This window comes from Hemiscyllium ocellatum, chromosome 8, assembly GCF_020745735.1.
Source record: "Hemiscyllium ocellatum isolate sHemOce1 chromosome 8, sHemOce1.pat.X.cur, whole genome shotgun sequence".
Lineage (NCBI taxonomy): Eukaryota > Metazoa > Chordata > Chondrichthyes > Orectolobiformes > Hemiscylliidae > Hemiscyllium > Hemiscyllium ocellatum.
The window spans coordinates 21,943,459-22,087,637 of record NC_083408.1 but is presented as its reverse complement, the minus strand read 5'-3'; the positions used below and the strand labels follow the sequence as shown (position 1 = coordinate 22,087,637).

At 45.5% G+C, this 144,179-nt stretch overlaps 1 protein-coding gene across 1 annotated transcript; it reads left to right on the top strand.

The window, feature by feature from the left end:
* Positions 1-40,492: 40,492 nt before the first annotated feature.
* aldh3b1 (aldehyde dehydrogenase 3 family, member B1) lies at positions 40,493-88,833 on the top strand. The gene is made up of 9 exons (XM_060828281.1): positions 40,493-40,654; positions 41,383-41,493; positions 43,753-43,873; positions 44,402-44,487; positions 47,546-47,627; positions 65,197-65,583; positions 76,189-76,355; positions 86,862-86,961; positions 88,637-88,833. The coding sequence occupies exons 1-9, from the start codon at positions 40,493-40,495 to the stop codon at positions 88,831-88,833; spliced, it is 1,413 nt and encodes a 470-aa protein (XP_060684264.1).
* The last annotated feature ends 55,346 nt before the right edge of the window (positions 88,834-144,179 follow it).

Here is a 144,179-nt window from a genome sequence, read left to right as displayed (position 1 = left end):
ACCCTCTGACAATGACATTTACTGTCAGGACTGAATCTCTGACAATGAGGAACTCCCTCAGTACCTACAGTCAGCTGGACTTGCAATACCTCAGTACTGATCCCATACTTGTGTAGCACCCTCTCAGTATTGACCCCATGACATTGAGGCACTGGCTCAGTATTGATGCTTTGTCACTAATGCTCTCTGAACTGACAAAGATGGGCTGCCTCATAACTGCTGTTGACAATGTGCTACTCACTCAAATCTGACTGTATTAAGATGTGCATTGCCTCTGCATTGACCCTCTGACAATGATGCAGTCCCTCAGTACTGACCCTCCGACAAAGAGGCGCTACCTCAGGACTGACCCTCTGACAATGAGGCATTGCCTCTGAACAGCCCCATTGACAGTGGTGCACAATCTCAGGACTGACTGTCCAAACTTGTGGCACACACTCAATTCTGACTGCCTTACAATGAGGCACTCCCACAGTTCTGACCCCCTGACAATGAGGCACTCCCTCAGTACGTACCCTCTGATAGAGATGCAGTACCTCAGGATACTCTTACAGGCACACTCGGTGAAATGAATCTCTGACAATAAGGTGCTCCCACAATTTGGACTTTCTGTTTCTGAGGAGTGACTGTGCACTCTACCTCTGCACTGATGCTCTGAACACGTGACACCCCCTTAGTTCTGATCCCCTTAGGATGAGGCATTGCCTCAGTATTGACGCTCTGACAATTATGCTCCACTGCCCCAAGTCTCCACACTGCACCAGTTCTCCGATTTACTGGAACAATGCATCAATTCTCCCATTATCTGAGTTATTGAAGCACTGTCAGATGGTCAGAAGTGTGGGCATTATTGTGAGAGGGTAGTCCCTTGTTATAAGAGGTTTAGGACTGAGAGAGCGCTACAGGGCTTCGGGGTGAGAACACAGGTAGTGCAGTCCGCTGAGAGGCTCAGAGCTGAAGGAGCGCCTCATTGTCAAGGGGTCAGCCCTGAGGCAGTGCCTCACTGTAACAGGGTCAGAATTGCAGCTGTGCATTATTGTCAGAGCACTGATCCTGAGACAGCACCACACACTCAGAGGGTCAGTACTGATAGTGGAGCTCAGTGAGAGAGCCAGTACTGCAGGAGCCCTCAGAACTGACTCTCCTACAGTGCTGCACTTCTCCAGTACTGATCCTTTAACCATGGAGCACTCCATCGTTTCTGACCCCATTAACGTGAGGCACTGCCTCAGAACAAATTCTGTGACAATGCGGCACACTCTTAGGAATGAACCTCTGACAATCAGGCACTCAGTCAGAGTGGAGACTGAGGTATAGCTGATAGCCTGAGGCACAGTTCTGAGGCAGGGCCTCATTGTTTGAGGGTCAGTCCTGATAGAGTACCTCACTGCAAGGGAGTCAGAAGTGAAGGTGTGTGTCACAATTAGATGGTCAGTACTATGGTATTGTAACTCTGTCAGATGGTCAGTACTGAAGGACTTAGTCATTGACAGAGGGTTGGTTCTGAGGGAGGGCCTCATGACCAAATGATAGGACTGAGGGTGAGCATTATTGTCAGGTGGTCAATACTGAAGCAATGCTGCATTGTTAAAGTGCCAGCAATGCCCTTTTGGGAGAGGGTCAGTTCTGAGGCAGTACCTCATCGTCAGATGGTCAGAGCTGTGGGAGTATGTTATTGTCAGAGGGTCAATGCTGTGGGAGTGTGGTATTGTCAGAGGGTCAATGCTGTGGGAGTGTGGTATTGTCAGAGGGTCAGAGCTGTGGGAGTGTGTTATTGTCAGAGGGTCAATGCTGTGGGAGTGTGGTATTGTCAGAGGGTCAGTGCTGTGGGAGTGTGGTATTGTCAGAGGGTCAGAGTTGTGGGAGTGTGTTATTGTCAGAGGGTCAATGCTGTGGGAGTGTGGTATTGTCAGAGGGTCAATGCTGTGGGAGTGTGTTATTGTCAGAGGGTCAGACCTGTGGGAGTGTGTTATTGTCAGAGGGTCAGTGCTGTGGGAGTGTGGTATTATCAGAGGGTCAGAGCTGTGGGAGTGTGTTATTGTCAGAGGGTCAATGCTGTGGGAGTATGGTATTGTCAGAGGGTCAGTGCTGTGGGAGTGTGGTATTGTCAGAGGGTCAGAGCTGTGGGAGTGTGTTATTGTCAGAGGCTCAACGCTGAGCCAGTGCCTCATTTGAAGAGGGTCAGAAATGCAAGGTGGCTAAACATGAGAAAATCAGTCCTGATGCATTTGCAGCTGTATTTGAGGGTCAGTGGAGAGCCTCATTATCAGAGAGTCAGGATTGTGGGAGTGCCTTAATGTTAGAGGGCCAGAACTGAGAGATTGCATCGCTGACAGAGGGTGAATGCTGAGCCACTGTCTCACTGTAATGGGGTCAGAACTGAGGAAGTGCCAAGTACTCAGAGAGTGAGAACTGTGGAAGTATATTACTGTGAGTGGCCGTGCCTCATTGCTGGAGTGTGAGTCCTGGGGGAGTGTCTCATTGGCAGAGGGTCAAGACTAAGGCAGCGCCTCAGGAGTCAGAATTGAGGGAGTGCTTGCATTGAGAGGGTCAGCACTGAGATAGCGCAGCACTGTCAGAGGATTGGTATTGAGGGAGGGCCCTGTGACCCACTTCCATTTACTGATGCCCTGCAGTTAGTTTCCTGTTTACTGCCCCACCTGTCCCATTTTGTTCAGTTCCATTGCTCGGAATTATTGGCTCCATACACCAGTTTTTTAATTTACTGCCATACACCAGTTGAAGGAGGGTCACATGATGAGAGGATCGGGCATGTCAGATGGTCAGTGCTGAGGGACTGCATCAGTGTCAGATGCCCAATACTGAGGCAGTGCGACATTGTGAATTGAGGTAGTACCACACAATGAGAGGGTCAATACTAACGTGGTGCAGCACCGTCAGAGAGTCAGACTGATGGAGCGTCCTCTGACAATGAGGCACTGCCTCTGAACTGACCCAATGGCTGGGGTGCAAATTCTCAGAACTGTGTGGCACTCCCTCAGTACTGACCCTGTGATAATGAGGCCCTCCCTCAGGACTGAGTCCCTGACAATGAGGGACTCCCTCTGGTCTGACCCTCCAGCAACGAGGTACTGCCTCAGAACTGAGCTATTGATAATCAGACACTCACTCAGTATTCACCCTCTGATCATGAGCTTCTCCCTTAGCACTGACCCTCTGACAATATTGTACTCCCTCAGTGCTTACCCTCTCAAAAAGGGCACATCCTCGATTTTGACCCTTTACAATGAGGCATTGCCTCAGTATTGTCCCTCAGACAAATGGGCACTGCCTCGGGACTGAACCTCTGAAATGAGTCTCTCCCTCAGGACTGAACTTGTGAAAGTACAACACTTGCTCAGTACTGGCCCCCTCACAGAGCTGCACTACCTCAGCTCAATGAGGCACTGGCTCAGTATTGCCTGTCTGGCAATGGGGCACTCCCTGAGTCTGACACTCTCACACTGCTGCTATACCTGATTACTGACCTTGTTATCATGTGTCACTCCCTCAAATCTAACTCCTTTAGAATGAGGCACTGCCTGAGTATTGACCCTCTGGCAGTAATGCACTCCCCCAGTTCTGACAGTGATGGGACACCTCAGTACTGACCCTCTGATGGAGCTGCAATACATCAGCACTGACTTAATTCTGACCCCACTGACTCCTCCCGCAATGAGGCACTGGCTCAGTGTTTACTCTCTCTTACTAATACACTCCCTCAGAACTGACCCTCCGACAAAATGTTATTCCCTCAGTATTGATGTTCTAACTATGAGGCTCACCCCTTAGTATTGTCGCTCTGACAATGAATGACTCCCTCAGGATTGACCCTTCAGCAATGAGGTACTGCCACAGAACTGACCCTTTTCCAATAAGGGATGCCCTTAGTGCTGACCCTGTGATAGTGAGGCCCTTCCTGAGTACTGACGATCTCACAGTGCTGCACTACTTCAGTACTGACCCTATAAACATGTGGCCCGCTCTCAATTCTCACCCAATTAAAATGAGGCATCAGTTTGATTTGATCCCCTGATAATAATGCACTTCCTCAGCCCTGACCCTCTCCCTCAGAACAATGAGGCACATTCTTACGGCTGACATTCCAGCAATGACTACTGCCTCAGAACTGACCCTCTGACAATGAGGCACCCCCTCGGGTCTGATCCTCTGACAGCACTGCAATACCTCAGCACTGACCCTATAAACGTGGAGCAGTCCCTCAATTCTGACTCACTTACATTGAGGCACTGCCTCAGAATGGACCCTCTACAATCAGGCCCTCCCTCAGAACTGATTCTCTGACAATGATTGACTCCTTCAAGACCGACTCTTCGGAAATGAGGTACTCCCTCAGTTCTGACCATCTGACAGTTCTAATATCGCAGTACAGACCCTCTAACCAAGTAGGAGTCCCTCAATTCTGACGCCATTACAATGGGGTACTGCCTCAGACCCTCTGACAGTGAGGCACACTCTCAGACTGAATCCCCAACAATGAGCCTGGAGAACAATGAGCTGCAATGCAGGTTGTATGTTAGCTCGCTGTGCTGGTAGGTTTGTTCTCAGATGCTTTTCCACCACTCTAGGTAATATCGTCAGTGAAGCACTGGTGTTCTGTCCTGCGGGCTATTTATGTGTCTTGGACTATTGTGGTGGGTGATGTCATTTCCTGTTCTTTTTCTCAGAGGTTGGTAAATGGGGTTGAAATCAATGCATTTATTCGGCTCAACAAGTCCACACCGATCCTCTGAAGAATAACCCAACCAGACCCATTCCCTAACCCTATGCTTACCCCTGACTAATGCACCTAACACCAAGGGCAATTTAGCATGGCCACTTCACCTAACCTGCACATTTTTGGACTGTGGGAGGAAACCGGAGCGCCCGGAGGAAACCCACGCAGACACGGGAGAACGTGCAAACCCCACACAGGTGATTGCCCGAGGGGGGATCTTGTTGATGAAGGGTTTTTGCCCGAAACATCGATTTTCCTGCTCCTCGGATGCTGCCTGACCTGTTGTGTTTTTCCAGCATCAGTCTAATCACGACTCTAACCTCCAGCATCTGCAGTACCTGCTTCCATCAGGATCCCGTTGCACAACTGAAAATCCCACATGATTCCCACCATAGCCCCTGGAGCCTAAGCCATCTACAAACAGAACCTTTCTATTCCCATCGACCAGCAGCTCCGATTGTAAGTCCACTCTGAACTTAGCAAATGTTTTCACCTTTCTTCTACAATCATGGGGCTTTCCCTCAACTTTCAGTGGAACATGTTGTTTGTAGCGCATCTCTGTGTAGTTAGGGCTGGAAACACCCCATATGCTATTATCCTGGGCTGTGGAAAAACAAATTGTCCATTATCGAACAGTTTTGCCACCTTTGGTGTGTCTGCAGAATTACAGGATAGAGCTGAAAATGTGTTGCTGGTTAAAGCGCAGCAGGTCAGGCAGCATCCAAGGAACAGGAAATTCGACGTTTCGCATCAGGAATGAGGAGAGGGTGCCAGGCAGGCTAAGATAAAAGGTAGGGAGGAGGGACTTGGGGGAGGGGCGATGGAGATGTGATAGGTGGAAGGAGGTCAAGGTGAGGGTGATAGGCCGGAGTGGGGTGGGGGCGGAGAGGTCAGGAAGAAAATTGCAGGTTAGGAGGGCGGTGCTGAGTTCGAGGGAATCGACTGAGACAAGGTGGGGGGAGGGGAAATGAGGAAACTGGAGAAATCTGAGTTCATCCCTTGTGGTTGGAGGGTTCCTAGGCGGAAGATGCTCTTCCTCCAACCGTCGTGTTGCTATGGTCTGGCGATGGAGGAGTCCAAGGACCTGCATGTCCTTGGTGGAGTGGGAGGGGGAGTTAAAGTGAACGGATCACGAACCCACTAGGGTTGACCTACAACACAGAACCGGTCATAGACAGAGAACACAGGGGGCTAACACCTTCAACATATTGTCTAGCTATCACCATTGTTAACAGCTAACCCGACAATGCAACTTTATAAAGAAGGGTTTTGTGATTTACACATGAAAGAAGTGAAACTATCACTGTATTCTAACAGATAAAAGACAATCAATTTTTCAATGTATAATTTCAGTTACATCACACTGCAAATGTTTGCTATAAATTCTGTGTTACGATCGAGCCGTCCACAATCACGTGATGAAGGAGCGTCGCTCCGAAAGCTAGTGTGCTTCCAATTAAACCTGTTGGACTATAACCTGGTGTTGTGTGATTTTTAACATTTTACGGAGGATGCTTTCTAATTCGCATGGTGTGCTGCTGCCAACCTCCTGGTAACAGAGAGGATATCCCTGAGCTACTTCATCCAGTCCAGAACTATCATATGCAATTGGTGGCTTTGCTTTCCCACTGCCTGTCTCCTGTGTGAGTGCTGCAGCAGCATAAGATGTGCAGGTTCACTGAATTGGTCATACTAAATTGCCCATAGTGTTCGGTTTCTGAGTGGTTTACTCTTCAGAGAGTCAGTGTGGACTGGTTGGGCCGAAGGGCCTGTTTCCACACTGTAGGGATTCTATGACAATAACCTTCCTGCCTATTGGACACATAGAGGTGAAAAACCTTCCTGTAATTGGGCAGGGCTAATGCCAGAGCGGACTGCAGTTCTGGCTTAAGAGTGTTGAAAGTCTCAACTTCCTCGTTCCACCGCAGAACATTCTTCAAGTTAATAGGTCCAGCCTCCTTCATTAATATTCACAGGGGAGCCTTAATATTCCCCAATCCAGTCTGAACGAAAGCCTGCCATTCTCAAGAATGCCATCGTCTGCCCTACTGTCTCAGGTCTGGGGGCTCCAGTTATTCCTTCGACCTGACCTGGCGCTATCAACCTAGTCCTCTTGGACACTAACCTGCCCAAATACTCAACCGGCTGCTTGCGGGATTGTAGCTTCTTCCAGGACACCTCATGACCTCCATACGCCAACCTTTCCAGCTCACATTGGTCCCTGACCTTCCCAGCAGGTCGTCCACAAACTGGATTTAGGGAGCTGTCCAACGATACACCTTCAAGGTCTGCCTCTAGCACCTGCCCCTGCAGCATTCTCATGTAAGTGTATTGCCTCCAGACAAAGTATCGCCACTGCTTCACCAGTGGAATGCTGAAGAAGACAGAACATAAATCGCTCACTGAAAAAACGTCCAAGCAGCTTCTGGTGGTCAGCAACGTATGCGGGTTTGGCACTACTGCTGGCCAATCTGTCATTGACCGCTCTCGGATCATGCGCCAGGCTCTATTTGGATTTATCCGCCATTGGGACTGGCAGCAGGTGAGTGGTACCGGGGCTGCTTGTTCCCCTGAGCACTCCTGCAGCAAGCTGGCCCTGTATTGCTGACGGTGTTCCCTTGTCTGGTTTGAGGGGATGCTGTGGCCTTTAAGGTGAAGTTACTCCCCCCCCTCCACCGTTTCAACCTTATTTCTACCAAACCTGCTGATTTCACTTTTCCCACATAACAGGCCCTTCGGCCCAACCAGTCCACACCAACCCTCTGAAGAGTAACCCACCCAGACCCATTTCCCTCTGACTAATGCACCTAACACTACGGGCAATTTAGCACGGCCAATTCACCCTAACCTGCACATCTTTGTACTGTGGGAGGAAACCGGAGCACCCGGAAGAAACCCATGCAGACACAGGGAGAATGTGCAAACTCCACACAGACAGTTACCTGAAGCTGGAATCGAATCTGCTACTGTGAGGCAGCAGTGCTAACTACTGAGCCACCGTGCCACCCACATCTGTGACCATAGAACAGCTGGCAATGCATCCAACCTCTTATCCTTTTGGTGGCTGTCCTCTTTGATTATCACCGTGGGATCTCGTTGGGGAGTCACCTCGACTTCCTTTGGGTTTCCCACCATTTCTATACACGTTGCAATCCACACATGGTCACTGGTACCAGATACCCAGACTAGGAGAAAGTGAGGTCTGCAGATACTGGAGATCAGAGTTGAAAATGTGTTGCTGGAAAAGCGCAGCAGGTTAGGCAGCATCCAAGGAACAGGCGAATCAACGTTTCGGGCATAAGCCCTTCTTCAGACCCCTGGTGTCATCATCAGCCAGTCACTAATTGTTTCTGATTGATTTTACCATGGGTCCCAGGTCATTAGACTGGTGTCCCTCATTTCCTAGTATCGTCACGTGGGGTGCCTGGTACACTAGGAGAAAGTGAGGACTGCAGATGCTGGAGATCCTGAAGAAACGTCAACTCTCCTGTTTCGTGCTTGGTACACTGTACCATTTCTCCAGAAATCAGTTCCTTTTGATCTGCTATGTTGCTCCCTGGCTGCCTATGATTATAGCTTCATTCTCAAAGTGCTTCTGGGTGACCACCTCGCATTGCCTTTCCAGAGCCTCCCTCTGAGTCTCGTCAAATGTCACTGTGTAATACAGTTCAGATTTGGGTGGTTTGGCCTTAGGGAGTACAGTTACAATATCGTCTTGCAATCTTCCTCCAAATCCAACAGTCTATGTCTCCTATCCAAAACACACTGGCGTTTCTGGCTTCCGGCATTACCTGCTGGGTACTGAATTGAATTGAATTGAATTTATTGTCATGTGTACCGAGGCACAGTGAAAAGCTTTGTTTTGTGAGCAATACAGGCAGATCACAGAGTTAAGTAGCGTAGATAGTAAATAATAGGTAAACAGCGGCAAAAACAAAAACAGGTATAGGTGAATGTTAAGAGTTTGTGAGTCCATTCAGTATTCTAACACTGTTAGGGTAGAAACTGTTTTGAAACTGGCTGGTATGTGTGTGTTCAGGCTTCTGTACCTTCTCCCTGATGGTAGAGGTTGGAGAAAAACATTGCCAGGGTGGGATGGATCTTTGAGGATGCTGACAGCGGGCCTGGTAGATGGATTCTGTAGATGGGAGGTTGGCCTTTGTGATTGTTCGGGCCAAGTTCACCCACTCTCTGTAACCGTCTCCGATCTTGAATGGTACAGTTGCCATACCAGGTAGTGATACACCCAGACAGAATGATCTCGATGGTGCACCTATAAAATTTGCCCTTCCTACACTTCAGCCATTTTGGGTACATTCCAATTTCAACTCTAGTTTCAGCAAAGTGTTTGTGCCCAGCAAATTAATCAGCGTTCCCTTGAACATTCGTATCAGCAAGGCTATCTCCATGCTTCCCATTTTAAAACTTACTGGAGCTGTAAATCGTACCAACTGTGGTTCTCCCGAGAACCCTACCGTTTTAATAAATTTGCCTGCCGTGGGGAAGTGGGAGGCATATTGTGGCTGTGCACAGGTGTATGTAGTTCCAGTGTCTATCATTAGCAGCATCAACCGTCCCTCGAAACTAACCTGTACAACAGGTTCCTGTTCAGCTCCCTGTGTCACCATTGGGAACAGTCTCTTCCCCACCCAAGTTCTCTGGGCAACCCTGGCACAACCATGAGGGGTCACCGGCCTGGTTGGACTTGTTGGGACTTATGCCGGGAAGGGTAGATGTTCTCCATGCATTGGCCCCTTCTGGAACGGGGCAGACCAGGACCTGTCCTGTTTAAAGTGGCTGGGTTGGCTGCACCCCCAACATACTGGCTCCGGCCCTCTCTGTGCCTGATTCCTCATTAAGCCGTTTTGACCACTCCCTCTTTGCCTCCCTTCCCTGGGGTCCCAGTTGAGTTTTGGCTGTTGTCTCAATTTACCTTGCCCCTCTGATATGACATCTGTGGAAAGGCTCCCTCAAAAGGTGTTTGTTATTGGCATGGGGTTTTCTGGCACTTGCCGGACAGCACCACAGGGTCCTCCCTGGGTTGGCGTTCTTTTCATTGCAGTGATGACTATCGAATCGGTTGTCATTGGCAACATCGTTTTGCTGGACTTGTGCCAGTTTTCTCTGTCCCTCCTCCTGTTGGTCGGTCGGTTTCTTTCCGGTACTTTCCGACAAGCCTGGACTACGTGGGCAATTCTCGGTGGGCAATTGACGTTAGAGCCACCACCTCCTCTAGCCTTGACTCGACTTGAGGGGACATTGCATCAACAATGGCCGCCCGGAACATCGTGGTCGACAGCTGGTTGCCTTCCACTTCCTGTTTGTTTCGACCCTCCACCTTTTTTTAGCTGGTGTATAAATAGGCAGTTGGGCTTTCAGTGTCTCCCAGTGGATCCTCTCTGAGAGCTTAAGTGAAGCCCTGCTGTACTTGGTCACAGCCAGCACCATTGATCACTGGATTGTCCACCATATTCTTCAAAGCAACTAGGTCCATTATTTCTCTTAACTTTGGGTGCCCTGTTACCTTCACCAGCAGTACCTTCAAATCCCCCATGGCCAACAATTGTCCCAAGGTTTTGTCTTCAAAGGCTCTCATCCACCTCCCTGACCCCTTGTGTATACTGGGCAATGCATCTCTCAGCCCCTCTAGATCCTGAGATCTCCCCAGGGAACATACTGGCGCCTGTCCCTTTTATGAGCAATGGCATCATTCTGTTTATCGTACCGGGGTTCGTTTCTCCTGCTATTATTCCCACATAGTGAGTCCCCTTCAGATTCTGACTCTGATTCTACCTCCAGTTTTTCCCATCTGTCCCCGCTGGTCCCGGTCGGGCCCTCCCTTTTTTCCTGATTTTCTACTCGGTTTTGCTCCTTCCATGGGTGATTCACCTACTGACCCCGTTCGACATTCCTTTTATAGTTCAGAAGTTCTTCATACTCTTTGTGTTCCCGTACTGTCTGCAGTAATCCACGTTCCTCCTCCAAACCCTCTCTTTGTAGTTTTGCTTTTTCCCATTTCCTCCCGTGTCATCCTCCTCTCGTCCTGCCTTTCCTCCACCAACCCCTTCCCTTCCTATCTTCTCTGGCTCTGTTTATTTTTCTCGTTTTTGTCCTCAACCCATTCAATTTCTCCTCCTCTCTCTACCGTTCCCTTTATCAAGGGACACTGCTTGGAGTTTTCTGTATTCGGGTAAGGAGGGCGTCTGTCCAACTCCTTCAAGTCTGGATATAAAGGAGGTTTCTCTCCCTGATCTTCGGTTTTCCCAAGTAGGCTTATCTTGGTCTTTGGCAGCTTGCCTTGGCACTATCGGTGCCTGGTACGTTTCTGTCCTTCCTTTCTGAAAAGTTTTATTACTTCTGCTTCCTGTTCCCTCTTCCGGTTCCTCTTTTTAGATTTATCTTTTGGCTTGTAATTCTTAATTAATCCTTCCATCTCATTGCACATGTTTATATTGGCAACAGGGCATGTGACACTCGCACACGGACACACAAGATGGCCGCTGGGCCATCAGTTGGCCACTTGACACACAAGATGGCCACTGAGCCATCAGTTGGGCACTTGACACACAAGATGGCTGCCGGACCACAATATGGATAGCGACAGCAGAGCTAACATAGATACTGCCTGGGGCCACCATGATTCTAGCACAAAGCACTCACAACCAAGTTGACTAGTTTAAGTTGGGTAGGGGAGAGAATACACATGAGTAGTGTATACTGCCTGCCGAAGTGTCTAGGTCCACCAACACCTTTGATAGAAATGCGATCTGTTTGATATGGGCTTTATACAAAGTGCTAATAGCCAGGGCTGCAGTAATTAGCGCCCATTACTATAGCAATGGACTTCCACACAGACATTGAAACTGACAAATGTCCGCATTGAAACTAACAATAACTGCGCTGAAATTAACAAAGGCTGACAGTGACTGTATCGAAACGATCATTGATTCTGCAATGATTGCCATAAACAAATCCAGTTACAATAACAATAGCCTCACCACTGACTTCTTATATCACAAAATGTATCAAAGTATCTTGACATGCTCCAGGTTGAGAGCTGAGCTCTGTGCCTTTGGTACATAGAACATAGAACATAGAAACATAGAAAAATACAGCGCAGTATAGACCCTTCGGCCCTCGATGTTGCGCCGACCGAAGCCTACCTAACCTACACCAGCCCAATAACCTCCATATGCTTATCCAATGCCCGCTTGAATGACCATAAAGAGGGAGAGTCCACCACTGCTACTGGCAGGGCATTCCATTAACTCACAACCCGCTGAGTAAAGAATCTACCCCTAACATCTGTCCTATACCAACCCCCTCTTAATTTAAAGCTGTGTCCTCGAGTAACAGCTGACTCCATACGTGGAAAAAGGTTCTCACTGTCAACCCTATCTAAACCCCTAATCATCTTGTACACCTCTATCAAATCTCCCCAAACCTTCTTTTCTCCAATGAGAACAGTCCCAAGTGCCTCAGTCTTTCCTCATATGATCTTCCTACCGTGCCAGGCAACATCCTGGTAAACCTCCTCTGCACCCGTTCCAATGCCTCCACATTTAGGGCGGCACGGTGGCTCAGTGGTTAGCACTGCTGCCTCACAGCGCCAGGGACCTGGGTTCAATTCCCGCCTCAGGCGACTGACTGTGTGGAGTTTGCACGTTCTCCCCGTGTCTGCGTGGGTTTCCTCCGGGTGCTCCGGTTTCCTCCCACAGTCCAAAGATGTGCGGGTCAGGTGAATTGGCCACGCTAAATTGCCCGTAGTGTTAGGTAAGGGGTAAATGTAGGGGTATGGGTGGGTTGCGCTTCGGCGGGTCGGTGTGGATTTGTTGGGCCGAAGGGCCTGTTTTCACACTGTAAGTAATCTAATCTAATCCTTCCTATAGTATGGCGACCAAAACTGCACACAATACTCCAGATGTGGCTGCACCAGAGTCTTATACAACTGCAACATGACCTCAGGACTCCGGAACTCAATTCCTCTACCAATAAAGCCCAGTACGCCATATGCCTTCTTCACAGCACTATTTACCTGGGTGGCAACTTTTAGAGATCTGTGTACATGGACACCAAGATCCCTCTGCTCATCCACACTACCAAGTAGCCTACCATTAGCCCAGTAATCCATCTTCTTGTTACTCCTACCAAAGTGAATGACTTCACACTTAGCTACATTGAACTCCATTTGCCACCTTTCTGCCCAGCTCTGCAACTTATCTATATCCTGCTGTAACCTGCCACATCCTTCTTCGCTGTCCACTACTCCACCGACTTTCGTATCATCCGCAAACTTGCTCACCCAGCCTTCAAGCCATTTATAAAAATGACAAACAGCAATGGTCCCAAAACAGATCCTTGTGGTACACCGCTAGTAACTGCACTCCAAGATGAACCTTTACCATCAACTACTACCCTCTGTCTCCTTCCAGCCAGCCAATTCCTAATCTAAACCTCTAATGCACCCTCAATGCCATACCTCCGTAGTTTTTGCAGTAGCCTACCATGGGGTACCTTATCGAACAGCTTGCTAAAATCCATATACACCACATCTACTGCTTTACCCTCATCCACTTCCTTGGTCACCTTCTCAAAGAACTCAATCAGGTTTGTGAGGCACGACCTGCCTTTCACAAAACCATGCTGACTATCCTTGATCACATTATTTCTATCCAGATGTTCATAAATCCTATCCCTTACAAATTCTCTCTCTAAGACTTTGCCCACAACAAAAGTGAGACTCACTGGCCTATAGTTACTAGGGCTGTCCCTACTCCCCTTCCTGAACAAGGGGACCACATTCGCTATCCTCCAGTCTTCTGGCACTATTCCTGTAGACAACGAGGACATAAAAATCAAGGCCAATGGCTCTGCTATCTCCTCCCTAGCTTCCCAGAGGATCCTAGGATAAATGCCATCAGGCCCAGGGGACTTATCTATTTTCATCCTTTCCAGCATTCCCCGGACCTCTTCCCTACATACCTCAAAACCATCCATTCTAATCACTTGTGACTCAATATTCACATCAGCAACAATGTCCTGTTCCTGAGTGAATACTGATGAAAAGTATTCATTTAGTGTCTCTCCAATCTCCTCCGCCTCCACGCACAACTTCCCACTACTATCCTTGACTGGACCGATACCTACCCTAGTCATCCTTTTATTCCTGACATACCTATAGAAAGCCTTAGGGTTTTCCCTAATCCTACCAACCAAGGACTTTTCATGTCCCCTTCTCGCTGCTCTTAGCTCTCTCTTTAGATCCTTCCTGGCTACCTTATAACTCTCAATTGCCCCAACTGAACCTTCACGCCTCATCTTTACATAGGCCGCCCACTTCCCTTTTACAAGGGATTCCAATTCCTTATTAAACCACGGCTCCCTCACAAGACCCTTTACTCCCTGCCTGACTGGTACATACTTATCAAGGACACCCAATAGCTGCTCCTTGAACACTCCCCACATCTCATTTGTGTCCTTCCCTTGAAGCCTACTTTTCCAATCCACACATCCTAAGTCATGCCTCACTGCATCATAATTTCCCTGCCCCCAGCTATAACTCTTGCCCTGCAGTGCACACTTATCCCTCTCCATCACTAGAGTAAAAGTCACCGAATTGTGGTCACTGTCCCCAAAGTGCTCACCTACCTCCAAGTCTCACACCTGGCCTGGTTCATTACCTAGAACCAAATCCAGTATGGCCTCACCTCTTGTTGGCCAGTCTACATATTGTGTCAGGAAACCCTCCTGCACACATTGGACAAACACCGACCCATCTAACGAACTTGAGCTATCGCTTTCCCAGTCAATATCTGGGAAGTTAAAGTCCCCCATAACAACCACCCTATTACTTTCACTCTTCTCCTGAATCATCCTTGCAATACTTTCCTCTACGTCTCTCGGACTATTAGGAGGCCCGTAGAAAACTCCTAACAGGGTGACCTCACCTTTCCTATTTCTAACCTCAGCCCAAACTACCTCAGATGGCAAGTCTTCCTCCATCGTCTTTTCCACCGCTGTAATACTATCCTTGACAAGCAATGCCACACCTCCCCCTATTTCACTCCCCAGAGCTCCGGTATTCCCTTGTACTCTGCCGTTGAACCCCAACTCTGACTCTGAGGCTGGTGATTTTCCCCACAACTATTGGTGCTATGAGCAGGGTTCTTATTACTGATGCCCCGGTCAAAGGCCACAACCTGCCAACAGGGAGAGCCAGGCCGGGCCAAGGGCGCAATGTAAAGGTATCCCGATTGTAATGTTGAACTTGCTACAGTACTGAGTTAAAAATGTTTAGGTGCATTGTCTGTGCAGAATAAGTGTTTAACTGTATTACCTGTTGTAAGAAGCTGCTGCTTGTGATGGTACAGCCAGAGGACAAGCTAGTGCCTGTGTCAAAAACCCTGCCCTAACTGGATTGTTAAGATGGGTAACCTTCCAACACGAAGGTTGAGAATTGAGGTGCTGGGGGCACTAGGAGTTGTGAAGTACAGGTGGCAAAGTCAGGTAACATTGGACTCCGTGGGGGTGAACAACGCAGAGTCCAGTTAGAGTTTCAGTTAAACGTTGGGTGCTGTCTGTCCCTGTGACTTCCAATGTGGTGAAGAAGAGGAGCTGAGCATTCTGACCAAGAGCCAAACCTCAGTGGAGCTCACGGTACCGAGGTAGGAAGGGTGGACACTGTGAGTAACCGTGGCACCCTGTCAGTCCGTAGTAGAAACACAGAGCTTGAATAGAGGCGGTGGCCGGGAGGGGAAAGAGTCCCACCAGTAGAGAGCACACCAAGCTAGAGGTAGGTTTCTGGGCCTATTGGTCGGTGTTGGAGCAGTAGAGGTGGCCGGGAGGGGAGAGGAGTCCCACTGGTGGAGAGTACAGGAGGCTGCTACAGCCATATGGGACAGTACTGGGACAGCATTATTGGCCAGAGGGTGGAGAAGTCCCTACTGGTTAGGAACACTTTACTGTTGGTGGTGTCCTGGGGGTACACATCTGCTAAATGGCAGATCAGAGTTTTTAAGGGGGATACTGCAGGTCCCCTTATTGAGAAACACAGGCAGACAGACAAGGGCTGACAGAGCAAATGAAGAGGTAGTTGGGATCCATCCCAGTCATTAGCACAGAGAGAGTGGATGGATAAACAGAAACGCAATCAAACTGAAAAGGTAGGAGGCATGTTAGTGTACCAATTAGCAGGCTTAATTCAACAAGTAGGTGGAGAAAGGACCAGGAACAAGTTAAAGAGCTGGAGAGCAGGATATAGAATCGAGAATTCACAATAGAAAAAAGACAAGAGGAAAAGTATACCAAGTCTCTCGCCTCCTACGAAACCGTCCAGCAAGGACCAACTGCTCCCTCTGTTGGACGAACCATGCAAGAGTTTAACTTAGCGCCCGTCACCAGAGAAAGAACAGACTCACAGCCCAAAGTGAATTATAACCCTTTCACCCCAGGGAAGAGGCAGCAGATTAGGGCCTCCGTGGACAAATTGCAATCACCAGGTTCTGGGAAGAGCTGGATAGTGTATGGGCAGGGTACTAACTACACCTGAGGGACGTACACAAACTGGTCCGGGCAGTAAAGTGGAGGCAGGTAGCTGGTGGACCCAACGCCACAGCAGCCCAAGATGTTAGGGGAGGACGATGGGCACATGCCTTCGCCCTCACAGCTGAGATGGATGACCAGAAGGCTCCCTTCACCCACATAAAGAGGATACTGGGAGGGTGCTAGGAAATGTTCCCACAAACTGGAGAAGGATCACGAACACTAAGCAACTCGAGGGAGCCTCTGAATATGGGGAATGATTATTTCGGATCTATCAGGAATGTGCAGGGCAAGCGAACCCGGATCGGGGGGACTGGGCATTCACCCAATGCGGCCGGCAGAGTGTAGGGTCCCATGAGCCAGGAATAGAGCAAGAGACAATGTAAAATACTGCAGCCACTGCAACAGAATAGGACACACAGGAGCTGAGTGCTGGGAAAAGCATGGGGCACCTCCAAACACTACCCGGAACACCGTGGGATTCCCGAGGTCAGCCGAGCTGGCAACCAGTTGCCCCCATTCGTGAGGGTAAGGGAGAGGGGAGAATTTACATACCTGCAGTGATAGGAGGGAGGGAATGTGAAATGCTAGTAGACACAGGAGTGGCTGTACCCATTACAAACTCACCCTTACCCCACACAAATAAAATGATTCACTGAACTGGGGTGGGAGGGGATAAAACACCAGCTTACCTCAGTGAACTACCCTTATAGAAATAAATAGAATATACATCCCCATGAAATTCTATGCATGCCAAAATAACGAGGGCACCATAATGGGCAACAACCTCAAGAAACAATATAGTGTTCCAATCGATTGTGTAAAAGGGACATTGATTTAGCCCAGACAGGACGGTCGGGAGATCGAGATTTGGAAACTTACAGGTCTGAAAATATGTTGCTGGAAAAGCGCAGAAGATCAGGCAGCATCCAAGGAGCAGGAGAGTCGACGTTTCGGGCATGAGCCCTACTTCAGGAACTTCAGGTCACCTTGAAACGACTAAAGTGGCTACAGCCACCAGTAGGGACTGGAACTTCGAAAAGGGGGGATTCGGAGCCATCTGCCCCTCTGTCCTTGGAGCCTGGGCAGAAACAAAGTGAGATACAGATCTAGTTAACATAGACATAAGGGCTCCCGGACTGGAGCATAAACCCTACCGGCAATACCCAATAAAACCCAAAGCAGAGGAAGTAGTTGTGGAGATAGTCAAGGACGAGTAAAACAAGGAATCCTGAAAGAAACAGCAAGGAATAACTAATTAAACCGTGTATATATATATATATATATACACATACACACACACACACACACACACACACACACACACACACACACACACACATATATACATATACATAAAATATGGAGAATCAGTATGCCTTCGGTGTATTACATGGTAGTATGGGATAGAAGAGGGTTCACCACCGCAGGGAGTGGGGTGGGGGTCCCCTATCAGACACCAGTTAAGAATTCAGGCACTATTGCTGTCCAGTGAGCAGACAAAGGAGGCTGCAGAAATAAAAAAAACAAAGCCCATCAAACAGACCCAGCAAAAGAGAGCCCAAATTGAAGAGGTAACTCTGAAGATGGACAAGGGAGATCCAGTACATGTAGTGTACCTGGACTTTCAGACAGCTTTTGATAAAGTCCCACATAGGAGGCTAGTGAGCAAAATTAGGGCACATGGTACTGGGGGCAAAGTACTAACTTGGATTGAAAGTTGGTTGGCTGACAGGAAACAAAGAGTAGTGATAAACGGCTCCATTTCGGAATGGCAGGCAGTGACCAGTCGGGTACCTCAGGGATCAGTGCTGGGACCACAGCTTTTTACAACATATATTAATGTTATAGAAGATGGTATTAGTAATAACATCAGCAAATTTGCTGGGTGAAATATGAGGAGGATGTTAGGAAATTACAGGGTGACCTGGACAGGTTAGGTGAGTGGTCAGGTGTATGGCAGATGCAGTTTAATGTGAATAAATGCATGGTTATCCACTTTAGTGGCAAGAACAGGAAGGCGGATTACTACCTAAATGGAATCAAATTAGGTAAAGGGGCAGTACAAAGAGATCTGGGTGTTCTTGTATACCACTCAATGAAGGTAAGCATGCAGGTACAGCAAGTAGTGAAGAAGGCTAATAGCATGCTGGCCTTCATAACAAGAGGGATTGAGTATAGAAACAGAGAGATTCTTCTGCAGCTGTACAGGGCCCTGGTGAGACCACACCTGGAGTACTGTGTGCAGTTCTGGTCTCCAAATTTGAGGAAAGACATTCTGGCTATTGAGGGAGTGCAGCGTAGGTTCACAAGGTCTATTCCTGGAATGGCGGGACCATCTTACGTTGAAAGATTGGAGTGACTGGGCTTGTATACCCTTGAGTTTAGAAGACTGAGAGGGAATCTGATTGAGACATATAAGATTATTAAAGGATTGGACACTCTGGAGGCAGGAAACATGTTTCCGTTGATGGGTGAATCCCGAACCAGGGGGCACAGTTTAAAAATAAGGGGGAGGCCATTTAGGACAGAGTTGAGGGGAAACTTCTTCACCTAGAGAGTGGTGCGTGTATGGAATGCTCTGCCCCAGAGGGCAGTGGAGGCCAAGTCTCTGGATACTTTCAAGAAAGAGTTGTATAGAGCTCTTAAAGAGAGTGGAATCAAGGGTTATGGAGATTAGGCAGGAACAGGATACTGATTGAGGATGATCAGCCATGATCATATTGAGTGGTGGTGCAGGCTTGAAGGGCAGAATGGCCTACTCCTGCACCTATTGTCTATTGTCTATAAAATTCAAAGGAAACCAGGCAGCAGACCGAGCAGCTCAGAAAGCCCTTGAGCAAGAAGCCATTAATGAGGCTGCAATGGCCATTATTGAATGAACGAAAGACGTTATCCAAATTCAGCAGCTGCAGGAGGACACCCTGCAGGAAGCGAGAGAGAACAATGGAGATAGGAGGGGGCATTCAAAGGGGAGGATGGTGTCTGGGGGTGAGCAGACGGTAGCACCAGTGTGTGTACAGAACTCACTGCTGGAACAGCACTATGGGCTCTCTCATACAGGTAGAGAGGCCGTGACAGCAAGCCCAGGGAGAGAGTGGTGGTGGAAGGGAATGGGAAGGGACAAGGCCACGTACTGCCGCAGATGGATGGTTTGTGCACAACATAACCCAGGGAGACCCATAAAAGTTAGGATGGGAGACAAACCCAGACCAAGGGACCCTGGGAGATCCTTCATATAGATTTTACTGGGCCACTACTGCCTTCCCATGGGAAAATATACTGCCTGGTCATCATGGATCAATTCCCCCTGGTGGGTAGAAGCATTCCCGACCCGACACTGCACTGCGACCATTGTAGCCAGAATACAATGTGGAGGAGATAATCCCGAGGTGGAGGTACCCCTCCAGATCGACTTCAAACAAGGGATGCATTTTACAGGCAAGGTCATGAAGACTGTATACAACATAAAACACATAGAACCTAGAACATAGAAAAGTACAGCACAGAACAGGCCCTTTGGCCCACGATGTTGTGTCGAGATTTAACCCTAATGTAAAATATAGTAGAAACCTACGCACCCCTCAGCTCACTGCTATCCATGTGCATGTCCAGCAGTCACTTAAATGTCCCCAATGACTCTGCTTCCACCACCACTGCTAGCAACGCACTCCATGCATTCACAACTCTCTGTGTAAAAAACCTACCTCTGAAGTCTCCTTTATACCTTCCTCCTAATATTTTCAAACTATGACCCCCTCGAACCAGTCAATCCTGCCCTGGGGAAAAGTCTCTGGCTATTGACTCTATCTATCCCACTCATTATTTTGTACACCCTCGGTCAGGTCTCCTCTCTTCCTCCTTCTCTCCAGAGAGAAAAGTCCGAGCTTATTCAATCTCTCTTAATAAGGCAAGCCCTCCAGTCCAGGCAGCATCCTGATAAACCTTTGCACTCTCTCCAAAGCCTCTGTATCTTTCCTATAGTAGGGCGACCAGAACTGGACACATTATTCCAAGTGGGGTCTCACCGGGGACTTGTAGAGCTGCAGCAAAACCTCACGGCTCAAACTCAATCCCCCTGTTAATGAAAGCCAAAACACCATATGGTTTCTTAACAACCCTATCCACTTGGGTGGCAACTTTGAGGGATCTATGTACTTGCACACCCAGATCCCTCTGTTCCTCCACACTGCCAAGAATCCTGTCTTTAATCCTATATTCAGCATCTGAGTTCGACCTTCCAAAATGCATCACTTCACATTTATCCAGGTTGAACTCCATCTGCCATTTCTCAGCCCAGCTCTACATCCTGTCTCTGTCGCGCTGCAGCCTGCAGTAGCCCTCAATACTATTGACGACACCTTCGACCTTTGTGTCATCTGCAAATTTACTAACCCACCCCTCAACTTCCTCATCCAAGTTATTTATCAAAACTGTAAAGAGCAGAGGCCTAAGTACAGAGCCCTGTGGGACCTCACTCAACACTGTCCTCCAGGCAGAATACTTTCCACCTACAACCTCTCTCTGCCTTCTGTCAGCCAATTCTGAATCCAGATAGCCAAATCTCCCTGTATCCCATGCTTCCTGACATTATGAATGAGTCTATCGTGGGGAACCCTATCAAATGCCCTGCTAAAATCCAGATACACTACATCCTCTGCTTGACCATCGTCGATCTGTCTTGACACCACCTCAAAGAACTCAATAAGATTTGTGAGGCGTGACCTGCCCCTCACAAAGCCATGCTGACTGCCTTTAATCACACTATGCTTTGCCAAATAGTCTTAAATCCTATCCCTCTTTCCAAAACTTTGCTGGCCACAGACGTAAGACTGTCTGGTCTGTAATTGCCAGCGATTTCCCTATTACCCTTCTTGAAAAGAGGATCAGCATTTGCCTCCTTCCAATCCTCCGGTACGACTCCCGTGGAGAGTGAGGAGGTAAATGTCCTCACCAGTGGCTGAGCAACCTCCTTTCTCGTTTCCCGGAGCAGCCTAGGATAAATCTGGTCTGGCCCTGGGGACTAATCAATCTTAATGCTTTCCAAAGTTTCTAGCACATCAACTTCATCAATCTTGATCTGGTCAAGACTGTATCCCAGTTTTCATTTATAACAAGTTCCCTTTTCTTGGTGAAAACCGAAGCAAAAAACTCATTTGGGGCTTCCCCTCTCTGCTCAGACTCCCTCCGCTATCCCTCATTGGCCCTGCCTTCTCCCTGATCATTCTCTTATTCCTCACGTATGAGTAAAATGCCTTTGGGTTCTCCCTAATCCTTCTTGCTCAGCCTTTTTCGTGACCCCTCCTGGCTCTCCTCAGTCCATTTCTGAGCTCCTTTCTAACAAACCTGTAATCCTGTGCTAGATCCTTGCTTTCTCCACCTTACGTAAGCTGTCTTCTTCCTTTTGACAAGAAGCTCCTCTGTTCTCATCATCCAAGGTTCATTAATCTTACCTGCCTCAGAGGAACATCTTTGTGCATCACTCACAACAACTGCTCCTTAAACAATCTCCACATGTCTGCTATGCCCTTTCTGTGGAACGATTGCTCTGAATCTGTACTTCCCAACTCCTGTCTGATCGCGTCATACTTTCCTTTTCTCCAATTAAATATCTTTCCTTGGTAACTGATCCATTCTCTCTCCAAGGCTCTGATAAATATAAGGCAGTTGTGGTCACTATCACCAAAGTGTTCTCCCACCGTGAGATCTGACACCTGTCCTGGCTCATGCTGAGCACCAAATTCAAAATGGCCTCTCCCTTCGTCCGCCTGTCTACATACTGAGTAAGGAAACCCTCCTGAACACACCCGACAAAAACGGCTCCATCCAAACCACCTGCACTAAGGAGGTTCCTGTTAATATTAGGAAAGTTGAAATCACCCATAGCAACAGCCCTGCTATATCTGCATTTTTCCAAAATCTGCACGACCTATGAGTTATTCGATCTCCCTACTGCTATTAGACGGTGTGTAAAAAACCCCCAGTGAGGTGGCGGCTCCCTTGTTGTTCCTAACTTCCACCCATACTGACTCAATAGACAAACCTTCCTCAACAACCTTCATTTTTGTAGGTGTGATGCACTCTCTGATTAGCAATGCTACACCCCCTCCTCTTTTTCCACCCTCCCTGTTCTTTTTAAATGTTCTAAACCCTGGAACATCAAGCAACTCTTCCTGCCCCTTTGAAACCCACATCTCCGTTATGGCCACAACATCATAGTCCCTAGTACTGATCCATGCTCTAAGATTGTCATTCTTATCTCTTATCTCTGACACAGTGTAACGGATCCCTTTCTTTCATCACATGAAAAACCTTCCCAAAAGATTCACTACATCCGGTCACTGTCCCATTTACAACTGCCCCCCTTCTCAGATATGTGGCTCTGATTCCCATCCCCTTGCCAAACTAGTTTAATCCGTCCCGAACCACCTGAATGAATCTCCTGCCCAGGACATTTGTGCCCCTCCAATTCAGGTGCAAGCTGTCCTTCATGTACAGGACCCACCTTCCCCAGAAGGTATCCCAATGGTCTAAGGTATCTCCTGCACCAGCCTCGCAGCCACATGTTAAGCTGCACTCGCTGACTGTTCCTCACCTCACTGTCTCGTGGCACCGGTAGCAAAACTTTACTTGTCCTGCTCTTCAGCTTCCAATCTAACTCTCTGTAGTCACTTTTCAGATCATCAGTCTCTTTCCTGGCTATATCATTGGTCCCAATATGTACCACGATTTCTGGCTGCTCACTCTCTCCCTTCAGAATTTTGTAAACCTGATCGGTGACAGGGAGGCCCTCCAGGAATCCCGTTCCTGACCACAAAATCACCTATCAATCCGTCTCATGATCGAGTCCCCTACCACTAGCGCTTTTCTATTTCCCCCCCTTCCCTTCTGAGTCTCAGTGCCACGCTCAGTGGCAGAGACCTGACAACTATGGCTTCCCCCTGGTAGGGCATCCCCACCAGCAGTATTCAAAATGGTATACTCAATGCTGAGGGTAACGGCCACAGGGGATCCCTGCTCTGACCATCGGTTCCCTTTCCTCCCCCTGACTGTAACCCAGCTGTCCTTATCCTGTGTCTGAGGAGTGACCACCTCCCTGTACATCCTTTCATTTTCTCCCTCAGCCTCCCGGATCATCTGCAGTTCATCCAGCTCCAGTTCCCTAACTTGGTTTTCGAGGAGCTGGAGTTGGGTGCACTTCCCGCTGATGTGGTTGGCAGAGACGTGTAGTGTCTTTCACCTGCCACATTCTGCAGGAGAAACATGCAACTGCCCAATCAGCCGTGCCCCGCTAATCTGAAAGCCCACAGGGGACTAAATAAGGAAGAAAAGGAAAAGAAAATGAGAAATCTTGAAAATTTACTGAGTTTACGGACTCTTAGTAAGGTTAGAGAAGGTGGGTGGGAGTGAAGGCCTACAGTGTAGGGTCTTGAGTTTAGATCTTACCTACTTAAAAACTTCTCGGCAGCCCTCGCTTCTCTCCACCCTCTCTCCTCACTGCTCTGTTCAAAATGGAGGCCTGACTCTCCATGTCCCCTAGTTTTGAAAACTATGCCCCGTAGTTTTGAAATCCCCCACCCTCAGGAAAAGACACCTACAACTTAGATTATCCGTGCCCCTGATGATATTATGAACCTCTATATGGTCAGCTCTCAGCCTCCTACGCTCCGGTGAAAAAGGTCCCAGCCTATCCAGCCTCTCCTCATAACTCAAGCCCTTCCTTCCCGGCAACATCCTGGTAAATCTCTTCAGCTTCATAATATCCTTCCTATAACAGGGCGACCAGAACTGGACACAGTACCCCAGAAGAGGCCTCACCAACATCCTATGCAACCTCAAAATAACATCCCAGCTCCTACACTCAAAGGTCTAAGCAATGAAGGCAAGTTTGCTTAATACCTGCTTAACCATCCTGCGTAAATCTGATGTAAACTTCAAAGAAGTATATACCTGAATCTCTCTGTTTTATAACACTATCAGCTTTTAATTGTATAAGTCCTCTCCATGTTTGTTTTAGCAAAATTCAATACTTTGACCCATCCAAATTAAACTCCATCTGCCACTCCTCAGCCCGTGGACCCAGTTGATCAAGATCTCTTTGTGACCTGAGGTAACCTTCGTTGCTCAGTGCACCGGAAACCTGGGAAATCTGCAAATTTACTAACAGTGCCTTTCATATTCTCATCAATATTCAGTGATGCAAATGACCAGCGAAATTGGACCCAGCATCGATCCCTGTGGAACCCTGCTGGTCACAGGGTGGTCCAGTCCAAAACACAACCCTCCACCATCACTCTGTCTCCCGCCATAGAGCCAATTTTGTATCCAATTGGCAAACTCTCCCAAAACCAATGTGATCTAACTTTACTAATGGGTCGACCACGCGGAATCTTCTCAAATGTCTTACTGAAATCCAAGCAAACAATGTCTACAATGCCGTGTTCATCAATCATCTTGATCGCTCCTTCAAAAAACTCAATCAATTTTGTGAGACGTAATTTTGAGATACAAGGGCCAGCCACGGTGGATAGCACTGCTGCCTCACAGCACCAGGGATCCCGGTTCGATTCCAGCCTTGGGCGATTGTCTGTGTGGAGTTTGCACATTGTCCGTGTATGTTTACTCCAGGTGTTCCGGTTTCCTCCCAAAGATGTGCAGGTCAGAGTGAATTGGCCATGCTAAATCGCCCATAGTGTTCAGGGATGTGTAGGTTAGGGACATTAGTCAAGGGTAAATATAAGTAGGGGAATGGGGTTGGGTAGGTTACTCTTCAGAGGGTCGGTATGGACTTGTTGGGTCGAAGGGCCTGTTTCCGCACTGTAGGGATTCTAATTCTAATTCTAATTTCCCTCGAACAAAACCATGACGACTATCCCAAATCATTCCTGGCCTCTCCGAATGCATATCAATCCTATCTTTCAGGATCACTCCCAATAGCCTACCCACAGACAAAGTCAAACTCACAGGCTTTTAGTTCCCAAGCTTCCCCTCACAACATTAGCACCCCCCTCCAGTTATGCGGCATCTCACACTAGTTATCGATGATACAAATATCTCTGCAAGGGACCCTGCAACTTCCATCAAAACCTCCCATAAAGTCCTGGGATAGACCAGATCGGGTCCTGGAGATTTATCGACCTTCATGTTTTCTAAGACCTCCAGCACTTCCTCATCTGTGATGTGGAATATTTTCATGTCTCATATCCCAACGTTGCTTTCATGCTCTCCTTTTAAGAATGCTCCTACATTCTGTAAACTGATCAAGCGATTTGTTGTCTACATTCAGTTGTCTACGTTTAATATGTGATTCATTTTTAATTCTTGAGTAGAACCTCAATGTCTTTATTCATCCATTGGTCTCCAATCTTACCAGCCTTACCTTTCACTGTCACAGGAACATAATAACTCTGAACTCCTGTTATCACACTTTGTATGTTTCCCAATTATCAGATGTCCCTTTTACCTGTCAGCAGTCCACTCCAATTAGTTTTTGCAAGTTCTTGTCCCATGCCATTAAAATTTGCCTTACTCCAATTAAAAGCTTTAATTTTTATTATCTTTTTCCACAGCTATTTAAAAACAAATAGAATTATGATCACTGGGCCCAAAGTGTTCCCCTACTGTCACTTCAGTCACTTGCCCTGCCCTATTACCCAAGAGAAGATCAAGCTTTGGTCCTTCTCAAGTGGAAACATTTACATATTAATAAAGAAAGTTTTCTTTCAGATATTTAACACCTTCTTCATTCTTCAAACCTTTAATGCTGCGGTAGTCCCAATCATTGTTTGGACAATTAAAATCACAAACTATTAAAACCGGATCATTCTCATCTACGTCTGAGATCAATTCCCCAATTTCCCTCTGACTGTTGGGGGAAAGTCTGTATTACAATTCCATCAAGGTGATCATTCCTTTTTATTTCTAATATCAATTCATATGTTTTCTCAAGACTGTCCTCCAGAAGGAACTTCTGTAGTTACAGCAGAAATATTTCCTTTAATCAAAAACAGCACTCCCCCTCCTCTATTGCTTCCCTTTCTCTGCTTCCTATAACATCTGAAACCCAGAATATTGAGCTGTCCATCCCTCCGCTACGATGTCTGAAATCCCTGTTCTCAAACATGCCGTGGGGTCATTAGCCTTACCTGTGAGAGGCCTTGCAATGAAATAAAGGCAGTTTCATTCTGAACGGTTCCTTTATTCTCTGACTTGCTCTTCTCTGTGTTTCCTTAATTGTCCTTTTCAGATCCGAACCCATCCTCATCCATGGTTTTATTGCCTCTGCTACTTCGGATCTCTCCAACTCTGTGCACCCACCCCACGCCCCAATAGTTTACAGTAGACTGAGCAAATCATCCCAGTAGGATGTTGGTCCCTTTCCAGATTAGGTCATTCCGCTGTCACGTGGCAATTGGTTCCTCTGCAACACCGCGCTACGGTGCATCACGCTGTACAAGATCACTAGAGAAAATTGCGATATCTGTTCAGTGGAAAGTTCGCATTATCTAAACAGCGGCGACAATCCGTCAATCGCGTTATAGCCAGTCCGTGTTAACAAACTGGCCCTGCGGCAGTGGAGCCCATCGTTTCTGAACCCATCGTTTCTGCCTCAGAAGAGATTCCAATGATGCAAGAATCCAAATCCCCTGAACATTACACCAGCTCTTCAGCCTTTGACCTCTCTCCTTTCTCATTGTGCTCCTGCCCTCATTTGAGCCTGGCACTGGGAGTAAACCAGAGGTCACCTACTTTTGAGTTTCTGTTCTTTTTTTAAAATCTTCTTATATTGACTCTGTAATGCCTCCACCATTTCCCTGACTCTGTCATGTGTGTGATAAATGCTGGTTTCTCACTCTCCCCTTTCACAATACGCTTCACACTTTTTGAGGCGTCCTTAATCCTGACACCAACATAGAAGGTAGGAGCAGCAGGAGGCCATTCAGCCCTTTCAGCCTGCTCTCTGCCATTCATGGTAGCAAGGTGGCACAGTGGTTGGCACTGCTGCCTCACAGCACCAGAGACCCGGGTTCAATTCCCGCCTCAGGCGACTGTCTGCGTGGAGTTTGCACATTCTCCCTGTGTCTGCGTGGGTTTCCTCTGGGTGCTCTGGTTTCCTCCCACAGTCCAGAGATGTGCAGGTTAGGTGAGTTGGCCGTGCTAAATTGCCTGTAGTGTTAGGTGTAGGGGAATGGGTCTGGGTGGGTTGCGCTTCGGAGGGTCGGTGTGGACTTGTTGGGCCGAAGGGCCTGTTTCCACACTCTGAGTAATCTAATCATCACCATCATGGCTGATCCAACTGATCAGCCTAATCCTGCTTTCTCCCCATTACCTTTGATCCCATTCGCCTCCAAGTGCTATATGTAACCACCTCTTGAATACATTCAATGTTTTGACGCCAACTGCTTCCTGTGGTAATGAATTCCACAGGCTCACTTGTGAAGAAATATCCTCTCATCTCCGTCTGAAACAGTCTGCCCGTGAAGCCTCAGACTATCCTCGATTCACTCTCACTGCCACAGAATCTCTGTCTGTGCCCTTGACGGGGAGTATTATTCCTCAAATTTTTGTCGAACCCCAGCTAACGTAAGATTCATTCTTAGCGTCCAAGATCTGGCTACCTCTGTTTGAGAGAGGAATAGACACTGGAGCCCTCTGAGCTATCTTCTAACCTTTCCTGACAGTCACCCATCTATCTGACTGACCCTGCTGTGTCATCGATTCTCTCAATCCATGAGCCATCTAAACTGTGTTTCTTTTGTCTGCCCTCAATGTCATTAAACCTAAAAAAGCAGCACGTTGTATCTGCTTAACGATAAAATAAACTGCCTTCCCTTCCGTAAAGGGGTGGCACGGTGGCTCAGTGGTTAGCGTTGCTGCCTCACAGCGGCAAGGACCTGGTTCGATTCCAGCCTCGGGCGACTGTCTGTGTGGAGTTTGCACGTTCTCCCCATGTCTGCGTGGGTTTGCTCCGGTTTCCTTCCATAATCCCAAAGGTTTGGTGGATTAGCCATGCTAAATTGCCCATAGTGTTCAGGGATGTGCAGGCTTATATGGGTTAGCCATGCTGAATGCAGGGTTACAGGGAAGTGCTCTTCAGATGGTCGATGCAGACCAGATGGGCTAAATGATTTCACACTGCAGGGATTCCGAGATGGCAATATCAAGTGTGCAAGAAATTTAAGAAGAAGTCAAATTTAAATAAAATCAAACACTTGGCTGAACAATCACATAGATATAAAAAAAAGACTCCTCATCATGGAGACCAGGGGATAGTTTTCAATCTCCTGATAAAAGAAATCTCACTCCAGAACCATCCACTTGCCAGTCTCTGGAAACACAATGCCATTCCTAAGAAGAAATCTCTTCTACACCTATAATCTTAAGAGGATAAATACACCAAGCCATCCACGTGTAAACTGGAGAGCAGCAGATCTGCATTGTTTCTGTGGGTACACTCACTTACCAGGGATACCAGTAATGGCCAGCACCATGTCACGCTGCTATTTCACCTTGGCAGTCAGTTCATGCATTATCTGACAAGATTCACCAGTATCTTCACAGAGCCAGAAAAACAAAATTAGAACAAAACCCAGAGGTGAAAGAATGTTTTCATTGTTGTCCTGTGGCAATCTCCACGGGGGGACATTCTGATCTCAACATTTCACAGGTTTCATTTTTGATCATCCAAACAGACCGTGACTGACATGCTCACAGCTCAGAGTCATAGAGATGGATAGCACGGAAACAGACCCTTCGGTTCAATTCGTCCATGCCGACCAGATATCTTAACCTAATTTTGTCCCGTTTGCCAGCACCCGGCCCATATCCCTCTAAACCCTTCCTATTCATATACCCATCCAGATGTCTGTTAACTGTTGTAACTGTACCAGCCTCCACCGCTTCCTCTGGCAGCTCATTCCATATACGCACCATCTTCTGTATGAAAAGCTTGCCCTTAGGTCCCATTTAGATTTTTTCCCTCTCACTCTAAACCTATGCCCTCTAGTTCTGGACTCTCTGACCCCAGGGAAAGGACTTTGTCTATTTACCCTATCCATGCCCCTCATGATTTTATAAACCTCTATAAGGTCACCCCTCAGCCTCCGACGTTCCAGGGAAAACAGCCACAGCCTATTCAACCTCTTCCTATTGCTCAAGTTCTCCAACCCTGGCAACATCCTTGAATATTTTTTCCGAAGTCTTTCAGGTTTCATAACATTCTTCTGACAGGAAGGAGACCAGAATTGCACACAATATTCTAAAAGTGGCTGAACCAATGTCTTGTACAGCCAACTCCTGTACTCAATACTCTGACCAATAAAGGAAAGCATACCAAATGCCTTCTTCACTATCCTATCTATCTGCAACTCTACTTCCAAGGAACTTGCAAGCTCACTTTGAGAGAATGTATTGTAAAGGAACACACATCATAGGGACAAGTGGAGGCCATTCAGCCCATTGGGTCTGTTACTCTATTCAACATGATCATGAACGATTCTCTGGCTCTGTCCCTCTGTTCACACTCTCTCCCCATAATACTGCAGTTGGATTGTTCACCAGAAAACAATGACTGGTTCTGATCACACTGATTAATGAATGATGGTTGGAGATGTGGTCACCCAGCAATAAGACCTTTCCTTCCAACATCAGCAGCTCCATCCACAGGTCTCCCGTCCAATTCTGTGACGCCCACCCTCTGGTTTGGTGATGCATTCATTGAAATTCCATTTCGGGCTTTTGTTGCTCTTGGGTTTGACCAATGCATTCAACCAATGTGGGCTAGGTGGGGGTCAGTACAGCGGCTCAGTGGTTAGCCCTGCTGCCTCACAGCACCAGGGTCCCACGTTCGATTCCAGCTTCGGGGCGACTGTCTGTGTGGAGTTTACACGTTGTCTGCATGGGGTTTTCTCTGGTTTCTCCCACAATCCAAAGATGTGCAGGTTAGTTAGATTGGCCATGCTACTGCTGTCCAGGGATCTGCAGGTGAGGTGACTTGGCTGGGGGAATGGGATGTTTTTCAAAGGGTGGTTACAGACATCCACAAAGTGGCCTCTGCCTATCCTGTAAGAATTTCATTTTTTTAAATGGTTCCTCGACTCAATAGAACATGTAATGTCAAAAGGCTCTTCATGGCATATGTCAATTTGGTAAAAAGAGAATGATGGAGCGTGAGGGAGGAACATAGCACATAGAACATTCCAGCACAGTGCAGGCCCTTTGGCCCTTGATGTTGCACTGACCTGTGGAACCAATCTGAAGCCCATCTAACCCACACTATTCCATTTTCATTCATATGTTTATCCAATGACCATTTAAATGCCCCTAAAGTTGGCGAGTCTACTACTGTTGCAGGCAGTGCATTCCACACCCCTACTACTCTCTGAGTAAAGAAACTACCTCTGGCACTTGTCCTATATCTACCACCTCTCAATTTAAAGCTATGTCCCCTCATGCTAGCCATCACCAACCGAGGAATGTCCACCCTATCTAACCCTCTGATTATCTTATATGTCTCAATTAAGTTACCTCTCAATCTTCTTCTCTTGAACAAAAACAGCCTCAGTTCCCTCAGCCTTTCCTCATAAGACCTTCCCTCCATACCAGGCAACATCCTGGTAAATCTCCTCTGAACCTTTCCAAAGCTTCCACATCCTTCTTAAAATACGGTCACCAGAACTGGACACAATACTCCAAGTGCGGCCACACCAGAGTTTTGTACAACTGCAGCATGACCTCGTGGCTTCGAAATTCAATCCCTCTCCCAATAAGAGCTAACACACTGTATGCCCTCTTCACAACCCTATCAACCTGGGTGGCAACTTTCAGGGCACTGAGATCCCTCTGTTCATCTACACTACCAACAATCTTACCATTAGCCCAGTACTCTGCATTCCTGTTACTCCTTCCAAAGTGAATCACTTCACGCATCACTGCATTAAACTCTATTTTACAACTCTCAGCCCAGCTCTGCAACTTATCTCTGTCTCTCTGTAACCTGGAACATCCTTCAGCACTATCCACAACTCCAATGACCTTAGTGTCGATCCCAAATTTACTAACCCATTCTCTACACCCTCATCCAGGTCATTTATAAAAATGACAAACAGCAGTGGATCCAAAACAGATATTTGCGGTACACCACTAAACTGCAGGATGAACATTTCCCATCAACCACCACCCTCTGTCTTCTTTCAGCTAGCCAACCTCTGATTCAAACCACTAAATCACCCTCAATCCCATGCCTCCATATTTTCTGCAATAGCCTACCGTGGGGAGCCTAATCAAACGCCTTACTGAAATCCATATACACCACATCAACTGCTTTACCCTCATCCACCTGTTTGGTCACTTGCTCAAAGAACTCAATAAGGTTTTGAGGTATGACCTACCCTTCACAAAACCGTGTTGATTATCCCTAATCAACTTATTCCTTTCCAGATGATTATAAATCCTATCTCTTATATCCTTTCCAACAGTTTACCCACAACTTGAGTAAAGCTTCACTGCTCTATAATTACCAGGGTTGTCTCTACTCCCCTTCTTGCACAAGGGGACACCATTTGCTATCCTTCAGCCTTCTGGCCCAATGCCTGTAGACAATGGTGACATAAAGACCAAAGCCAAAGACTTGGCAATCTCCGCCCTGGCTTCCCAGAGAATCCGAGGATAAATCCCATCCGGCCCAGGGGACTTTCCTATTTTCACACTTTCCAGAATTGCTAACACCTCCCCTTCTGAACCTCCATCCTGTCTAGTCTAGTAGCCTGTATCTCAGTATTCTCCTCAACAACATTGTCTTTTTCCAGTGTGAATACTGACAAAAAATATTCATTTAGCCCTTCTCCTATCTTCTCTGACTCCACTCACAATTTCCCACTACTGTCCTTGACTGGCCTTAATCTTACTCTAGTCCTCCTTTTATTCCTGATATACCCTTTAGAAAACTTTAGGGTTTTCCTTGATCCTACCTGCCAACGACTTCTCATGTTCCCTCCTGGCTCTCCTTAGCTCTCTCTTTAGCTCTTTCCTGGCTAACTTATAACTCTCAAGCGCTCTAACTGAACCTTCACGTCCCATCCTAACATAAGCCGCCTTCTTCCTCTTGACAAGAGATTCAACTTCCTTAGTAAACCATGGCTCCCTCTCTCAACCACTTCCTCCCTCCCTGACAGGTACATACTTATCAAGGATACGCAGTAGCTGTTCTTTCAATAAGCTCAATATTTCAATTGTGCCAATCCCCTTCAGTTTCCTTCCCAATCCTATGCATCCTAAACCTTGTCTAATCGCATCATAATTGCCTTTCCCCCAGCTATAACTCTTGCCCTGTGGTATATACCAATGCCTTTCCATTGCTAAAGTAAACATAACTGAATTGTGGTCAGTATCACTAAAGTGCTCACCTACCTCCAAATCTAACACTTGACCAAGTTCATTACCCAGTACCAAACCCAATATGGCATCGCTCCCTTGTTGGCCTGTGTCTATACTGCGTCAGGAAACCATCCTGCACACATTAGACAAAAACTGACACATTCAAAGTACTTGAACTATAGTATTTCCAGTTAATATTTGGAAAGTTAAAGTCCCCCATTACAACTACCCTGTCACTCTCACTCCTATCGAGAATCATCTTTGCTATCCTGTCCTCTGCATCTCTGGAACTTTTTGCGGGTCTGTGGAAAACTCCCAACAGGGTGACCTCTCCTTTCCTGTTTCTAACCTCAGCCCATGCTACCTCAGTAGATGAGTGCTCATCAAATGTCCTTTCTGCCACCATGTGCTTGACTAACAGTGACGCACCTCCCCCTCTCTTTTACCATCTTATCTGTTCTCACTGAAACCTCTAAACCCCTGAACCTGCAACCACCCTTCCTGTCCCTGCTCTATCCATGTCTCTGAAATGGCCACAACATCGAAGTCCCAGGTACCAACCCATGCTGCAAGTTCACCCACCTTATTCCAGATGCTCCTGGTCTTGAAGTACACACATTTCAAACCATCTTTCTGCCCGCCAGTACACTCTTGTGACCTTGAAACCTTATTCCTACCTCATTACTCACAGTCTCCTGAACACTGGAACTACACTGTAGGTTTCCATCCCCCTGCTGAATTAGGTTAAACCCTCCTGAATGGCATTAGCAAATTCCCTCCCCCTCCCCCCTACCAGGATATTGGTTCGGGTCTGGATCATCCTATAATCACAAAATCGGCCTAAACTGCTCAGTCTCTCTTCATAAGACAAGCGTCTCATCTCTAGGATCTACCAAGAGAACACCCCCGGAACTGCCATTCGAAAGAACTAGAGGCCACCTCAAGTTAGGAGACTAAAACTGTCCCCAAGATTCAAGGTGTGGTCTCACTAAAGCCTTGCAGAACTTCTCGACTTGTGCTCTCTGTAGCTTTTGGGGATAATTCCCAATATTCTGGCTGTCTTCCTCATTATCTGCTGGACCTGCATTATAGTTTTCTACAATTGATGCACAAGGACACCCAGATCCCTCTGCGCGGAGGCGTTTTAAAGTTTCTCCTCATTTGGATGTTAAGGCCAGAAGGACAATAGGCTCTTTGGTCCATCGAGCGTGCTGCACCATTGAGTCAGACTGAGGCTGATCGGAAATCCCTCATGCCCACTCTCCTGCCTTTTCCCCTCATACGCCTTGATCCCCCGAATGATTAAGACTCTATCAGTCTCAGCCTTAAATAAACTGCCTTTTTTTTAAAGAAAAAAAGTTCTGATCAAAGTGGAAAAGCTCAAACTTATAGATCTTAAACTCAACCTGCCAAAATTGGTGGCCCATTCACCGGACCTTTCCATGTCCACTTGTAAATTCCCGAATCCAACCTTACTTCCCTGCAAATTTGGTGAAAGTGTTTTCTGTCCCAGCATTCCAGCCATTAATACAGATTGCTCAAAGCCTGGGCCTAAGGGCTGAATCCTGTCACCATGAGTTACATACTGAATGTGTTTAATGAGCTAAATAGCATACTCCTGATCTTAGAGGGTGGCACGGTGGCTCAGTGGTTAGCACTCTGCCCCACAGTAGCAGGGTCCCAGGTTCGATACCAGCTTCAGGTGACTGTCTGTGTGGAGCTTGCACATCCTCCCTGTCTCTGCTTGGGTTTGCTCTGGTTTCCTCCCATAATCCCAAAGATGTGCGGGTCAGGGTGAATTGGCCGTGCTAAATTGCCCATAGTGTTGGGTGCATTAGTCAGAGGGGAATGGGACTGGGTGGGTTTCTCTTCGGAGGGTCGGTGTGGACTGGTTGGGCTGAAGGGCCTGTTTCCACACTGGAAGGAATTGAATCTAATCTAGTTGCTATGTTATACTTGAAACTGCAAGACAAGAGCAGGAATTAGGCCACTGAGTCTGTGCTGCGATGTAACCTTGGCAATCAAGACCTTATCTATTTCTGATTTAAACCCACACAATGTTTAGACTGAGGGTCTCCATTGTGATAGAGAGGCAAGGACAACTTTGGAAGTCTGGCTCCTTCAGGGATTTAGCATCCCATCGGGTTTTCTTCCTCAAGGTTTCTCTGAAGTTTTCTCGTTCCCCCATCCTCCTGTGATTCACTTTCTCCCCATATCTTTCAAGCCTTGAGAATTATTTCTCACCCCCTTCTTGAAAACACTCGATGTTTTGATCTCAGCCATTTTCTGAGACGGAGATTTCCACAGGCAGCCCAGTCTCTGGATGAAGATATTTCTCGCCAGCTCAGTTTGAGATGGCCCAACTCGCATCCTCAACCTTTTAACCCCTGGTTCTGGACATGCCCCTCTGTGGTCATCAGCAATGTCCCTCCTGTGTTCATCCTGTAGAGCCCTATCAGAATTTTAGAGATTTCTATGAGAAATCCTTCATTTCTCTTCATTCTCTCTCTCTCTCCCTCAATCTCCATCTTGCTGTTTCTCTCTCTTTCTCTCATCGTATCGGTTGGGCTGCCTGTCTCTCTCTCTCTCTCCCATTCTCACTCTCTCTATGACGTGCTGTCTCTCTTTCCTTTTCCCTCCCTTAGTCTTTCCCTCACCCTCTCCGTCGCTCTCCCCCTGACCTCTCCCTTACTCTCTCTCTCTGTCTCCTTCACTTACTTCCCTTCACTCTGTTGCTCCTCTCATCCCTCTCTCTCTCTCTTACACACCCTCTCTCACTCTCTTGTTGTCTTTCTCCCTCTCTTACACTCACTTGCTCTCGCTTGATCTCTCACTACACAAAAGGTGACGGTCAGGTCAGCTTTGTTCAGAATGGGTCACAGAGTTTTAACCTTGCCTGAGGCCTGTTTTACCCTGGCAGCAGGAATCTATAAAATGCTACCCCATCCAACTGTGACTTTGAGTTTTATGTTGCCTGAAAACAGAGAACAATCTGTATTTAATCAAACCCACCGGATGCTGTGAGTCACCTGACGGACACGTGTTTGTGTAAGAGATAGTGAGTCCGTGTGTGGAGATGAGTGTGTGGAGGTGAGCGTGTGGAGGTGAGTGTGTGGAGGTGAGTGTGCAAGGTTCACCTTCTGTGTGTTTGGGTGTGAGATTATGTGAATGCATGGCAGTGTGTAAGTACATGACTGAGTGTGTTTGTGTATGCGCATCATAGAGTCAGAGAGATGTACAGCATGGAAACAGACCCTTCAGTCCAACTCGTCCATGCCGACCAGATATTGAGTCCTGTTTGCCAGCATTTGGCCCATATCCCTCTAAACCCTTCCTATTCATATACCCATCCAGATGCCTTTTAAATGCTATAACTGTACCAGCCTCCACCACTTCCTCTGGCAGCTCATTCCATACATGCACCACCCTCTGTGTGAAAAAGTTGCCCCTCAGGTCTCTTTTATATCTTTCCTCTCTCACCCTAAACCTATGCCCTCTAGTTCTGGGCTCCGCCACCCCAGGGAAAAGACATTGTCTATTTATCTTATCCATGCTCCTCATGATTTTATAAACTTGTATAAAGTCACCCCTCAGCCTCCGATGTTCCAGGGAAAACAGCCCCCCCCTGTTCAGCCTCTCCCTATAATTCAAATCCTCCAACCCTGGCAACATCCTTGTAAATCATTTCTGAACCCTTTCAAATTTCACAACATCCTTCTGATAGGAATGAGACCAGAATTGCACACAATATTCCTGTGACAGTTTGTGTGTGAGATTGAGTGTGTGTGAGAGAGATTGAGCGAGTGTGTGTGTTAGTGTGTGTGAGAGTTTGAGCGAGTGTGTGTGAGAGTTTGAGCGAGTGTGTGTGAGATTGAGCGAGTGTGTGTGTTAGTGTGTGTGTGAGAGAGACGGGGGGGGGGGGATTGAGTGAGTGTGTCTCTGTGACAATATCACTGTGTGTGAAGGGAACGGGAAAACCCATTCACATCATTTGTTGTCCAACTTGCTGACTGTAACATCAGGTGATCGAGGTGTGTTTACCAGGAAAACTGTGCCCCTGGAAAATAATGTTTAATCATTTCTCACCATTTTAAAACAAACAGTGTCATGTTTTCTGTTCTTCGTCTGAGCGTGAATCACATTTCACCAGATTATATTCCACTGGTCAGGGTTTGTAACCTCCTTCACATGACCCAGGCAGCAGAGGAGATGATATGCTGCATTGTAGCAAACTCTGTTACACTCAGTACCTTCATGTTGCAATGTAATAATATCCAGTCAGGAACATCCCCTCCCTCAGCGACAGTATTACCCCCTTGGGCAGGGTTACTGGGGGAATCAGAGACACTGGATAGAGTGTGAGAGGTGTTACTAGATCCAGACAGCTGGTGAGTAAGAGGGGGAGGAACAGTTACCTCAAAGTCCACACTCTGGGGTTGATCAGGACAGCACAAAGTGAGCAACAAAATCTTACCCTAAACCCCATCCTAAAACACACACACACACACGCACACGTGCACGCACGCACGTACACATGTACACGCACACGCACACACACAGTCACTCACACACATATGATCACTCACATACACATAGACACAGTCACTGTCACACACATGGACATACACACACACAGTTACACACACATGTACACACATGTACACACAGTCACTTACATACACACACAGTCTCACACACGCATACAGTCACTCACATGCTCACACACACACTCACTCACTCATATACACACAGATATAGTCACTCTCTCACACGCACATTCACTCACAAACACACACAGACACAGTCACGCAGACACACATACACACGCAGACACTCACACAGTCACACACACATGCTCACACACACACTCTCACTCACATACACATAGACACAGTCACTCTCTCACACACAGACACAAATATACTCACACACATACGCTCACTGATGTAGACTCACACAGACATACTTACACACATGGACAGACACACAGATACACACATCGAAATGCAGACACAGTGAAACATACACTCCAGATGCACTCACACACACACGCAAATGACAGATCCATGCATTGACATGCATACACTCACAAACACACAGACACACACTCACAAACACACAGACATACACATTGACACACACCCAAAGAGAAAATGCTGGAAAATCTCAGCAGGTCTGGCAGCATCTGTAAGGAGAGAAAAGAGCTGACGTTTCGAGTCAGGTCGGGTATGTTTTAACACCGCCCTTTGGGCGCCGATCATTTGGCCCCACTGTTCTGGCTCTGAACTGTTTTGATGCTCATTACTTTGGCGCTGAGCTGTTTTGTCACCAATTCAGAATTTAAAACAAAGTCTTGTTTGGATAAAGAAGAGAGGATGACTAACGACCCGATCTCGTCAAATCGTTGAGTTGATAGTCAAAGCTGTAATGACCCGCTGTAGATTCAAATCTCATTTTGTAATAATTTTCTCATTTAACAATTGTTAGTAGTTATCTACAGCCTTGGTGATATTTAAGCCCTTCTGTCTTCACATTGGAAAGCTGGAATACAATTTCCTTTCTATTTTCTTGTAGAGCCCATACCAGAAACCGACCCTTCAGTTAGACTCGAAACATCAGCTCTTTTCTCTCCTTACAGATGCTGCCAGACTTGCTGAGATTTTCCAGCATTTTCTCTATTGGTTTCAGATACAAGCATCCGCAGTAATTTGCTTTTTTACACATTGACACAGTCACACAGACACACTCCCAGACACACACATTGACACACAGTCACACAGACACACTCACAGACACCCACATTGACACACAGGCACACAAACACACACCCACAGACACACACATTGACACACAAGCACACAAACACACACTCACAGACATACACATTGACACACAGTCACACAAACGCACACCCACAGACACACACATTGACACAATCACACAGACACACACTCACAGACACACACATTGACACAGTCACACAGACACACTCACAGACACCCACATTGACACACAGTCACACAGGCACACACTCACAGACACACACATTGACACAGTCACACAGACACACTCACAGACACCCACATTGACACACAGTCACACAAACACACACCCATAGACACACACATTGACACAGTCACACAAACACACTCACAGACACACACGTTGACACGGTCACACACACTCACAGACACCCACATTGACACACAGTCACACAAACACACACTCACAGACACACACGTTGACGCAGTCACACAGACACACTCACAGACACACACATTGACACAGTCACACAAACACACTCACAGACACACACATTGACACGGTCACACGCACTCACAGACACCCACATTGACACACAATCACTTAAACACACACTCACAGACACCCTCATTGACACAGTCACACAGGCACACACATTGACACACAGTCACACAAACACACACTCACAGACACCCACATTGACACACAGTCACACAGACACACTCACCGACACACACATTGTCACACAGTCACACAAACACACACTCACAGACACACACGTTGACACAGTCACACAAACACACTCACAGACACACACATTGACACACAGTCACACCAACACACACTCACAGACACACACGTTGACGCAGTCACACAGACACACTCACAGACACCCACATTGACACACAGTCACACAAACACACTCACAGACACACACATTGACACGGTCACACACACTCACAGACACCCACATTGACACACAGTCACACCAACACACACTCACAGACACCCTCATTGACACAGTCACACAGGCACACACATTGACACACAGTCACACAGACACACACGTTGACACAGCCACACAAACACACTCACAGACACACACATTGGCACAGTCACACAGACACACACTCACAGACACCCACTTTGACACACAGTCACACAAACCAACTCACAGACTCCCACATTGGCACTGTCACACAGACACTCATTCACAGACACACACATTGACACAGTCACACAGACACTCACAGGCACACATTGGCACACAGACACGTACTCACAGACACAAGCAGACACTCACTCACAGACACACACATTGACACATAGTCACACAGACACACACTCACAGACACACACATTGACACACAGTCACACAGACACTCACAGGCACACATTGACACACAGACGCACACTCACAGACACACACAGACACACACTCACAGACACACACATTGACACATAGACACACTCACAGACACACACATTGACACCGTCACACAGACACACACTCACAGACACAGACATTGACACACAGTCACACAGACACACACAGGCTCACACATTGACACACAGACACACACTCACAGACACTCACAGACACACACATTGACACACAGTCACACAGGCACACACAGGCACACACATTGACACACAGACACACACACTCCCAGACACACACAGGCACACACTCACAGACACACATTGGCACACGGTCACACAGACACACACAGGCACACACATTGACACACACTCACAGACACATACAGATGCACACACTCATTGTCGCACATAGACACACACACACACACACACACACACACACACACACACACGCAGACACACACATACAGAGTCTGTACAGGAGCTGACACTGAGACACAGTGGACAGCAGGTGTCAGTGGGAGGTGTAAGGGTGACCAGTCCATGGACAGGTTGGTGCAGTCTCAATGGGCTGTTCAAACACATCCTGATTGATCAGTCCCCAGGTGAGGACCATTCCCTTGGGGCAGGCTGGCTGTCTGATGAGTTACTCTGTTCTGTTCAGCAGTCTCTCTCTCTCTCTCTCTCTGTGCGATGGCGACGTTTGCGGAGTCCCTGTTGAGTTTACGCCGTGCCTATCTGAGCGGGAAGACCCAGTCAGTGGAGTTTCGCATCACCCAGCTCCGCTCGCTGATCACTCTCCTTCAGGATAATGAAACGGCACTGCTCGATGCTCTCGACCAGGATCTGCGCAAGGTTCACCAGCAGGGTCCCCCACTCGGTGGGAGGGTGTGCCACCCAGAGGGAGGGTGTGTCACCCAGAGGGAGGGTGTGTCACCCAGTGGGAGGGTGTGTTACCCAGAGGGAGGGTGTGTCACCCAGTGGGAGGGTGTGTGGGAGAGTCGGTGGGAGCGTCTGTGGGAGAGTCTTTGGGAGGGACTGTGAGAGGGTCTGTGGGAGGGTCTGTGTGAGGGTCTGTGTGAGGGTGTGTGGGAGAGTCCGTGAGAGGGTCTGTGGGAGGGTTTTTGAGAGGGTCTGTGGGAGGGTCTGTGGGAAAGTCGTTGGAAGGGTGTGTGGGAGAGTCTGTGGGAGGGTGTGTGGGAGGGTGTGTGGGAGGGTCTATTGGAGGGTCTGTGGGAAGGTGTGTTGGAGGGTGTGTGGGAGGGTCTATTGGAGTGTCTGTGGGACGGTCTGTGGGAAGGTGTGTTGGATGGTGTGTGGGAGGGTCTATTGGAGTGTCTGTGGGAGAGTCTTTGGGAGGGTCTGTGGGATGGTCTGTGGGAGAGTGTGTGGGAGGGTTTGTGGGAGGGTCTGTGGGAGGGTCTGTGGGATGGTGTGTGTGGGAGGGTCTGTGTGAGGGTGTGTTGGAGGGTCTGTGTGAGGGTCTGTGTGAGGGTCTGTGGGAGGGTCTGTGTGAGGGTCTGTGGGAGGGTCTGTGGGAGGGTGTGTGGGAGCGTCTGTCTAATGCCTGTTGTGTTTTCCAGCCTAAGTTTGAGGCAATGATTGCTGAGATTGCGTTTGTGAAAAACGAGGCGATTTCTGCAATTAACAACATCAAAAGCTGGGTCGCTGCCGAGTTTGTGGAGAAAACGTTCGTAGGTATTGGGGGTGGAGACTCCTTCTCTCTCCCCCCCTCTCTGTCTCTCCTGCACACCCCCCCCCCACTCTCTTTCTGTCCTGCCCCCTCTCTTTCTCTCTCTCTCTTGCATTATCTCGTTCCACCTCTCAATCCCCCTCTGTCCTCAGTCCGTGTCTCTCCATCTGTATCTCTCTGGTTCATGATAAATAGAACATAGAACCTTGGCCCTCGATGTCGCACTGACCCGTGCACTATTCTCAGCTCCTCCCTCAACACTAACCCATCATCATCCACTTCCCTCTCCTTGCTGTTCCTCCATCACTCTGTTGCTGTCTCTCCATCTCTGAATTGCCCTCCTTCAATACCCCTCTCTCTCTCTCTCTCTCTCTCTCTCTCTCCCCCGCTATCCCTGCAACTCTCGGTCCCTCTCACTCCCTCTGTCTCTCTTCATTGCTCGAGTGCTCCCGTATCTTTTATTGTCTGTACGCTGAGATAAATTGGACACAGGGTCTAAAATGATGTGTAAATGTTTGAAAGGGAGAACATTTTCACGGCTGGGATTGGAGGGGCTGGTGTTCCCATGTATCTGCTGCCTTTGTCCTTCGAGATGCCAGCAGTCGTGGGGTTTGGAAGGTGCTGTGTGAGGATCTTTGGTGAATTTCGGCAGTGCATCTTGTAGGTAGTAGACACTGCTGAGATTGGTGGTGAAGTGCAGCCTGATCAGTGTGTTTCCTTGTGCAGGACTGGGGGTCATAGAGTCCTAGAGATGTACAGCACAGAAATAGACCCTTCGGTCCAACCTGTCCATGCTGACCCAGATATCCCAACCCAATCTAGTGCCACCTGCCAGCACCCGGCCCATGAAGGGCTTTTGCCCGAAACATCGATTTTGCTGCTTGTTGGATGCTGCCTGACCTGCTGTGCTTTTCCAGCACCACTGATCCAGAGTCTGGTTTCCAGCATCTGCAGTCATTGTTTTTACCCCATTTCCCTCCCAACCTGGTCCTCCAGACTCACCACCTCACACAGATGGCCCAGAGTGATCCTTGGACCATACTGAGAGCCCTGTGTCTATGTACAGGCTGAAGGCTGTTCCTTGCTGGAGGCTGGGAGATTTACACTTGTTTCTCGCTGAGTGGTGGGGTTTTGTTTGTCCCAGATGAGTGGTGGGTGTTTTAGGAAGTTTCAGCTTTGATATTTTCCAAGTGAAAAGCCTGCAGCAGGTCGAGGTGTGATTCATCAAACCCTCATCGGTTTCCCCTGTTTGGCCTGAGTCTTTACCTCTGCCTCTCCACTCCATTCCTTTCTCTCTCTCTCCCTTACTCTCTTTATCTCTCTCTTTCTCTGTATGTGTCTCTTTCTGTCTATCTCACTCTCTCTTTGTCTCTGTCTGTCTCTCTCACTCTGTCTTTCTCCCTCTCTGTCTCTCACTCTCTGTCTCTCCACCTCTCTCTCACTCCCTCACTCTCTCTGTCTCTCTCTCACTCTCTACCTTTCTCACTCCCTCTCTTTCTTTCTGACTCTCCCTCTATCTCTCCATCTCTCTCTCTGTCTGTCTCTCCCTCTCTCACTCTGTCTGTCTGTCTCTCTCTCTCTATGTGTGTGTCTCTCTCACTCCCTCTCTCTGTCTCTCTCACTCTGTCTATCTGTGTCTCTCTACCTCTCACTCCCTCTCTCTCACTCCCTCTCTCTGACTCTCTGTCTCTCTGTCTATCTCCCTCTTTCACTCCCTCTCTGTGTGTCTCTCACTTTGTGTGTGTCTGTCTTTCAGACTCGCTCTCTCTCTGTCTCTCTCACTCTCTCTGTTTCTCTCTACCTCTGTCAATCTTTCTCTCTCTCTCTGTATCTTCTGTATCTCTCTCTCTCACTCTGTTTCTCCCTCTCTCACTCCCTCTCTCTGTGTCTCTCTCTGTGTGTTTCTCTCTCTTGCACTCCCTCTCACTCTCTCTTTCAGTGTGTGTGACTCTCTGTCTGTCTGTCTGTCTGTGTCTCTCTCTCTCTCTCTGTATCTCTCTCTCCCTCTCTCTGTTGTCCATATCTCTTTCTAACTCTCTTCCAGTCAGCCAGTCCTGCAGTGTTTCTGTGGGAGACTGAACTCTCAACGGCACAAACTGAGGCCATCGTTTGTCACGCTGCCTCTGAGAATGGGGAGTTCACGTTCTGCCCATTCCACGGCCTTCCCAGTTGGAGCCCTTCCCAGTCTTCCTCCCCCACGACTGACGGGATTCGGATCGGGCACGGATTGGGAATGATGTTTGCCTCCTGCCATTCCCAGGTAACCAAGCTGGACCAATGTTTTATCCGGAGGGAGCCGTTCGGAGTGGCCCTGATCATCGCAGCCTGGAGTCAGCCCATCCAGCTGCTGCTGACCCCCTTGGTTGGAGCCATCGCTGCAGGTCAGTCGGGACGGTGAGGCACAGGAAGATCCCAGAATCCATTCCCCCCCTCCCCGCCTCAACCAACCTGAGCCTCAGCTGGTGGCGGTGCCAGGGCTCCACCCTTAACCTCAGATGTGCACAGCAAGATCCCAGGCTCTGGCTCTTCACCCCCTCCCCAGCCCCCGAACCTCACATGGGCACAGCAGGATCCCAGGCTGAGGGAACCCAAGGCCGCTCAGGGCCGGATGGGAGTGCGGGAATGGCGGGATCGGAGCTGATCACACAGGTATGGAAGGGGCCGAAGGGCCACCTGCTTGCCCGTATTTTGGATCTGGGGGTGAAATTCGGCCTGGGCTCCTTCCCGCTGACGGTGACGGAGTTGCCGGTGATGGGGGAGGTGCGGATTCGGGATGGTCAGCTCTCCTGTAGAAGCAGGAAGGGTTGCTGGTGTCCGTGACCGTGGGGAAGGCTCTTATCAGTAAACACTGGGAGTCTGGGTTTAACCTTCCTGCCCCCTCACTCTGTCTGTTCCTATCAAACCCACAGGGAACTGCGTGGTCCTCAAACCTTCGGAAGTGAGTGTCAATACAGCGGCTCTCCTGAACAAACTCATCCCCCAGTACCTGGACAAGGTGAGTTATAGAGTCATAGAGATGGACAGCACGGAAACAGACCCTTCGGTCCAACCCGTCCATGCTGACCCAGATATCCCAACCCAATCTAGTCCCACCTGCCAGCACCCGGCCCATATCCCTCCAAACCCTTCCTAGTCATATACCCATCCAAATGCCTCTTAAATGTGCACACATCTGTAGTTCATTTTCTTCTCCAGCCTGTCTCATAGAAACAGGAGGCCACTCAGTCCATTCTCCATCCTGGCACACAGGAACAGGCCATTCACCCCCTATTCCTGCCTGTCCATAGGAACAAGAGGCCATTCAGCCCCCTTCTCCAGCCTGTTCCACAGGAACCGAAGGCCATTCACCCCACTTTACTGGCCTGTCCCACAGAAACAGGCCATGCAGACCCTCCTTTTTCCAGCCTGTCCCACAGTAACAGGCCATTCAGCCCCTTCTCCTGCCTGCCCCACAGGAACAGGAGGCTATTCAGCCCCTTCTCCAGCCTGTCCCACAGGAACAGGAGGCCATTCAGCCCCCTTCTCCAGCCTGTCCCACAGGAACAGGAGGCCATTCAGCCCCTCCATCTGAAGTTTGTCCGTTAGCCAGGCTGAGGCTGATTATTATTTTTTCTGACCAATTTTGCTGCATGTGTTCTGCAGCGTTTAATCCCCTTCCCCACAAAATGCTCTGTGTCTGTTTTGAAGTTTCCCATGGGGCCCTAGTTGAGTCAGAGTGATGTCAGCAGAGAGTTTCGAACTGCTCTTCCTGGCTCTCAGTGAGCCCAGTGCTGACTCCCCCGCACGTTAATGATCTATTGCCCTGTTGTGCCCCCTCCCACCTCCTCCCCCCATCAATTCAGCTGGGATTATGTCAAGCTCTCTGTATAGATGCATCATCATCGTCATCATCATCATCATCATCTCTCGTCGTCACTTCCTGCCTGTGCAAATTCCAACAAGGAACATTCACAACAGGCAAATGCCAGCCAATGACCATCTCCAATCAGACCGAATCTACTCGCTGACCTTTGACATTCTCAATGCTCTTACCATCAGGGAATCCCCCACTATCAACCTCCTTGGGGGTTACCATTGACCAGAAACTCAACTGGACTCACCACGTCACCACAGAGGCTACAAGAGTAGGTCAGAGACTGGGAAGAGTAACTCACCTCCTGACACCCCGAAATCTACGCCCTTTCTGCAAGACACCAATCAGGAGGGCGGTGGAATACTCCCCACTTACCTGGATGGGTGCAGCTCCAACAACGCTCAAGAAGCTTGACCCATTCCAGGACAAAGCAACTTCCTTGATTGGCACCACATCCACAAACATCCAATCCCTCCACCACCGACACTCAGTAGCAGCAGCGTGTACTATCTACCAGGTACACTGCAGAAGTTCACCAAAGAGTCTCAGACAATATCGTCCAAACTCAAGACCATTTCCATTACAAAGGCCAAGGCAGCAGATACATGGGAACCTCACCCCCCACAACGTCCCCTCCAAGCCACTCATCATCCTGACTTGGAAATATATCATCGTTCCTTCACTATGACTGGGTCAGAGTCTTGGAGCTCCATCCCAAAGGGCATTGTGGTGCGGCCTGCAGCACATGGAGGTTGAAGAAGGCTGGGTCACCCTCACCTTCTCAAGGGGCAACTCGGCACGGGCAATGAAGGACAGAAAACCAGTCACGCCCAGGCCTGAGACTGAATAATGGAAAGTTGAGGGAAAGGCCGACCTCCATGATCCTGTTTAATTCTTTTTGAAATTGGGAATAATCTTTAATGAATTCCTAATCTTAGTCCAGAAAATGTTGACCCAATATTAGTGCGGTTTGATGGGAACACCATAGAGGCAGCTTTCCTCTTTACCTAACCCCGTGCTGTCCCAGCCCTGGGAGTTTTTGATGGGGAACAGTGTAGAGGGAGCTTTACTCTGTATCTAACCCCGTGTTGTCCCTGTCTTGGGAATGTTTGAGGGGGACAGTGTAGGGAAAGCTTTCCTCTGTATCTAGGGCGGCACAATGGCACAGTGGTTAGCACTGCTGCCTCATAGCGCCAGGGACCCGGATTCAATTCCCGCCTCAGGTGACTGACTGTGTGGAGTTTGCACGTTCTCCCCGTGTCTGCGTGGGTTTCCTCCGGGTGCTCCGGTTTCCTCCCACAGTCCAAAGATGTGCGGGTCAGGTGAATTGGCCATGCTAAATTGCCCGTAGTGTTAGGTAAGGGGTAAATGTAGGGGTATGGGTGGGTGGCGCTTCGGCAGGTCAGTGTGGACTTGTTGGGCCGAAGGGCCTGTTTCCACACTGTAAGTAATCTAATCTAACCCCGTGATGAGGACAGTGTAGAGTGAGGTTTACTCTGTATCTAACCCCGTGCTGTCCTTGTCCTGGGTGTTTGATGGGGGGAACAGTGTAGAGGAAGCTTTACACTGTAACTAACCCTGTGCTGACCCTGTCCTGGGAGTGTGTGATGGGGGACAGTGTAGAGTGAGGTTTACTCAGTATCTAACCTTGTGCTGTTCCTGTCCTGGGAGTGTTTGATGGGGGGAACAGTGTAGAGAGAGCTTTAATCTGATCTAACCCTGTGCTGTCCCTGTCCTGGGAGTGTGTGATGGGAGACAGTGTAGAAGGAGCTTTACACTATATCTAACCCTGTGCTGTCCCTGTCCTGGGAGTGTTTGATGGGGGACAGTGTAGAGGGAGCTTTACTCTGTATCTAACCCCGTGCTGTCCCTGTCCTGGGAGTGTTTGTTGGGGGGGACAGTGTAGAGGGAGCTTTACTCTGTATCTAACCCTGTGCTGTCCCTGTCCTGGTAGTGTTTGTTGGGGGACATTGTAGAGGGAGCTTTACTCTGTATCTAACCCCGTGCTCTCCCTGTGCTGAGTGGGGTTGATGGGGACAGTGTGGGCGAGCTTTTCTCTGTATCTAACCCCATGCTGTCCCTGTCCTGGGAGTGTGTGATGGGGGACAGTGTAGAGGGAGCTTTACTTCAGATTGCAAGTTTTGCGCTGACCCTGGGAGTGTTATAGGCCGTGTCCTGAACTCTATTTCTGCCTCTTCAGGATTGTTTTGCTGTGTTCACTGGAGGACCAGCCGAGACGAGGAAACTTCTGCAGTATAAGTTTGATTATATCTTTTATACAGGTGAGAGGGGGCATCAAACTGAGACACATGGGGTGGGGAGGTGGGTGTGGGGTGGGGTGGGGTGGGGGGAAGGGAGGAGCAGTCCGAATACAGTGCCAGGACAGCAGAACGCTAAGGCCAGGCAGTCAAAATGGACACTCACAGTCTAGACCCTGGACAAGGACACAGGAGCTCTCTCCCCCTACTCTCCCTCCTCTCTCACCCACCCACTCTCCCTCCTCTCTCTCTCCCACCCACTCTCCCTCCTCTCTCTCCCACTCACTCTCCCTCCTCTCTCTCTCCCACCCACTCTCCCTCCTCTCTCTCTCCCACCCACTCTCCCTCCTCTCTCTCTCCCACCCACTCTCCCTCCTCTCTCTCTCCCACCCACTCTCCCTCCTCTCCCTCTCTCTCTCCCACCACTCTCAGGAAGGTCACGAGGTTGTCAGGAGATGAGGGATAACAGAGTGAACATACACAGAGGGATAACAGAGTGAACATACACAAATGCCTGGCATTAAACTGAAGACACAAAGTCAGTGTGCAGCTTGTTGTATTTTGGAGATAGTCATTGAGTGAGAATTTGAAGATTGCGTACAATTCTGGTCTCCCTCCTACCTGAAGGATGTTGTGAAACTGGAAAGGGTTCAGAAAAGATTTACAAGGATGTTGCTGGTGTTGGAGGGTTTGCGCTACAGGGGGAGGCGATATCGGCTGGGGCTGTTTTCCCTGGAGTGTCAGAGGTGGAGGAGTGACCTTATAGAGGTTTGAAAAGTCAGGAAGGACATGGATAGGATAAATTGACAAGTTTCTTTTCCCAGGATGGGTGAGTCCAGAAGTAGAGGGCATAGTTTTAGGATGAGAGGGGAAAAGTATAAATGAAAACAAAGGGGCAACTTTTTCACACAGAGGATGGTGCATGTATGGAATGAGCTGCCAGATGATGTGGTGGAGGCTGGTACAGTTACCGCATTTAAAAGGCGTTCCGGATAGGTATATGAATAGGAAGGGTTTGGAGGGATATGGCCAAGTGCTGGCAAATGGGACAAGACTAGGTTAGGCGATCTGTTGGCATGTACGAGTTGGACTGGAGGGTCTGTTTCTATGTTGTGAATTTCTATGAGTCGGTGACTCTATGAATTGTGAATCTATCTGTGACTCTGTGACTATGTGACTATATAAATTTATAACTCTGTAACACTGAGACACTGTAACTATATAACTCTATAACTCTGTGACTCTGTGACTGTATCATGATGTCTCTGTGACTCTGTGACTCTGTGTCTCTGTGACTCTGTGACTCTGTGTCTCTGTGACTCTGTGTCTCTGCGACTCTGTGACTCAATGACTCTATGAATCTATGTCTTTGTGACACTGTGACTATATAATTCTGTGATTCTGTGTCTCGGAAACGCTATGACTCTCTAACTCTGTGACTCTGTGACTCGGGGACTCTGTGACGCTGAGTCTCTGTGTCTCTGTGACTCTGTGACTCTGTGACTCTGTGATTCTGTGACTCTGTGACAATTTTTCAGTTGAATAAAGGGAAAAATGGAGCTATGAGGGAGGAGCTGGCCAAAGTTCAGTGGTGCAATACCTTAGCAGGGATGACAGTGGAGGAACAATGGCGGATATTTCTGTGTATAATACAAATTTGCAGGATCAGTTCATTCCAAAAAGGAAAAGGATCCTAGGAGGAGGCATGGGTGGCCGTGGCTGACGAGGGAAGTTAAGGAACATATAAAGTTAAAAGAGAAAAAGTATAATATAGCAAAGATAAGTGGGAAAAGGGAGGACTGGGAAGCTTTTCAAGAACAACAGAGGATTACTAAGAAGGAAATACGCAGACAAAAAATGAGGTACGAAGGTAAACTGGCCAATAATATAAAGGAGGACAGTAAAAGCTATTTTAGGTATGTGAAAGGCAAAAAAATGGTTAAGACTAAAATTGGGCCCTTGAAGACAGAAACAGGAGAATATATTACAGGGAACAAAGAAATGGCAGAAGAATTGAATTGATACTTCAGATCCGTGTTCACTGGGAAGACACAAGCAATCTCCCTGAGGTAACAGTGACTGAGGGACCTGAACTTAAGGGAATTTATATTTGCCAGGAATTGGTGTTGGAGAGACTGTTAGGTCTGAAGGTTGATAAGTCCCCAGGGCCTGATGGTCTACATCCCAGGGTACTGAAGGAGGTGGCTCGAGAAATCGTGGATGCATTGGTGATTATCGTGGATGAGTTCGATAGATTCAGGATCAGATCCTGCAGATTGAAGGGTGGCTAATGTTGTTCCACTTTTTAAGAAAGGTGGGAGAGAGAAAACAGGAAATTATAGACCAGTTAGTCTGACCTCAGTGATGGGAAAGATGCTGGAATCTATTATAAAGGATGAAATTACGACACATCTGGATAGTAGTAACAGGATAGATCAAAGTCCGCATGGATTTATGAAGGGGAAATCATGATTAGATTAGATTACTTACAGTGTGGAAACAGGCCCTTCGGCCCAACAAGTCCACACTGACCCGCCGAAGCGCAACCCACCCATACCCTTACATTTACCCCTTACCTAACACTATGGGCAATTTAGCATGGCCAATTCACCTGACCCGCACATCTTTGGACTGTGGGAGGAAACCGGAGCACCCGGAGGAAACCCACGTAGACACGGGGAGAACATGCAAACTCCACACAGTCAGTCACCTGAGTCAGGAATTGAACCCGGATCTCAGGCGCTTTCAGGCAGCAGTGCTAACCACTGTGCCACTGTGCCACCCAAAATGCTTGACTAATCTTCTGGAATTTTTTGAGGATGTAACTCTGAAGATAGACGAGTGAGATCCAGTAGATGAAGTGTATCTGGATTTTCAGAATACTTTTGATAAAGTCCCACATAGGAGGCTAGTGAGCAAAAGTAGGGCGCATGGTATTGGGGGCAAAGTAACTTGGATTGAAAGTTGATTGGCTGACAGGAAACAGTAGTGATAAACGGCTCCATTTCGGAATGGCTGGCAGTGACCAGTGGGGTATCGCAGGGATCAGTGCTGGGACCACAGGTTTTTACAATATATATTAATGATCTAGAAGATGGTATTAGTAATAACATTAGCAAATTTGCTGATGATACTAAGCTGGGTGGCAGGGTGAAATGTGAGGAGGATGTTAGGAGATTACAGGGTGACCTGGACAGGTTAGGTGAGTGGTCCGATGCATGGCAGATGCAGTTTAATGTGGATAAATGTATGGTTATCCACTTTGGTGGCAAGAACAGGAAGGCAGATTACTATCGAAATGGAATCAATTTAGGTAAAGGGGCCGTACAGAGAGATCTGGGTGTTCTTGTATACCACTCAATGAAGGTAAGCATGCATGTACAGCAGGTAGTGAAGATGGCTAATAGCATGCTGGCCTTCATAACAAGAGGAATTGAATATAGAAGCAAAGAGGTTCTTCTGCAGCTGTACAGGGCCCTGGTGAGACTACACCTGGAGTATATGCAGTTCTGGTCTCCAAATTTGTGGAAAGACATTCTGGATATTGAGGGAGCGCAGCGTAGGTTCACGATGTCAATTCCTGGAATGGCGGGATTACCTTACATTGAAAGACTGGAGTGACTGGGCTTGTATACCCTTGAGTTTAGAAGACTGAGAGGGAATTTGATTGAGACATAAGATTATTAAAGGGTTGGACACTCTGGAGGTAGGAAACATGTTTCCACTGATGTGTGAGTGCCGAACCAGACGACTCAGCTTAAAAATACGGGCTAGACTATTTAGGACAGAGATGAGGAGAAGCATCTTCACCCAGAGAGTGGTGACTGTGTGGAATGCTCTGCCCCGGAGGACAGTGGAGGCCCAGTCTCTGGATTCATTTAAGACAGAGTTGGTTAGAGCTCTCAAGCATCGTGGAATCAAGGGTTATGGAGATAAGGCAGGAACAGGATACTGATTAAGGATGATCAGCCACGATCATATTGAAAGGTGGTGCAGGCTTGAAGGGCAGAATGGCCTACTCCTGCACCTATTGTCTATTGTCTGTGTTTCTGTGACTCTGTGACTCTGAGACTCAAGGACTCGATGATTCCGTGACTCTGTGACTATGCATCTCTGTGACTCTATGACTCTGTGACTCTGTGATTCTCTGAACCTGTGACTCTGTGACTATGTGAATCTGTGACTCTGTGATTCTGTGTCCCTCTGTCTCTGTGTCTCTGTGACTGTGAAACCGTGACTCAGTCTCCCTGCGACTCTGTCTATCTGTGACTCTGTGATCCTGTGTCTCTATGATTCTGTGACTCTGTGTCTCTGTGACTCTGAGACTCAATGACTCTATGATTCTGTGACTCTGTGACTGTGCGTCTCTGTGACTCTCTGACACTGTGACTCTACGACTCTGTGACTCTGCGGTTCTGCCTCTCTGTGACTCTGTGCCTCTGAGACTCTGTGTCTCTGTGACTCTGTGACTCTGTGTCTCTGTATCTCTGTGTCTCTGTGACTCTGTGACTCTGTGACTCTGTGTATCTGTGACTCTGTGACTCTGTGACTCTGTGACTCTGTGTCTCTGTATCTCTGTGTCTCTGTGACTCTGTGACTCTGTGACTCTGTGTATCTGTGATTCTGTGTCTCTGTGACTCTGCGTCTGTGTGACTCTGTGTCTCTGTGTCTCTGTGATTCTGTGTCTCTGTGTCTCTGTATTTCTGTGACTCTGTGTCTCTGTGACTGTGTCTCTGTGTCTCTGTGTCTCTGTGTCTCTGTGACTCTGTGACTCTGTGTTTCTGTTAATCTGACACAGTGAAGGGAGACTGAGGGAGAGTCTAGACAGTGAAGTGTGACTGAGGGAGTGTGTGGACAGTGAAGGGAGACTGAAGGAGAGTCTAGACAGTGAAGGGAGATGGAAGAAGAGTGTGGATAGTGAAGGGAGACTGAAGGAGAGTCTAGACAGTGAAGGGAGACTGAGGGAGAGTGTGGATAGTGAAGGGAGACTGAGGGAGTGTCCAGACAGTGAATGGAGACTGAAGGAGTGTTTGTATAGTGAAAAGAGACTGAGAGAATGTGTGGACAGTGAAGTGAAACTGAGGGAGAGTCTAGACAGTGAACAGAGACTGAGGGAGTGTGTGGACAGTGAAGGGAGACTGAGGGAGTGTCTAGACAATGAAGAGAGACTGAGGGAGTGTGGGGACAGTGAAGACAGACTGGACGAGAGTCTAGACAGTGAAGGGAGACAGAAGAAGAATCCAGACAGTGAAGGAAGACTGATGTAGTGTGTGGAAAGTGAAGGGAGTCTGAGGGAGTGTGTGGACAGTGAAGGGAGACTGAAGGAGAGTCTAGACAGTGAAGGGAAACTGAGAATGTGTGGTCATTTAAGGGAGACTGAAGGAGGGTCTAGACTGTGAGGGGATATTGAGGGAGTGTGTGGATAGTGAAGGGAGACTGAGTGGGAGTCTAGACCATGAAGGGAGACTGAGGGAGTGTGACTCTGTGACTCCGTGTATCTGTGATTCTGTGTCTCTGTCACTCTGTCACTATGTGACTCAGTGACTCTCTCATTATGTCACTATGTGACTCTATGTCTCTGACACTATGTCTCTGTGACACTGTGACTCTGAGACTCTGTGTCAATGTAACTCTGTGATTCTGTCACTATGTGACTCTCTGTATCTGACACTATGTCTCTGTGTACAGTGAAGGGAGACTGAGGGAGTGTGTGGATAGTGAAATGAGAATGAGGGAGTGTGTGGATGGTGAAATGAGAATGAGGGAGTGTGTGGATAGTGAAGAGAGACTGAAGGAGAGTCTAGACAGTGAAGGGAGACCGAAAGAGAGTCTAGACAGTGAAGAGAGACTGAAGGAGAGTCTAGACAGTGAAGAGATACTGGAGGAGGGTCTCGGCAGTGAAGGGAGACATAAGGAGAGTATAGACAATGAAGAGAGACTGAGGGAGTTTCGAGACAGTGAATGGAGACTGAGGGAGTGTGTGGACATTGAAGGGAGACTGAAGGAGGGTCTAGACTGTGAAGGGATACTGAGGGAGTGTGCGGTCAGTGAAGTGTGACTGAGGGAGTGTGTGGACAGTGAAGGGAGACTGAGGGAGAGTCTAGACAGTGAAGGGAGACTAAGGGAGTGTGCGGTCAGTGAAGTGAGACTGAGGGAGTATGTGGATATTGATGGGAGACTGAGGGAGAGTCTAGACAGTGAAGGGAGACTGAGGGATTCTGTGGAGAGTAAATGGAGACTGGGGGAAAGCTGAGACAGTGAAGGGAAACTGAGGGAGTGTTTGGATATTGATGGGAGACTGAGGGAGAATCTAGAAAGTGAAGAGAGACTGAAAGAATGTGTGGACAGTGAAGGGAGACTGAAGGAGAGTCCAGACAGTGAAGGGAGACTGAGGGAGAATCTAGACAGTGAAGGGAGACTGAAGGAGAGTCTAGACAGTGAAGGGAGACTGAGGGAGTGTCTTGGCAGTGAAGGAAGACTGAGGGAGTGTGTGGATAGTGAAAGGAGACTGAGGGAGTGTGTGGATATTGATGGGAGACTGAGGGAGAATCTAGACAATGAAGGGAGACTGAGGGAGAGTGTGGATAGTGAATGGAGACTGAAGGAGAGTCTAGACAGTGAAGGGAGATGGAAGGAGAGTCTAGACAGTGAAGGGAGACTGAGGGAGAGTCCAGACAGTGAAGGAAGACTGAGAGAGAGTGTGGATAGTGAAGGGAGACTGAGGTAGTGTGTGGAAAGTGAAGCATGACTGAAGAAGAGTCTAGACAGTGAAGGGAAACTGAAGGAGAGTCTAGACAATGGCGAGAGACCGAGGGAGTGTCTAGACAGTGAATGGAGACTGACAGAGTGTGTGGACATTGAGGGGACACTGAAGGAGGGTCTAGACCATGAAGGGAGACTGAGGGAGTGTGACTCTGTGTATCTGTGATTCTGTGATTCTGTGTCTCTGTGACTCTGTCACTATGTGACTCTGTGACTCTCTCATTATGTCACTATGTGACTCTATGTCTCTGACACGATGTCTCTGTGACACTGTGTCTCTGTGACTCTGTGATTCTGTCACTATGTGACTCTGTGTATCTGACACCATGTCCCTGTGTACAGTGAAGGGAGACTGAGGGAGTGTGTGGATAGTGAAGGGAGACTGAGGGAGTGTGTGGACAGTGAAGGGAGACTGAGGGAGAGTCTAGACAGTGAATGGAGACTGAGGGAGGGTGCGGAGAGTGAAGGGAGACTGATGGAGAGTCTAGACAATGAAGGGTGACAGAAGGAGAGTCTAGACAGTGAAGGGAGAATGAGGAAAGTCTAGACAGTGAACAGAGACTGAGGGAGCATGTGGATAGTGAAGAGAGACTGAAGGAGAGTCTAGACAGGGAAGGGGGACAGAAGGAGAGTCTAGACAGTGACGGGAGACTGAGGGAGAGTGTGGATAGTGATGGGAGACTGAAGGAAATTCTAGGCAGTGAAGGCAGACCGAAGGAAAGTCTAGACAGTGAAGAGAGACTGAGGGAGTGTGTGGACAGTGAAGGGAGACTGAAGGAGAGTGGCGACAGTGAAGGAAGACTGAGGGAGAATCTAGACAGTGAATGGAGACTGAGGGAGAGTGTGTATAGTGAAGGGAAACTGAGGGAGTGTCTATGCAGTGAAGGGAGACTGAAGGTGAGTCTAGACAATGAAGAGAGATGGAGGGAGTGTGTGGATAGTGAATGGAGTTGGAAGGAGAGGCTAGACAGTGAAGGGAAACTGAGGGAGTGTCTCGATAGTGAAGTGAGATTGAGGGAGAGTCTCGACAGAGAATGGAGACTGAAGGATAGTCTAGACAGTGAAGAGAGACTGAGGGATTGTGTGGACAGTAAATGGAGTCTGGGGAAAGCTGAGACACTGAAGGGAGACTGAGGGAGTGTGTGGATAGTGAAGGTAGACTGCAGGAGAGTGGAGACAGTGCAGGAAGACAGAGGGAGAATCTAGACAGTGAATGGAGACTGAGGGAGGGTACGGAGTGTGAAGGGAGCCTGAAGGAGAGTCTAGACAATGAAGGGAGACAGAAGGAGAGTCTAGACAGTGAAGGGAGTCTGAGGGAGTGTGTGGACAGTGAAGGGAGAATGAGGAAAGTCAAGACAGTGAACAGAGACTGAGGGAGTGTTTGGACAGTGAATGGAGACTGAGGGAGTGTTTGCATAGTGAGGAGAGACAGAGGGAATGTGTGGACAGCGAAGGGAGACTGAGGGATTCTGTGGATATTGATGGGAGACTGAGGGATTGTGTGGACAGTAAATGGAGACTGGGGGAAAGCTGAGACAGTGAAGGGAGACTGAGGGTGTGTTTAAGCAGTGAAGGTAGACTGAAGGAGAGTCCAGACAGTGAAGAGAGACTGAAGGAGAGTCTAGAAAGTAAAGGGAGACAGAAGGAGAGTCTAGACAGTGAATGGAGACTGAGGGAGTGTTTGGATAGCGAAGAGAGACTGAGAGAATGTGTGGACAGTGAAGGGAGACTGAAGGAGAGTCTAGAAAGTAAAGGGAGACAGAAGGAGAGTCTAGACAGTGAATGGAGACTGAGGGAGTGTTTGGATAGCGAAGAGAGACTGAGAGAATGTGTGGACAGTGAAGGGAGACTGAAGGAGAGTCTAGAAAGTAAAGGGGGACAGAAGGAGAGTCTAGACAGTGAAGGGAGACTCAGGGAGAGTGTGGATATTGAAGGGAGACTGAAGGAGAGTCTAGGCAGCGAAGGGAGACCGAAGGAGACTCCAGAGAGTGAAGCGAGACTGGACGAGAGTCGAGACAGTGAAGGGAGACTTAGGGAGTGTGTGGACAGTGAAGGGAGATCGAAGGAGAGTCTAGACAGTGAAGGGAGACTGAGGGAAGACTTAGGGAGTGTCCAGACAGTGAATTTTTGTTTTTTTTTTAGATTAGATTACTTACAGTGTGGAAACAGGCCCTTCGGCCCAACAAGTCCACACCGGCCCGCCGAAGCGCAACCCACCCATACCCCTACATTTACCCCTTACCTAACACTACGGGCAATTTAGCATGGCCAATTCACCTGACCCATACATCTTTGGACTGTGGGAGGAAACCGGAGCACCCGGAGGAAACCCACGCAGACACGGGGAGAACGTGCAAACTCCACACAGTCAGTCGCCTGAGTCGGGAATTGAACCCGGGTCTCAAGCGCTGTGAGGCAGCAGTGCTAACCACTGTGCCGCCCACTAATGGAGACTGAAGGAGTGTTTGGATAGTGAAAAGAGACTGAGAGAATGTGTGGACAGTGAAGGGAGACTGAGGGAGAGTCTAGACAGTGAAGCGAGACTGGAGGAGAGTCTAGACAGTGAAGGAAGACTTAGGGAGTGTGTGGACAGTGAGTGGAGACAGAAGAAGAGTCTAGACAGTGAAGGGAGACTGAGGGAGAGTGTGGATAGTGAAGTGAGAATGATGGAGTGTGTGGACAGTGAAGGGAGACTGAGAGAGTGTGTGGATAGTGAATGGAGACTGAGGGAGAGTCTAGAAAGTGAAGTTAGATCGAAGGAGAGTCTAGACAGTGAAGGGAGACTGAAGATGAGTCTAGACAGTGAAGGGAGAATGAGGGAGAGTCTAGACAGTGAAAGGAGACTGAAGGAGAGTCTAGACAGTGAATGGAGACTGAGTGAGTGTGTGGACAGTGATGGGAGACTGAAGGAGAGTCTAGACAGTGAATGGAGATTGAGGTAGTGTGTGGACAGTGAAGGGAGACTGAGGGAGTGTGTGGAAAGTGAAGGGAGACTGAAGGAGAGTCTAGACAGTGAATGGAGACTGAGGGAGGGTGCGGAGAGTGAAGGGAGACTGAAGGAGGGTCTAGACTGTGAAGAGAGACTGAGGGAGTGTGTGGACAGTGAAGAGTGACTGGACGAGAGTCTAGACAGTGAATGGAGACTGAGGTAGAGTCTAGACAGTGAAGGGAGACCGAGGGAGTGTGTGGACAGTGAACAGAGACTGAAGGTGAGTCTAGAGAGTAAAGGGAGACCGAAGGAGATCTAGACCGTGAATGGAGACTGAGGGAGAGTGTGGATAGTGAAGGGAGACTGTGTGAGTGTCTGTGCAGTGAAGGGAGACTGAAGGAGAGTCTAGACAATGAAGAGAGATGGAGGGAGTGTGTGGATAGTAAAGGGAGGCTGAAGGAGTGTCTTGACAGTGAAGGGAGACTGAAGGAGAGTCTAGATAGTGAAGGGAGACTGAGGGAGTGTGCGGTCAGTGACAGGAAGCTGAGTGAGTGTGTCTGTGTGACTCTGTGTACCTGTGATTCTGTGTCTCTGTGACTCTGTCACTATGTGACTCAGTGACTCTCACATTATGTCACTACGTGACTCTATGTCTCTGACACTATGTCTCTGTGACACAGTGACTCTGAGACTCTGTGTCTCTGTGACTCTGTGATTCTGTCACTATGTGACTCTGTGCATCTGACACTATGTCTCTGTGTACAGTGAAGGGAGACTGAGGGAGTGTGTGGACAGTGAAGAGAGACTGAAGGAGAGTCTTGGCAGTGAAGGGAGACTGAAGGAGAGTCTAGACAGTGAAGGGAGACTGAAGGAGAGTCTAGACAGTGAAGGGAGACGGAGTGAGTGTGTGGACAGTGAAGAGAGACTGAAGGAAAGTCTAGACAGTGAAGGAAGACTGAGGTAGTGTGTGGACAGTGAATGGAGACTGAAGGAGAGTCTAGACAGTGATTGGAGACTGAGGGAGTGTGTGAACAGTGAAGGGAGACTGAAGGAGAGTCTAGACTGTGAAGGGAGACTGAGGGAGTGTGACTCTGTGACTCTGTGTATCTGTGATTCTGTGTCTCTGTGACTCTGTCACTATGTGACTCTGTGACTCTCTCATTATGTCACTATGTGACTCTATGTCTCTGACACGATGTCTCTGTGACACAGTGACTCTGAGACTCTGTGTCTCTGTGACTCTGTGATTCTGTCACTAAGTGACTCTGTGGATAGTGAAGGGAGACTGGAGGAGAGTCTAGACAGCGAAGGGAGACAGAAGGAGAGTCTAGACAGTGAAGGGAGACTGAGGGAGTGTGTGGATAGGGAAGGGAGACTGAGGGGGAGTCTAGACCATGAAGGGAGACAGAGGGAGTGTGACTCTGTGACTCTGTGTATCTGTGATTCTGTGTCTCTCTGACTCTCTCATTATGTCACTAGGTGACTCTATGTCTCTGACACTGTGTATCTGTGTACAGTGAAGGGAGACTGAGGGACTGTGTGTATAGTGAAGGGAGACTGAGGGAGAGTCTAGACAGTGATTGGAGACTGAGGGAGAGTCTAAACAGTGAAGGGAGACTGAGGGTGTGTCTAGACAATGAAGAGAGACTGAGGGAGTGTGTGGAGAGTGAAGAGAGACTGAAGGAGAGTCTAGGCTTTGAACGGAGACCGAAGGAGAGTCTAGACAGTGAAGAGAGCCTGAGGGAGAGTGTGAATAGTGAAGGGAGACTGAGGGAGTGTGTGGATATTGATGGGAGACTGAGGGAGAATCTAGACAGTGAAGGGAGACTGAGGGAGAGTGTGGATAGTGAATGGAGACTGAAGGAGAGTCTAGACAGTGAAGGGAGACTGAGGGAGAGTCCAGACAGTGAAGGAAGACTGAGAGAGAGTGTGGATAGTGAAGGGAGACTGAGGTAGTGTGTGGAAAGTGAAGCGTGACTGAAGAAGAGTCTAGACAGTGAAGGGAAACTGAAGGAGAGTCTAGACAATGGCGAGAGACCGAGGGAGTGTCTAGACAGTGAATGGAGACTGACAGAGTGTGTGGACATTGAGGGGACACTGAAGGAGGGTCTAGACCATGAAGGGAGACTGAGGGAGTGTGACTCTGTGACTCTGTGTATCTGTGATTCTGTGTCTCTGTGACTCTGTCACTATGTGACTCTGTGACTCTCTCATTATGTCACTATGTGACTCTATGTCTCTGACACGATGTCTCTGTGACACTGTGTCTCTGTGACTCTGTGATTCTGTCACTATGTGACTCTGTGTATCTGACACCATGTCCCTGTGTACAGTGAAGGGTGACTGAGGGATTGTGTGGACAGTGAAGGCAGACTGATGGATTATGTGGATTTTGATGGGAGACTGAGGGATTGTGTGGACAGTAAATGGAGACTGGGGGAACGCTGGGTCACTGAAGGGAAACTGAGGGATTGTTTAAGCAGTGAAGGTAGACTGAAGGAGACTGGAGACAGTGAAGGAAGACAGAGGGAGAATCTAGACAGTGAATGGAGACTGAGGGAGGGTGCGGAGAGTGAAGGGAGACTGGAGGAGAGTCTAAACAGTGATTGGAGATGGAAGGAGTGTGTGGAGAGTGAAGAGAGACTGAAGGAGAGTCTAGACAATGAAGAGAGACTGAGGGACTGTGTGGATAGTGAAGGGAGACTGAGGGAGCAGTCTAGAAAGTGATTGGAGACTGAGGGAGTGTGTGGACAGTGAAGGGAGACTGAAGGAGAGCCTAGAGAGTAAAGGGAGACTGAGGGAGTGTCTAGGCAGTGAATGGAGACTGAAGGAGAGTCTAGCAGTGAAGAGAGACTGAGGGAGTGTGTGGACAGTGAAGGGAGACTGAGGGAGGGTCTAGACAATGAAGGGAGACTGAGGGAGTGTGTGGACAGTGAAGAGAGACTGGACGAGAGTCTAGAGAGTGAAGGGAGACAGAAGGAGAGTCTAGACAGTGACGGGAGACTAAGGGAGTGTCTAGACAATGAAGAGAGACTGAGGGAGTTTGTGGACAGTGAAGAGAGACTGGACGAGAGTCTAGACAGTGAAGGGAGACTGAGCGAGTGTGTGGATAATGAAGGGAGACTGAGGGAGTGTCTAGGCTGTGAAGAGAGATTGAGGGAGTGTGAGGATAGTGAAGGGAGACTGAAGGAGTGTATGGACAGTGAATGCAGACTGAAGGAGAGCCTAGAGAGTAAAGGGAGACTGAGGGAGTGTCTAGGCAGTGAAGGGAGACTGAGGGATTGTGTGGACAGTAAATGGAGACTGGGGGAAAGCTGAGACAGTGAAGGGAGACTGAGGGAGTGTTTAAGCAGTGAAGGGAGACTGAGGGAGTGTGCGGTCAGTGAAGGGAGACTGAAGGGGAGTCTGGACAGTGAAGGGAGACAGAAGGAGTGTCTAGGCTGTGAACGGAGCCCGGAGGAGAGTCTAGACATTGAAGAGAGACAGAGGGAGAGTGTGGATAGTGAAGGGAGACAGAAGGAGAGTCTAGTCAGTGAAGGGAGACTGAGGGAGTGTTTAAACAGTCAAGGTAGACTGAAGGAGAGTGGAGACAGTGAAGGAAGATAGAGGGAGAATCTAGACAGTGAATGGAGACTGAGGGAGGGTACTGAGAGTGAAGAGAGACTGGAGGAGAGTCTAGACAGTGATTGGAGACTGAGAGAGTGTGTGGATAGTGAAGAGAGACTGAGAGAATGTGTGGACAGTGAAGGGAGACTGAAGGAGTGTCTAGACAGTGAAGGGGGGCTGAGGGAGAGTGTGGATAGTGAACGGAGACCGAAGGAGAGTCTTGACAGTGAAGAGAGACTGAGGGAGAGTATGGATAGTGAAGGGAGACAGAAGGAGAGTCTAGACAGTGAAGGGAGACAGAAGGAGTGTCTAGACAGTGAAGGGAGACAGAAGGAGTGTCTAGACAGTGAAGGGAGACTGAGGGAGAGTGTGCATTGTGAAGAGAGACTGAGAGAATGTGTGGACAGTGAAGGGAGACTGAAGGAGAGTCTAGCAGTGAAGAGAGATTGAGGGAGTGTGTGGATAGTGAAGGGAGACTGAGGGAGTTTATGGACAGTGAATGCAGACTGAAGGAGAGCCGAGAGAGTAAAGGGAGACTGAGGGAGTGTGTGGACAGTAAATGGAGACTGGGGGAAAGCTGAGACAGTGAAGGAAGCCTGAGGGAGTGTGCGGTCAGTGAAGGGAGGTTGAAGGAGTGTCTTGACAGTGAAGGGAGACTGAAGGAGAGTCTAGTCAGTGAAGGGAGGCTGAGGGAGAGTGTGGATAGTGAAGGGAGACTGATGGATTATGTGGATAATGATGGGAGACTGAGGGATTGTGTGGACAGTGAAGGGAGACTGGGGGAAAGCTGAGACAGTGAAGGGAGACTGAGGGAGTGTTTAAGCAGTGATGGGAGACTGAAGGAGAGAGGAGACAGTGAAGGAAGACAGAGGGAGAATCTAGACATTGAATGGAGACAGGGAGGATACGGAGAGTGAAGAGAGACTGAAGGAGAGTCTAGGCTGTGAACGGAGACCGAAGGAGAGTCTAGACAGTGAAGAGAGACTGAGGGAGAGTGTGGATTGTGAAGGGAGACTGAGAGAATGTGTGGACAGCGAAGGGAGACTGAAGGAGTGTCTAGACCATGAAGGGAGACTGAGGGAGTGTGACTCTGTGACTCTGTGTATCTGTGATTCTGTGTCTCTGACACTCTGTCACTATGTGACTCAGTGACTCTTCATTATGTCACTATGTGACTCTATGTCTCTGACACTATGTTTCTGTGATATTGTGACTCTGACACTCTGTCTCTGTGACTGTGCGATTCTGTCACTATGTGACTCTGTGTATCTGACACTATGTCTCTGTGTACAGTGAAGGGAGACTGAGGGAGTGTGTGGACAGTGAAGAGAGACCGAAGGAAAGTCTAGACAGTGAAGGGAGACTGAAGGAGAGTCTAGACAGTGAAGGGAGACTGAGGGAGTGTGTGAATAGTGCAGGGAGACTGAAGGAGAGTCTAGACAGTGAAGAGAGACTGAGGGAATTGTGTGGATAGTGAAGGGAAACTGGAGGAGAGTCTAGACAGTGAAGGGTGACAGAAGCAGAGTCTAGACAGTGAAGAGAGACTGATGGAGTATGTGGACAGTGAAGGGAGACAGGAGGAGAGTCTGGACTGTGAACAGAGACTGAGGGAGTGTGTGGACAGTGAAGGGAGACTGAGGGGTTGTGTGGATTGTGAAGGGAGACTTGGATTATGTGGATAATGATGGGAGTCTGAGGGATTGTGTGGACAGTAAATGGAGAGTGGGGGAACGCTGAGACACTGAAGGGAGACTGAGGGAGTGTTTAAGCAGTGAAGGTAGACTGAAGGAGAGTGGAGACAGTGAAGGAAGACAGAGGGAGAATCTAGACAGTGAATGGAGACTGAGGGAGGGTGCAGAGAATGAAGGGAGACTGAATGAGAGTCTAAACAGTGATTGGAGATGGAAGGAGTGTGTGGAGAGTGAAGAGAGACTGAAGGAGAGTCTAGACAATGAAGAGAGACTGAGGGACTGTGTGGATAGTGAAGGAAGACTGAGGGAGCAGTCTAGAAAGTGATTGGAGACTGAGGGAGAGTGTGGACAGTGAAGGCAGACTGATAGAGAGTCTAGACAGTGAAGGGAGACTGAGGGAGTGTCTAGACAATGAAGAGAGATTGAGGGATTGTGTGGACAGTGAAGAGAGACTGGACGAGAGTCTAGACAGTGAAGGGAGACTGAGGGAGTGTGTGGAGAGTGAAGAGAGACTGAAGGAGAGTCTAGACAATGAAGAGAGACTGAGGGACTGTGTGAATAGTGAAGGGCGACTGATGGAGAGTCTAGACAGTGAAGGGAGACTGAGGGAGTGTCTAGACAATGAAGAGAGACTGAGGGAGTGTGTGGGTAGTGAAGAGAGACTGAGAGAATGTGTGGACATTGAAGGGAGGCTGAGGGATTGTGTGGATATTGATGGGAGACAGAGGGAGTGTGTGGACAGTAAGTGGAGACTGAAGGAGAGTCTAGAGAGTGAAGGGAGACAGAAGGAGAGTCTAGACAGTGAAGAGAGACTGAGGGAGTTTGTGGACAGTGACGAGAGACAGGAGGAGAGTCTGGACAGTGAAGGGAGACAGGAGGAGAGTCTAGACTGCGAACAGAGACTGAGGGAGTGTGTGGACAGTGAGGAAGAGTTTGGACAGTGAAGGGAGACTGAGGGATTGTGTGGACAGTAAATGGAGATTTGGGGAAAGCTGAGACAGTGAAGGGAGACTGAGGGAGTGTGTGGGTAGTGAAGAGAGACTGAGAGAATGTGTGGACAGTGAAGGGAGGCTGAGGGATTGTGTGGATATTGATGGGAGACTGAGAGAGGGGGCGGAGAGTGAAGGGAGAGTGAAGGAGGGTCTAGACAATGAAGAGAGACTGAGGGAGTGTGTGGACAGTGAAGAGAGACTGGACGAGAGTCTAGACAGTGAAGGGAGACAGAAGGAGAGTCTAGACAGTGAAGGGAGACTGAGGGAGTGTGTGGATAGTGAAGGGAGACTGAGGGAGTGTGTGGATATTGAAGGGAGACTGAGGGAGTGTCTGGCAGTGAAGAGAGTTTGAGGGAGTGTGTGGATAGTGAAGGGAGACTGAGGGAAGTCTAGACAGTGAACATAGACTGAGGGAATGTTTGGATAGTGAAGAGAGACTGAGAGAATGTGTGGACAGTGAAGGGAGACTGAGGGATTGTGTGGACAGTAAATGGAGACTGGGGGAAAGCTGAGACAGTGAAGGGAGACTGAGGGAGTGTTGAAGCAGTGAAGGGAGACTGAAGGAGAGTCCAGACAGTGAAGGAAGGCTGAGGGAGTGTGTGTACAGTGAATGGAGATGGAAGGAGAGTCTAGACAATGAAGAGAGACTGAGGCAGTGTGCGGTCAGTGAATGGAGGTTGAAGGAGTGTCTTGACAGTGAAGGGAGACTGAGAGAATGTGTGGACAGTGAAGGGAGACATAAGGAGAGTCTAGACAGTGAAGGGAGAATGTGGGAGTGTGCGGTCAGTGAAGGGAGACTGAGGGAGTGTGAGAATAGTGAAGGGAGACTGAAGGATGGTTTAGACTGTGAAGGGATGCTGAGGGAGTGTGACTCTGTGACTCTGTGTATCTGTGATTCTGTGTCTCTGTCACTCTGTCACTATGTGACTCAGTGACTCTCTCATTATGTCACTATGTGACTCAAGGTCTTTGACACTATGTCTCTGTGACACTTTGACTCGGAGACTCTGTGTCTCTGTGACTCTGTGATTCTGTCACTATGTGACTGTGTGTCTGACACCATGCCTCTGTGTACAGTGAAGGGAGACTGAGGGAGTGTGTGGACAGTGAAGGGAGACTGAGGGAGTGTGCAGATAGTAAAGGGAGGCTGAAGGAGTATCTCGACAGTGAAGGGAGACTGAGGGAGTGTGTGGAAAGTGAAGGGAGACTGAAGGAGAGTCTAGACTGTAAAGGGAGACTGATCGAGAGTCTAGACAGTGAAGAGAGACTGAGTGAGTTTCTAGGCAGTGAATGGAGACTGAAGGAGAGTCTAGACAGTGAAGGGTGGGTGAGGGAGTTTGTGGACGGTTAAAGGAGACTGTGAGAGTTAGAACAGTGAACAGAGATGTGTCATGTGTTGGGGTATGAATGGGGATTTGGGATGCGGTTGTCGGTGACATCCTGTATTGTCCTGTGCCCGTGAGGATGATGTTGGCTTGGGAGTCTGTGTCCCAATTGAAGACTGGAAGAGGAGGAGTACTGGGTGACAGAGCACAGTGTAGTGAGTCTGGATTCCCCCCCCCCTCACTCACTGCTGGTTTACGAGGTCACTGCTCAGCTGTGTCTGTCCGCAGGGAACAGCACCGTCGGGAAGCTCATCATGAAAGCTGCTGCGGAACACTTGACGCCTGTCACATTGGAGCTGGGAGGGAAGAATCCATGTTACATAGACCAGAGCTTTAGCCTGGAGAGCACGGTTCATCGCCTGGTCTGGGGCCGTTTCTTTAACACTGGCCAGTGCTGTGCCTCTCCAGACTACGTGCTCTGCTGTATAGAGGTTCAAGAGCAGCTCGTCCCTGCCATCAAACAGTGTCTGAAGAGATTCTACGGGGCGGAACCGAAAGAAAGTGCCGACTATGGAAGAATAGTCAGCGATCAGCACTTTCATCGTCTGCAGCAACTCCTCAACGCTGGTCAGGTGGTGATAGGAGGCGACACTGATAAACAGGACAGATATTTCGGTAGGTATTGCTGAGTCCGTGAATTAAATGTTGTGTACCTGTCCCAGTCAGTATTACTGAGTCAATCAATTCAATACCATGTCCCTGTTCCAGTCAGAAATATTGTGTCAGTGAATTAAATACTGTGTCTCTGTCCAAATAAGTATGACAGAGTCGGCGAATTAAATACTGTGTCCCAGTCAGTATTACTGAGTCAGTGAATTAAATACTGTGCTCCAGTCCCAGTCAGAATTACTGAGTCACTGAATTAAATACTATGTCCCTGCCTCAGTCAGAACTACTGAGTAAGTGAATTAAATACCGTGTCCCCCTCTCAGTCAGCATTACTGAGTCAGTGAATTAAGTACGGTGTCCCTGTCCCAGTCAGTATTACTGAGTCAGTGAATTAAATACTGTGTCCCTGTCCCAGTCAATATTACTGAGTTAGTGTATTAAATACAGTGTCCCTGTCCCAGGCAATATTACTGAATCAGTGAATTAAATACTGTGTCCCTGTCCCAGTCAGTATTACTGAGTCAGTGAATTAAATACTGAGTTCCTGTCCCAGTCAATATTACTGAGTCAGTGAATTAAATACTGTGTCCCTGTCCCAGGCGATATTACTGAGTCAGTGAATTAAATACTGTGTCCCTGTCCCAGTCAGTATTACTGAGTCAGAGTATTAAATGCTGTGGCATTGTCCCAGGCAATGTTACTGAGACAGTGTATTAAATACTGTATCCTTGTACCAGTCTGTATTACTGAGGCAGTTTGCTTAATACTGTGCCTCTGTTCTAGTCTGTATTACTGTGTCAGTGTATTAAATACTGTGTTCATGTCCCAGGTGGCATTTCTGAGTAAGTGCATTAAATACTGTGTCCCTGTCCCAGTCGCTATTACTGAGTTAGTAAATTTAGTACTGTGTCCCTGTCCCAGTCAGTATTACTGAGTGAGAGTATTAAATGCTGTGTCCCTGTCCCAGTCAGTATTACTGAGTTAGTGAATTAAATACTGTGTCCATGTCCCACTCAGTACTACTGAGTCAATGAATTAAATATTGTGTCCCTGTCCCAGTCAGTATTACTGAGTCAGTGTATTAAATACTGTGTACCGATCTCAGTCAGTATTACTGAGTCAGTGAATTAAATATTGTGTCCATGTACCAGGGAGTATTACTGAGTCAGTGTACAAATTATTGTGTCCCTCTCCTAGTCAGTATTACAGAGTCAGTTAATTTAATGCTGTGTCCTTGTCCCAGTGTGTATTACTGAATCAGTGTATTAAACACTGTGTCCCTATCCCAGTCAGTATCACTGAGCTGGTGAGTTAAATACTGTGTCCCTGTCCCAGTCAGTATTAATGAGATGGTGAGTTAAATAATGTGTCCCTGTCCCAGTCAATGTTACAGAGTCAGTGTATTAAATACTGTGCCCCTGTCTCAGTCAATATTACTGAGTCAGTGAATTAAATACTGTGTCCCTTTCCCAGTCAGTATTACAGTGTCAGTGTATTAAAAGTTTGTGTCCCTGTCCCAGTCAGTATTACAGTGCCAGTGTATTAAATACTGTGTCCCTGTCCCAGTCAGTATTACTGAGTCAGTGAATTAAATACTGTGTCCATGTACCAGGGAGTATTACTGAGTAAGTGTATAAATTTGTCCCTGTCCCAGTCAGTACAACTGAGTCAGTGAATTAATTACTGTGATCCTGTCCCAGTCAGTTTTGCTGAGTCTGTGAATTATAAACTGTGTTGATGTCCCATTCAGTAATACGGAGTCAATGAATTAAAAACTGTGTCCCTGTCCCAGTCAGTATTACTGAGTGAGTGTGTTAAATATTGTGCACCTGTCCCAGTCTGTATCACGGAGTCAGTGAATTAAATACTGTGTCAATGTCCCAGGCAGTATCAATGAGTCAATGTATTAAATACTGTGTCCCTGTCCCAGTCAATAGTACTGGACGAGTGAGTGTAACATTGTGATCCTGCCCAGTCAGTATTACTGAGTTAGTGTGTTAAATGTTGTGTCCATGTCCCAGTCAGTATTACTGAGTCAGTGAATTAAATACAGTGTCGCTGTTCCAGTCAGTATTACTGAGTCAGTGTATAAATTATTGTGTCCCTGTCCTAGTCCGTATTACTGAGTCAGTGAATTAAATGCTGTGTCCCTGTCCCAGTCAATATTACTGAGTCAGTGAATTAAATATGTGCCCCGTCCCAGTCAGTATTATTGAGTCTGTGTATTAAAAATTTGTGTCCCTGTCCAAATCAGTATTTCTGAGTCACTAAATTATAAACTGTGTCCCTGTCCCAGTCTGTATTACTGAGTCAGTGTATTAAATCCTGCGTCCCTTTCCCAGTCAGTATTACCGAGTCAGTGAATTAAATACAGTGTCCATGTACCAGGGAATATTACTGAGTAAGTGTATAAATTGTTTCCCTGTCCCAGTCAGTACAACTGAGTCAGTGAATTAATTACTGTGATCCTGTCCCAGTCAGTTTTGCCGAGTCTGTGAATTTTAAACTGTGTTGATGTCCCATTCAGTAATACGGAGTCAATGAATTAAATACTGTGTCCCTGTCCCAGTCAGTATTACTGAGTGAGTGTGTTAAATATTGTGCACCTGTCCCAGTCTGTATCATGGAGTCAGTGAATTAAATACTGTGTCAATGTCCCAGGCAGTATCAATGAGTCAATGTATTAAATACTGTGTCCCTGTCCCAGTCAATATTACTGAACCAGTGAGTGTAACATTGTGACCCTGCCCAGTCAGTATTACTGAGTTAGTGTGTTAAATGTTGTGTCCATGTCCCAGTCAGTATTACTGAGTCAGTGAATTAAATACAGTGTCGCTGTTCCAGTCAGTATTACTGAGTCAGTGTATAAATTATTGTGTCCCTGTCCTAGTCCGTATTACAGAGTCAGTTAATTAAATGCTGTGACCCTGTCCCAATGTGTATTACAGAGTCAGCGTAATAAACTCTGTGTCCCTGTGCCAGTCAGTATTACTGAGTCAGTGAATTACATACTGTGCCCGTGTCCCAAGAGTAAGACTGAGTCAGTGTATTAAATACTGTGTCCCTGTCCCCGTCAATATTACTGAGTTAGTGAAGAATAAACTGTGTCCCTGTATCAGTCAGTATTACTGAGTCAGTGTGTTAAATACTAGGTAAATGAACCTGTCCCAGTCTGTATTACTGAATCAGTGAATTAAATACTGTTTCCTGTCCCAGTCAGTATTACTAAGTCAGTGAAGTATGAATTGTGTCCATGGTCCAGTCAGCATTACTCAGTCAGCGAATTAAATATCATGTCCCTGTGCCAGTCAGTATTACACTGAGTCAGTGAGTTAAATATTGTGTCCCTGTCTCAGTCAGTATTACTGAGTCAGTGAATTAAATTCTGTGTACCTATCCCGGTCAGTATTACTGAGTTAGTGTGTTAAATACAAGGTGAATGAATCTGTCCCAGTCTGTATTACTGAATCAGTGAATTAAATACTGTTTCCTGTCCCAGTCAGTATTACTAAGTCAGTGAAGTATGAATTGTGTCCATGGTCCAGTCAGCATTACTCAGTCAGCGAATTAAATATCATGTCCCTGTGCCAGTCAGTATTACACTGAGTCAGTGAGTTAAATATTGTGTCCCTGTCTCAGTCAGTATTACTGAGTCAGTGAATTAAATTCTGTGTACCTATCCCGGTCAGTATTACTGAGTTAGTGTGTTAAATACAAGGTGAATGAATCTGTCCCAGTCTGTATTACTGAATCAGTGAATTAAATACTGTTTCCTGTCGCGGTCAGTGTTACTGAGTCAGTGAGTTAAATATTGTGTCACTGTCTCAGTCAGTATTACTGAGTCAGTGTATTAAATACTGTGTCCCTATCCCAGTCAGTATTACTGAGTTAGTGTATTAAATACTGTGTCCCTGTCCCCATCAATATTACTGAGTCAGTGAAGAATAAACTGTGTCCCTGTATCAGTCAGTATTACTGAGTCAGTGAATTAAATACTAGGTAAATGAACCTGGCCCAGTCTGTATTACTGAATCAGTGAATTAAATACTGTTTCCTGTCCTGGTCAGTATTACTGAGTCTGTGAATTAAATGCTGTGTCCCTGTCCCTGTCAGTACTACTGAGTCAGTAAAGTATGAATTGTGTCCATGGTCCAGTCAGCATTACTCAGTCAGCATATTAAATATCATGTCCCTGTGCCAGACAGTATTACACTGAGGCAGTGAGTTAAATAATGTGTCCTTGTCTCAGTCAGTATCACTGAGTTAATGCTTTATAAACTGCGTCCCTGTCCCAGTCAGTATCACTGAGTCAGTGAATTAAATACTGTGCCCCTGTCCCAGTCAGTATTACAGTGTCAGTGAATTAAATACTGTGCCCCTGTCCCAGTCAGTATTACAGTGTCAGTATATTAAATACTGTGTCCCTGTCCCAGGCAAAATAACTGAGTCAGTGTGTTAAATACTGTGTCCCTGTCCCAGTCAGTATTACTGAGTCTGTGTATTAAAAGTTTGTTTCCCTGTCCAAATCTGTAGTTCTGAGTCACTGAATTATAAACTGTGCCCCTGTCCCAGTCAGTATTACAGTGTCAGTGAATTAAATACTGTGCCCCTGTCCCACTCAGTATTACAGTGTCAGTATATTAAATACTGTGTCCCTGTCCCAGGCAAAATAACTGAGTCAGTGTATTAAATACTGTGTCCCTTTCCCAGTCAGTATTACTGAGTCAGTGAATTAAATACTGTGTCCATGTACCAGGGAGTATTACTGAGTAAGTATATAAATTTGTCCCTGTCCCAGTCAGTACAACTGAGTCAGTGAATTATTTAGTGTGATCCTGTCCCAGTCAGTTTTGCCGAGTCTGTGAATTATAAACTGTGTTGATGTCCCATTCAGTAATACGGAGTCAATGAATTAAATACTTTGTCCCTGTCCCAGTCAGTATTACTGAGTGTGTGTGTTAAATATTGTGCACCTGTCCCAGTCTGTATCACGGAGTCAGTGAATTAAATACTGTGTCAATGTCCCAGGCAGTATCAATGAGTCAATGTATTAATACTGTGTCCCTGTCCCAGTCAATATTACTGAACCAGTGAGTGTAACATTGTGACCCTGTCCCAGTCAGTATTACTGAGTTAGTGTATTATATACTGTGTCCCTTTCCCAGTCAGTATTACTGTGTCAGTGAATTAAATACTGTGTCCATGTACCAGAGAGTATTACTGAGTAAGTGTATAAATGTTGTGTCCATGTCCCAGTCAGTATTACAGAGTCAGTGAATTAAATATTGCGTCCCTGTCCCAGTCAGTATTACTGAGTCAGTGAATTAAATACAGTGTCGCTGTTCCAGTCAGTATTACTGAGTCAGTGTATAAATTATTGTGTCCCTGTCCTAGTCCGTATACAGAGTCAGTTAATTAAATGCTGTGTCCCTGTCCCAGTGTGTATTACAGAGTCAGCGTAATAAACACTGTGTCCCTGTCCCAGTCAGTATTACTGAGTCAGTGAATTACATACTGTGTCCGTGTCCCAAGAGTAAGACTGAGTCAGTGAGTTAAAGACTGTGCCCCTGTCCCAGTCAGTATTACTGAGTCAGTGTATTAAATACTGTGTCCCTGTCCCCGTCAATATTACTGAGTCAGTGAAGAATAAACTGTATCCCTGTATCAGTCAGTATTACTGAGTGTGTTAAATATTAGGTAAATGAACCTGTCCCAGTCTGTATTACTGAATCAATGAATTAAATACTGTTTCCTGTCCCGGTGAGTGTTACTGAGTCTGTGTATTAAATACTGTGTCCCTGTCCCAGTCAGTATTACTGAGTCAGTGTGTTAAATATTGCGTCAATGTCACTGAGTCAGTGATGTATAAACTGTGTCCCTGACCCAGTCAGTATTACTGAGTCAGTGTGTTAAATACAAGGTGAATGAACCTGTCCCAGTTTGTATTACTGAATCAGTGAATTAAATACTGTTTCCTGTCGTGGTCAGTATCACTGAGTCAGTGAAGTATAATTTGTGTCCATGGTCCAGTCAACATAATTCAGTCAGCAAATTAAATATCATGTCCCTGTCCCAGTCAGTATTACACTGAGGCAGTGAGTTAAATATTGTGTCCTTGTCTCAGTCAGTGTTACTGATTTAATGCTTTATAAACTGTGTCCCTGTCCCAGTCAATATTACTGAGTCAGTGAATTAAATACTGTGTCCCTATCCCAGTCAGTATTACTGAGTCAGTGAAGTAAATGCTGTGTCCCTATCCCAGTCAGTATCACTGAGTCAGTGAAGTAAATGCTGTGTCCCTGTGCCACTCAGTTGCACTGAGTCAGTGAAGTATAAATTGTGTACATGAGCCAGATAGCATTACTGAGTCCGTAAATTAAATATTATGACCCTGTCCCAGTCAGTATTACACTGAGGCAGTGAGTTAAATATTGTGTCCTTGTCACTGTCAGTATTAAAGAGTTAATGATTGATTAACTGTGTCCCTGTCCCAGTTATTATTACTGTGTCAGTGAATTATAAGCTGTTTGCATGTCCCCGTCTGTATTACTGAGTCACTGTGTGAAAAACTGTGTCCCTGTCCAAGTCAGTATAAATGAGTCAGTAAATTAAATGCTTTGTCCCTGTTCCAGTCAGTATTACTGAGTCAGTGAAGTATCATTTGTGTCCATGTCCCAGCTTGTAATACTGAGTCAGTGAATTAACTACTGTGTTCCTGCCCCAGTCAGCATTACCGAGTCTGTGAATTAAACAGTGTCCCTTTCCTAATCAGTATTACTGAGTCAGTGAATTGACTACTGTGTTCCTGTCCCAGTCAGTATCACTGAGTCAGTGAATTAAATACTGAGCCCCTGTCCCAGTCAGTATCACTGAGTCAGTGAATTAAACACTGTGTCCCTGTCCCACCAGTATTACTGAATAAGTGAATTAAAAACTATGTCCCTGTCCAAGTCAGCGTTAATGAGTCAGTAAATTAAATACTTTGTCCTTGGACTGTCAGTATTATTGAGTCAGTGAAGTATGAATTGTGTCCATGGTTCAGTCAGCATCACTCAGTCAGCATATTAAATATCATGTCCCTGTGCCAGTCAGTATTACATTGAGGCAGTGAGTTAAATATTGTGTCCCTGTCTCAGTCAGTATTACTGAGTTAATGCTTTATAAACTGTGTCCCTGTCCCAGTCAGTATCACTGAGTCAGTGAATTAAATACTGTGCCCCTGTCTCAGTCAGTATTACAGTGTCAGTGTATTAAATACTGTGTCCCTGTCCCAGGCAATATAACTGAGTCAGTGTGTTAAATACTGTGTCCCTGTCCCAGTCAGTATTACAGAGTCAGTGAATTAAATACTGTGTCCCTGTCCCAGTCAGTATTACAGAGTCAGTGTATTAAAAGTTTGTGTCCCTGTCCCTGTCATTATTTCTGAGTCACTGAATTATAAACTGTGTGCATGTCCCAGGCAGTGTTATTGAGACAGTGTATTATAAACTGTATCCATGACCCAGTCAGTATTACTGTGTCTGTGAATGATAACCTGTATCCACGACCCAGTCAGTATTACTGAGTCAGTGATTTAAATACTGTGTCCATGTACCAGGGAGTTTTACTGAGTCAGTGTATAAATCATTGTGTCCCTGAGCCAGTCAGTACACCTGAGTCAGTGAATTAATTACTGTGACCCTGTCCCAGTCAGTTTTGCTGAGTCAGTGAATTATACACTATGTCGATGTCCCATTCAGTAATATGGAGTCAATGAACTAAATACTGTGTCCCTGTCCCAGTCATTATTACTGAGTGAGTGTGTTAAATATTGTGCACCTGTCCCAGTCTGTATCACGGAGTCAGTGAATTAAATACTGTGTCCATGTCCTAGTCAGTATTCCTGAGTCAGTGAAATAAATTTTGTGTCCCTGTCCCAGTCAGTATTACTGAGTCAGTGAAGTGAATGCTGTGTCCCTGTGCCAGTCAGTTGCACTGAGTCAGTGAAGTATAAATTGTGTACATGACCCAGATAGCATTACTGAGTCCATGAATTAAATATTATGACCCTGTCCCAGTCAGTATTACACTGAGGCAGTGAGTTAAATATTGTGTCCTTGTCACTGTCAGTATTAAAGAGTTAATGATTGATTAACTGTGTCCCTGTTCCAGTCAGTATCACTGTGTCAGTGAATTATAAGCTGTTTGCATGTTCCCGTCAATATTACTGAGTCAGTGTGTGAAAACTGTGTCCCTGTCATAGTCAGTATTACAGAGTCAGTGAGTTAAATATCGTCTCCTTGTCTCAGTCAGTATTACTGTGTTAATGATTTATAAATCGTGTCCCTGTCCCAGTCAGTATGACTGAGTCAGTGAATTAAATACTGTGTCCCTGTCCAAGTCAGTGTTAATGAGTCAGTAAATTAAATGCTTCGTCCCTGTTCCAGTCAGTATTACTGAGTCAGTGAATTAACTACTGTGTCCCTTCCCCAGTCATTATTACTGAGTCAGTGAGTTAAACAGTGTCCCTTTCCCAATCAGTATTACTGAGTCAGTATATTAAATACTGTGTCCCTGTTCCAGTTAGTATTACTGAGTGAATTAAATACTGTGTCCCTGTCCCATCAGTATTACTGAATAAGTGAATTAAATACTGTGCCCCTGTCCAAGTCAGTTAATGAGTCAATAAATTAAATGCTTTGTCCCTGTTCCAGTCAGTATTACTGAGTCAGTGAAATATAATGTGTGTCCATGTCCCAATCAGTATTACTGAGTCAGTGAATTATATGCTGTGTCCATGTCCCAGTCAGAATTACTGAGTCAGTGAATTAATTATTTTGTCCATGTCCCAGTCAGTATTACTGAGTTAGTGAATTAAATACTGTGTCTCTGTCCCAGTCAGTATTACTGAGTCAGTGAATTAAGTACTGTGTCAATATCCCAGTCAATAATACCGAGTCAGTGAATTATAAACTGTGTCCCTATCCCAGTCAGTGTTACTGAGTTAGTGAATTATAAACTGTGTCCCTATTCCAGTCAGTGTTACTGTGTCAGTGAATTAAATACCATATCCCTGCCCCAGTCAGTGTTACTGTGTCAGTGAATTAAATACTGTGTCCCTATCCCAGTCAATATTACTGAGTTAATGAATTAAATGCCGTATCCCTGTCCCAGTCAGTGTTACTTTGTCAGTGAATTATAATTTGTGTCCATGTCCCAGTCGGCATTACTGATTCAGTGAATTATACGCTGTGTCCCTGTCCCTGTAATTATTACTGAGTCAGTGAAGTAAATACTGTGTCCCTATCCCTGTCAGTATTACTGAGTCAGTGAAGTAAATACTGTGTCCCTATCCCTGTCAGTATTACTTAGTCAGTGAAGTAAATACTGTGGCCCTGTCCCAGTCAGTCTTCCTCCTTTTCAAACAGCTACAGGTGTCCTCTTTCTCAGCTCTCGTTCCTCCTGCCATGTGACGGTTGTAACTGTTGCTCTTTTTTGCCTGTGATGACATGAACAGTGATGACTGTGCTGGCAGGTTCACCAAGAAAGCTCCAGTGTCAGAGAACAGATGAAAAAATCTCCCTCAGCACTGATCCTCCGACAGTGTAGCTCTCTCTCAGTCCTGACTCTCCAATGATGCAGCATTTCCTCAGTACTGACTTTCCGACAGTGCGGCACTCCCTCAGTACTGACCCTCCGACAGTGCAGCACTCCCTCAGTACTGACCCTCTGACAGTGCGGCACTCCCTCAGTACTGACCCTCCGACAGTGCAGCACTCCCTCAGTACTGATCCTCTGACAATGTGGCATTCGCTCAGTGCTAACTCTCCAACAGTGCAACAATGCTTCATTACTGACCCTCCAAAGTGCAGCTCTCCGTCAGTACTGACTCTCCATTGATGCAGCACTCCCTCAGTACTGACCCTCTGACAGTGCAGCACTCCCTAAGCACTGACTCTCCGACTGTGTGGCATCCTCTCAGTATTGACCCTTCGACAATGCAGCACTCCCTCAGTTATAACCCTCTGATTGTGCAGCAAACCCTCAATACTGACTTTTCGACAGTGTGGCACTCTTTCATTACTGACCCTCTGACAATGCGGCACTCCCTCACCGCTGAATCTCTGAAATTGCAGCACTCCCTCTGCACTGACCCTCCAACTGGCTAGGCCTGTAAAGGCCATAAAATGGTGAAATGTTTCCCTTGTTTCTAGAGGGTAGAATCACCAGTTGATATTTTGGTACGATGGAGGAGATTTTTGTTTTACTCAGAGGTTCTGAATGTTGGAACTCTCTAATGGAGAGTGGATGATCAATATGTACGCACGGTTAAGGTAGAGACTGAATGATTTTTGGTGCGTAGTGGTGCGCAGTATAATGAGGAATGATGAGAGTGATGGCCCTCTATTGTTCAATCTACCATGATTGTATTGGTTGAAGGGACAGCCTTGATTGGCTGAATGGCCTCTCCTGTCCTATTTTTCTCCATTGTCCTGCCTCATTCCCGTGCCATTTCCCCCCCTCCCCCCCCGTGTTTGTGATGTTCTTTCCTATACACTTTAGAATAATGTGAGCCACGTGAGTTTTCCCGGTCCTTCCGCCTCCCACTGACGTTGCACCTTCTGCTCCCAGCTCCCACAGTCCTGGTGGATGTAAAGGAATCAGATGCAGTAATGCAGGAGGAGGTTTTCGGTCCAATTCTGCCCATAATCAACATCAATTCCATGGAGGAAGCCATCGCCTTCATCAACAGGCACCAGAAGCCTCTGGCCATCTATGTTTACGCCACAAACATTAAGGTTGGGAGTATTGTGAGCAGGCTCCCTCTGTGGGTAGGGAGAGTTCATATGTAACTGAGGGAATGGCCTGAGGGAGTACAGGGAGCTTGGAGCTAATCCCTGTCAAACACTGTCCCAGAATTCCCTGCACTGCCATGCTGGGCTCCATCCTGAGCGGGATCCACAGCCTCACTGAGGCTCCTGCTAAATGTCACAGCTCAGTGACACCCACAGCACCAGGCAGGTCATAGCCTGAGCAAGGCATCCCTATTGGTCAGTGTGCTAGGAATGATGCCTCCTTTTTGGTCAAAGTTAAAAATCACACAGCACCAGGTTATAGTCCAACAGGTTTAATTGGAAGCACATTAGCTTTCGGAGCGACGCTCCTTCATCAGGTGATAGTGGAGGGCTCGATTGTAACACAGAATTTATAGCAAAAATTTACAGTGTGATGTAACTGAAATTATACATTGAAAAATAGATTGTCTGTTAAGACTTTCATCTGTTAGAATACAGTGATAGTTTCACTTCTTTCATGTGTATATCACAAAACCTTTTTTTTAAAGCTGCATTCTTGGGGTTAGCTGTTAACAATGGTGATAGCTAGACAATATGTTGAAGGTGTTAGCCCCCTCTGTTCTCTGTCTATGACCTGATATTTAGATTGATTCTAATCTAAAATGTGAGATAAGTTTGAATCCTTTGCTGACTGTCCCCCGTCCCTATCTATGTGTCTCTGTTTCCCTCACTGACTGTCCCTTGTCTCTGTCTCTTTCGCTGACTGTCCTTCTGTCTCTGTGTCTCTCTGTCTCCCTCTCTGTCTGTCCTTGTGTCTCTGTCTGTGTCTCCCTGTCTCCCGTTTAAATGACCATAAAGAGGGAGAGTCCACCACTGTTACTGGCAGGGCATTCCATGAACTCACGACTCACTGAGTAAAGAATCTACCCCTAACATCTGTCCTATACCTACCATCCCTTAATTTAAAGCTATGCCCCCTCGTAATCTCTGACTCCATACGTGGAAAAAGGTTCTCATTGTCGACCCTATCTAAACCCCTAATCATCTTGTACACCTCTATCAAGTCACCCCGAAACCTTCTTTTCTCCAATGAAAACAGCCCCAAGTGCCTCAGCCTTTCCTCATACGATCTTCCTACCATACCAGGCAACATCCTGGTAAACCTCCTCTGCACCTGTTCCAATGCCTCCACATCCTTCATAGTATGGCGACCAAAACTGCACACAATACTCTAGATGCAGCCGCACCAGAGTCTTATACAACTGCAACATGACCTCAGGACCTCGGAACTCAATTCCTCTACCAATAAAAGCCAGTACACCATATGCCTTCTTCATAGCACTATTTAGCTGGGTGGCAACTTTCAGAGATCTGTGTACATGGACACCAAGATCCCTCTGCTCATCCACACTACCAAGTATCCGACCATTAGCCCAGTACTCCATCTTCTTGTTACTCTTACCAAAGTGAATCACTTTACACTTACCTACATTGAACTCCATTTGCCACCTTTCTGCCCAGCTCTGCAGCTTATCTATATCCCGCTGTAACCTACCACATCTTGCCTCACTGTCAACAACTCCACTGCCTTTCGTATCATCTGCAAACTTGCTCACCCAACCTTCTAGCCCCTCCTCCAGGTCATTTATAAAAATGACAAACAGCAATTTTCCTAAAACAGATCCTTGTGGAACACCGCTGGTAACTGCACTCCAAGATGAACCTTTACCATCAACTACTACCCTCTGTCTTCTTCCAGCCAGCCAATTCCTAATCCAAACCTCCAACTCACCCTCAAGGCCATATGTCCCTATTTTTTGTAGTAGCCTACCATGGGGAACCTTATCAAACGCCTTGCTAAAATCCATATACACCACATCTACTGCTTTACCCTCGTCCACCTCCTTAGTCACCTTCTCAAAGAATTCAGTAAGGTTTGTGAGGCACGACCTGCCCTTCGCAAAACCATGCTGACTATCCTTGATCACATTATTCCTATCCAGATGTTCATAATCCTATCCCTTACAATTCTCTTTAAGACTTTGACCACAACAGAAGTGAGACACACCGGCCTATAGTTACTAGGGTCATCCCTTCTTGAACAAGGGAACCACATTTGCTATCCTCCAGTCTTCTGGCACTATCCCTGTAGACAATGAGGACATAAAAATCAAGGCCAATGGCTCTGCAATCTCCTCCCTTGCTTCCCAGAGAATCCTAGCATAAATGCCATCAGGCCCAGGGGACTTATCTATTTTCACTCTTTCCAGAATTTCCAACACCTCTTCCCTACATACCTCAAAGCCATCCATTCTAATTAATTATGACTCAATATTCACATCGGCAACAATGTCCTGTTCCTGAGTGAGTACTGACGAAAATTATTCATTCTCTCCAATCTCTTCAGCCTCCACACGCAGCTTCCCACTACTATCCTTGACTGGACCTATTCCTACCCTAGTCATTCATTTATTCCTGACATACCTAAAGAAAGCCTTTGGGTTTTCCCTAATCCTACCAACCAAGGACTTTTCATGTCCCCTCCTTGCTGCTCTTAGCTCTCTCTTTAGATCCTTCCTGGCTACCTTATAACTCTCAATCACCCCAATTGAACCTTCACGCCTCATCTTTACATAGGCCGCCCTTGTCCCTTTAACAAGGGATTCCAATTCCTTATTAAACCACGGCTCCCTCACATGACCCTTTCCTCCCTGCCTGACACGTACATACTTATCAAGGACACTCAATAATTGCTCCTTGAACAAGTTCCACATAGCGATTGTGCCCTTCCCTTGAAGTCTACTTTTCCAAGCCATGCATCCTAAGTCATGCCTCACCGCATCATAATTTCCCTGCCCCCAGCTATAACTCTTGCCCTGCAGTGCACACTTATCCCTCTCCATCACTGGAGTAAAAGTCACCGAATTGTGGTCACTGTCCCCAAAGTGCTCGCCTACCTCCAATTCTAACACCTGGCCTGGTTCGTTACCCAGAACAAATCCAGTATGGCCTCACCTCTTGTTGGCCTGTCTACATATTGTGTCAGGAAACCATCCTGCACACATTGGACAAACACTGACCCATCTAACGTACTCGAGCTATAGCTTTCCCAGTCAATATCTGGAAAGTTAAAGTCCCCCATAACAACCACCATATTACTTTCACTCTTCTCCTGAATCATCCTCGCAATCCTTTCTTCTACGTCTCTAGGACTATTAGGAGGCCTGTAGAAAACTCCTAACAGGGTGACCTCACCTTTCCTATTTCTAACCTCAGCCCAAACTACCTCAGATGGCGAGTCTTCATCCATCGCCCTTTCCACCGCTGTAATACTATCCTTGACAAGCAATGCCACACCTCCACCTCTTTTACCCCCATCTCTGACCCTACTAAAACATTTAAACCCTGGAAACTGCAGCAACCAATCCTGTCCCTGTTCTACCCATGTCTCCGTAATAGCCACAACATCCAAATCCCAGGTACCAACCCACGCTGCAAGTTCACCTACATTATTTCGTATACTTCTCGCATTGAAGTATACACACTTCAAGCCACCTTCCTGTTTATAGGCACCCTCCTTTGAGATTGATGCCATGTTCCTAACCTCCCTACAATCAAGGTCCTGCACCCTAAAGCTACAGTCTAGGTTCCCATGCCCCTGCAGAGTTAGTTTAATCCCCCTCAAAGAGCACTAGCAAACCTCCTCCCAACGATACTGGTGCCCCTCAGGTTCAGGTGTAGACCATCCTGTTTATAGAGGTCCCACCTTCCCCAGAAAGAACCCCAGTTATCCAGATACTGGAATCCCTCCCTCCTGCACCATCCCTGTAGCCACACATTGAACTGCTCTCTCTCCCTATTCCTCGACTCTATCACGTGGCATGGGTAACAAACCAGAGACAACAACTCTGTTTGTTCTGACTCTGAGCTTCCAACCTAGCTCCCTGAAAGCCTGCCTAACCTCCTCATCCCTCTTCCTACCTATGTCGTTGGTGTCAAACTGTCTGTCTGTCACTGACTCACTGACTGTCTCCCTGTCTCCCTCACTGACTGTCTCTCTGTCTCTGTCGGTGTGATTTTCTGTCTCCTTCATTGACTGTTCTTTTGTTTTGGTCTGTCACTGTCTCCCTCTTTGACTGTCCCTGCGTTTCTGTCTGTGTCTCTCCGTCTCCCTCGCTGTCTGTCCTTGTATCTCTGTGTGTCTCCCTGTCTCCCTCTCCGTCTGTTCCTCTGTCTCTGTCTCTGTGTCTCCATTTTCCTCGCTGACTTTCCCTCTGTCTCTGCCTCTGCCTCTGCCTGTATGTTCCTCTGCCTTCCTCATTAACTGTCCCTCTGTCTGTGTCTGTGTGTCTCTCTGTCTCCCTCATGGATTGTCCCTCTGTCTCTGTCTGTGTCTTCCTATCTCACTCATTGACTGTCCCTCTGCCTCAGTCTGTGTGTCTCGTCTCCCTCACTGACTGTCCCTCTGTCTGTCTGTGTGTCTCTCTGTCTCCCTTGCTGACTGTCCCTGTGTCTCAGTCTGTGTCTCTGTCTTCTTTGCTGACTGTCCCCGTCTCTATCTGCGTGTCTCTGTCTCCCTCTCTGACTGTCCCTGTGTCTCTGTCACCCTCGCTGACTGGTGAGGACAGTGCAGGAGAGAGAGAGAGAGAGAGAGAGAGAGAGAGAGAGAACCTGCACAGTTACTGTCTTTGCTGTTTTTGAATTCATGTGTCGCTGGACATCGGAGTGTGTCTGGAAAAATTAAGAAACAGTGAAGTTTACAACTAATCTTGGAGGAACCTGTTGGGCCAAGTTCACATTGAATCAGATACGTTAATTGTTGTTTCAAGTCTGTCTAATACAAAGGCTGCAGTGGTGAGTACAATGGATTCTTTCTTGATTGTATGTTTTTGGAGATAAGTCTCTAGATTAAACTTAAAATATAAGCCATAACTATTTATTTAACCTGGGGCAGTGTTTTGTAGAGGAATAAGACTTTGTTATTTTCTGGGTCTGTAGATTTGAAGGAGCAAAAATGGCCTTTGCAGTGATATGTCCTTCTTGTCAGATGTGGGCGTTGAAAAAGAGTTTAAGGGTTACTGCAGATTGTATCTGCCACAAATGCTGTTGGATGCGAATCTTATCAGATTGAGTGGATCGGTTGGAGAGACAGTTAGAAGCGATGAGGAATTTGCAACAGCTACAGTATGTGGTGGATGGCAGTTACAGGAAGGGGGGGAAGTCACATAGATGGGTTAACTCCAGGAAGGGTAAGAGAGGTAGGCACCTAGGCCAGGAGTCTTTTGTGGATATACGCATTTCAAACAGGTATGCTGTTTTGGAAAATGTAGGGGGTGATGGATTCTCAGGGGAACATAGCACGAACACCCAAGTTTCTGGTATTGTGTGTTTCTGTTTCCCTCACGGACTGTCCCTCCATCCTTGTCTGTGTGTCTCCTTGTCTCCTTCACTGACTCACATTCCGTCTTTGACAGTGTGGTATCTAATGCAATGAGGGGTACATCAGCTTCCAAGAGATCAATTGTGATAGGGGATACTGTAGTCTGAGGTACAGACAGACGTTTCTGTGGCCAGCAGAGAAAAAGCAGAATCCTTGTGCCAGGATCAAGGATGTCTCACAGAGGGTGCAGAATGTTCTCGCAGGAGAGAGGGGCCAGCAAGGGGTCTTTGTCCACATTGGAACCAACGACATAGGAAGGGAAAAGGTTGAGATTCTGAAGGGAGATTGCAGAGAGTTAGGCAGAAATTTAAAAAGGAGGTCCTCAAGGGTAGTAATATCTGGATTACTCCCAGTGCTACGAGCTAGGGCGGCACGGTGGCACAGTGGTTAGCACTGCTGTCTCACAGGGCCTGAGACCTGGGTTCAATTCCCGACTCAGGCGACTGACTGTGTGGAGTTTGCACGTTCTCCCGTGTCTGCGTGGGTTTCCTCCGGGTGCTCCGGTTTCCTCCCACAGTCCAAAGATGTGTGGGTTAGGTGAATTGGCCATGATAAATTGCCCGTAGTGTCAGGTAAGGGGTAAATGTAAGGGTGGGTTGCGCTTCGGCAGGTCGGTGTGGACTTTTTGGGCCGAAGAGCCTGTTTCCACACTGTAAGTAATCTAATCTAGTGAGGGCAGGAATAGGAGGATAGAGCAGATGAATTCATGGCTGAGGAGCTGATGTATGGGAGAAGGATTCACATTTTTGGATCATTGAAATCTCTTTTGGAGTAGAAGTGACCTGTACAAGAAGGACGGATTGCACCTAAATTGGAAGGGGACTAATATACTGGCAGGGACATTTGCTAGAGCTGCTCAGGAGGATTTAAACTAGTAAGGTGGCAGGGGGGGGAGGGGTTGGGGGCATTGGGGCGGTGGGACTCAGGGATATAGTGAGGAAAGAGATCAATCTGAGACGGGTACAGCTGAGAACAGAAGTGAGTCAAACAGTTAGGTCAGGCAAGATCAAGGGAGGATTAATAGATTAAACCGCATTTATTTCAATGCAAGGGGCCTAACAGGGAAGGCAGATGAACTCAGGGCATGGTTAGGATCATGGGACTGGGATATCATAGCAATTACAGGAACATGGCTCAGGGATGGGCAGGACTGGCAGCTTAATGTTCCAGGATACAAATGCTACAGGAAAGATAGAAAAGGAGGCAAGAGAGGAGGGGGAGTGGCGGTTTTGATATGGGATAGTATTACAGCTGTGCTGAGGGAGGATATTCCTGGAAATACATCGAGCGAAGTTATTTGGTTGGAACTGAGAAATAAGAAAGGGATGATCACCTTATTGGGATTGTATTATAGACCATGAGAAAGTGAGGACTACAGATGCTGGAGATCAGAGCTGAAAATGTGTTGCTGGAAAAGCGCAGCAGGTCAGGCAGCATCCAAGGAACAGGAGAATAGATGTTTCGGGCATGAGCCTTCTTCAGGAATGAGGAAAGTGTGTCCAGCAGGCTATGATAAAAGGTAGGGAGGAGGGACTTGGGGGAGGGGCATTGGAAATGCGATAGGTGGAAGGAGGTTAAGGTGAGGGTGATAGGCCAGAGTGGGGGTGGGGGCGGAGAGGTCAGGAAGAAGATTGCAGGTTAGGAGGGCGGTGCTGTGTTCGAGGGAAGCAGGCTAAGATGAAAGATAGGGAGGAGGGACTTGGGGGAGGGGCTTAGGAAATGCAATAGGTGTATTATAGACCCCCAAATAGTCAGAGGGAAATTGAGAAACAAACTTGTAAGGAGATCTCAGCTATCTGAATGAATAATAGGGTAGTTATGGTAGGGAATTTTAATTTTCCAAACATCGACTGGGATTGCCATAGTCTTAAAGGTTTAGATGGAGAGGAATTTTTTAAGTGTGCACAAGACAATTTTCTGATTCAGTATGTGGATGTACCTACTAGAGAAGGTGCAAAACTTGACCTACTCTTGGGAAATAAGGCAGGGCAGGTGACTGAGGTGTCAGTGGGGGAGTACTTTGGGACCAGCGACCATAATTCTATTCGTTTTAAAATAGTGATGGAAAAGGATAGACCAGATCTAAAAGTTGTAGTTCTAAATTGGAGAAAGGACAATTTTGACAGTATTAGGCAAGAACTTTCGAAAGCTGATTGGGGGCAGATGTTTGCAGGTAAAGGGACGGCTGGAAAATGGGAAGCCTTCAGAAATAAGATAACAAGAATCCAGAGAAAGTATATTCCTGTCAGGGTGAAAGGGAAGGCTGGTAGATGTAGGGAATGCTGGATGACTAAAGAAATTGAGGGTTTGGTTAAGAAGAAGAAGGAAGCATATGTCAGGTATAGACAGGATAGATCGAGTCAATCCTGGGAAGAGTATAAAGAAAGTAGGAGTATACTTAAGAGGGAAATCAGGAGGGCAAAACGGGGACATGAGATAGCTTTGGCAAATAGAATTAAGGAGAATCCAAAGGGCTTTTACAAATATATTAAGGACAAAAGGGGAACTAGGGAAAGAATAGGGCCCTTCAAAGATCAGTGTGGCGGCCTTTGTGTGGGCCACAGTAAATGGGTAGATACTAAATGAATATTTTGCATCAGTATTTACTGTGGAAAAGGATGTGGAAGATATAGACTGTAGGGAAATAGATGGTGACAAAATGTCCATATTGCAGAGGAGGAAGTGCTGGATGTCTTGAAACGGGTAAAGGTGGCTAAATCCCCAGGTCCTGATCAGGTGTACCCGAGAACTCTGTGGGAAGCTAGAGAAGTGATTGCTGGGCCTCTTGCTGAGATATTTGTATCATCGATAGTCACAGGTGAGGTGTCGGAAGACTGGAGGTTGGCAAACATTGTGCCACTGTTTATGAAGGACAAGCCAGGGAACTATAGACCGGTGAGCCTGACCTTAGTGGTGGGCAAGTTGTTGGAGGGAATCCTGAGGGACAGGATGTACGTGTATTTGGAAAGGCAAGGACTGATGAAGGATAGTCAACATGGTTTTGTGCGAGGGAACTCATGTCTCAAACTTGATTGAGTTTTTTGAAGAAGATTGATGAGGGCAGAGCAGTAGATGTGATCGATATGGACTTCAGTAAGGCATTCGACAAGGTTCCCCATGGGAGACTGATTAGCAAGGTTAGATCTCATCGAACACAGGGAGAACTAAGCATTTGGATACAGAACTGGCTCAAAGGTAGAAGTCAGAGGGTGGTGGTGGAAGGTTGTTTTTTAGACTGGAGGCCTGTGACCAGTGGAGTACCACAAGGATCGGTGCTAGTTTCTCTAGTTTTTGTCATTTCCATAAATGATTTGGATGCGAGCATAAGAGGTACAGTTAATAAGTTTGCAGATGACACCAAAATTGGAGGTGTAGTGGACAGCAAAGAAGATTACCTCAGATTACAACAGGATCTGGACCAGATGGGCCAATGGGCTGAGAAGTGGCAGATGGAGTTTAATTCAGATAAATGCGAGGTGCTGCATTTTGGGAAAGCAAATCTTAGCAAGACTTATACACTTAATGGTAAGGTTCTAGGGAGTGCAGGTTCATAGTCCCTTGAAAGTGGAGTCGCAGGTAGATAGGATAGTGAAGAAGGTATTTGGTATGCTTTCCTTTATTGATCAGAATATTCAGTACAGGAGTTGGGAGGTCATGTTGCAGGTGTACAGGACATTGGTTAGGCCACTGTTGGAATATTGCGTGCAATTCTGGTCTCCTACCTATCGGAAAGATGTTGTAAAACTTGAAAGAGTTCGGAAAAGATTTTCATGGATGTTGCCAGGTTTGGAGGATTTGAGCTATAGGGAGAGGCTGAACAGGCTGGGACTGTTTTCCCTGGAGCGTCGGAGACTGAGGGGTGACCTTATAGATGGTTACAAAGTTATGAGGGGCATGGGTAGGGTAGATTAGATTAGATTAGATTACTTACAGTGTGGAAACAGGCCCTTCAGCCCAACAAGTCCACACCGACCCGCCGAAGCGCAACCCACCCATACCCCTGCATTTACCCCTTACCTAACACTACGGGCAATTTAGCATGGCCAATTCACCTGACCCGCACATCTTTAGACTGTGGGAGGAAACCAGAGCACCCGGAAGAAACCCAGGCAGACACGGGGAGAACGTGCAAACTCCACACAGTCAGTCGCCTGAGTCGGGAATTGAACCCGGGTCTCAGGTGCTGTGAGACAGCAGTGCTAACCACTGTGCCACCGTGCCGCCCACAAAGTATTTTCCCTGGAGTGCGGGAATCCAGAGTAGAGGACATAGGTTTAGGCTGAGAGGGGAAAGATATAAAAGAGACGAAAGGGGCAACTTTTTCACACAGAGAATAGTGCATGTATGGAATGAGCTGCCAGAGGAAGTGGTGGAGGCTGGTACAATCAGAACATTTAAGAGGCATTTGGATGGGTATATGAATAGGAAGGTTTTGGAGGGATATGGGCCGGGTGCTGGCAGGTGGGACTAGATTGGGTTGGGATATCTGGTCAGCATGGATGGGTTGTACCGAATGGTCTGTTTCCATGCTGTGCATCTCTCTGACTCTATGACTGTTTGTATGTCTTTGTCTGTGTGTCTCTCTGTCTCCCTCACTGTCTGTCCCTCTATCTCTGTTTATCTCTGGATGTTTGGCTCTTTCTTTCAGTCTCATGTTCTCTGTCTCTCTATGAGCCTTTGTCTTCTTTTCCCACACTCTCTCAGCCACTGTTTCTCAATCAGTTCATCTGTCACTTCTTCTCTTTGCCTTTCTCTTTTTGCCTCTCTCTCAATGTCTCTCTGTCTTGCTCCTGTCTTTCTATTCTTTACTCTTACACTCTGGCTCTGCCTTCCCCTTTCTCTCTTCCCTCCTCCTGAATCTGTCTGCCACTTTTGCCCACTCTCTGCTTTTTTCCTCTGTCTGTTTCACCCTCCCTTACACAGTCTCTCTCTCTTTGCCTTCTCCCCACTCTCTTTTTCTCCCAGGGTTTTGAAAGCCTGTAACTTTTATTGAGTATTGCCTTCAGGGAGTTGCCCTACACCCCCGACCCCGACCCAGCAGTGTTTCTGATCAGTTGCTGTGTTTCCAGGTGGTGAATGAAATGTTGGAGAAAACCAGCAGTGGGGGCTTCTGTTCCAATGACAACATGGTGCAGATGACTCTCAACACATTACCCTTCGGAGGGATCGGTAAGTCTTCTTCTTGGGATTCGATGGAGCTGGAAAGGCCCAGGCTCCAACCGCGGCCTGTGTCCCTCGTTCACACTCACTCACTCTCACTGCCAATTACACTGAAACATACACACATGCGCGTGCACACACTCACACACACACCCTCACTCACTCGTAATCGCTCTCACTCACACATGAACTTACACACATATGTACACATACACACACATACACACACACTTACTCTCAACCACTCAAACACACACATTCACACACTCACTCTCACTCTCACATAAACACATTTATTCACACTCACGCACACATTCAATCAAACAAACATGCTCACACTCACTCTCATACAGGCGCACTCATCCACGCACTCACTCTCACGCATACTCACATTCATACACGTGCACTCACACACACGTACACACTCACATATACACACTCACAGATACTTACATACACTCACACACACAAACACATTCAGACACGCTCACTCACACATACACACGCACTTATTCATACTCTCACTCACACATACACACTCATACACACTCGCAGTCACACTCCACTCACACACAAGCAGGCACACACTCACTCCCTCTGACACACACACACACACACACACACACACACACACACACACACACACACACACACACACACACACACACACACACACACACACACACACACCACTCTACAGGTTGTCCAGACAGCGTCTATGACATATGTGGGCTGAGACAAAACATGTCAATCTAAATGATAGAACTTTGAACAGATGAGTGCTCCCTTAGAACATCTGGTGCAGCGCTCTCTCAGTGCTGACCCTCTGATAATGCGGCACTCGCTCAGTACTGACTCTCTGACAGTGCAGCACTCCCTCAGTACTGACCCTCTGATAGTGCAGTACTCGCTCCGTACTGACCCTCTGACAGTACAGCACTCCCTCAGTACTCATCCTCTGACAGTACAGCACTCCCTCAGTACTGACCCTGTGACAGTGCAGCACTCCCTCAGTACTGACATTCCGACAGTGCAGCACTCCCTCAGCACTGACATTCTGACAGTGCAGCACTCCCTCAGCACTGACATTCTGACAGTGCAGCACTCCCTCAGTACTGACCCTCTGACAATGCAGCATTCCCTCAGTACAGACGTTCTGATAGTGCAGCCCTCCCTCAGTACTGACCCTGTGACAGTGCAGCATTCCCTCAGTACTGACCCTGTGACAGTGCAGCACTCCCTCAGTACTGACCCTCCCACAGTACAGCACTCCCTCAGTACTGACCTTCTGACAGTGCAGCATTCCCTCAGTACTGACGTTCTGACAGTGCAGCACTCCCTCAGTACTGACCCTCTGACAATGCAGCATTCCCTCAGTACTGACGTTCTGATAGTGCAGCACTCCCTCAGTACTGACCCTCTGATAGTGCAGCCCTCCCTCAGTACTGACCCTGTGACAGTGCAGCATTCCCTCAGTACTGACCCTGTGACAGTGCAGCATTCCCTCAGTACTGACGTTCTGATAGTGCAGCACTCCCTCAGTACTGACCCTGTGACAGTGCAGCACTCCCTCAGTATTGATGTTCTGACAGTGCAGTGCTGCTTCCATCACGATAGATTGGCATGGAACACTATGCTGTGGGGTTGGGCAGAGGTGATGTGGTCTCTTATTGATCATTGGCAGGTTACAGTGGGTTCGGGGCCTACCAAGGGAAGTTCAGCTTTGACACGTTCTCCCACCAGCGAGCATGTCTGCTGAAGAATGTTGGGATGGAAAAGGTCAATGCTACCCGTTACCCTCCCTACAATGAACAAAAACTCACCTGGCTCCTTTGGGCCACTGACATCAAGAAGAGAGAATGTAGCTGTCAGCTGTTGTAGATTCGGACCGTGAACAGCTCTCTACTACAGTCGTTCAGCATCAATATCTGTTCCTGCATTAAAACCTGTTGTTGTTTGTTTAATACCTGTTACCTATCGGTCTTGCATCACAACAGGGAATTGCAAACCCTTCGTTCTTGTTTCCTCATCCTGTCCAAATAGCACATCCCTGGTTATTGATTTCACAGCAGCACCCGACGGCTAGACACTGCCTTAAGACACATTGCTTCCTGACTCCTGTGTTACTCATTGCTGTTCCTCTTTGAAATTAAAATACACGATTTAATTGTTTATCCCTTGATAAACCCAGATTCTCGAACTTTTGATTAAAGCACATTGCATCGAAATCTCGCTGGTGTTCCCTGTGACTTAGTTTAATTGTGCTTTCTTGCATTCTGTCATTCTGAGCACAGGATTACAGAATGTAATGGAATGAAGATAGGATGGCGAGGGGTATGGACGCATGTTTACGGTGCAGGATTGTTGACCACAGTGCCGACTCTGGAAGGCTGCCATCTTTTTATTCACTCCTGGGACATTAGTTAGACCTGCACTTATTCCCGTCTTTAGTTGCCCCCTTGAGAAGGTCGGGGTGAGCTGCCTTCTTGAACTACTGCAGTCCATGTGCTGTAGGTGGACCCACAATGCCCTTAGGGACAGAATTCCAGGAGCTTGACCCAGTGATAGTGAAGGAGCGGTGATATATTTCCAAGACAGGGTAATGCACGATGTGGAGTGGATTGTTGTGAGTCTGCGGTCAGTCAGTGGGGTAGAGTAAGATCAATGGAGCAAGGCACCGAGTGAATCCAACTGGATCATCTCCCCCAATCAGCCAGTTTCTGTTGTTGATATCTAACCCCAGGAAGATTGGACAGACTTTTCCAGTTGACATAAAGGATCCCACTTTCATGCAGAACAGAGATGGCGATGGAGGTGATGCTAATGTTCTGACTGATATTTCACCCCCTGTGACTTCAATCCTGATCTATAACAATGCAGTTAACCCGTAACTGTCCTCTGGAATGACCTAGTGAGACACTCAGACTTGGAGCACAGAACAACACGGTATGTGTGTACGTGTGTGTACAATATGTGTGTGTGTGTGTGTCCATGTACAGGGGCGTATGTGCGTGTGCAGATGGCCGTGTGTGTGTGTGCAAGGCTGTTGGTGTGTACAGGGGTGTATATGAGTGTATAGGGTTTTGTGTGTACAGGAGTATGTGTGTCTATACAGGAGTGTGTGTGTGCAGGAATGCATATGTGTGTATACAGGGTGCATGGTGTGTATGGGGTATGTGTGTACAGGAATATGAGTGCGCGTAGGGGTGTATGTGTGTGTGTGTGTATATACAGGAGGGTATGTCTGTGTGTGTAGAGGGTGTGTGTGTGTACTGGGGTGTAAGTATAGAGTGTGTGCGTGTGTGTGTCTACACCAGAGTGTGCGCGTACAGGTGAGTGTGTGTGTGTGTGTGTGTGTGTGTGTGTGCATACAGGGGTGTATGTGTGTGTGTACAGACATATATGTATGTACAGGTATGTGTGTAGAGAAGTGTGCATCTGTATGTATGTACAGGGGCAAAGGTGGGTGCATGGAGTATACGTTTGTGTGGGTGTATGGAGTGTGTGTACAGAGTTGTATGTTTGTGTGTGAACCAGTGTGTGTGTGTGTGTGTGTGTGTGTGCGGGTTGCGTGTGTGTATACGGGGTTATATTTGTGTGTTTGTGAGGGATGTGTGCACAGGAGAGTATGTATAAGCATATGTACAGCAGTATGTGCATGTTAAGGAATATGCATATGTGTGCAGGGGTGTCTGTATGCGTGTATGTGCAGGGGTGTGTGCATGCACAAAGGTGTGTGTATGTGCAGGGGTGTGTGTATATGTACAGGGGTATGCGTGTGTGTATACATTGTGTGTGTGTCCATGTGTAGGGGTGTATGTGTATGTGAACATGGCTGTGTGTATGTGCCGGGGTGTTTGTGTGTACAGGGCTGTGTGTTTACAGGAGTGTGTGTGTGTAGAGGTGTATATGAGTGTACACGGGTATGTATGTACAGGAGCATGTGTGCATGTACAGAGTTGTGTGTGTACAGCGATGTGTCTGTCCAGGAGTGTGTGTGCATATACAGGGGTGTATGGTGTGTATGGGGGTATATGTGTGTACAGGAGTGTGTGTGTGTACAGGGGTGTGTGTACAGGAGTGTGTGTATGTATACAGGGGTGTATGGTATGTACAAGAGGGTATGTGTGTACAAGAGTATGTGTGTGTATACAGGGGTGTCTGTGCACATGACCATGTGTGTGTGTACAGGAGTGTATGTCTGCCTGTACAGGTTTGTGTGTGTGCATACAGGGCTGTATGTGTGCGTGAAAGACATATGTGTATACACAGGGATGTGTGTGCACAGAAGTGTGTATCTGTGTGTATGTACAGGAGCAAATGTGTGTGTAGGATTAGATTTAGATTCCCTACAGTGTGGAAACAGGCCCTTCAGCCCAACAAGACCACACTGACCCTCCAAAGAGTAACCCACCCAGACCCATTTTGCACCTAACACTACGGGCAATTTAGCAATTGCCAATTCACCTGACCTGCACATCTTTGGACTGTGGGAAGAAACCGGAGCACCCAAAGGAAACCCACGCAGACACAGGGAGGGTGTGCAAATGCCAAACAGACAATCGCCCATGGCTGGAATCGAACCTGGGACCATGGTGCTGTGAGGCAGCATTGCTAACCACTAAGCCACAATGCCGCCCTCATGTGTATGTTTGTGTGGGTGTATGGGCTGTGTGCACAGGGTTGAAAAATGTGTTGCTGGAAAAGCGCAGCAGGTCAGGCAGCATCAAAGGAGAAGGAGAATCGACATTTTGGGCATAAGCCCGATGAGGGGGTTCTGCGATGCTGGATTGTTTTCACTCACTTCATCGTCCCACCTCATCCTGTTCTCCTGCTGCTCCTCTCCAACACCAAACGTTTACATCCAGGTCAAACCGAAATCTACTCAGGATACGCTTCCTTGCACCCTCCCAATTTCAACTCAGTCAGAACTTTGGTTAAAGCTTTATTCAATTGGTTCAGATGACCCTAAACTACTCATCTCTCTCTCTCTCTCTCTTTCTCTGTCTCTCTCACTCTGTCTCTCTCCATCTCTAGCTCCCCAAGAGAGCTGTCATGACTCCCTCACTGTCTGGCCTCCCAGTTCTTGCCCTCCAATCCATTCTGACCACCTCACCATGGATCAGCAGTGTATCGGTATGTTTTACCACCTGGCTTCCACAGGGAATGAGGAGATGGAAGTTCCCAATGGAGCTGGAGATCCCACTTTGATACATGACTATTGGGCTGCCCCATACCCCTGGGGTCCTCGTGGCTTTCCTGCTCCAATTGACAGTGACCCAGCGCATTGTCATCACAAGAACCTCTGGTTTCTCATGGTAGCACTTACATCTCCGCCAACCCGCCTTCTCACTCTTTCGCCTTATTCACATTTCAGTAGAATCATACACAGAATGGTGAACGTCTCCCCTTTAAATATCCCCGCTTGTTCTCCTAACCTTTTCTTCGCAGTTCTTTGCTGATGTGATCCAGGTCAGATACAAATATTAGCCAAAAGTGAGGACTGCAGATGCTGGAAATTAGAGTCGAGAATGTGGGGCTGGAAAAGCACAGCAGATCAGGCAGCATCCAAGGAGCAGGAGAATTGACGTTTCGGGCAAAAGCCCTTCATCAGGAAGGTATTCTGAAAGATTGATTCCCCTGCTCCTCAGATGCTTCCTGATGTGCTGTTTTTTCCAGCACCACACTCAGATGCAAATATTATCAACCTGACAGGTTCACTCAGCTCCTTTCCCAACTGGTGCTACCTGAGCAGTTGCGTGTTTCCATTTATTCATATATATATGCTAGTTTAATTGTAAAATCACATTCCCTGCTCTCTGAGTATTTCCGTTTATTGTCGAGCCATTGCAACTGAATAGCTGGAAGTGTCAAATGAGCCTGAGGCATTGGGGAGGTGGAATCTCTGATTTAAGGTACATGTCTTAAGATCAAAAGAGTAGAAACAGGAGTAGACAATTCGGCCCCATGATTTCACTCTGCCTTTCAATCGGATCATGGATTGTCGGACCTTCCTCACTTTCCCATACCCTGACTGATCAAGAGTGCAGCCTTAAATATACACAAGGAATCTGCCCTTACAGCTCTCTGTAGGAAGGAGTTCCAAAGACATCCAGCCCTCTGAGGGAAGAAATTCCTCCCTGCCTCAGTCTTAAAGTGGTGCTCCTTTATTCTGAGACTGTGCCCTCTGGTCCTCTATTCTCCCATGATGGGAAACATCCGCTCAGCATTTACACTGTCAAGCCCCTTAAGCATCTGACGTGTTTCACTGAGATCACTTCCCATTCTTTTAAATATTAGTAAATAGAATCCAAACCTGTTTAACTTCTGCACATGCAACAATCTCTTCATTATCAAGGGTCATCCTAGTTTTCTGGCCCCAACAGCCATTAGAATGTCCTGGCCCGCAAATGATTACTCAGCTCCTCATCCAGACGTGTGGACCAACTGGAAACTGTGGTAACGTGGTGGAATCTGGAGTAGAAAGTCTGGTGCAGGTAACATCCAAACGGAAGGGTGTCTGACCACACATTAATTGACCAAATCCTAGAGCGATCTGAAGATGCAAACATAATGGGTTCGATCCTCCACATTATGGACCCTTCTCCTCTCAGGATCTGGAAATGGGCGCGGTGTGAAAGTCAAAGAAAGTCATTGCCATTTGTCCAAACCCACAAGTAGTTTGCTTCCATTTTCACTGATGCTGAATTTCACCTCCCTTCAGCTTTCTGCTTTCCCACACCAGGTTGCTTATTGTTAAAAATGCAAAGCCAGTTAAATTTGTTAATGTGAAGGTGCTGATGTTGGACTGGGTTGAACAACGTCAGAAGCCACATGCCACCAGGTTATAGTCCAACAGGTTTATTTGAAATCACAATCTTTTGGAATGCTGCTCCACAGTAAAATAAACTTGTTGGACTATAACCTGGTGACGCGTGACTAGTTAAATTCAAGGTTGGGAATATCACTCAATTTTATTAATATATCAAGCAGGAAGCGAACTAAGACTTATCCCATAAACTCTCAGTGTGTTAGACCTGGGAATGGGCATGTCTGAGATGAACCAAAATCATGAATGTGATGCTTAAACAATTTAATGCCTCTTTTGTTTGATTCAAGCATGTTCTCTTCTCTCCCTTGCAGTTAATTTAGTGGCACTCATGATCCTGTCTCAGGGAAGCTGTGGTCTGTCCTCCTGCACAACTTGTTATCTGGTAGCCATGGCAGCATCATATCTGATGGTTCTTATCACTGAGGTTATACTGAGGCACATCAATTCTTATTATTTCCATTATCTTTCTTGGATATCAGTCTTGTGTGCAAGATAATCTGTTTCTTTTGATTAGATTAGATTACACAGTGTGGAAACAGGCCCTTCAGCCCAACAAGTCCACACCGACCCGCCGAAGCGAAACCCACCCATTCCCCTACATTTGCCCCTTTACCTAACACTACGGGCAATTTAGCATGGCCAATTCACCTGACCTGCACATCGTTGGACCGTGGGAGGAAACCGGAGCACCCGGAGGAAACCCACGCAGACACGGGGAGAACATGCAAACTCCACACAGTCAGTCGCCTGAGTCAGGAATTGAACCCGTGTCTCAGGCGCTGTGAGGCAGCAGTGCTAACCACTGTGCCACCGTGTCAACAGCTGCCACTGCCTTCTCTGTTTGATTCATGGTCACTTTCAGCTTTGAGTGATTTGTCATTATCTGCTGCTGGAGACTGAAACCTGAACATTGCAAAAAGACAAATGCAGTTGTAATTCTATCAATAACATACAGCCTGATCTGTTAAATACATGTTCCTTTCTACTTTAGATTTAAACCTTATACAATATTTCACAACCTACCATGGTTCCGTGTTTCAAAGCTGAGCTATTGTAGTGAGCTCAGCTGGGTGGGATTTACATGGTTCCTTTCAGTTGTTAATCCATTGCTGCCATTTATTCTAATTCTGCTACTCAATGCTCCGACAGTCAGACACATTTAGTGGCCTGTCGAGTCCAGAAGGGATTGAAGAGACAGGGCAAAGGAGAGAATCACAGTGACCCAGAAATGGACAGCAGGAGGAAGTCTGTGATTTTACTCTTTACTATTTGCAGCAGTGTTCTGATTTTGTGGGCCGTATATGTGATAAATTTCCTTTATAACATTATTCCTGCAACTCATCCCACAGATGGTGATCACTCTTTATTCATATTTGAACAAGTTGGAGTTACGTTCATGAATTTAAGTTGCTGCACAAATGCATTTATTTACGGGGTGATACAATCCAAGTTTGATGGCAAATCAGGAAAGCAGCAAGATGTACCTTTTGCATCAATCAACATTGTGATTAGCAAATTAGCCAAATGCAGATCCCAGCGTTTCCAAATTGTGGATGATGCTTTAATATAATAACCTGATATTTGTAAATGTCTGCATTGACTGGTTTGAGGGGTGGGTGAATTAGATGTTACTGGTGAGGGCACAGCCTTAAAGTAAAGGGAAGACCCTTCAGAATGTAGGTAAGGAGAAACTTCTATAGAGAGAGAGTGGTGAATCTGTGGAATTCATTGCCACAGACTGTGGAGGCTGCGTCATTGAGTATAAGTAAGACAGAGATATATAAGTTCTTGATTGTCAAAATGATCAACGGTTACAGGGAGAAGGTGAGAAGATGAAGTTGAAAAACACCTATCAGCCATGATGGAATGGTAGAGCAGGCTCGATGGGCCAAAAGGTCTAATATCTGTTCCTATGGTCTTATGGCTTAGAGGGGGCAAAATTCTTAACATGTAACCAGGAGAACATTCATATCAACACGTACGAAGTAACACAAGGGTGAAAGCTCCTGGACCTAATTTTGTGAGTGGAATTGAAGTGACTATTGCCAGCTTTGCAGACTGAGCCAAGTTCATAACCAGGAAAAGAGGTGACCACTGCTCAAATAGCCAGACAGTTCAACCTTTCACAACTTGAACAACTCACCACTTTGAAACTGACGATCTGAAAGATGATTTACCACATGTCATGCAATTATTTCAAGAACAGCAAAGAATAAGATTGTTTCGATTTTGGTGAACAGTTGATTTTTTTAAAAAGAAAATATCATTTGGAGTTTGAAATGAATTGTGGATTTTGCAGATACCTTGAAATAAGCAGATCTGGAAAATGAACATCTGGGAGTTTTCTGGCTCTCTTCCCACATTCTTGCTGTCAATTCAATAAATAGGAACAGAAATTTCTCCAAAAGAGCATCTGTAAATGTATTATTAATTGCAATTAAAGGCAATTATGTTAAACCCACTATGGTTATCAACCCCAACATTAATATAATACAATACAATACAGTTGCACAGCACAGTCTGACAACTCTCTGAATATAGTTAAAATCTGAGAATGACAAGGTCAAATATGAATGCAGATTGAATGTTTTGAACTGTCAAATTTCCTGGACTACACAGAAATTCCAATCCAGGCAGCAGTTGGAATTCTGTATCACTTAGCTGAGTTTATTCACAAACAACATTGAACATTTACTGAGCAGACTTATCTCCAGCAGCGTTACAGCTCAATCCTCATTCACCTTGGTCCCATGTGGAATTCATACATCTCCATTTCAAGATTTAAACTTGCCTCTTCCTTGTATTGCTTGCAAAGAGTCTGAACAACACTTGTTCCACCCCAACAAGTTGCTCAACGTTAATTAGGTTTGACTTGAACTTTTGAAAGTTGACACTGATGCCACTGCTTCAGAATCCTCAGGATCTGAAGTATTCCATGGCCCCTTTGCAGAAAGATCTGAACAATAAAATATATTTGGATAGATCCATGAATAGGAAAGGTTTGGAGGGATATGAGCCAGGAGCAAGCAGGTGGGACCAGTTCAGTATGGGATTACCGTCAGCATGGACTGGTTAATACATGACTTGATGGCAGAAAAACCTGTATTTATAAATGCTTCAATCTTCCACAGAGTCAATAATTTGAAATTACAGGTGGTGATAATTACAACTGTGCAACACATGGATTTAGTTAGGTTGTTATGTTTGTTGCATCAGACTGTAGAAGACAATATTATGGCAATGTTTACTGAGCAGATTAAATCTCCCTGTGCTGTTGCGAAACCTGTTGCTAAAGGACTGACATAACAGGTCCATGGATCCACATCATTAGAACCTGGAGACCTCACATTCAAAGTGAGGGGACAGTTTCAGACCAGGCAGTGATGCAAATCCTGCTAAACATGTGACTAACCTAATCCCACAATACAAATAATGACTGAAGTCTTCTGATTAATGATATTCTTCACTTAAACTTGAGCTTATCATGTCCACCTCTCAGTAACTTACATTTGCAATATGGGTCAGCGTATCCCTCCAGTACAAGTGACACTTGAACACATGATGTATTTAACCAGGCTGCTGTGGTCTCACTGCTGATGTTAATCATATCTGACTATGCTCATCCCATTCTACAGTTTTGGGCCTCACATCTCAGGAAGGACATCCTGGCACTGGAGCGTGTCTAGCGGAGATTCACACGGATGATCCCTGGAATGATAGGTCTAACATACGAGGAACAGCTGAGGATCCTGGGATTGGATTCATTGGAGTTTAGAAGGTTAAGGGGAGATCTAATAGAAAATGACAAGATATTACATGGCTTGGAAAGGATGGACACTAGGAAATTGTTTCCGTTAGGCAAGGAGACTAGGACCCATGGACACAGCCTTAGAATTACAGCGGTCAATTGAGAACAGAAATGTGGACACATTTCATCAGTCAGAGAGTGGTGGGCCTGTAGAATTCATTGCCGCAGAGTGCAGTGGAGGCTGAGATGCTCAATGTCTTCAAGGCAGAGATTGATACATTCTTCATGTTACAAGGAATTATGGGCTACGGGGAGAATGCAGGGAAGTGGAGTTGAAATGCCCATCAGCCATGAGTGGACCCGATGGGCCGAATGGCCTTACTTCCACTCCTATGTCTTATGGTCTTACTGGTGCAACACAAATAATGAAGTTGACCATTCTCTAGTATTGGCGATGTCCTATGCTATCGGTAGATGTGACTGTACTGCATTGATATGAGGAGGGTGATCTCATTGACATGAGATGTAGTAATATCAGTTCATTAACGCTGGTGCCCTGCAGATACACCTGAGAAAACCGTGCTGGTCTGGTACTAGTGCCCAGCTACAAATATCTAGGTGTGGTTCGTTGGTAATGGTTGTACAGTGACACTTGATCAAACAAAGATATTCTGATAGGAACAGTACTACTACATGTATATGAGGCATCGCAGTGCTTCGTTGATGTGATACTTTTCCGATATTTACATTTGAGCTTTGAGTGCTTTTCCATGGAGAATCACAATAATTACTCTCACAGGGGCTGACTGTTCTCCCATGAACCCTTCTTCAGGAATGAGGCTGGTGTGCCAAGTGGGCTGACATTACAATTTGAGAAAGGGGGCGGAATTTGGTGGAGGGGTGCTGGGAATGCAATAGGTGGAAGGAGGTGAGGATAAGGGTGATAAGCCAGAGACGGGGTGGAGGCAAAGAGGTTGGGAAGAAGATTGCAGGTCAAGAAGGCGGCGCTGAATCCAAGGGTTGGGACTGCAATAAGATGGGGGGAGGAGAAATGAGGATGCTGGAGAAACCGACATTCATCCTGTGTGATTGGAGGGTTCCTAGGCGGAAGATGAGGCGCTCTTCCTCCAGGTGTCGTGTGGCCAGGGTCGGGCGATGGAGTAGACCAAGGACCTGCATGTCCTTGGCGGAGTGGGAGGGGGAGTTAACGTGTTCAGCCGCGGGTCATGTTGAATATAAATAGCAACTGGTAGGATGAATAGCTTGTGTGTGTGCTCCTGATTCAAGGTTCAAGCAAAAGAGAAATTGCAAACAATCACATTGACATTCCAAATTAATTGGAACAGTTATAGAGCCATCCAGCACAGAAAAAGACCATTCAGTCCCCACAATCCATGCTGAGCATAATCCCAAGCTAGACTAGTCCCACCTGCCTGCTCCTGGCCCGTATCCCTCCAAACCTTTCTTATTCATGTAGTTGTCTTTTAAACATTGTAATTGTACACACATCCAGAACGTCAGAACATTCATTCCACAAATCAACTGTGTAAAATATTTGTGACATACGTCTTTTTTAAATCTTTAAAGATTTACCCCCTTTTCTTGAAATGCCCCATCCTTGGGAAAAAACAACTACCATTAATTCTATCTATACCCCTCATTTGTTTAAAAACCTCTTTACGGTCACCTCCCAATATCCTTTACTCCAGTGAAGAGACGTCCCAGTGTAATGAAGTTGAAGGCATGTGCTGTACCTTTCAGAGAGAGCGAATGCTGTCCTGCACTGTCAGCTTGCAAGCAACAGTCGAATGACTAACTAGCAGTTTCAGTGTGTACTGGAAAATTAAAAATATGTAACATTTGGCTGCGAAATGGATATCTGAGTTCATTGCTGTTTTGACAATAATTCAAATTTAATGAATCAATTTAAATTATGCCGCAGTAACTAAAACAGAATTGAGTTTGAATTTATTGTTTTTGCCAACATTGAACCATTGGGACGATGTGATGGTAGAGATATAAAATAGGCTGGCAGTTTGAAAGTTAGACAGAGTAACTGGCATCGACAGTGTAACTGCCATTGAAACACTCCCTGTCAAAGGTACTTTTAATATTAAAAAACATATTTGCAGTAAAATAATGAAAATGACCCTGTGAGATCTTCAGCCGGAACAAGAGAGACAGAGACAATGACAGCCGCTGTGTGTTTCTGAAATTAACTTGATGTAATTTTAATAAGTGTCTTATTGGAACGGCATATTATTATAGTGTTGGAGGCAGACAGGAAGCAGTGAAGAGAAAGGGGGCTTAGAGTTGTGAATACTTTTTGTTTAATGTTGACTTTTAGTCTTAAGGAATGAATTTAGCTTCCATCAAGAATTTCATCCAGTGAGGGAAAGAAATTGGGAACAGGGGAGATCTTACACTAGAAAACAAAGAGCAGAGAACATTGCAAATTGTTTATCACAGGTTAAAAAATAAGCCTTAGTGGGGAGAAAGGAGGTGAAATTCCTCAAGTGTTTCCACTGTGGAAAAGTGGGAAACTTAAAGTCACAGTGCTGGTTGTTGAAGAAAGGCATTGTTGGAAAAGATGTGGTAAAAGAGGCTCAGCCAGTGGCATTCATGAAGATAGTAAAGGAAAGCCCAAGAAAAGTCGAGGAACTACAGGAGAGGTCACAGTCTACACAGGGGCTGGATATGGAGTTAATATCTGATCTCTACAAATACTTTGCCTCTGTGGGTAAGGTTTACTCAGAAAGAAGGGAAATAGGTTATAATTTTGAGAGATACTGGATCTAATCAGTGCCTTATAGTAAGAGATGAATGTATTAGCACTGCTTCTGACATGTTACCCGAGACAGCGGTAATTTGTGGGATAGATGGATAGAAATTTGGCATTCCCCTCTATCAGATCAGGTTGGAGTGCCAAACAAGACTGGGCAAGTTACAGTGGGGGTGATTGACAGAGTGACAGTTCCAGGAATGTAGTTTGTTCTTGGGAATGATTTGGCAGGATCCAAGGTAGGAGTGACACCCCTTGTTGTGGAGAAGCCCAAGGAAGACCAAGAAACTGCGGAGTGGAAAAGAAAAACATATGCTGAAAAGTTTCCAGACTGTGTATTGAAAAGATCTCACTATCATAAGTTACAGCAAGACAAAAAAAACTGAACAGACAGATGAAGATGTTGAGGTTCAGTTAGCTGACACACTGTTCGACGTAATGGTGCAGGAAATACCTGAACAGACAGAGGGTCAGGCTGACGTATATAGTTCTAAAAGTCTAATGGAATTTGAACAGAAAGACAATACAATAAAACATATATGTATTGATGAATACTCAGTAAAGGAGTCAGAATGCATTCCTGATGGCTATTATCTTAAAGATAGAATCATGAGGCGGAAATGGAGAGCATGGCAGATTAATGGAGAGAAGAAATAGGCCAAAGTGTATCAGACTGTGTTGCCAGTAGCATATCTACAGCAAGTGATACAGTTTGCAACTGAAAAACTAGTCAGAGGTCAGCTTGATCATATGGAAGACTCAGGCTAAAGTGCAAGAGCATTTCTATTGGCCTGGACTGCACAAGGATGTGGTTAACTTTTGCCATACATGTCTTACATGCTAAATGGTAGGTCAGCCACAGGCAGCAGAGTAAAACCAGCCCTTTGGTTGTCAATCCCACATTCAAAGAACCTTTCATGCAGTTTATAATTGATTGTGTAGGTCCCCTTCCTAAAACAGAAAGTGGGAACCAATACTCGCTAACCATGTGTCTACCAGATTTCTAGATGCAATTGTATGACAGCGTATTGAGGCAAAAAATTGCAGTAGGTGGGTTCTCAGCTTTCTCCACACGGTATAGGCTACCCAGAGAGATTCAATGAGACCAAGAGTCGAATTTTATTGCTTGGCTGTGCAAGAAGGTCATGGATAACTTCGGCATATGGCTGTTTAAATCAAGTGCACACCATCTTGAATCTGAAGGAGCTTTGAAAGGAATATCAGACCTTGAAAAACCATGTTAAGCGTGCACAGGGTAAAAAATGAGGTCTGCAGATGCTGGCGATCACAGCTGAAAATGTGTTGCTGGTTAAAGCACAGCAGGTTAGGCAGCATCCAAGGAATAGGAAATTCGACGTTTCGGGCATAAGCCCTTCATCAGGAATGATGAAGGGCTTATGCCCGGAACGTCGAATTTCCTATTCCTTGGATGCTGCCTAGCCTTCTTAAGCGTGCACTGTCAGGATTACCCAAATGATTGGGATAAAAAAGGTCTCCTATTCGTATTATTTGCCATTTGAGATGGCCCAAACAAATCTACTCAGTTTACTATCTTTGAGTTAATATTCGGACATGAAGGGGGAGGGGATTTGAAATTAGTTAAAGAAAATTGTTCAGGACCCAATCTCACACTTGGATTATGTATTGGAGGTGATGGAGAGAATAAATCGGGTATGTGAGTCAGCTAAACATGGCCCAAAGAGGTCACAACATAGAATGAATCAGGTGGCAGCTTAAAAACTCTGAAATTCAGATGTTTTTCCATGGGGAAGACGTATTAGTATTGTCACCAGTGTTAGGAGATCCATTCAAAGGCAGGTTTAGTTTGCCCTATCAAACTAAGAAAAAAAAAGTAAGTCCGGTAAACTATCTGGGAAGGGTGTTAGATAGAAAATACACTATATCGGGTATGTCATGTGAATGCGTGGTAATCTTATTATCATAGAGACAGGGATCTGGAGAAACAGGTGTTAGGTACTGCCCTACCGAGTGATGATTCAAATCCAGATATCTTGGAGCTTGATGTGCCTCAACATATGTCAAACAATAAAGAAGTCCTTGAAGGAGTGGGATGGGTTAGTAAACGATCTGTCTCAGGGTGGGACATTGGCACAGTGGTTATCGCTGCTGCCTCACAGTGCCAGGGACCAGATTTGATTCCAGCCTCGGGTGACTGTCTGTAACTGAGTTTGCACATTCTACCCTTGTCTGTGTGGATTTTCTCTGGGTCCTACGGTTTCCTGCCACAATCCAAAGATGTGCAGGTTAGGTGAATTGGCCATGTTATATTGCCCAGAGTTCAGGGATGTATAGGCTAGGTGCATTATTCAGGGGTAAACGCAGAGGAATGTGTCTGGATGGGATACTCCTTGGAGGGTCACTGTGGAATTATTGGGCCGAAGGGCCTGTTCCCACTTGATAGTTATTCTAATTCTAATTCTGAGCACAGTTGAAAGAGTTTGTTGCAGCAGTATGACGATATATGCAGGAATAAGACAGGGAGGTCTAATGCTATTGTGCATGAGGTAAAAGTAAGGAATGCTGTTCTGATAAAACAACACCCCGACAGTCTTAACCCTGGTAAGCCACATTGGTCCAGAGGAAGTGGATACGAAGCTCAATGAGGATATCACCGAACTGGCCAGAGTGAGTAGAGTTCGCTGATCGTGTTCTTTCCCAAACCTGATGGGACTGAACAGTCTAGTGTGGATTATCAGAAGGTGAACACCAAATTAATGTCAGACTCATACCCAATACCAAGATTGGAGGACTGTTTCGAGAAAAATGGACAAGCCAGTTACATCACAATGTTGGACTTGCTGCATGGTTATTGGCAGGTACATTTATGAGAGTAAGCAAATGAAGTTTCTGTATTTGTGACCCCAAATGGGCTATATCAATACAAAGCGATGCCGTTTCGAATGAAGAACGCACCTGCCACATTCAAAAGATTCATGAACAGAGTTGTAGCTCGATTAACAAACTGTGCAGTTTATCTGGATGACGTAGTAATGTTTAGCGAGTCATAGAAAGATCACATGGTGCAGTTGACAGAGCTGTTTAATCAATGGGAAGCAAAACCGGTAATAAACCTAATGAAAACAGAACTTGTGAAGGCAGAGACGATGTTTCTTTGGGCATAACATCGGTCACAGAAGGTTGACCCCAAGGAACACCAAGACGAAGTCCATCAAGGAATTTTATCGAAGAAAGAGGTGCTTCAATTTTTGGGACTTAGTGGATTCGACCAGAAGTTTGTGGTGGCACTGCTAACAGATTTGCTGAAGAAAAACACCACATTTCAGTGGATAGAACAATGCAGGAGGCTTTTGAGAATTTAAAAGCAGTGCTAACCGTCGCACAGTTTTATCTGCTTCCAAACTTTTGAAAGCCTTCGAAATTGCAATCGATGCTAGTGATATCGGAGTTGAAGCTGTACTGCTACAGAAAGGTGATGATGCAAATGAAAGATCAATTGGCTACTTTCCAAAGAAACTCAAGACACACCAAAAAAATAATACTCTACCATTGAGAATGAATTATTGAGTTTGGTACTGGCTTTACAAGTTTTTAATGTTTATGTGACGAACAATATGTATATATTGGTATACATGGATCACAATCCTCTTACATTATTGGAATGTTTTGAAGACAAGAATATGAGACTATTTTGTCGGAGTCTCATGTTTACAGAGTTTTAACTTACAAATTGTGCACTTTGTGGGTTGTAAAAATGTGATAGCAGATGCGTTATTGCAGAATTCACAGATAAGATTGAACAGATATCAATATTAAATGTGTATGTAAAAATTTAATATAAACTTAGATTAATGTCAGATGTGTTAAGAATTAGAAAAACGGGGGTTAGGAATTAGATAAAAAATGAAGCCAACTTTTCATTATGACGGTTCATTTCTTCTTAAGTGTGGAGGTGTTATGAAATTGAGAGATGTGTACTGTATCTTTAAGAGAGAGTGAATGCTGTTTTACACTGAGAGCTTGTAAGCACCTGCCATACGACTAGCTAGCAGGCTCAGAGTCTACTGGAAAATGGAAAATATGGAATATTCAGTTGTGAACTAGCTAGCTGAGTTGGTTGCTGTTTTTATGACAAATCTTACTTAGCCATTCAGTTTACATTATGCGTCAGGATACTAAAGCCCAATCGATTTTGCCAACCTTGAACCAATGAGGTGATCCGATGTTGGGGGTATAAAAAGGCAGGCAGTTTGGAAGTCAGACAGAGTAACTGCCATTAAAAGAGTAACTGCCTTCGAAACATTCTCTGTCAAATTTATCTTTGCATATAAAGAATATTCACAATAAAAGAAAGAAGATGATCCAGAGAGATCTTCAGTTGGAAGAAGAGTGACAGTGACAACAACAATCACTGTAGGGTTTTGAAATTAAGTTGATGTGATTTTAATAAGTATTTATTGGAACAGTATATTGCTATAGGGTTGGAGACAGATAGTAAGCAGTTAAGACAAAGGGGGACTTCGAGCTGTGAATAGTTGTTGCTTAATGTTCACTTTGAGAGTTAAAGAATAAATTGATAATGTTTCCTTTAAATAGTGGCATTTGAGAGTTCTCTGTCACTCGAATTTTAACAAATTACAAGGCGAGGTGAGCTTTTCTGGGTGTTTGCTTTAATTAACAGAAGGCACACTGCCGTGTCATAACAGCAAGGCTAAACCATATGAACTACATGGAGAGCTGGCTATTCGGATGCAAAATTGGCTTGAAAACAGGAGACGGATGGTGATGAGAGGTTTATTATTTTGACGAGAGGCCTGTGACCAGCAGTGTGCTTCAATGACAGGTGCTAGCTCTATTCCTTTTTGTCATTAATATAAATGATTAGGATATGAACATAGGACGTATGGTTAGTAACTTTTCTGATGGCACCAAAATTGGAGGGATAGTGGATAGTGAAGAAGGTTACCTCAGCGTATAACAGGGTTTGATCAGATCTGCCAATGGGATGTAGAGTGGCCAATTAAGTTTGGTTTAGAAAATGTGAGGTGCTGCGACTTGGAAAGACAAATCATCTCAAGTTTAATGTTCCTTGAAAGTGGAATCAAAGGTAGACAGGAGAGTAAAGAAGGCATTTGGTATGTTTGGAGACAGTAAGGAGTGCAGATGCTGGAGAGTCAGCGTCAACAACATGTAGAACTGGAAAAAGGAGAGTCGATGTTTTGGGCAGGCGTCGTCATCAGGCCTGGGGATGGGGAAAGGCATGTGAGAGACACAGAGAGGATGGGGGATGAGGCTTGGGGAATGGTAGGTGGTATGGCATTGGTGGATGCAGAGAAGAGATGATTGTGACTGGTCAGATGGAATGGTGGAGTGGACAGTGGGAAGGAAGATGAACAGGTTAGGGCACGTGGTAGAGATGGAAGACTGGACTTGGGACGAATTGAGGGGTAGAGTAGTGTTTGAAGCTGATGAATTCCAAATTGAGGTCTATGGTTCTAAGCTCCCAAGGTGGAAGAGGATGTTCCTACTCTAGTTTGCTTGTGGCCTCATATTGATGGTCGGGGACGCCCAGGATGTACGTTATTGGGGGCGGGGAAGTTGGAATGCTTGGCAATCAGAAGGTTGGTTGATTGGAACATGTGGACTTGAACCGTTCCACAAATTTATATAGGTACCCGGAGGTAGAGAAGACCACATCGGGAGGAACAGATGCAGCAAATCAGGTTTGAGGATATGCAGCTAAACCTCTGTAGCTAAACCTCTGCCAGACTTCGAATGATTCCAGTATCGGAGTTGGGAGATCATTGTGCTGCTCTGCAGGGCATTGGTTAGACCACTTTCGGAATAATGTGTATTTTCCTGGTTTCCCTCCTTGCGGAAGGATGTTGTGAAACTTGAAAGGATTCAGAAAAGATTTACAAGGATGTTGCCAGGGTTAGAGTATTTGAGGTGCAGGGAGAGGCTGAACAGGCTGCAACTATTTTCCTGGAGCATCGGAAGCAGAAGAGTGACTTTATAGAGGTTTACATAATCAGCAAGAGCATGGATAGGGTAAACAGACAGAGTCTTTTCCCTGGGGTGAAGGGGTCCACACCTCAAGGGCATAGGTTTAAGGTGAGAGGGGAAATATTTAAAAGGGACCTAGGGAGCATTTTCACACAGGTGGTGCTGTTTGTATTGAATGAACTGCCAGAGAGGGTTGGAAGCTGGTACAATTATAAGACTTAAAAGGCATCTGGTTGGGTTTATGAATAGGAAGGTTTAGAGGCATATGGGCCAAGTGCTTGCAGATGGGACTAGGTTTATTTAAGATATCAGGTCAGCATGAATGGGATGGACTAAAGGGTCTGATTCCAGAGTGTACATCTGTATAAATCTATATACAACTATAGGGACAACTGGACAAGTAGGTTTTAGGAAGCAGTGCCAGAGACTGAGTGTGAATTGTGGAAGACACTTTCAAATGTTGTATGTTAAGGTCCCAGTTGCTGATAATACTGGTCAAATCATATTCCAAAATATCATCAGTTTGGAAGATTTTAAGATTAATATTTGTATTTGGTTGTCATGCTAGTCAGTGACAAAACATATTCATACGAGGCTGCCATTGTCCATTTAGCACAAGAACATAAACTTATAAATGGGACAAAGGTAAGCAATAAACCCATTAGAAATTGGAATAGGACGTACCAGAAAAGACGAAAGCAAAAAATCAGCCTTTTGTCCAACTATATCCTGTACAGACTCTCAATCTCAGTGGAATATTATTTTCAATTCAATTGCTTAATTTTTCGCACAATTGATTGTTTCCAATTTTTGTGGCCAAGAGTGATCTTTCCAATTCTAAAGACACGGGCTTCTTTTCAGTTAATGCAGCCAGGGAAATTCCACAAGCTCTTTCAATCTGGAGATCCTCTTTAAGACTGGAAATAGACAGGTCTGACCTGTATGCTTATTTGCACAGTTTAACAATTCGAGTAAATAAATATTTTGCTCCAATGATTAACTCCTGTCTGAATTTAGTTTGTGTTAGAGCATATATGCAGGTGTTAGTGCATGAACTTAGAAGCCGTAGCATGAATCCAATTTCTTGAAAGACAAATATTGGACCATTCAAAGTCTTGTCTTTATAATTATTGTTTTCTTCCCGCCATATTAAAGCACGTATGATAAATGGTGTCCAGAACAGCATAAAATTAGCAGACAGTGCAAAGAGCAAGATGATGGATTTTCTCCGTTGTACCACCTCTGGATCAGTATTATTCTGCTCATTTCCATGGATCCGGAGGCGACACCGGATGTGGTTGGCTCTTATAATGTTCCTGACAGTTAGAGCATTGAATACCAAAATCAATACAAATGGGAGCAATGATATCATTATAACATTAATCCAGACATACACTTTCCAAAATAATGATGTATAATAGTCTGATTTTGGTTCACAAAACCATGGTACATTGTCAATAACAATTGAAGGAGTAAGCATGAAATACCAAATAATTGACCGCAAAAAGCTGCCCACACTCACACTTACTAGAAGCACAAACGCAGTTCTCGTATTACAGTATCTTGTTCTCAGCTTCTGACAACAAACTGCTACAAACCGGTCAAATGTGAAAGTGACTGTGAACCAAACTGAGCAGTTCAGGGCTGCATCGTACAAAACAACTCTCAATGCACACACGGGAGTGATGGATAGGAAATTAACTGGAAAATAAAGATTGTTAATTCGGTCCAGTAAGACATTAAGGATGACAAGAAGTAGATCCGCTGTAGACATTGCCAACAAATAGCGAGTGACGCTTTTGGATAGCCCACAATTGCCTTGATTCAGGATCACAATTCCCACCAAGTTAACTGGAAGCAAAATTAGAAAAAAAGTTTACTTACTCATGACTAGAGCAAAGCAGAAACGTCAGCTTAATATGTCAGCTTAATATCACCTATTGCCTCAGATTACTATATTCACTAAATGACATGATGTGTAGTGAAAAGTTAAACCAGAATACAATAAAAAAACATGTTGTCAATCAACAGACAAACAAAATAAATGATCAAATAAAGGAGGAAAGAAAACTGTTATGAATAAAGCATTTAATGCAAGTGTATTATGCTGATAGATTCATCGAAATGTTCAGTCGATTTTTCATGCTGATTGAACTGGTAATGGAGGAACAAAACTTAAAGTGTGAATAAGGGCAAGGTGTTTTACGGCAACGGACCCAATCAGGAACGTAATAAACGAGCAGCCACAACAGTATCTATTTTCTGAAGAGGATCTGAGATGGTTGAATATGAGGTTTAAATTGTTGGATTGGATTGTCACTGAACGGGGATACAGACTTTCTCACTGTTGTTATTCTGCAGGGAGTGTCAATCAGAGAATGTAGAGACAGAAGATGAGGACGCATAGGAGCACATGAGAATCAATCTAGAACTCAGTAAATATGTCGTTTGGCAGAACAGACCAAACCATCCTCAAAGTGTATGAAGAAGATAGCGTAGACCCTATTGTTTTCTTACTTTAAAGGCAGGTGCCAGGTATTGGCCAAACTACCAGATTTGAAGCAAAATATGTTATTCAGCACCATAGTTAAATCGTAACAGAATAATGAAGAAGTTAGAATGTCTTAACTCTGTTGGAAAACGTAACAGAATAATAGATTATCAAACTAGGAAACAGTAACTGCTCTAATGTAGGAACATGCCATAAACACACCCTTGGGAAACAGCAAATTCAGTAAAACAGATTGTCTCAATACAGTTCAGCTTCCTCATCTTCAAGTCCCAATAACTGTTTCTACTGAAAACCAAAACTAAAAATCCTCCACTTTAGGGAATTGAAAAAGCAGCTATTGTCAACGAGGGTGTTGGCCAAGAATGATCCAAAGCGAGAAGCGATGCGGACATGCGTTACATCCCTATACAGTATCCAGGTCGCCTTGGTTTTGGCTGACCGATGGCCCTACTGAGAAGAACGACTAGTAATGGATGCTTCCTGAACTTTGGTTGATGCTGAATGCAGTTACGCCCAGATAGAGAAGGAATGCTTTGTGGTCACCTTTGGCATGAGAAAGTTCCACCAATTCATTTACGGGCACAAATTTATATTGGTAACTTATAAAAAATCCCTCTTAGAGCCACTTAAAGAAGACAAGTCAGTACCCCCTCCACCTAAATCCCCCACCGCTTCTGGCCGAATTCAGCGGTGGGCCCTTATTGTGAGTGCACACAATTGCAAGTTGGAACACTGCCCAATGTGAAGTTGCAAATGAGGATGTCGTGAGCCACGTTGCACTGACAGATACATCACTGGTGGAGCCTTCCCTGGAAGAGTCCATTCTGGTTTTAAACATTTGGACAAAGTTCTGACCGACATTGGCAATATCCAACCACGGACACGAAAAGATCCCATCCTGGCAAAGTTAAAACAGCTGGTGGTGCTGGAGAGCAATTGCCTCTGTGCAGTTGAATTTCTACCCACACCACTCAAGATCCTGACTATCCAGTCTATCCTTTTAACCCAAATTCTCCAGTTTTGGCAACATCTTGGTATATCTTCTCGGAACTGTCTGCAATTTCATTATATTCTTTCCATGGAAGGTTGACGAGAAATGATTAGATTAGATTCCCTACGGTATGGAAACAGGCCCTTTCATCCAGCTAGTCCACACTGACCCTCTGAAGAGTAACCCACCCATACCCATTCCCCTAAATAATGCACCTAACTCTACGAGCAATTTCACTTGACCAATTCACCTAACCTGCACATCTTTGGACTGTGGGAATAAACCGGAGCACCCGGAGAAAATCCACGAAGACAAGGAGAGAATGTGCAAACTCCACACAGCCAGTGTCCCGAGGCGGGAATTGAACCTGAGTCCTTAGTGCTGTGTGTCAGCAGTGGTGACCACTGAGCCACCGTGTATGGAGTAGTCCAAAATTGGACTCACCAATGGACTGTAAAAGCACAATGTGAAGTTCCAACTCCTGTACTCAATGGTCTGAGCCATTAAGGCAAGCATGCCAAATGCCTTCCTTACCACTCTGTTTACCTGTTGCACAACTTGCAGAGAAATATGTACCTGAACCCTGAAATCTCCCTGTTTGACAGCACAACACAGGGCTGTTCCATGAACTACGTATGTCTGCCCTTGTTCATTTTCTGAAAGTGCAAAACATTTATCTAAATCAAATTCGAATCTATATTCCTCAGCCCATTGGCCCATTTGATCAAGATCCCTTTGATATCTTAGATAACCATCTTCACAGTCTGCTTAGCCAATAATGAAATTTACTAAACATGCTTCAAATGAATTTCTTCTCACAGAGGGTAATGAATACCTGGAATTCTCCACTCAGAAAACTTAAGAAGCTAGATCACTGAAAGTATTTGAAGACGAAGAAGATTGATTTCTGAAATATCAACGAGTTGAGGGATATGACAAAAAAGAAGGATTGAGACTTGAGGCAGATGAGCCGAGGTCTGAGAGGAGAGCCAGTAGGCTTGAAACAAGAACAAAAAAAAAATTCCTGCACAAAAACAGGTCCGTCGGCCCTCCACGCCTGCACTGATCCAGATGCTCGATCTGAACCTGCTGCCTATTTTCTGAGGATTTGCTTCCCTTTGCTCTCTGTCCACTCAGGTATCTGACTCGATACATCTTAATTGACACTAGTGCGCCACTGCCACGTTCGCTGGCAATGTTCCAGGTGCCCAACACCCTCTGCATAAATAACTTTCCATGCATATCTTCCCTAAACCTTTCCCCTCTCATTTTGAACACATGACCCCGAGTAATTGAATGTCCCACTTTTGGAAAGAAAAACCTTTTTGCTATCCACCCTGTCTGTACCCCTCATGACTTTGCAGAACTCAATCAGCACCCCCTAATCAACCTGCGTCTTTCTAATGAAAGCAATCCTAATCTATTCAACCGCTCTTCAAAGCTAGTGTCCTCCATACCAGGCAACATCCTGGTGAAACTCCTTTGCATATTCTCCAAAGCATCCACATCCTTTTGGTAACGTGATGATCAGATCTGTACACAGTATTACAAATATGTCCAAACCAAAATCTTATACAACTGTACCAAGACCTGCCAAATCTTGGATCCAATGTCCTGTCCAGTGAAGGAAAGCATGCCGTATGCCATCTTGGCAACTTCATTGACTTGAATTGTCACCTTCAGGGTACAATGGAGCTGAACACCCAGAACTCTCTTCATACCAACTGTCCCCAGAACTTTTCCACATAAGCCATATTTCACTCTCGAATTAGATCTTCAAAAATGCATCTCTTCGCATTTGCCCGGATTGAACTCCATCTGCCATTCCTCCACCAACTCTCCAATCTATCCATATTCTGCTGTATTCTCTGACTGTCTCTTTCGCTATCTGTTACACCATCAATCTTTGTGTCATCTGCAAACTTGCTAATCAGACCAACTATACATTCCTCCAGATTATTTATGTATATCACAAACAATAATGGTCTTAGTACGGATCCCTGTGGAACACTACTGGTCACAGTTCTCCATTTTGAGAAATTCTCTTCCACTGATACTCTCTATCTCCTGTTGCCCAGCCAGTTCCCCATTCATCTAGCTCGTACACCCTGGACAGCATGCAACTTCACTTTCTCCATTAGCCTACCATGTGGAACCTTATCAAACGCCTTACTAAAGTCCATGAATATGATATCTACAGTCCTTCTCATCATCAATCAACTTTGTCACTTCCTCAAACAATTCTATTATGTTTGCAAGACATGGCCTTCCCTGCACAAACACATGTTGGCTATTACTGACAGGCTTATTTTACCCGAATAGGAATATATCCTACCCCTCAGTGTCTTCTCCAGTAGCCTCCCTACCACTGACGTCAGGCTCACCGGGCTATAATTACCTGGATTATATCTGGTATCCTCAATGTTGCGAAAAGTAAAATCTCCAATCACCACCACCCTGTTGCTCCTACATCTTTCCATAATGTGTTTAATACTTGTGCCTCTATCTCATTTTCGCTGTAGGGAGGCCTGCAGTGCAGCCCCAACAATGTTCCTATTGAGTTGGGCCCATATTGCTGCACTGCTTGCGCCCTCCAGAGTTCCTGCCTTCAGCATAGCGGTGATCTCCTCTCCAACCAGTAATGCAACTCCTCCAACCCTTTTATTTCCCTCTCTATGATATCCTGGGATGTTGCCAATCATTCCCTTCCCGCAACCAAGTCTCATGAATTGCAAGGACGTCATACTCCCAGGTACTAATCCAAGCCCTAAATTCAACTGTCTTACCTACTGCACTAAAACAAATGCATGTCATACCACCTGTCCCTTTGTGTTAATCATCTGCTCCCTGCCTACTCTTCCCCTTAGTCACACTGACTTCATTATTTAGTTCCTTACAGGCTTTAGTTACTACCTCCTTCCTGCCCACTCACCTCCTCGTTTGGTTCCTATTCCCCTGCTACATTAGTTTAAACTCTTCCCCATCAGCAATAGCAAAAGCACCCCTGAGGACATTGGTTCCAGTCCAGCCCTTGTGCAGACCGTCCAATTTGTAATGGCCCCACCTCCCTCAGAACCAGTCCCAATGTCCCAAAAAGTTGACCCTTCCTCCTGAACCACCTCTCAAGCCACGCATTCATCCTGCCTATTCTCTCTTTCCTACTCTGACTAGCACGTGGCACAAGTAGCAATCCTTAGATTACTACTTCTGCGGTACTACTTGTTAACATGGCTCAGAACTTCCTAAATTCTGCTTGTAGGACACCATCCTGCTTTTCTCTTACCTGTATCATTGCTGCCCAAATGCACCACGGCAACTGGCTGTTCACTCTCCGCTATTGCTGAGAAAATAGTTTACTTCTGTTCCCATTTCCTATGATCTTACATCAAGGTTACTAATTTGCCAGGAGTTTGCTAAGATCATGGAAGTGTGAGAATTCAAGCTTGGGAGAAGATCAACAAATGGGAGGCAGAGCTTCAACAGGATTCAGCAAAATTAACTTTTTACTAATCTTGAAATCTATGGTTCCTCAAAATAAACATACTACAGTAAATGCTCTTTGAACTGTGAAAAGAAATCTGGTTTCGATCTCCAGGAAGAAGATGTTGAGAATTACACTCAGAAATGGAACCTTTGATGTAGGAAGGACAAACAGACAAAGGTGCACAGAAACCAAGCAACTGCTTGGGTTTGGCACGGTGGCTTAGTGGTTAGCACTATTGTCTCACAGTGCCAGGGATCTGGGTTTGATTCCACCTTGGGGTGACTGTGTGCAGTTTGCACATTGACCCCGTATCTGTGAGGGTTTCCTTTGGGTGCTTTTGTTTTCTCCCACAGCCCACAGATATTCACATGAGGTGGATTGGCCATGGTATAGTGTCCAGAGTTGTACTGGGTGTGTGTGTGTGTGTGTGTGTGTGGTGGAGGGGGGTGGTAGCCATGTCAATTGCAAATTTATAGGGATAAGGTAGTGGAGGTGGGTCGAGGGCGGATGGTCTTCAGAGGATTGGTGTGGACTCGATGGGTTGAATAGCTTGCTTCCACAGTGTATGAATTCTATGAGCTGGTCTGTGCAAGGAAATAGATGGAGTACGAAAGCACTGAAATGACAGAACTGATGAAAAACAAAGGTCATTGCTCCAGAATCTGCTATCCTGCTGGCCCACCTTGACAAAAGAGCATCCATTTAATAAAATGATGATGCTAAATTGCACAAATAAACTTTCTATCAGTTCCAAAGTTACGGGAAACAGCGTTCGTCTTGCAACTGCTCCTGGGGTTGGAAAATATTTGGAAAATTAAAACCCTCCATCGTTGCAAACTTTTTACGCTGGCTAAAAATCAAACTCCACACGCAATGAGAGCTGATAGTTAGTTGTCTTTTCTCGATAATTCAAGACCAGGGGTGCCACTTTTAAGGTGAGAAGCGAGAGCATTGAAAAATACATTGAAAAATGTTTCCCATCATGGAGAGATGGGAATCAGAGGGCACAGTCTCAGAGTAAAGGGGCACTGATTGAAGACTGAGATGAGGGAGGATTTCTTTCTCGGAGGGTTATGAGTCTTTGGAACTCCTTGCCACAGAGATATTTAAAAGCGTTGATATGTTTTCTGAGTCAACCTGTTCAGTAATGTTATGGTACAACACTGGAGCAGGTGGGGCTGGAAATTGGGACCCCCGGTCCACAGGTAGGGATCCGTAGCAATAATACAACAGAGCTGAAAGTTACTAGGAATCTACTGGAGAGCAATGCAACTTATCTGGTTGACATTGTAACAGTCAGATTGTAAATGTACATACTCACCAGTTCCAGACATCATGCTGTGTAATTATTTATTCAAGCTCACAACGAACAGACCCAGTGGCAGCAGTCATGATATGGGTAGATCAAGGTGCTACTAATCTGATGGTTTGAAATTTAAGTTATTTTGCATTACAGTGCTTGGCAATGTAGGACAATATTTTACATCTTCTGCTAATCACTGACCTTTGAAAAAATAATTAATCAAACAACGAAAAAACTGAACACTGGACCACTTGATCACTAAGAATCGGAAAACATGCCTTATAGTACTAATAATTACTCGAAAATAATTGCAATCATTACAAAAAGCTTATAATGAACCACGTGGAAATAGTAAGTAACTCATATATGTAATAAAAGTGGACGTTTCATGTACTCATTAGTTTCATGTCCTCATGGGGAGACATTTAACACCTTACTCGACATATTGTGAACAGTTTTGGGATTTGTGTCTCAGGAAAGATGTTGGACTTTAATGGGGTTCAGAGGAATTGCACAAGAGTTATGCACGAGGTGAAGAGTTTGTCATATGAGAGCATTTGAGGACTCTGGGCCTGTTCTCAATAGAGTTTAGGAATATGAAGGGAATCTGATTGAAACTTACAGAACACTGAGACACCTGGACAGAGTGAACACGGAGAAGATATTTCCACTAATAGGACAGGTCTGGACCTAAAGGCAGAGCCTCAGGGTTAAGGGATAACCCTTTACAACTGAGATGAGGAGGAATTCCTTCAGCCAGTGGATAGTGAATCTATGGAACTCATTGCTGCAGAAAAGCTATGGCAACTAAGTCATTGACTGTATTTAAGATAGAGTTTCTTGATGAGTAAGGGTGTCAAGGGTTACGGGGGGAGGGGAAAGCAAGAGACTGGGGTTTAGAAACAGATCAATCCCGATTGACTGGCAGAGCAGACCCGTTGGGCGAAATAGCCTAATTCGGCTCTTTTTTTTATTCTTATGATGTTATGGACAAGTAGTAAACAGCATTTGATCCACACAAGTGCCAGGCAATTACCATCACTAACAGAAGTGATTCTGAAAACTCCCTTTGATATTCAATAACATTGTCTTCAGGGATCCCAAAGCTGTCAATGTCCTGGCGATGACCATTAACCCAAACCAGCCCTGGCTTAACCATACAAGTATTATTGCCACACGAGCAGGTCAGTGGCGAGGAATGCTGCTGCGAAAACCCCACCCACTGGTTCTCCAAAGCCTGTTCCATCATCTCCAATGCTCAAGGCAGGAGTGTGAGGGAATGCTCTCCTCTGCCTGGATGGGTGCAGCTTCAAAAACACTCAAGAGGCGTGACACCACTCAGGACCATAGAGCATCCTGAAGAAGACTCATACCAGCCCCAAAGACTAAGTTTTGCTACTTCTTGTCTACGTGCTGGTAGGCTGACCCACAATGCCCTTTGTTGAAATTCTATGATTGTATGAACTGCTCTATACTGAGTGCAAAAGCACTGAATTGGTAGAACTGATGAAAGGCAAAGATCAATGCCAAAGAATCTGCTATCCTGCTGGTCCACTTTGACAAGAAAATGTCCATTTGCTAAAATGATGATGTTAAATTGAACCAACAAAGTTTACCTCTGTTCTGAGGTTGTGGGAGGCAGCGAAGATCTTGCAGCTGCTTCTGGGATTGAAAATGGTTTGGAAAATAGAAGTCGTTGACTATTGCAAACTTTTTTATGCTCACATGCACGTTGTTCTGCTATAACACGCGTTTCATTAACACAAATTCAATTCACTGCAATTGACGAACTAGGGACATTGGTTCTAAAGTGTAAACCTTTAAAACGTGCGTTGGGTGTAACGTGATTACATTGTCAACACTAAGCGCTGTTTCTCAAGCACGATGTTTCTACAGTGTGTCAATGTACAACAACGCAACCATCATGTTATAAAAGAACTTTGTACTGTCACAAAGCTAGTCCCTTTGTTTTCTAGAAACGGTTGTTTGGTTCAAGGATATCTTTCAGTGGGGTAATAAAATATGTCAGGTTCGATAATGTGAAAAATATTTTGAGAGACCATTTGTTTATATGTAAACAGATGAGACTTCAGGCCAAAGTGGTCATGTTTTAGAAGTAACCTGTGTAATGGAAGTGGAGGGTCAGCTCTCGAACGAACTGAGCTGAGTAGTTTTAGTTCTGTCTTGAACTGGATGGAAGGTCAATAGGGAGCTGTGTAGAAACTTAGTCTCCCTCTCTTTCTGACCTTCAACTTCAACCTGTAAGCATGTGTTCCATTTATAATCATTTTAAATGGAGTTTGCTTATTGTGACTGTTGCGTGTATTCTGAACAGTTTAATTAAGTCCAGTTGGACAGGCTGGGTTCTGGAGGAATTCTTTACATTTCATTGTGTAGGTTAGATTAGATTCCCTACCGTGTGAAAACAGCCCCTTCGGCCCAACAAGTCCACACTGACCCTCCGAAGTGTATGCCACCCAGACCGCGACCCTCTGACTAATTCACCTAACACTATGGGCAATTTAGCATAGTTAATTCACCTGATCTGCACATCTTTGGACTGTGGAAGGAAACCGGAGCACACGAAAGAAATCCACGCAGACACATGGAGAATGTGCAAACTCCACACAGACAGTCACCAAAAGCTGGAATTGAACCGCGGACCCTCGTGCTGTGAGGGAGCAGTGCTAACCACTGAGCCACCGTGCCACCTAATTTTCCACTTTTGTGATTAAATTTTTGCCTATTTTAAAATCTAGTGGTCAATGTAGCTGTCTCACTGGATAACCTTCACTGTACACTTACTGAAACAAATTGCAAAGGTATGGTCTGAACTGCCTGTTTCAGAACCTTTTGAGTGTTCTGACTTCGTCCATAAGAGTACCTGCAATCTCCGCACATAATGAGGTGTAGAGACAGAGTTGATGGCAATTGTCTGATCCCAAGGATAGGCAATTTCAAGCCCAGGGGGTTGCACTTTTAAGTTGAGAGGAGAGAGAGATTTGAAAAGAACACGAGAGCCAATTTTTTACACAGACTGTGGTTTGCATGCGAAATGAAAATCTTGAGGAAGTGTTGGGTGCAGGTACAATTACAATGTTAAAAAAAATTTGGATAGCTGCATGAATAGGAAAAGTACAGTTAGAGGTTTAGACATTGTTCTCTGTGACCAGGATCGAGAGTCCCGAATGGTGTGTTGCCAACCTGGTGCTCAGGTTCAGGATATCTCATCTGGGCTGCAGAGGAAACTGGAGTAGGAGGGTAAAGATCCAGTGGTCGTGGTCTACGTAGGTGCCAACGACATTGGGCAGAGGATCTACTAACGGATTGTGAACAGCTAGGAGCAAAATTAAAATCAGAATCAAAAAGGAAATAGCCTCTGGGTAACTACCTGAACCATGGGCTCATTGGCTCAGGAGTAACAAGATTAAGAAGATTAATGGGTGGATTAAAGATTTGTGTGGTACAAATGGGTTTGAATAAGTGCAACATTGGAACTAGGACTAGGGATGAAGGAGCCTATTGTAATGGGCCAGTCTTCACCTGAACTGCCCTGAGACGAGAGTCCTAGTGAATCCACCAACTAGCGCTGTAGACAAGGCTTTAAACTAAATAAAAGGAGGGAGGTTCAGTTAATAATTCAATTGCTAAACCAAAATTAAAGGAGGAGGTAAGAATGCAGAACTCAGGAAATGTTGTAAAATTCTCCAGCATAGGCACAAATAGGACAGAGTGTATGGAAAGTGTTAGCAATCAAACTTCAAGCTGGGTTGATGTGGACCTGTTGGGCCGAAGGGCTTGTTTCCATACTGCAGGGATTCTAAAACAACAATCCATGTTGGACAGTCAAATGGCAATGACGAGAAGGATGGTTAATAGAGGACTGAAGGTGTTATATCGGAATGCATGCACTCCAAGGCCTTTGACAAGGCGCTGCACAGGAGGCTGCTGATGAAAATAAGCGCCCATGGCATTCAGGACAATGTGCTAGCATGGTTAGAAGCTTGGTTGTCTGGAAGAAAGCAGAGAGTGGGGATGTAAGGGGCTTTCTCAGGATGGCAGCCTGAGGTGTTCTTCAGGGGTCATTGTTAGAACCACAACTTTTCATTTTATATATTAACGATCTACATGAAGGAATTGAGGGCATTCTGGCTAGGTTTGCAGACAATTTTAAGATAGATAGAGGGACAGGTAGCATTGAGGAGGCAGGGAAGCTGCAGAAGGTGTTGGACTAGTTAGGAGATTGGGCAAAGAAGTGGCTGGCAGAATACAAGGGCAAGTGTGAGGTCATGTACTTTTGTAGGAAGAATATCGGCATGAACTATTTTCTAAATGAGGAGAAAATTCATGTGTAAATTGCAAAGAGACTTGGGAGTTCTCATCCAGGATTCCCCTAAAGTAAACTTGCAGGTTGAGTCAGTAGTTAGGAAGGCAAATATAATGATGGTATTTATTTTGAGCGGACTTAAATATAAAAGCAAGGGTGTACCTCTGAGGATCTATAAGGTTCTGGTCAGACCACATTTGGAATATTGTGTGCTGTTTTGGGCCCCATATCTCAGGAAGGATATATTGGCCCTGGAGTGTGTTCAGAGGAGGTTCATGAGAATGCTCCCAGGAATGAAATGCTGAACATGTGGGGAATATTTGAGGACACTGGGTCTATACTCGATAGAGTTTCGAAGGATGAGGGGCGTTTCTAATCCAAAAATACAGAATAATGAATGGCCTGGACAGAATCGATGTTAGGAAAATGTTTCCATTGGTAGGAGAGACTAGAATCTCAGGACACAGACTGAGATGAAAGAGGATTTAAGGATAAACTTCTTCTGCCAGAGAGTGGTGAATCTATGGAAATCATGACCACAAAAGGTTGTGGGGACCAGGTCATTGATTATACTTAGGACAGAGATTGATAGGTTCTTGATTTTCAAGGGGATCGAGGGCTATGAGGAAATAGTGGGAGAATGGGATTGAGAAACTTATCAGCCATGATTGAAAGGCAGAACAGACTCGATGGGCTGAATGTTCTAGTTTCTGCTCCTATGTCTTATGGCCATATGACTCAATAACACAAAAACGAGGCTGGAAGAAAAATCTGAACAAATGCTGACAAACTGATCTGGTTCACTTCCATTTATAGACAGTGCCAAATATTTAAAAGCAACAACATGCTTTCTGAATCAACATCTTCATTACATACTTATGGAGCAGATCTGGGACTTGGAACTGAAAACCACTGATCCACACATAAGTATGAGTAGCATCAATAAAGCAGAGTTTAATGTTTCTGGCAATCTACTGGGGAGTCAATGCAAATCATCTGGTTTAAATTGTAACAGTCAGATTGTAGATGCACCTATTAATTATTCCAAAGCAGAATGTTGTGGAATTATTTATTCAAGCTCATAGCAGACAGACCCAGTGACAGGCGTCATGATACAGACAGAACAGAGTGCTGCTAATCTGATGGTTTGGAACTGAAGTTTGAAAATGCAACATAGTACTTTACATCTCCTGCTAATCACTGCCCTTTGATAAGCATTCAATCACATCTAAAATTGACCTCAGGACCACTTGATCACCAGATAATCAAAAAATATTTCTCTCAATACAAACAAATACAAAAACATTATTGCAATTCTCAGAAAAAAATGGTTACGGTGAACTATTTGGGAAGTATCACTACCTCACATAAGTAATAAAAAGTGGAAATTAGTTTCACGTTCTCATTAGTGGATGTTTACCAATTCACCCAACATATTGTGGACCGCTTTGGGTCTTGTGCCTCAGGAAGGATGTCTGGACTTGAACAGGGTTTAGAGGAAGTTGACAAGGATCATCCAGGGATGAAGGGTCTGTTGTTTGAGGAGTGTTTGAGAACTCTGGGTCTGTAGTCAATGGAGGGGAGTCTGATTGAAACTTATACAACACTCAGTGATCTGGATGGAGTGGACGTGGAGAAGATGTTTCTACCAATAGAACTGATCACGACCTCAGGGTGAAGGGATGACTCTTTAGAACTGAGGTGACGGGGACTTTTTTCAGCCAGAGGATGGTGAATCTATGAAATTCATTGTCACAGAAAGGTTGTGGAGACCAAGTCACCAAGTATATTTAACACAGAAATAATTTCACAATGAGTGTGGGTGGCACGGTGGCACAGTGGTTAGCACTGCTGCCTCACAGCGCCTGAGACCCGGGTTCAATTCCCGACTCAGGCGAAAGACTATGTGGAGTTTGCACGTTCTCCCCGTGTCTGCGTGGGTTTCCTCCGGGTGTTCCGGTTTCCTCCCACAGTCCAAAGATGTGCGGGTCAGGTGAATTGGCCATGCTAAATTGCCCGTAGTGTTAGGTAAGGGGTAAATGTAGGGGTATGGGTGGGTTGCGCTTCGGCGGGTCGGTGTGGACTTGTTGGGCCGAAGGGCCTGTTTCTAATCTAATCTAATCACTATTGAGTAAGGGGATCAACAGTTACAGGGGGAAAGCAGGATAATGGGGTTAAGAAACATCTCAGCATAGATTGAACGGTAGAACAGACTCGATAGGATGAATGACCTCATTCTGTTTCTATCTCTTATGTCCTTATGATGTTATGGAGAATATTTGACCTGCAGAAGTGTCAGATAACTAGCATCTTCAACAATAGAGATGCTAACCATCACCCTTTGATATTCAATAACACTGCCATCTTGCAATTCACCATTATCCACCCTTTGTAGATTACCATTGACTCAAACCAATGACTTATCCATATAAGTATTCTTGCAACAAGAGCTGTACACAGTCTAGGAATCCTGCTGCGAAAAGCTCACATCCTCACTCCCCAAAGCATGTCCCACCATCGACAATACGAAAGTCAGGAGTGTGAGGGAATACTCCCCACTTGCCTGGATGGGTGCAGCTCCAATAACGCTCAGGGAGCTCAACACCATCAAGGACCATGAAAATTCTGAAGCAGACTCTTACGAGAAACTGCCAGTTCTGCTGAGTTTATCCAACATGGCCTTTGTTTATTGAAGATATCCAGCATCCACAGTAGTTTGGCTTTATTCGAGGATTTCTCAACCCACTTCACTGCCATCACATGCACAAACCTCCAGTCTGTGCCCACACTGTTGCTCAGTATCTGCAGGGTGTACCGTTTGCAAGACATATTGCAGCAGCTCACCAAGGTTCCTTAGATATTTCCCTCTCACCCTCACAGCCGCTATTGTTTAGGAACAGCAGATGAATGGGAATGACACCACTTGCAAGTTCCCTTCGAACCACTCACCTTCCTGGCTTGGAAATACATCACCATTCCTTCAGTGTTGCTGGATCAATTTGAAAAATATTTAGACAACTCCGTGGAGGGACAAAGCTTAGGGGAATATGGGCCAAAACAGGCAAATGGAACTAGTTGAGTTGAGGAAACCTGGTCAGCATGGACGAGTTGGACTGAATGGTCTGTTTCCGAGCTCTATGACTATATGTGGGTGTACTTACACCAAGTGGTCTGCAGTGGTTTGAGAAGGCAGCTCACGACCACCTTCTGAAGTGTAACGCGGGATAGGGAATAAATACTGACTCAGCCTGCTCTGTATTATAACTAAATTCCCAGTAGCACATTTACAATTAAACCTGCTTCCACAGACAGAAGGAAGCAACAACAAAAGTGAAAGAATAGTGGAGCAATTAGGAACGCAGAGGTTGAAAATAACTAAAGCCAGGGAAAGTATATCAAACTTCAACAAAAAAATGAATCAAGTTAAATAGGGCTTACAAAAACACAACTGGATTTAAGAACTTACCAATAATGCCAACGGTTGCAAGTGTCGGGTAGTAAATACGTGCTATCTGTAAGATTGTTGAGTATTTCATTTTGTCCAGCCAGGTCTGTTTCTGTGAAGTCAATGAATCTGTTCACTGAACTATGACAATGTTGTCAACATTGCCTCATTTTATTTGGAAGCTAAGTGTTCAGTGAGACAATAATCACACCAGTTGCAGTAATCTGAACAGGCAGCAAATTAACTACTTTCCTCTGAGAGTTATTACACAGTGGAAAACTATTTTGAAGAACAAAGTTTCAGTGATTTCTTGAGAATTCAAGTTAGATTTTATTGCCATGCACACTCAAGTACAGAAGTACATGGATACAGTGAATATTGTACAAAGTTGCGATTCCCAGGGATATCTTAGATACAAAAGTACAAAGTCTTATGTACAAAGTAGCAAAATAAAGTTAAAAGTTTAATACAGTACTCTCCTTCCTACCATTACGAAGAAAAATAATAAAATAAAGATAAAAGTTGAAAGATTAATTTTGAAATATTTTCGAAAGACAGAACACTGCATTGCCGTTTGCAATGAAGCTATTCTGAACCAGACTATGCTGTCGCTTTCCCTTCATTGTCATCTTTTAAATCAACAAAATACTGGGACGGGTTTTCCAGTGAGTGAGAATCTCACCTGAATTGCTACGGGGGCCCTTGTCTTTCTGATGAAAGAAGGCAGCTCTGCGATTCTGAGAGGAGATTCCATCAGGGTTACCCTTTGGATTATGGAACCGTACTTCCATTATGGCAGATCTTTCCTGGCGAGAACAGTACTATAATGCATAATGTAACTGTGATGTGACAGTGCTGTAAGGTATGGTGCCAGGTAAGGTAAAGTCGTGATGCAGGGCACCTCGGTCATGGGGTAAAACGTGGTTAGGTTTCCAGGTATGTAGGGTGGCAATTGGGGAGGAGTTAGAATATTAACTGAGATGTGGGTAGGGTCCTATTTGGGATGGCATCAGAATTTCAGCTGGCATGTGAGCAGGATGCCAGTGGGGCACTCTACCAACTGCTGTAGGGACTTATGAATGTCTGATATAAAAGTAATGAGGGGCAAGTAATTGTGTGGAGCAGATTGGCGGGTGCATTGGAGATATAGGGTGTGGAAGGGGCCATGGATGATAGTTTTGTGGCCAGGTCACTTTCCACATAGGATCTTCATAAAGGAAAACACAAAGAACATGCCACAATGTTGGGGAACGCAGAAGAAGACAGAGCATTGTGAATAGTGTGAAATAGAGGGAGATCAAGAGAGAAACAGAGAGACGGAAAGAGATAGAGATAGAGGGCAGAGACTACTGACATAAAAAAGTAATCCAAAAGCCTTCGAAATGATTGCAATTAATTGAAATGTGGAAAAAGGAGGTGGTGAGCAGAATAAGAGTCAACATTAGCATTTTAACAGGCAGGAAGAGAGTACTAATTGCTATTTACTGAAGATATATTTAATCAAGGATTAGAAGCTGCCCTGTCACAGTGAAAGATGAGAGAATTGGAATATCGGGAATGTGAGGAATGCGACCATGCTGCAACTGGAGAAGTTATTTCCCATAAAGAGTGGATAGCAATAGAGGAGATGTATTTTTAGATTCAGGAGGAATAAGGGCCTCGATTGGAAATGCCCTCGCCATTCTCCACTCATCCTTCTGAGAAACATAGGCTGTTTAATTGAACTGGTTAATCTCACAAGTTGCACTCATCTTAAAGATACAAGTACTCAGTTGTCTTTAACTATTATCTGGACAGATTCAGGGTAACCATGGATTTGCTCAGGAAAATAGATTTTGTTCAATAATAGGATAAAACATGATTCATGACGACAGATTCTGTCTGAAAAATGACCTGAATTTGAATGGTCAGAGCCATCAGTAAGCTCAGGGAATGTCCATGGAATGAGTGCTTCTGTGAATAAATGGTAATATGAGCACTAGATGAGTTCACAAGACATGAATTTGGAAGCAATTGGAACAAAGTTGAAAAATAATGAAGGCAAATTGTTGCTTCTCGGAATGGTGCACAGATTCATTAATCAGTACAATATGAGATGATGTTGTACAAAGTAAGCGATAACAGGAACTTGTCACAAAGGTGCAGCGATTATTAATCATAGGATACTTTAAAGTGTTCGAAGTGAAGATGAGTAAAGTTGGCCAAGGTTAAAGTTCATAGAATTTTACTCTCACAACAGCATCTTCTGGAACAACAAGAGAAAATGTTGAATTGTTCATGATATCGTGGAAAGAGATGTGATTGATGAATATATTTACAGAGATAGTGTCCCTAACAGTGATCATAATATGATTGAACTTTGAAGAATGGGTCAAAGGCCAGAATTTTATACTTATGCAAGGACATTTATGAGGTCACAAATGCAGAGCTAGTTAACATGAACTAGGGACGTTCCTGGAATCATATCATTGGATATCAGCGTCGCTGGCTGGTTCAGCATTTATCACTCAGCCTTAATTTTCCTGGGGAAGATGTTGGTGAGCTGTCATCTTGAATGACTGCAGTTCGTGGGGTGCTCAAGGGATATGGAATTCTGCTTTGACATCGTTAAATAGAAGTGAGGAGACTGTGTTTTCATTCCAAATGAGGTTGGTGTGTAACTTGGAAGTTGCTTTAGAGGTGGTGACATGATGTTCTGGAATAAGGTTTGTTCGCTGAGCTGCAAGATGTGTTTTCAGACATTTGTCACCATGCTAAGTAACATAATCAGTGAACCTCTGGATGAAGCACTGTTGGTATGGCTCACTTTCTATTTATATCTTTGGGTTTCTTTGGGTTGGTGATGTCATTTCATGCAGTTTACCATTTCCTGTGTTGATGTTATTTCCTGTTCTTTTTCTCAGGGAGTGTTAAATGGGATCCAAGTCAGTGTGTTTGTTGATAGAGTTTCAGGTAGAAGGCCCTGCTTCTAGGAATTCTCATGCGTGTCACTGTTTGGCTTGTCCTAGGATGGATGTGTTGTCCCAGCCGAAGTGGTGTCCTTCCTCTTCCGTGTGTAACGATACTAAGTGAGAGTAGGTCATATCCTTTTGTGGCTAATTGATGTCCACGTATGTTGGTGGATAGTTTTCTGCCTGTTTGTCCAATGTAGTGCTTGTTACAGTTCTTGCAAGGTATTTTGTAAATGACGTTAGTTTTGCTTGTTGTCTGTATAGGGTCTTTCAAGTTAATGAGCTGCTGTTTTAGTGTGTTGGTGGATTTGTGGGCTACCATGATGCCGATAGGGCTGGGATCATGGAAATCTGGTGACAGTTCCATGCATCCAGTGTCGTTGTTCCTCTAGCTGGTTTACATGTTGCGTTTAGATGGTCTATTGGAAGACCCTTTGTGAGTAACTGCATTACATCTTGTAGATGGTACACAGAGATGTTGCTATGCATTGGTAGTGAAGGGAGGGAATAATCAAAGTGAATTATGGTTTACTACTCCAGCTCCATCTACGCAAGTTGCAAGAAAGAAACAGATTTAACATTAACTGAGTTCTGATGAAGGACCACTGGACTTGAAACAATAACCTGTCTCTCTGTCTCTCTGTCTCTCTCTCCCCCCCCCCCCCCCACAGATGCTGCTAGATCTGCTGAGTTTCTCCAGCAATTTGTACATTTGCAACATTTCTTTGAAAACTTGTGACATGAAATTTGAACCTTGTTCTGACTGTATTGCTTTGGGGAATCAAAGCTACATAAATAAGAAGAAAAAATAACAAAGCTTTCATATGTCAATTTGACTGCTTTTTTAAAACCAAAATGCACAGTTTCAGGATTTTCTTTGGAGACATCCATCATTGTTCAAAGAAACAGATTCTTAAATCTGATTTTAGATAAGAGTTGTGCACAATAATTTAAACCTTGCAGAATGATTTCTCATAAGCAGGTTTTGGAATTAAAGATGCAAGCTGAGGTGAGGAACAGACTTTCCACACTCCCTGACATGGAAGCCATTTGTGGTAAAATTTGACTACATCTTTATATAATCTTGGACAATGAAAATACTTTAATATTGTAGCCTGTTCTTTTTTCCCAATTCTTAAGTGAGCTGCCATAGGAATTTTATCAACCACTTGTAAAGCCTAGCTACGAGGGGAATGGCATGTTGGCTCTGTGGTAATCACTGCTGTCTCCAAGTATCAAGGACGTATATTCAGTTCCCACGTCTAGTGACTGTCTGTAATAGAGTTTGCACATTCTGTCCGTGTCGGTTCAAAGATGTGCAGATTAGGTGAATTTGTCATGTTAAATTGCCCATAGTGTGTAGACCATGTGGATTAGCCAAGATAAATGCAGGTTTGTGGGGATGCTCTTTCGAGGGTGAGTACCGACTCAATGGGTCAAATGGCCTTTATTTCCTCTCCAGGGATTCTACAAATATTTATTTTTTAATCATTCACAGGATGGGGGAATCGATGGCCACGTCAACCTTACTGCCCATTTCTAATTATCCAGAGGGTAAATAAGAGTGAATCACTCATTGCTGTGGGCCTGGAGTCGTGTGTCGGCCAGACGAGGTAACGACAGCAGTTTCCTTCCCTAAAAGACATTAGTGAACCAAATGGGTTTTCCTGACAATGAACAATAATGGGGCTTCCAATTTCTAGCGTGATAGGATTTGAAACGCATCCCGACAACATCATCTGGGTCTCTGTATTAAGAGTGCAGTGAAAATACCACGAGGCTGTTACCTGGTTGCCATTTGAGATGAGCTCCAATCCCCCATCAATACTTCGTCTTTGAATTAACAACACAGAATAGAATCACAGGATTTAGTGAACAGAAGGAGGCTATTTTATCTGCCATAACTGCACCAGCTCCAGGTAGACTTACCCAGCTAGTCCACACTGCAGCGCTATCTTTATAGCCGTTAGCAAGTAACACTCCAATATTGTTTCTGATTCAATTGCTGAGTGAGCTGATTTTTCAATGTCAAATCCATTTGGACATTTCCATGAAAGAAAATGGGCTGAATATATGAATCTCATTGTCTTTATCTTCATTCTTTCGTGTTGTTAATTCTTTGAAATTTTATCTGACAGCCGAATTTCGACATTGCTTCTGTTTCATGGAGCCCCTTTCTTCTTATCTCTTTCCTTGGGTATGAGATTCAGTCACAACGCAGTCAGGAAACAATCCAATTGTTCCTCCTGCAAAATCTTGTTTATTTTACTTGCACAGGTTGTTCTGCTACCTTTGGTGAAGCCAATATTCCTGAACTTGGCAGGTCACTTCTACAAAATTTGCTTTACTACTCTCACTACATCTTCTCCGTATACCAAGTCAAATTTTAAAACATCTAAAGATAATGATGCAGGGATGTAAACTTTCACCTTAGTTCATTATTTATTAACCCCTTGGAAGACAAGTAGCACCATTAGCTTGCAACAGCGCCTGTCTTGTCCAGTGTCACTAGTTATGAGGTTGAAGGCGTGTGCTGTACCTTTAAGAGGGAGTGAATGTTGTTCTGCACAGAGAGCTTGCCAGCATCTGCCATGTGTTTAGCTAAAAGTTTCCAAGTATACTGGAAAATGGAAAATATGTATCATTTGGCTGTGAAATTGGTTGCTGTTTTGACACCAATTTGAATTGAACCAATCAGTTAAAATTATTCCCCAGGATTCTAAAACCCAATCCAGTTTGAATTTATTATTTTTGCCAACATCGAACCAATGAGACAATCTGATGTTTGGGGTAGAAAAAGGACAGGCAGAGAAAGACTGCTATTCAAAAATACTCTTTACATCTACATTCTTCATATAAAGCATCGTCACAGTAAAAAAAGAACGAAGATGACCCAGGGAGATCTTTAGTTGGAAGAATAGAGACAGCAACGAAGACAGCTGTTGTGTAGTTTTGAAAATAAGTTGATGTAATTTTAGTAAGTGTTTACTGCAACAGTGTGTTTTCATAAAGTTGAAGGCAGATAGCTAGCAGTTAAGAAAAAAGTGTGCTTGACATTTTAAACAGTCTTGTTTAATGTTCACTCTTAGAATTAAAGAATAAATCGATATCATGTCTTCAAATAGTGGAAGTTGGGAGTTCCCTTTCACTCATATTTCAACAGATTATCAGGCAAGGCGATCTTTTCTGGGTGTTTGACTTAATTGATTAACAGAAGGGTTCACCACAGTGCCATAACAATTTGGGGGCTCGGGTCCGTGATTTACACAGGTTTAGACAGATCTGGTCTGAGATTTGAACAGGTTTGTGGGTCAGAAGATCCCAGCAGATTTAAACACTTGCTGATTAGTGCCCTAATATTTAGCTAAAACGTATTTGAGACAAGTTGTTTAATTTTGGTTACTTGTGGTTGGTTAAATTAAGAGTAAGAAAAATGACGATTAAGTTTGCTGAGGGTTTTCTGCCGTTTGAAGATGAATCCCACGTTTGCTTAGAAGGTTTAGAAAGACAGAAAAAGGCCATACTTCTAAAATTAGCAAAGAGGTTTTAATTGGATCTAACCAAGGACAAATCTGAAATTGTATGTGAGTTAGTCAAGTATGTCACGTGTCAGAGAAAGAAAAAAGTGTAGGAGGTTTAGAAAAACTTAAATTTAAGTTGAGGATAATGGAGCTAGAAGGTAAAGAAATGGAAATAAGAACCATGAGAGAAGAAAATAAGAAAGAGAAAGAGAGAAGGAGGAAAAAAAAGAGAGAAGATAGACAGAAAGAGAAAGCGAAGAAAGGGAAAGAGAGAGAGATCAGAATTTGCAAGTTAGTCAGGGAAGTCAAATTAACAGGATGTCGATGAAGAAAGAAGGTAGTGATATACACAAATATGCCACATTTTGATGAGAAAGGTGTCGAGCCTTGTGTATGTCATTTGAAAAATTACCTAGGCAGATGGAGTGGTCAGAGAACTTGTGGGCAATGTGAGTTCAGATTAAATTGAAAAGTAGAGAGAGTGAGGCATTTGAAGCGCTGTCAAACCGGCTACTTTGAGTGCTTATAAATTGATACAAGGAGCGGATAGACAGTGGTTCAGAAATGTAAAGAAGAACCAGGTCAGACTTATATTGAGTTCAAAAGAATTTTGGTAGATGGGCGTGGGCCTTCAAAGTACATCAGGCCTATCAGGCTCTAAGAGAGACTTTTCTGCTGGAGGAGTTTAAAAACTCACTTCCAGAAATGAAAAAAATTCACATGGATGAACAGAAATTTCAAGAAGTGAGAACGATGGCAGAAACGGCAAACGACTATGCAATGGAGCATAGGGCATAGCTTAGCTTCTCCAAGAATTTCAGTTACACTTACTGGTGCACTTCTATTCATTTCTCCTCTGCATTAACCTGCCATAGTCTTCATTTCCATCTTAGGATTCCATCTTTAAGATAATAACCCTCAGGAATACATTATCACTCCTTAGCTGAGTACGCATAAATATATTATCTTTCATTGTCTCACCTTTCTGTTGCAAGTCCATTAGCCTTTCAGGACTAATCACTTCTGCCTGACCCTCTCCCTATTCCGGTTTTTCCTGCACCATTATGTCAAACAGAGTGTCTGCTACCCGAACCTCAACTTCTTCATCTTTCGCTTTAGTTTTTGATTCGTGCTGTGACATATGATAATGGGATCTTGTTACTACGCAATCTGAAAAATTTCGAGGGTATGTTTCTTTTTCATTCTTCAGTTCCCATGTTTTCCTTTGGCTTCTCCACAGCAAGGTGTATCACTTCCACCTTGGATTCTGCTATTTCGTGGCCAAGAACAGAATGCATTCCTGAAACTGACACTCTGTCAATCTAAACAGGAAAACCAGTACCTACAACAAATCCAAAACCAATCCCAAGGAAGTTCCCCTCCTCTCTCGATTGGGCTCTCAGTGAGTGTCTCTCTCACTGCACCCTCCAGGTCATCTCTTGAGCTATGTCCTGAAGCAGCCTCGCTGCCACAGCCACATATCTTTCCTCAGCACCCTGCCTATGGAACCGACTGATCCCACAGCATTAGTCAGTATATGAATAAAAAGAGTTTGGAAGGTTTTGGGCCTGGTGCTGGCGAATGGGACTGGACTGGGTTGGGACATCTGGTCAGCATGAACGAGTTTAACTGAAGTGTCTGTTTCCATGCTGCACATCTCTATGACTCTATGGCTCTAGAGGAACAATGAAATGATGGTGATTGGAGATCTTAATTTTCCCAGCATTGACTGGGATTCATTTCGTGTTAGAGGTCGAAATAGAACAGAATTTGTGAGGTGCATTCAGGAGTATGTGAATAGTCCAACTCAGGAAGGGGCCATGATAGACCTAGTTCTGGGCAATGAGCCCGGCCATGTGGTTGAAATTTCAATAGGGGATTACTTTGACAATAGTGAACACAATTTCGTAATTTTAGAATACTCATGGGCAAAGACGAGAGTCTGAAGGGAAGATTGCTGAACTAGGGAAGGCCAACTATAGCAAAATTCAGTAGGAGCTGGGCAATATAGATTGGGAGCAGCTTTTTGAAGTAAATCCAGATTTGATATGTTGGGAGACTTTGAAAGAGAGATTGATTGGACATATTCCTGTGAAAATGAGAAATGGTAATATTAGGGAACCATGAATGACAGGTGAAATTGTGAGACTAGCTAAGAGGAAAAAAAGGAAGATCTAGGCGACAGCAAACAAAGCTTTGGCAGAATATCTGGAAAGTAGGACCAATCTGAAATGAGGAGCAAAGAGGGCTAAAAGGGGTCATAAAATATCTTTAGCAAACAGGGTTAAGGAAAATCCCAACGGCTTTCATTTATATATAAGTAAGAAATAACTGGAGAAAGGGTTGGACCACTCATGGACAAAGGATGAATGTTATGCTTGGATTGATTTGGAGATGGTGATGTTAGACTGGGGTGTACAAAGTTAAAAATCATACAGCGCCAGATTATAGTTCAACAGATTTAATTGGAAGCGCTAGCTTTCAGAGCACTGCTCCTCAACCACATGATTAAGGAGCACCACTTTGAAAGCGAATGCTTCCACTTAAACCTGCGGAATTATAACCTGGTGTTATGTGATTTGTGATGTTATGCATTGAGTCAGAGAAAATGGATGAGATTTTTAATGAGTACTCTGTATTGGTATTCACCATGAAGAGGAACTTGATCAATGTTAAGTTTAGGGATGGATGTTTGATTTCTCTTGGTCAAGTCAGTGTAAGGAGGGAGGAGATGTTGGGTATTCTAAAAGGCAATAAGGTGGTCAAGTCCCCCAGTCCCCTGAGGGAAATGAGAGAGGAAATAGCGGGGGTCTTAGCAATCTCTTTGCAGTAAACCTGAACACAATTAGCGTCCTTAAGGACTGGAGAATTGCTAATGTTGTCCCTTTGTTTAAGAAAGGCAACAGGGATGGTCCAGGTAATTATAGACCCGCGGTGAGCCTGATGTAAGTTGTAGGGAAGCTACTGGAGAAGATATTGAGGGATTTGATCTACTAATATTTGAAAAAAAAAATAGGCTTATCAGTGATAAACAACATGTTTGCTTTGTGCAGGGAAGGTCATGTCTTACAAACCTAATGGAGTTCCTTGACTAAGTGACAAAGGTGATTGATGAGGGGAGGCCTATAGATGCCATGTACATGTACTTTAGTAATGTGTTTGATAAGGTTCCTCATGGTAGGCAGATGGAGAAAGTGAAGTTGCATTGGGTCCAGGGTGTACTAGCTAGCTGGGTAGAGAACTGGCTGTGCAGCAGGAGACAGAGGGTAATAGTGAAATGGAGTTTCCCAAAATGGATAACTGTAGCCAATAGTATTCCACAGGGATCCGTGTTGGGACCACTATTGTTTGTGACATGCCAAAATGATTTAGAGGAATGTTTGGTGGTGTGATTAGCAAGTTTGCTGATGACCTTAAGATGAGTGGAGTAGCAGATAGTGAAGGAGACTGTCAGAGAATGCAACAGAATGTAGATAGATTGGAGATTTGGGCAGAGAAATGGTAGATGGAGTTCAATCCAGACAAATGCGAGGTGATGCGTTTTGTAAGATCCTATTCAAAAGCAAACTATACATTAAATAGAAAAGCCCAGGGTAAAATTGATGTACAGAGAGATCTGGTTATTCAGGTCCATTGTTCCCTGAAGGCGTCAAATCAGGTCAGGAGAGTCATCAAAAAGGCATGTGGCATGCTTTTCTTCATCTGACAGGTTATTGAGTACAACAATTGGCAGGTCATGTTATAGTTGCTTAGGACTTTGATTTGGCCATGTTTGGAAAACTGCGTACAGTTCTGGTCACCTCATTAGCAACAAGATGTGGATGATTTAGAAAGGGTGGAGAATATATTCACCAGGATGTTGCCTGTATGCACAGCGCGAGCAATGAAGAGAGGTTGAGTAGATCTGGATTATTTTCATTAGAAAGACAGAGGTTGAGGGAGGATCTGATTGGGACCTACAAAATCATAAGAGGTGTCGACAGAATGGATAACAAGAAGTTTTTTTCCCAGAGTAGGGGACTCAACTCCAAGGGGTCACGAGTTCAAGGTGAGAGGAGAAAAGATTAGAGGAGATATGCTTAGGAAGATCTTTATCCAGAGGGTTGTTGATGTTTGGAATGTGTTACCAATGGAGATGGTTGAGGAGACAGGATAGCGTCATTTAAGATATATCTAGACAGATTGAAGAATGGGCAGAGGGATACAGATCCTTAGAAAATAGGTGACAGGTTCAGATTTCGGATCTGGATCAGCGCAGGCTTGGTGGGCCGAAGGGCCTGTTCCTTTGCTGTAATTTTCTTTGCTGTATGTTCTTTGATATTATTTAACTGAAGGGGGTTCCCAAAAGATTTATCAGGATGGCATTGGGAAAGGAGCGTTTGTGATGTAAACGTAGGTTGGACAGGGTGGGGCATCTTTTGTTCAACAGGTTGAGGGATGACCTGATAGAGCTGTGTAAAATCATGAGGGGTATAGATAAGGTGAATAGCAACGGTCTTTTCCCTTAAGTAGAGGAATCGAAATATGCATTTCTCAGGTGAGGGAAACAAAAGATTTAAAAGGAACATGAGAGGCAATCTAGTAAGTGAAAGTACAATGGCGAGTATGAGGCAGAATGTGAAATGGAAAACCTACCTACTCCACATTCTTCGTGAGTGTGAAAATTAATGGAAGTGGTACCAACGTGGAAATAATTAATCGAAATGTGTTTGTATTTTCAAAAGATTTACAAGGTCATGTCGAGTTCAGAAGTACTCGCAGATTCAGGGATTTGGGTGACACACAAAGTGATGGATAGAATCGTAAAAATAACGCATGGTGAAAGTCACATTATTGTGTTCCAGCCTTGCTGATAGACTCAGGACAAATCTGTTCTTTGGCAACGTTTGTGTATAATTAGTTGAACTTGGATTTGGGATTTAATATTATTTCTGAAGTCACTGAAACTGATCTGTAAAAACACAAATCTTAGTCATAACATCTTATCAGTGCAGAATTTGACTGGTCCTTTGAGAATACTGTCGAAGTGTTAAACCAAGTGGAATCTCCCACCTCCTCTGCATTGACCTACAGCTCTCCACGTTCAGATTGCAACTTTCAAAACTGAGTCAATGTAATATCGATGTGCAATGATATGAAATGATTCTGCACTGGACTCTCCAACAAAAAGGCAATAGAGGACCAGGGGTTAACGAGATCAGAAAGAGGTGTGAACCAGACATTCAATAGACATCTCAATGGGTTCTCCGTGAAAAGCAGACAGGTTTCGAGCAAGTCAAGTTCAGTCTGTTTAATAAGGAGGGCAGGTGCTGGCCGAGTGGTATTATTGAAAAAGTATGAGTCCAGAGACCCAAGTCATATTCTGGGTTCAAATCCAATAAAAGTAGATCGTTGGATGAAGTGTCTAATATTGACCATGAAGCAGTTTTCAGGTTCTGTCATTGAGGGATGGAAACTGTTCTCTTTACCTTGTCTGACCTTCAGGTGGTCCTAGACCCTCTGTGCAGCTAGGGATGGGCAGTAAATACTGGCCTGACCAGTGACAAGCATCCCTCTCATATCCTGTGAGTGATTCAAGCTTTATGTGTCCTAGTACTGACCATTAATTGTGAGGCACACCCTCAGTTCTGACTCCTTTGCAGCGAGGCACTCCATAAGGACAGACTCTCGAACAATGAGGCCCTCCCACAGAACTGACTCTCGAACAACAGATCCCTGCCTCAGGACAGAGCCTCTGGCTATCAGCTCCTGCTTCTGAATTGACCATATGCTAGTGCTGCACTTCCTCAGTACTACTCTTTTAATTGTGGAGCATTCTGTCCTTTTTGACCCCACTGCAGTGAGGCACTGCCTCAAAACAGATTCTCTGACAATAAGACACACTCTTCGGAATAAACGTCTGTCAATAAAGTGCTCCCTCAGTATTGATCATCAGGGCTCCTGTAGTCGAACACTCTCACACTGCTGCTATACCTGATTTCTGAAATTGTAATCATGTGTCACTCCCTCAATTTTAGTCAATTCTCATCCCTTTACAATGAGTCACTTCATGAGTATTGCCCCTTCTAATAATTATATCCCACAGTTCTGACGATCTGACAACGTTGCACCACCTCGGTACTGACATTATCCTGACCACACTGACAAAACCCCCTCCCCCACCGCCCCCACCCCCAATGCGGCACTGGCTCAGTATTGAACCACTCTTCCTCATGCACTTCCTCAGAACTGGCCCTCTAGTGATGAGGCTTTGGCTCAGACCTGACCCACTGACACAATGCTATTCCCTCAGTATTGATCCTATCACTATGTGGCCCGTCCCTCATTGTAGTCACTTTAACAATATGGGACTCCCACAAGACTGACCCTCCAGCAATGAAGTACTGCCACACAACTGACCTACTTCTAATAAGGCACCCCCTCAGTATTAACCCTGTGATAAAGAGGCTCTTCCTGAGTACTGACTATCTGACAGTGTGCATTACCTCAGGACTGACCCTCTCAATGTGTGGCACTCCCTCAATTGTGACCCAATTAAAATGAGGCATCAACTTGATTTGATCCTCTGATCATGATCCACTCCCTCAGTCCTGATCCGAGAGCGGTGACTCACTGGTTTGTGCCTTTAAAAACTCACAATGAGCGGGGGAGTCCTCCATTCGTCTTTCAGTGGCAGCGGCAGCAGCAACTCGAAGGGTGGGAGTTTGCAACAGGGGACTCCCAGGAGTGTTGACTCGCTGATTTGTGCCTGAAGTCAGAGAGCAGATGTTCCAGGAAAAGGGGAGACTTCTTATTTTTACTTCCATCCTGCTAAATAAGTCAGTGTCTTCTCAAATCGAGACTCCACCTTGGTAGGGCCTCCCACCCAACAACCTCCTCTGAACTGAATGACCAGGGACATATCAGGTAAGTGTCTCTTTTATACTTTTTGACTAGGGGACGAGCAGGGATGGCAGTACAGGAAGAGCAATATTCCTCCTGCATGATTTTTGAGGTCAGGGACGCCAATGGTGTCATATCCAAGCACATCTGCAGGAAGTGCACCCAACTCCCTCTCCTCCAAGACTGTGTTAGGGAACTGGAGGGGGAGCTGGATGAACTTCGGAACATTCGGGAGGCAGAGGCTGTGATAGATAAGCGTTACAGGGAAGTAGTTACTCCTAGGCAAAAGGAAAGCTGGGTGACCGTTCGAAGGGGGAAAAATAGTCATTGGAGGGATCCCCTGTGGTTGTTCCCCTGAAAACATATGTACCGTTTTCGATACTGTTGAGAGGGACGACTTACCAGGGGCAAGCAGTGGGGCCTTGGTCGCTCGCACAGAGCCTGTCCCTGTTGCATAGAGGGAAGGAGGGAAAGGTGGAGAGTTTTAGTCATTGGGGACTCGATAGTTAGAGGCTCAGTTAGAAGGTTTGTAGGGAATGAACGAGACGCGTGGTTGGTATGTTGCCTCCTAGGTGCCAAGGTCCGTGATGTCTCGGATCATATATTTGGGATCCTGAAGGGAAAGGGTGACCAGCCTCAAGTCGTTGTACATGTAGGTACGAACGACATAGGTAGAAAGAGGGATAGGGATGTAAGGCAGGATTTCAGGGAGTGAGGGTGGAAGCTGAGAGCTAGAACAAACAGAGTTATTATCTCTGGTTTGTTACCTGTGCCACGTGATAGCGAAGCAAGGAATATGGAGAGATATCAGCTGACCACAAGGCTGCAAGTATGGTACAGGAGGGAGGTTTCAGGTTCTTGGATAATTGGGGCACCTCCTGGAGAAGGTGGGACTTGTATAAACAGGACGATCTTCACTCGAACCAGAGAGGTACTAATATCCTGGGTGGGAAATTTGCTGATGCTATTCGGATGGGTTTAACTAGCTCAGCAGGGACATAGGAAGCGGAGGTGTAGTTGCAGTGCACAGGAGGATGAGATGGTCTCTGGCACAGAGCCTGTCCCTGTTGCACAGAAGGGAAGGAGGGAAAGGAGGAGTGTGTTAGTCATTGGGGACTCAATAGTTCGAGGATCAAATAGAAGGCTTGTAGGGAATGAACGAGACTTGCAGTTGGTGTGTTGCCTCCCAGGTGCCAAGGTCCAGGATGTCTCGGATCGTATCTTTGGGGTTCTGAAGGGAGAGGGTGACCAGCCTCAAGTCGTTGTCCATGTAGGTACCAATGACATAAGTAGAAAGAGGGATAGAAATGTAAGGCAGGATTTCAGGGAGCTAGGGTGGAAGCTGAGAGCTAGAAAAAACAGAGTTTGTTGCCATGCCACGTGATAGCGAGGCAAGGAATAGGGAGTGATATCAGCTGAAGACGTGGCTGCAAGGATGTTGCAGGAGGGAGGTTTCAGGTTCTCGGATAATTGGGGCTCATCCTGGGGGAGGTGGGACTTGTACAAACAGGACGATCTTCACTTGAACCAGCGGGGTACTAATATCCTGGGTGTGAAATTTGCTGGTGCTATTCGGATGGGTTTAACTAGCTCATCAGGGGCATAGGAACCGGAGGTGTAGCTGCAGTGCACAGGAGGATGAGAGTAGGAAGGACAGGGACAGGATTTCAGGGTCACAGGAATGTGTTAGCAGCCAGTGAACTGGTTTGAAGTGTGTTTCCTTCAATGCCAGAAGTATCCGAAATAAGGTAGGTGTACTTGCAGCATGGATAGGTACCTGGGACTTCGATTTTGTGGCCATTTCGGAGACATGGATAGAATAGGGCGAGGAATGGATGTTGCAGGTTCCAGGATTTAGATCTTTCATTAAGAACAGGCAAGGCGCTAAAAGAGGGGGAGGGATGGCCTTGTTAGTTAAGGATAGTGTAACGGTGGTTGAGAGAATTTTTGATGAGGAATCGTCAACTGAGGTAGTGTAGGCTGAGGTTGGAATCATGAGAGAATAGGTTACACTGCTTGGAGGTTTTTTTATTGGCTTCTGCAGAGTTCCAAGGAGGTGGAAGAGAGGATTAGCAACGTTATTCTGGGTAGGGGTGAAAGGAAGAGGTTGGTCATTATGGGGGACTTTAACTTCAAAGTTCGTTTTGTAACCCTACCTAAGCCCTTCTGTCTTCACATTGGAAAGCTGTAATACAACTTTCTTTCTATTTTCCTGTAGAGCCCATACCAGAAATGACTTAAAACATTCTACGCAAGAGAGACAAAACAAAATTTTCACACGATTGTGATCCATATGTGTTTGATAAATGTAGCAAAAGCGACCCACCTTTAATGTTTTGAAGATGTGCACTAAAGAACGAGTGCAACGGTGGCATTCACACTAAAAACCATGAATTGATAAAATATGAAAACGAGCATTCTCATGGTGCGTCAGCAGTAAGTGTAGAAGTTGCTACCATCAAAACAAGTGTAATACGTAAAGCTGAGGAAACCTTTGAAGTGCCGTCATCAGTTATAAATGTTTGCATTGAAAATAGTTCTCACGCTGCTTAGGCAGTAAGTATCATCAAAGCAGTAGATGACTATTAACAATTGTTAAATGAGAAAATGATTACAAAACGAAATTTGAATCTACAGCGGGTCATTGCAGCTTTGACTTTCAACTCTTGCTAGTTGAGAAAATCACATCGGGTCGTTCGTCATCCTCTCTTCTTTAACCAAACAAGACCTTTTAAAAATTCTGAAATGGCGCCAAGTGATCGGCTCCCAAAGGGCGGTGCCAAAACGGACCCAACCCATAACTCTAGTAAGTGAGATGGATCCGTTTTTGTGCAATGTGTACTGGAGGGTTTCCTGACACAGTATGTCGAAGAGCCGATAAGAGGGGAGGCCACACTAGATCTGGTGCTTGGTAATGAAACAGGCCAGGCGTTTGATTTAGCTGTAGGTGAGCACTTTGGAGAGAGTGACCATAATTCAGTTCCGCTTAGTTTAGCGATGGAAAGGGATAGATACAGCCCACAGGTCAAGAGTTATCGATGGGGCAAGGCAGCTATAATGCAATTTGGTAGGAATTATTTGCATAGAATGGGGTATCAAAATGCAGAGGGGACGCAGACAATGGAAATGTGGAGCTGTTTTATGGAGCAGATATTGCGTGTCCTTGATAGGTATGCCCCTGTCAGGCAGGGATGAAGTGATAAGGTAAGGGAACCGTGGTTCACTGCAGAGTCTCTTGTTAAGAAGGAGAAGAAGACTTATGTGTTGATGAGGCAAGATGCTACAGATTAGGTGATGGAGAGTTACAGAACGCTTGGAAGGATTTAAAGATAGAGTTATGAAGAGAAAAAAACAGGACACGAGCAGTTTTTAGCAAATAGAATAAAGGAGAAAACTAAAGATTTATATTGGTATGTGTGTATCAAAAGGATGATTAGGATAGGAATCGGTCCAATCTAAGACAGAAGTAGGGAGTTGAGTGTCGACCCTACTGAAATCGGAGAGGTGCTATATAAACATTTCTCAGACTGCAGTTAGATCACACTTGCAGAGTATGTTCAGTTCTGAGCTGCAATGCTGTGCATGATTTAATCTGATTATTACTGTCATTTACCAACATAAAATGAAAAGTATTGGCCCGGTGCTAAGCAGACAAATCACGCATTACATAATTACTTCAGGCTAACAGAGGTGATGCAGACTATACTGTTACAGCTACAGAGAAGGATCAGAGAAAGATCAACTCTAATATATGAGAAGTTCGTTAATACGTCTGATTACAGCGGAAAAGAAGGTGTTCTTAAATATGTGGTATGGGATTTCAATTTTTTGTGCCTTCTGCCTGATCAAAGAGGGTGGAAGAGACTATAAATTGGGTGGGAGGAGTCTCTGATTAAATTGGCTGCTTTACCGAGGCAGCCGCATTGTCAACCGTATCAAAAACTTGAGGATAGCCTCAGTAAAAATACTTTTTGCAGCTTAGGTTATAAAATGCAGCAAACTAGTTGTCAAAATATTACATCCTATATCACCCATACGTAAAATATGCTTCAACTCTCCAGACGAAGTTACTTCAGCAATTTCTGATCACACGGGTTACTCAGCAGGTTGAATGATAGGCTCAATGTCTGATAACCTCTCTCTCCAGAATGATGCTGTTTCTGTGATTCCTGGGAGCGATGGTTTTCCCATGTAACAGTCGCAATTGCCTTCCTCATTCCTCTGTTTCGAGAAATCTGTTAGTTTTCTGGTCAGATTACAGAACACTAAAGCCTGTTTCCTTTCCTCCTCTCCTGTCTTTCTCTGCTGTCCCATCGAGGTCAGAGTTTTGTGTCGATCCACATTGGGCGACTGGTTCTGTCGACTTACTGAACCAATTGCGTGTTCGTGGCAATTCAGCAGCTTTCATGGTCACGTTTTCCTCTTGTCAGCTCCATCAATGATCAAAATAATTATTCATGCTCACATTCTGTCTTTGGTTTTCTGAGTTCTCAGTCACAGTTTCTTCGTTCAGTTTTAAAATCATTTTTGCAGGAAATTCGATGGATAACATTTACAGACTGGAATTTCAAGCTAAATATTACAACATGTGACAGGGATATGCAATGCATCAGAACATAAGCATCAGGCATTGATCATGGAATAAAAGTTAGCATTCACACTGCGGAAACTGGAAAATTAAGGAATGTGGGAAGGGACTCACATGTCCATTACATCTGACAGAAGATGGGAATGGGGTGAAGAAGATATTAATTTCCACCAAATATTAGTTAACATGAACAAAAACAAGAATTGCTGGAAATCATCTGTGGATAGAAATCAGATTTAATGTTTTGGTGAAACGTCATTATGGTGGTACAGTGGATAGCACTGCTGCCTCACAGCGCCAGAGACCCGGGTTCAATTCCCGCCTCAGGCGACTGACTGTGTGGAGTTTGCACATTCTCCCCGTGCCTGCGTAGGTGTCCTCCGGTTTCCTCCCACAGTCCAAAAATGTGCAGGTTAGTTGAATAGGTCATGTTAGGTGTTAGGTGCAGGGGTAATTACAAGGGAATGGGTGTGGGGTGTTGCGCTTCGGTGGGTCAGCGTGGATTTGTTGTGCCGAAGCGCCTGTTGACACACTGTAAGTAATATAATCTCGACCGGACAGAGTTAACTTTGATATCTCTCCACAGATGGTGTCAGAGGTGCCGAGCTCTTCCAGCATTTTTTTTTATTTAGTGCATCTGCATTCTTTCAACTTTTAAGTAGTTAACATTAACTTTTGGAGATACTAACGCCGTAGTTATTGAAAGCCATTTGCTTAGGAAAACGTTTTGGTCCAGATAAGTAACCTGTTGAACAAAGGACTGTCCAATTCCGCTCTTTGCACCGCAAAAGGTGAGGTCTCTAGGCCCATGAGTGACAGGAAATATGATGGGCAGGAGCCTTACAAGGGAAACAAATTTTGCTGCCCACTGTTCCCACTCCTGACCCAGTTGAAGATAGCCTGGAGAAAAGTGAGTTAGCAATGGAGACCGTGTGACTGGAAAGGGCCTTTCAAGGCAGTGACAAGAAAAAATCTCAAGTCCATATCTCATAATCCCTTACACTGCAACCCGGACATCCCCGGGGTGTGGGGTGGGGGTTGGGTGGGGAGGGGGGGGAGGGAGGGGTTGAGTGGATGGATGCGATGGCAGAGATAATGGAGCTGGTCTTTTTCTCCACTATGACTTTTTCAATAAAAGGGTCCCTTACAGTCGCCTGAAATCAATACTAAGACAGAGAGTGATCCGAAAGCATCATGAGTTCAAGACTTGCAAACTTTCCTGTCATCTAAAACTGTTAAAGCTATTTTATTAACTACTGGAAAGATAATGTTGTGAGAAAATTGTGTGACTTCTCAAAACATTGATGAACTCCATTTCGGAAGAAATTCAATTCGATCTGATAATTTAAAACAGGAAATGCTTCGCCTGTATTCCAGTATTTGTTTTGTTTTAAAGGTAGTGTTCACCATGATAAGATAGTTTCAGTGGTGACATAATTGATAATATCTTAAGACAATAGTTGTTTTTGTAAAGGAAGATTCAAATTATCAGATGGCTTGAACAGAATGTAAGCAGTTTAATGAAACCTGTCAGCCTGACAATGCAAATAAACCATCAAGTCAACTCCTCTGTATTTGCTTGCACTTCAGATTCCACGGCCCTGATCTTGGCACCCGGTGTGGAGAGGGGAGGGGTAGGTCAGAGGATCTCCTCGTGGGTCTGTTCCTGCATCTGCCCAAACTGGCTGTAACCAGGTCCAGGCAGCGGGCCATGGAGGGATTCATTAGGCCAATTGCCTGCCCCTCTTCCGTGGTTATGTCAGAGCCAGGATGTCCCTGGAGAAGGTGCATGCACATTTGAGATTTTCGTGGAAAGGTGGGCACCGCAGGGAGTGGAGTGTTTTATTCACCCTCCAACTCCATTTTTCAGTTAATCCCCGCCCTTCCCATCATTTTCTTGGTCATGCAGCATTGCCCTTTGTAGAGAAGGGCGCTGCTTGTCACTGGCTCCTCGGGTGTTTCCTTTTTTCCTGGTGGTGGTATGTAAAAAAAATTACAAAGGAAGACACCAAGTCTGTTCAGCCTCTTTTGAACAAAGAATAATTTTAAAATAGTAAGTCGGATGCAATCTAAGAAGTCACTGCTGTGACAACTGCATGTCTTTCTTGCAACAACGAACAAACACGCAGAAGCTGGCCATAGCTGAAACAGCATAGTCATATGTGGTTGCTATAAAGATCAATATGGAATCAATATGCATTTTTCTGTTTACCCGGGCAGTAAAGTGTGTCCAGAGCTTTCCATCAGCCAAAATGGTAATTAAGGGGATACCCACATTGTATTGGATAAAACGAGAAGGAAGAAGTGGCAAAATGCGAATGGAATTGATTCATGCAAAGTGTATTTAAAAGGGAATATATAAAGTAAAATGGAAGCATAAATTAAATTTTAAAAAAATGGCCAAAGCTTTGCCTTGGGGAAATTCTATGTCCTTACGTGTGAAAGATTTTCAGGGAGCTGAAGTGGATCATTGAGGCAGCACTCAACCGTTTGCAACCCATCAGAGAGGATGCAAATGCCGCTCCACTTCTCGGAAATGCCGCAACAAATAACATTCATCATTATAATGTATTAGAATACTTGAATAATGCTGTTTTATATTGTCAATCTGTATGTTTTATCCTGGTGAAGGCAAAAGAACAGGTTGCAACCAAATTCACCTTATTCCGCAAAACTATAATGAAGCTATTGTTAATTACAGTAGTTTGAATTGAATTTACAGGTATCGTAAAGGACAACTTGTGCACAAAATTTATATGTGTTAAACGAATATATCAACAGTGAATATACTGGTTGCATGTTGTACCTGTGCGCAGTTAACTGGACCAACATACAATAAATAAATGGGAAAGGGTTGGCACGTAGGCACATTGGTTAGCACTGCCTCCTCAGAGTGCTGGCGGTTTCAGCCTGTGTGGAGGTTGCACTGTTACAAACCCGCCCAGACTGGACACCATCAACTCACAGCACGTAAATGGTTGTAATTAAACAAAATGCAATCTTCTGACACAGTTAAAATAAAAAAAAGGCAGAACTTTAAATCTATTGAAGCACTTAATACATTATTTGACCACGAACCATCGACTGTTCATTGTAGGCATCATCCCATAAACACACCCACCAAGGACATATACGAAAACAGTTTATTCTCATGTGATGTCTTCTCAAAATCCCAGAAGAAAAAAAAATCCTCTTGAATTGTATGAAGAAATCTCACTATCTAAGACTTAACTCCAGCAGCGAACTCAAACTTCTAGCTCAGCAACAATCTCAGTGATTGAAAACAAAACTAAAGATCTTCCTGGTTCTGTGTGAGTTCTGACACCTACCACTCATTCTTCTTCTTTCTAATTAAAAAGAACACAGACCCCGGGGTAGCTCCAAGTTGCTTGCTACTGGCCGCAGTAAACATACCTTCACTATTGGGACAACGCAATTTAGCGACAGAAACATGACAGAGCACATCTTTCTAAAGGCACAGTACAGTCACAGCATGTGCACTCCATGTCTCCGTGTGTTTCCAACAGATAGTATGGTTTCCACCTACATCACAAATGTACAGATTAGGTGAATTGGCAATGCTACAATCACCTCGCACTCTCCGTGGCAATAACCTGCTCTTTTTAATCACGTGACTGTTAATCCCAAAACTCGGCTAATGATCGGGATCCAGGAGAAAACCCCACATTGACAGATGGTGAAATGTCAATTCAGTAATGCATCTGCACTTGCGCATCTACTGACAATCATGAAACAATGGTCAACTGTTTGGGTGGAAAAAATATCTAGTTCACGAAGAGCCTTTAGGGAAAGAAACAGCCATTTTCTTTTTACCTTGTGTGGCATATATGTCACTCCAGACCCAAGCAACGTGAT

What these genes read in the sequence shown, in the direction of transcription:
- aldh3b1 (XM_060828281.1), top strand. Translation starts at nt 40,493, where the DNA reads ATGGCGACGTTTGCGGAGTCCCTGTTGAGTTTACGCCGTGCCTATCTG. An exon ending in AGTTTGTGGAGAAAACGTTC is followed by an intron (nt 41,494 to 43,752) that starts GTAGGTATTGGG and finishes TGCCATTCCCAG; the next exon opens with GTAACCAAGCTGGACCAATG. An exon ending in TCCCCCAGTACCTGGACAAG is followed by an intron (nt 44,488 to 47,545) that starts GTGAGTTATAGA and finishes CTGCCTCTTCAG; the next exon opens with GATTGTTTTGCTGTGTTCAC.